Consider the following 111,192-nt stretch of genomic DNA (forward strand, 5'->3'; position numbering starts at 1 on the left):
GATCGGGGCCTTGTTTGCACCTGTGCGCGCGAAGTGCAAAGGGGGAGGGCGAGGAGATCCAGTCCGGGAGGAAGAGGAGGAGGAGGGGAAGACGAAGAGAGGGGTGGAAATAAAAAAAAAAGCGGTGGTGGGGAGGGGGGAAATTCCCCTCTCTCGCCTGCCCTCTTACAGGGAGAAACTTACATAACTCCGCTGCAAGGCCTGCTGGGAGATGTAGTTTTGCAGCCCAGCGGGAAGTTTGGGGGCGGAGTGGGGGGGGGAGCGCGCGCAAGGAAGGGATCTGCGGATGAGCCGATGCATCAGCGGGGAAAGAGATCTTTGCAAGCGATGCGCATCGTGCCGACTGTTTAGGGCTGGATCTCTTCCCCGGTGGCCTCCAGGCATTTTAAAACCTCACCCTTTTAAACCATTTTAAAACCTAACCCGTTTTTCCTGGCGTGCGCGTCCGCGCGGTGGAATCCGCTTGCAAGCGCAACAGCTGCGTTTTGTGCAACAAACTTGCCGCAGAAAACCATTGCTGTTATTCGAAGCCAAGATTGAAACAACCTCATATTATTTTCATCTGGTTTATATTGCAATAAAATATCTGTCACTTTGCTAGGTCTTATTTACCGCAAAACAAAAACCCAATGCGACAGTCCCTTGGAATCTTGCCCCTTCTCTTATACAGAACTCTTCTGGATTTTTAGATCGTCCCCATGGTATCCCAGGATCTGAAAGGATTCCAGTTGTGCCATCGACGGGGTCGTTTAAGGTTAGGTTGGCAAGCTTTCAAATCGCACAGAATTCTTCTCCAGGGTGAATTCCAGGGACGTGCCTGCAATCCCCTCCAGCTATAAAGCTGCACAAATACAACCAGCTAAGTACATCCGATTCGTTCCTGGTAATATCTTTAATTGGGTTGCTCTATGGAGAAGCTACGGTCAGCAGCAAGAACAGACACACAATCGATTGAGAAAGCAGCTTTGATTATTCTGCGTGTGCAACTGGTCTGAAGTAGGAAGACTACAGGTCGCATGGAATTCTTTTTCAGGTGGAAAGGCCATAATGATGGAGAGATGCTCACTTGCCACTAGTCCACAGAGCCCCGCGGAGCTGGCACACCTACCCAGATACCCATTGGGGAGATGCGGGGTTGGACTAGATGACCCCGGGGTCCCAACTGTACAATTTTATGTTGAGCTTAGGAGAACCCAGGAGCCTGACTTTTTAATTTTTATATATATAATTTTTATTAGTTTTTTTTTAACATATCATTTTCAACAGTAATTAAACATACTTTTACATCTTATTCAAATTTTTGACTTCCATCAATCCTGTCTGAAAATTTTCCAATGTAGTCTCTTAGTATCCATTTCTTATCTTCCCTATTACATTTCAAACGCATAACCAATATCTCTTATCTTTTTCTACTTTGTAACACTTCGTATATTTCTCCTTACAAAACTTCTTGCAGTCCTACTAGCGTAATTTGTTGATTACAGTTGCTCTTCAAATAATTCATTTACTTCTTCCAACCTTCTGTAAATCTCTGGTCCCGCAGGTTTCGAATCCTTCCTGTCATTTTGTACAATTCTGCATAGTCCAACAGGCGCCTGACTTTTACCTTCACCAGAGTTTGGGAAAAGCCCAATTAATTCTACCTGCCCAAAATTTGGATAATAAAATCCAGCCACATCCATGGCCGTCTGTCCCACCCCGCACCCCACCCCCGCTCCCCTATTTCTCTTCCTACACTGTTTTCCCCCTACCGCTCTTTCATCCCAGGAAAGAGAGTAACGAGGCCCTAAAGGGTTAATTCAGCTTCTAGTGCCCAGGAAGTGGAAACTACGTTTCCCAAGATGCAGTGCGTCTCAGAAGCCCGGATGCTGTTGCGCATTTCCTGGTGGCCCCCCTCCCCGCTTTCCTGTTTCTGCTCCGCGAGTCGCACTCCCTCCTTGTGCGGAGAGGATCATAGGTCCGCTTGAGGGGGGGGGGCGCCAGAGGGGGGTTCCCGACGGACGGAGCAGAAAATAATAAATAATAATAAATTAGAAAGTTCAAAGCTCGCAGCCCAGGAGGAGGGCGTGCGCGTGAGCGGCACCTTGCAAAGCAACAGATGGGCGCGGGTGTGAAATTGGAAATAGGTGCATTGCAGGGGGTTGGGCTAGATGACCCTGGGGTCCCTTTCCAATTCCAACTCTACGATTCTGTAGGATTGCTCCCCGCTAAAAACGAAGATTATGGCCACTGGTCCCGTCACCTCCTGGCAAATAGAAGGGGAAGAAATGGAGGCAGTGAGAGATTTTACTTTCTTGGGCTCCATGATCACTGCAGATGGTGACAGAAGCCGCGAAATCAAAAGACGCCTGCTTCTTGGGAGAAAAGCAATGACAAACCTAGACAGCATCTTAAAAAGCAGAGACATCACCTTGCCAACAAAGGTCCGTATAGTTAAAGCTATGGTTTTCCCAGCAGTGATGTATGGAAGTGAGAGCTGGACCATAAAGAAGGCTGATCGCCGAAGAATGGATGGTTTTGAATTCTGGTGCTGGAGGAGACTCTTGAGAGTCCCATGGACTGCAAGAAGATCAAACCTATCCATTCTGAAGGAAATCAGCCCTGAGTGCTCACTGGAAGGACAGATCCTGAAGCTGAGGCAGGCTCCAATACTCTGGCCACCTCATGAGAAGAGAAGACTCCCTGGAAAAGACCCTGATGTTGGGAAAGATGGAGGGCACAAGGAGAAGGGGACGACAGAGGACGAGATGGTTGGATGGTGTTCTCGAAGCTACCAGCATGAGTTTGACCAAACTGCGGGAAGCAGTGGAGGACAGGAGTGCCTGGCGTGCTCTGGTCCATGGGGTCACGAAGAGTCGGACACAACTAAACAACAAATGGATTGTAAAAGCTGCAAATAATAAATTATGCACAACACAGGCAGGCTCTCCTCATATGTAAGCTCAGCAAACCCACACAGTGAGGTGGAATTTTGAAACGCCAAACGCCTTGGGGGAGAAATGAAAAGGGATGCTTGTCTATTCCAATCTAGACAGTGTCCCCAGTATGGAGAAATGCTCGAAAGTATATTTCAGGAAGCTATGGGATCCTTCACACTTTAAAAAGGATGATGGGAAATTCAGTGCAGGATTAAACCGTCTGGAGGCACCTTGAAAGTCGAGAGTGGATTTCATGCTCTTTATTCAGCTCATAGTGGTGAGGAGGAATGGAAGTTCCCCCAGAATGTCTGCTTTATATACGTTATATACAAAGTGGGCCCATGTGATTGGCTAATTCCGGGATTCACCTGTAGGCCAATCAGGTTGCGGATTCACTTCCACCTGGAGCTGGATTGGGTGGCTCCTGTGGACTAATCAGACTGCTGCATCCTGAATCCTATTGTTCTAGGACTCAGCTGTCTGCCAGCTCCATCTGGTATGCAGGCTGAGACCCTACATGCCCACAGACTGTCTTGCCAGAGTGGTGCATGCTCTGGTTATCTCCCGCTTGGACTACTGCAATGCGCTCTATGTGGGGCTACATTTGAAGATGACCTGGAAACTACAACTAATCCAGAATGCGGCAGCTAGACTGGTGACTGGGAGCGGACACCGACACCATATAACACCAGACTTGAAAGACCTACATTGGCTCCCAGTACATTTCCAAGCACAATTCAAAGTGTTGGTGCTGACCTTTAAAGCCCTAAACAGCCTTGGTCCAGTATATCTGAAGGAGCGTCTCCACCCCCATTGTCCAGGTCCAGCACCGAGGGCCTTCTGGCGGTTCCCTCACTGAGAGAAGCCAAGTTACAGGGACCCAGGCATAGGGCCTTCTCGGTAGTAGCACCCGCCCTTTGGAACGCCCTCCCACCAGATGTCAAAGAGAAAAATAACTACCAAACTTTTAGAAGACATTTGAAGGCAGCCCTGTTTAGGGAAGCTTTTAATGTTTAATAGGTTATTGTATTTTAGTGTTTTATTGGAAGCCGCCCAGAGTGGCTGAGGAAACCCAGCCAGAAGGGCGGGGTATAAACAATAAATTATTATTATTATCTGTGGTAATTTGGGAGCGCTGGGCGGATATTTGCACACTGGCGCCGCATCTGCTAAAGACGGCCCTGCTGTCAGGGGTCTTTTAGCTTTACCTTGGGGGGGGGTGTTATAGTTTTTCTTTGCTACTATATTATGTATTTTTATGTTGCAAACCGTCCTGTGATCCTCAGATGAAGGGTTTAGAAATTTAATAAATATATTAACAAAAAAGAAAAAAGAATTAATTGAAGACAACATTTCAGCCTTTGCCAACCTGTTGCCATCTAGAAGTTTTGGACTACAATTCCCATCAGCCAGTACACTTGATGGGAGTTGTAGTCCTAAACATTCAGAGGGCACCAGGTTGGGGAATGCTGTGCCAGGCAAAAAAAAATATGACTGTTTCTGTCTAATGATGCTTCCCTAGAGCTTTTACTGCCTGCCCATTACTCTTATTATCTTATTTTTCAGTTGGTTTGCGTATCTAAGTTCTGTTGTGGGAAACTTTTGTTTTTATTTAATTTTTTAAATTATAGGCTGGCATATAATTGGGGAGCTGCAGGTCAATGATGAATTATTATTATTATTATTATTATTATTATTATTATTATTATTAAACTGATAGGGGCAGGCATGTTGAAATTACCAAGTGCAGAATTCACTAGGAGTGTCCCTCTCCAATTCTTACTTTGAAGCCAGTGTTTTGTGCAAGTAATTCCTACCGTAACTCAACTTCAACATGTTTAACTGAAACAGCTGCACACTTGCTTGCTTGTCTCCAGTTTCCTCTCTTTCCTCTGTTTTCCCTGTTCTAAATTTCAGATTGTAGGCTCCTCTGGGGCAGAGACCTGCCCTCTTGGACTCTGTAAATCACTATGCCCTTTGATGAGGCCCCAGTGGTTTTCAGGTCCCAGTGGTTATTTTTTCTGAGGAATTGCAAAATATGGTCTGAAGCTCAACATCAAAAAAACGAAGATCATGGCCACTGGTCCCATTACCTCCTGGCAAATAGAAGGGGAAGAAATGGAGGCAGTGAGAGATTTTACTTTCTTGGGCTCCGTGATCACTGCAGATGGTGACAGCAGTCACGAAATTAAAAGACACCTGCTTCTTGGGAGAAAAGCAATGACAAACCTAGACAGCATCTTAAAAAGCAGAGACATCACCTGGCCGACAAAGGTCTGTATAGTTCAAGCTATGGTTTTCCCAGTAGTGATGTATGGAAGTGAGAGCTGGACCATAAAGAAGGCTGAATGCCGAATAATTGATGCTTTTGAATTTTGGTGCTGGAGGAGACTCTTGAGAGTCCCATGGACTGCAAGAAGATCAAACGTATCCATTCTTCAGGAAATCAGCCCTGAGTGCTCACTGGAAGGACAGATCCTGAAGCTGAGGCTCCAAGACTTTGGCCACCTCATGAGAAGAGAAGACTCCCTGGAAAAGACCCTGATGTTGGGAAAGATGGAGGGCACAAGGAGAAGGGGACGACAGAGGATGAGATGGTTGGATGGTGTTCTCGAAGCCACAAACATGAGTCTGACCAAACTGGGAGGCAGTGGAAGACAGGAGTGCCTGGTATGCTCTGGTCCATGGGGTCACGAAGAGTCGGACACGACTAAACAACTAAACAACAACAATCCTAGAGAAAGGAGCTGACAACATGGCCTTGCTATGTGACTTTCTGTGTTACCCTGTAAAAGAGATTTTTTGGGTGTGAGGGAGTGGGACAGGAAGCAAAATGGACTCAGATTGCCTGTTGCTGTGCGTTAGTATCAATATCCGGAGGAAAGGTGTTCACACAAACACACATGCAAGTTGTCTATGCGCCTTCCGTGGGGAGAGTGTTTCCTGTGAACGGCAGCGACTGTCTTTGTAAATGGACAGCCAACCTAACAGATGTGGAGGCTAAAGAACGAGAAGCATGTTTTTGACCACCAGGCATCTCTCTGCCGGTCGAGTGAAGAGTTCTGTGTGACTCAGAAGCTTGCAGATTTCCACACCAGCCCCAATGAGTGTGCATTATACTTAAAACCTGGCCAATAAAAGGAAGAGAAAACGTCACGTGGGTCAGTGGATGGAAAGCTGAACGTGCATTTGACAGGCCAGAATTGGGTCACGTCCACGTCGTCCGTTTAAAGCACCTGGTTTCACCCAAAGAATTCTGGGAGTTGTAGTTCCACCCCACCCAGCCACAGCTCCTGGCCCCCTTAATAAACTACAGTTCCCAGGATTCTCTGGAGGAGCAACCAGGGTGACTCTGCGACTTTGTCCGGTAAACCTCATCTCTCATACCTGCCAAGTGTCCTGGAAGAAACAGGACACCCCGTTTCCCCCCGTGCGAAATCGCACCGGTCATTTTGGGTGCCTTGATCTTGCACACTCTTGTGCTGTGCTCTCACCCCCAAAAAAGCGTTTTCAGGGCGAGATCGCAGTGCAGGTCATGTGACTTGCCTGGGAGCCCGTCCCGGAAGATGCGTATCTGGGTTTTTTATGTGAAAAAGTTGGGTCTGCATCTGGGCCAGTCTAAAACCAGAGGTTTCTACTCTCCCACATCTGTCCCAACTTCTGTTCAGTGAGACCGAGAGCTCAAGGACTGTTTCCAATAGAGGCCAAAACCAGAAGGTCTTGGGGCCTGGTCTGACATGTTGTGAACTGCCCTGAGATATATGAATGGCGGATTATAGATTTTGATGATGATGGTAATAATAATAATAATAATAATAATAATAATAATAATAATAATAATAATAATAATAATATCATTTGGTAGAGCACACACTCTTAAGGGCCATGAACAACCATAGTTTAGAAGTCCCGGGCCCCAAGGAAGTCAGATTATCCTCCACCAGGGCCAGGGCCTTTTCAGTGATGTCTCCAACCTGGTGGAATGCTCTGTCGCATGAGACTAGGGCCCTTCAGGATTGAACTTCCTTCCGCAGAGCCTGTAAGACAGAGCTATTCCGCCTCGCCTTTAATTTGAATCCAGCCTGATCTTTTATTTCTCTTCCCTTCCCCCCCCTCCCCTTTTATGAAGATCACCCTCTCCGAGACCCCACAGCTAATTCTCCCCTGACCTCCTCGCTGGTACAAGTAGGACCAATTCAGCCAGCTAGCCCTGGGGATTATCTAACACTTATTTCCCCTAAATTGATTTTTGAATTTTATTGTTACTCATGTTTTTATACTGTATTTTATGCTGCTTTTATAATTGTTTTAAATTTGTTTGCCACCCTGAGCCTGGTTTTTGAACCGGGAAGGGCGGAGTATAAATAAAAATTATTATTATTATTATTATTATTATTATTATTATTATTATTATTCTCAGTCATAGGTTCAAGCCCATGGTGGGCAAAGGATTCCTGCATTGCAGGGGGGTGGACTAGCTGAATCTTAGGGTCCCTTCCAAATCTATGTGGCTGGGGTGGTGCTGGGAGGGTGCTCAGCCTGGGGAGAGCCCCAGGGTCTGCATTTGGCTTGTGATGTAGTAGTTCTCCCACCCCTGGGGTGATTATGACAAAAGGACCCGACATCCACAGAGTGAAGAGAACAGCATATAACATCGTTTGCATTGTGTGTGCGCGCGCAAGTGCTTTCTAAAATATTAAGGTCGCTATTTTGTCCCCTAAATATCTCCATGGTGCCTAGGGAACAACTTGCACCTTAATATCAGCAAGACAAAGGAGATGGTGTTGGACTTTCGGAGGAAGAGAGGAGAACTAGCCCCGCTGTACATCGGGGAGGGCTGTGTGGAGAGAGTCTCTTCCTTTAAATTCCTAGGAGTTTATCTCAGTGAAGACCTTACCTGGAAAATAAAAACAGTGGTACTTCAGGTTAAGTACTTAATTTGTTCCGGAGGGCCGTTCTGAACCTGAAACTGTTCTTAACCTGAAGCACCACTTTAGCTAATGGGGCCTCCTGCTGCCGCCGTGTCGCCGGAGAACGATTTCTGTTCTTACCCCGAAGCAAAGTTCTTAACCTGAAGCACTATTTCTGGGTTAGCCGAGTCTGTAACCTGAAGTGTATGTAACCTGAAGCATATGTAACCTGAGGTACCACTGTACAACCCAGGTGGTTAAGAAAGCCCAACAGAGACTCCATCTCCTCAGAGTATTGCGGAAGAACGAAGTCAATCAACATTTGATGATCTCCTTCTACCAGTCAAAAATAGAAAGTGTCCTTTCATACTGCATCACGGTGTGGGACGCTGTTTTGACATCAACTGATAGGAAGTGCCTACAGAGGGTGCTGTATTCACCACAAGATATTATGGGCTGTCCCGTGAATCTGCTGGATGAAATAGTGGGAGAACGTTGCCTCAGGAGGGTGAGGAAAATTCACACCCTGGCCAGCACTTTCTTGATCTCCTGCCCTCGGGCAGAAGATATAGAAGCAGGATTAGTCGCACCAACAGGGTAAAGAACGGCTTCTATCCGTGGGCTGTTAGGCTGCTGAATGAAAAGATAACAACAGGGCAACTGACTTTCGGGTTTGGTGGGTGTGCGTCAGTAAACGAGGGGAATTAAGACTAAGAGAGCTGAGTGGGGGGTACTCGTGTAATCTCACTGTACAGTGGTACCTCGGGTTAAGTACTTAATTCGTTCCGGGGGTCCGTACCTAACCCGAAACTGTTCTTAACCTGAAGCACCACTTTAGCTAATGGGGCCTCCCTCTGCCGCCGCGCGATTTCTGTTCTCATCCTGAAGCAAAGTTCTTGACCTGAAGCACTATTTCTGGGTTAGCAGAGTCTGTAACCTGAATCGTATGTAACCTGAAGCGTACGTAACCCGAGGTACCACTGTATACAAGTTGTACAAGTGACAATAAAGCATTTCAATTTCAATTAAATTGGTGAGAATGAAGTCCCCTTTTCCTTGCATAAAGCTCTGCCCCAGAACTCATCTCCGCCCCCCTCCCCACACACCGTCACCGTTTCACGAACACAAGGGAGCTGTAGTACGAAAATAGTTTATTGAGCTTCCGTAGGGGACGGGGCAGAGCAAAGGGAATGGGCGGAATGGCTTCAACTTATGCCGGAATGGCCGAGAGCTGCTTTTGGGCAACCTTGCCCCTGCCCCTCCACGTTGGGGCTTTTCGGTCTTTTGGCATTTCAGGCGCTGGGAAGGGCTTCGAAGAGAGGGAAGTTGGTCTTTGTGGGACAGGGAGGCGGCAAAAACCCTCCCCATCCAAGAATGTCTTAATGCAAAAAGCAATTGGGACTGGGTGAGTTGGGGGGGGGGAGAGACACTGCCAAAGCTGGGGAGCTGGCAGAGGGTTGGGTTTTGGGGGGGGGGGGACGGTCTGTCCGATTTCCCCTTTTCTGGTTGGCTTTCCATCCTGGGTTTCAGGCGCCCGCAAAAAAATGCACGAGCCAGCAGCTGTGCGTTGCTGCTTGCAAGGACTTTGGCAAACACTCCTGGCCCCACTGCCTCATGTGGGGCTGCAAAAACCGGGTGGCGAGGGGCGTTTCTTGAGCATTGACAGGCTACCCGGCGTGGCCTGGGGGTGCGGGTGGTGGAGACCCCTTGCAACCAACACCACAGGGCCTGGGGGTGAGTCTGGACTGTGTTTTGCAAAGGAAGGAACAACCTTTGGAGATCCCTTTGGGGCAGAGCGTCGAGAGAAGTCGTTCTTCTCGCTGGGCATCTGCCCCATGTGTCTCCCCCCACCATAGGGGGCAGCGTCATCACCAGGTCCTTGGCAGCGCTCACAAGTTCTTCCAGCGCCCCCTGCGTTTCCGCGTGGGGATCCCTTTCCTCCGCTTCTGGGGCGCAGGGGACGGCCCGCTTTTGGCTGCCGGCTGGCCTTCCTCGGGCACAGGAACCCTCTCGTCCTCTCTCCTCTCCGGGGACGGCTCCTCCTTGGTGGCGAAGGTGCCCCTGGGCGGCGGGGTCTCCGAGGAAGGGGCTGGCGGCGCGGGGCTCGGGCTCTCCCCCTGCGGGGGCAGCAGGCCGTTCGCCTGGGCAGGAAGGAGGGGCAGCAAAGCCGCCACCACGTCAGTGAGCCTCTCCAGGCCTTGCCGCAGGGTGTAGGTCAGCTCGCGGACGGCCTCAGCCGTCTCCCGCTGGGCCTGCAAGAAGTCCAGAGGGGGCTCGGCGGGCAGGTCGAGGCGGGTGCGCCGGCGCCGCAGGGGTGGCGAGGCAGAGGGGCACGGGGTGCTGCCCAGCGGCTCCGTGGGAGAGTGCTCCGGGTGCGGCCTGCAGCCTAAGCTGGCCGGAGAAGGCGCCATTTGGATGATCTGCAGTGAGGCGGGCTGGGCTGAAGGGGGCGCCGGCGAGTCGCGTTCCTTGGGCCTCAGTAGACCCCCGTTCAGGGTGCAACAGGAAGTCCGTGCAGAAGTCTCTGGGCTGCAGGAGAGGTTGCCCCTGGCTGGCATATCTGCAGTGGGGGAGGGAAGCAGGAGATTGACAATGCTGGCACCCGGAATAATAATAATCATCATCATCATCATCATCATCATCATCATCATCATCATCTTATTATTTATACCCCGCCCATCTGGCTGGGTTTCCCCAGCCACTCTGGGCGGCTTCCAACAAAACACTAAAATACAATAACCTATTAAACATTAAAAGCTTCCCTAAACAGGGCTGCCTTCAGATGTCTTCTAAAAGTCTGGCAGTTGTTGTTCTCTTTGAAATCTGACAGGAGGGTGTTCCACAGGGCGGGTGCCACTACCGAGAAGGCCCTCTGCCTGGTTCCCTGTAACTTGGCTTCTCGCAGCGAGGGAACCGCCAGAAGGCCCTCGGAGCTGGACCTCAGTGTACGGGTAGAACGATGGAGGTGGAGACGCTCCTTCAGGTATACTGGGCCTTTGAGGCCGTTTAGGGCTTTAAAGGTCAGCACCAACACTTTGAATTGTGCTCAGAAACGTACAGGGAGCCAATGCAGATCTCTCAGCACCAGTGTTATGTGGTCCCGGCGGCCTCTCCCAGTCACCAGTCTAGCTGCCGCATTCTGGATTAGTTGTAGTTTCCGGGTCACCTTCAAAGGTAGACCCACATAGAGCACAAGCGAGAGATAACCAGAGGAAACGAGAGGAAACTCCTTTTCCTAGGCAGTGTTAGAAATTCAGCTATATAACCTAGGCACCATGTGGTCCCTGAACTCTAGGTTACAGTCGCCACAACGTCAGTTTACCAGTGGGTCAGACTGGATGACCCTTGGGCCCCTTAAAGGTAAAAGGACCCCTGATCATTAGGTCAAGTCGTGACCGACTCTGGGGTTGCGACGCTCATTTCGCTTTATTGGCCGAGGGAGCCGGCGTACAGCTTCCGGGTCATGTGGCCAGCATGACTAAGCCGCTTCTGGCAAACCAGAGCAGCGCACAGAAACGCCGTTTACCTTCCCGCCAGAGTGGTACCTATTTATCTACTTGCACTTTGACGTGCTTTTGAACTGCTAGGTTGGCAGGAGCAGGGACCAAGCAACGGGAGCTCACCCCGTCGCGGGGATTTGAACCGCCCATCTTCTGATCCGCAGGTCCTAGGCTCTGTGGTTTAACCCACAGCGCCACCCGCATCCCTTACAGTTCTACAATTCCACGATCTCAACTACCTTACTTGACTGTGGCTTGCTCTCGTGACAATTCACACGTATGCAAGGAGAAAGACAGGAAGGGGAAGGTATTCACTAGGGAGCAAGGCAGAGGTTTTTAAACTGTGGCCGCCAATCTATTGGCCAGAAACCACCATGTGGTCGTCATTAGACCCGCGGCAGTAGCAAAACGCGCCTGGGGAATTTCAAACACAGTTCTTGGGGCTGGCTATTCCCCCATCAGCAAGCTGCTGTTTTGCTCCAGCCAGCCCTTTCTGGGCCAGCTGTGCGTGGGCAGAGAGAGCATGTGGCCAGCAGCCCTTTGCGGTCCTTACATCTTTGGGCACAGACCTGAATTCTAACTCCGCGTTCTGAAAGATCTCTCTGCCTGCAGGATCTAGCTCCTCAGGGGAAAGGCAGGGCTAAAGCCCCTTTTCCCCACAGGCTAGCTTTCTGGGTGCAAGCTCCCTTCCGCATGGCGGAGCATTCAGGCACCCAGAAAGCTGCCAAGCCCCTGCAGGGCTGTGCTGGGTGCTAGTTCTGCCGCTGTGTTGCAAATGACTCTTTCTCTCCTGCCTCCACACCTTTCTCGGCAGCCTCAAGGTTACAACCGGGGAACGAGTTATGTAGGCATGGAGTTGGCAGCCGCAACTGGCCTCTAGCCCACCTGAGAGTGGGCACGGGCGTTTTCTCTCGGCACTTGTGCCTTGCGTCGAAAGGAGCCGTGGCAGTCGGGAGCCAAGCGTGGACTTGGATCACAGCAATAACCCAGCTTCATCCTGCTGTTTGCCTCTCCTGACCTCAAAGCACTTTGCGAGATTGGAGGCCAAGACGGTGACCTGGGGCTGAGGAAAATGCGCTCTGCACATGCACAGAGACACCTGTTTCCTGGACACTGGCTCGCATATGCCCAAACTGATTCCCAGCGTTGGAAGAAGGTTGCAGAGATAAACCACTGGCACGCCGGACGAAGCCAGGAAGCGCCAGGGAATTCCTCCATCATGGATGTGGAGCTAAAATTGTGGGGAAACCCCTCTTTCTCCCCCCTCCCCACTTTCCTCCGTCCTTCAAACCTGGAGCAGGAATTTCCCAAAGGAAAGAGAAAAGAATGTCTCTTAGGGTCATGGGTTCGAGAAAAAGATTCCTGCAAGGGTTGGACTAGATGACCCTTATGTTTCCTTACAACGCGACAATTCTGTTATTCTGTGTCTCAGTTGTATCCCTGGCCCTACTGATTTGGGGGAGACTTGAAAGGAGATTTCAGGTCAGGGGGGCGTCGAGCGCAGGACTGCCTCCCTCACCAGCAGAGTCATATTTGCTTGCCATCCTGCTTCCCCTATTCTGTGCGCTTATCATGCCAATATAACTCCCTGCCATGAATTTGAGCTTCGGCTCTGGAATCCAAAGCGTGGGTGGCGATGCGGAGATTAAAATAGCATCCCTTCGAGGCCCAAACCCTCAAATCCCTATTGGATGCCTGTCGCTCCATTCTCGAAGCAATTAGTTTCTGAGCATGTGCAGAGTGCCTTTCCTCCGCCATTTGGAGTCGCATTTGGAACTTACGAGGTTAGATTGGCGCCGGCACAGCATGCATTTAAAACCCATAGCTCCGCCCCTGTACACCAAGAATCCTGGGAATTGTAGTTTTTTATAAAGGCGCTGGGAATTTTAGTTCTGTGGGTGATAGGAGATAGGGCCGTGAGCTTCTTCTCTCTTTCTTGCCCTTCCCTGCCCAACCCCAATGGCAAAGGCATTGGCCTGTTGAGTGCCTCTTTCTTAAAAACCAGAAGTGCTGCAAATCGAAGCGAACTGACACCCTTCCCCACCCCCAATCTGAAATCGCCCCCCACCATCACTTCACACACCCCTAGACCCATGGGGGCATCTGTGAAATGGAGGTGAAATCCTTAGTCCAGACTCAAGCTCAGGCAAACACAGACCACTGAATACATAACATAATCTGCTTGCCGCTATCCGAGAGTAAGGCACTCTGCACATGCTCAGAGGCGCGCACACACACAACTTCACATTGTGCCTCGAATCAAGCCCTTCTCAGTCCTCCAGCGCCTCGTCGGTTTAGAAACCAGCTCCTGGCGGCGGCATGTGGAGTTTTCATTTTTTTACCCCACGCTGTCAGCGTGCCAACCCACATGTGGCAAGCCTCGGGCCCTTACATTCTGCCAATCTGTCCTTCCCAACGCCTTGGCAGAGCCGGGCCCTGGAGGGCACCTGCTTCGGCTGCCGGCACCTGCCCGCCGGAGGGATGGGGTGCCCGCGGGGACTCACCTGCGCCATGCTCAGCCGCCAGCCGGTAACTGGGGGTGGCGAACCCCGTCGTGTTCTGCAAGGCGCCGGGTTCCACCCCGCCCGCCCCCATCACCACGCCAGGCCCCAGGATGGCGAAGATGGTCTCTTCCTCGGCCGAGAAGCTCTCGTCGCAGGCGCTGCCGGCCCCCTGCGTGGAGTGGGGCACCCTCGCCAGCTTCTCCTTGGTGCGGCGCTTGAAGTCATTCCAGCGCTTCTGCACCTCCTGCCCGGTCCGCTTCCAGCTGGTGATGCTGTTGATCTTGGCGGCGATGCCCTCCCACACCCTCCGCCGCTCGGCCACCGTCACCCGCCGGCTCTGGGTGCCGTACAGCTTGGCGTAGTTGGCACGGACCTCCTGGATCAGGATCTGGTTCTCCTCGTAGGAGAAGCGGGGCTTGCGGAGGCGGGTGATCTCCTCGCTCTCGCCAGACATCCCGGTGCCCTTCTGCTGCTGCTGCTGCCAACCGTTCCGGTGCCCCTTCCCACTGCCGGGCTCCTTCAAGCTCTGGGGAGCGGTTCTCTCGGGGTGCCGGTGCCCAGTTGGCACCGCTGCATGGGCACCCTAGCCAGGGCGGGTGCTGGTGGTCCTGTCAGAGAAGGAGAGAGAGAGAGAGAGATGATTGGCATCGCCCAGCAAATGCACTGGGCTGGCACCTTGCAAGTTTTGGGTGGGTGGGTGCCACAGCGCCACGCTGGCTGCCCAGCAGCTCTGCTTTTCGCAGGGGGGTCCCTCTGCCACAGGACCCCCCCCCAAGCCTCCCCAGCTGGGAAGGGGGTGTCTGGGGAGGGCTCCTCCTGAAGGGGGGTCTCCTCTCCCGCTCAGCTGCTGCTTTGCTGCATTGAAATGCCTCCCCCGCTCCTCCCTCCCAGTTCCTCCTCCTCCTCCTGGTGCTGCTGCTGCTACCGGGCATGCGCCTGGCTTCGCCGCACTCCCAGCAGGCCAAGGGGCGGCCTGGATGGTTGCCCCGGGCAACCGAAGCCTGTCGCTCGCTCTTCTCGCAGGGCCTGGCAGAGCGGGGAGCAGGAGCGCCCCAAAGGCTTCTGGGAAATCAGAAGCAATTGCCCCCCCTCCCCTCCCCATGTTACCCCTAAACATTTTGTGAATCATTGTAGTTTTGTCCATATACACTGTATTTATTTCCCCCGATTTGAACTGTAAAATGGTGATTTTCTGGAGTCAAAATAAGAGAACGCCTAAACATATATTTTTTAAGAATATGTCTGTGTGAGTGTGTGTATATATATATATATATATGGGGGGGGGTGCAATTGCTGTATATGTGTATTCATAGCTGTCAACTTTTCCCTTTTCTTGCGAGGAATCCTATTTGAAATAAGGGAATTCCCCTTAAAAAAGGGGGAAAGTTGACAGCTATGATCTATACATATACAGCAATTGCACCCCCCCACACGTATACATATACATATAGAGAGAGAGAGAGAGAGAGAGAGTGCTTTTTTGTTTAAAAAAAATGTTTAGGGGTACTCTCCTTTTGACTCAAGAAAATCACCATTTTATAGTTCAAATCGGGGGAAATAAATACAGGAAATGGACAAATGGACAAAGATTCACAAAATGTTTAGGGGTATGCGTACCCCTGTGTTCCCCCAGAAAAAAAGCACTGCATACACACACACACACACACACACACACACACACACACACACACACACCGTATATATAATTAGAATGTATTTCTCTGAATGCCTAGCACCTGAGACTGGGGGAGAGGCGAGCAATAAAGGGCATCCCTGATTTCAAAGTTAACCCTTATCCCGACCCCAAAATTACACACAAAAACACACACATTACAGCTTTCAAAGCAAGCCGCATCACAAATGCGATGTGCGACCGCCTAAGTCGGAATCGGAGAGAAAGGGGCTTTCAAGGTTGCCAAGCGATCTTAAGATGGTTGTTTTTAATTTGGTTGTGCATCTGTTTTGTGTGTTAAAGCAAGCAAGGAGGGAACGGTAGCTCTCTGCCCCGAGGAGCTTACATGGTTTCAGGGCATGCACAAAGTTGCAAGTGGTTTCTTTTTTTACATGCTAAATCTTTATTGGTTTAAAATACAAACACGAATGATCATTTACAATGAAGGTAAGTCTAAAAGAATTGAATACAGGGGAAAAAACATCGAGACATAAGAATAAGAAAAAAGAAGAAAAAAGAAAAAGAACCAAAAATTTATACAGAATCATATCCATCAAATAAAAATTTATGCATAAAACTTCCAATCGTTCCTATTATGCAGTTTATATAATCATGATTTTATCGCACAGCTTTACGTTTTGTCCTTTATCGTGTATCCCACTATTTGTTTCATTCATTTTTGTTTACAGCTATCATTCCAGTTCTGCTAAGATGGTATTATTTGTACAATATAATCTTATATATTCCTCAAATATTTTCCCTTCATATATTTTCAGATTTAAAGCTGCTCTGACTTTTCCCGTCAATTTTGCTAGTTGGAAAGATTCTATCATGAATGGGGTTTCTTAGATGTGCCTTTTGAAATACTGAAAACAACCAAGCTTTCCCACGTTCATTTTCTCCGTTGTCCCCCCCCCCCCCAAAATGTGTGCATTTCCTGAAGGCATACTCTGAATTAGCTGCGATGGTTAAAACACAGAGTGGGTGGTGACAAAATGCGCAAACCATGGGTGCAGTTTGACTCTGTTCCGAGCAACACACACACGAACATTTGTGCTGTTTAGGGAAGCTTTTAATGTTTGATGCATTACTGTATTTTAATATTTTGTTGGAAGCCGCCCAGAGTGGCTGGGGAAGCCCAGCCAGATGGGCGGGGTATAAATAAATAAATTATTATTATTATTATTATTATTATTGCATTGTCAACCACAAATGGGAATCTGTTGAGTATGCCTGATTAAATCCCCCAGAACCTTGACTATGCTACCACTCAGTGGATTTGTAACTGGCTGACTGACCGAACCCAAAGGGTGCTCATCAATGGTTCCTCTTCATCCTGGGGAAGAGTGACTAGTGGGGTGCCACAGGGTTCTGTCTTGGGCCCGGTCTTATTCAACATCTTTATCAACGACTTGGATGATGGACTCAAGGGCATCCTGATCAAATTTGCAGATGACACCAAACTGGGAGGGGTGACTAACACCCCAGAGGACAGGATCACACTTCAAAATGACCTTGACAGATTAGAGAACTGGGCCAAAACAAACAAGATGAACTTTAACAGGGAGAAATGTAAAGTATTGCACTTGGGCAAAAAAAATGAGAGGCACAAATACAAGATGGGGGACACCTGGCTTGAGAGCACTACATGTGAAAAGGATCTAGGAGTCTTGGTTGACCACAAACTTGACATGAGCCAACAGTGTGACGCGGCAGCTAAAAAAGCCAATGCAATTCTGGGCTGCATCAATAGGAGTATAGCATCTAGATCAAGGGAAGTAATAGTGCCACTGTATTCTGCTCTGGTCAGACCTCACCTGGAGTACTGTGTCCAGTTCTGGGCACCACAGTTCAAGAAGGACACTGACAAACTGGAACGTGTCCAGAGGAGGGCAACCAAAATGGTCAAAGGCCTGGAAACGATGCCTTATGAGGAACGGCTAAGGGAGCTGGGCATGTTTAGCCTGGAGAAGAGGAGGTTACGGGGTGATATGATAGCCATGTTCAAATATATAAAAGGATGTCACATAGAGGAGGGAGAAAGGTTGTTTCCTGCTGCTCCAGAGAAGCGGACACGGAGCAATGGATCCAAACTACAAGAAAGAAGATTCCACCTAAACATTAGGAAGAACTTCCTGACAGTGAGAGCTGTTCGACAGTGGAACTTGCTGCCAAGGAGTGTGGTGAAGTCTCCTTCTTTGGAGGTCTTTAAGCAGAGGCTTGACAACCATATGTCAGGAGTGCTCTGATGGTGTTTCCTGCTTGGCAGGGGGTTGGACTCGATGGCCCTTGTGGTCTCTTCCAACTCTATGATTCTATGATTCTATGAACCCCCGGTACCATACCTAATGCAGATAACACCTAAAATTCAGCCATTAATCATCCCTTTTGAGTAAATGGATTCCCTCCAGCAAGAATATCCTGCCCTGACAGAAGCAAATGCCCTTCTCTTTTGCATTTCTTGAGACATTTAATCCTGTAGGATGGGGTCGCCTAATTGCAGCAAGAACTGATTTGCTAAGACACCCCAGTAACTTTGCCTTACTTACCCCTGGGGTGGATCATGGCCAGGGCTGGATTTAGGTTTGATGAGGCCCTAGGCTACGGAAGGTAATGGACCCTTTATATGTCCAGCTGTCCTTTGTCAACAACAAATTGTCACTGGTTTTTTGTTGTTGTTGTTGAATATATGCTATATGGTAATTTATGGACCTAATAATTGTTGTTTAGTCGTTTAGTTGTGTCCGACTCTTCGTGACCCCCTGGACCAGAGCACGCCAGGCACTCCTGTCTTCCACTGCCTCCCGCAGTTTGGTCATACTCATGCTGGTAGCTTCGAGAACACTGTCCAACCATCTCGTCCTCTGTCGTCCCCTTCTCCTTGTGCCCTCCATCTTTCCCAACATCAGGGTCTTTTCCAGGGAGTCTTCTCTTCTCATGAGGTGGCCAAAGTATTGGAGCCTCAGCTTCAGGATCTGTCCTTCCAGTGAGCACTCAGGGCTGATTTCCTTAAGGATGGAGAGGTTTGTTCTTCTTGCAGTCCACGGGACTCTCAAGAGTCTCCTCCAGCACCAGACTTCAAAAGCATCAATTCTTCGGCGATCAGAAGAAGAAGAAGAAGAGTTTGGATTTGATATCCCGCTTTATCACTACCCTAGGGAGTCTCAAAGCGGCTAACATTCTCCTTTCCCTTCCTCCCCCACAACAAACACTCTGTGAGGTGAGTGGGGCTGAGAGACTTCAGAGAAGTGTGACTGGCCCAAGGTCACCCAGCAGATGCATGTGGAGGAGCGGGGAAGCGAACCCGGTTCAGCAGATTACGAGACTACCGCTCTTAACCACTACACCATACTGGCTCTCTTCTTTATCAGCCTTCTTTATGGTCCAGCTCTCACTTCCATACATCACTACTGGGAAAACTATATGAACCTTTGTTGGCAAGGTGATGTCTCTGCTTTTTAGGATGCTGTCTAGGTTTGTCATTGCTTTTCTCCCAAGAAACTAATAGTTATCTAAAGCCATTTGCACATGTTACCATGCTACCAGTCCATGCAGAATGTAGGCACCCTATATACAGAAATCAGCAAACGTGATACTTTAGGGAGCAGGCTAGCAGGCGGGGGCCCATGACTTACATCATAGGAGCCTACAGAATACAAAACACTTGTTGTATGTAGCTTTTATTTTCTTTGGGTTTTTTTTAATCCTATATTTTGGAAATGTACATCCAGATTTTTATCCCTTTAATTTTTCAGGGGCCCCCAAGAGAGTGGGGCCCTAAGCTATAGCTTGTTTAGCTAATACATAATTCTGGCACTGGGTCATGGAGGTGACCTGTGACATATACCATATTTTTTGCTCTATAAGACTAACTTTTCCCCTCCAAAAAGTAAGGGGAAATGTGTGTGCGTCTTATGGAGCGAATGCAGGCTGCGCAGCTATCCCAGAAGCCAGAACAGCAAGAGGGATCGCTGTTTTCGCTGCGCAGAGATCCCTCTTGCTGTTCTGGCTTCTGAGATTCAGAATATTTTTTTTCTTGTTTTCCTCCTCCAAAAACTAGGTGCGTCTTGTGGTCTGGTGCGTCTCATAGAGCGAAAAATACGGCAAATTCAGGTCAGTGTCCATCACCAGGAGGACTATTCCTATAACAGGACACTCCTGGAATCCCAAAGTTGCCCAGTTTTTTGACACTCCGCCAGAAGGCTTCTCAGGCTCCCATCTGATTGCTGCAGGAGTCTGACTTCTTCTTTGACCATCCAGCCAATATCCTTTATCCTTTACCTTTCGTTCCTTTGCCTCTGCCTCTGGACTGGGTTGTTATTTTTTCCCTTTGGGATCCGTCAGGACAGCCTTATAGAAGCACCGGCCAGCGTCCTTCTGCAAGAGAACTCTCCTTCTGTCTCTCCCCAACCCCGTTTTAAACCCTAATTGGGTTCAAAGGAACCCCAAGGAGAAAAATATACAGTGGTACCTCGCAAGATGAATGCCTCACAAGACAAAAAACTCGCTAGACGAAAGGGTTTTTGGTTTTTTGAGCTGCTTCGCAAGACAATTTTCCCTATGGGCTTGCTTCGCAAGATGGAAACGTCTTGCAAGTCTGTTTCCTTTTTCTTAACACCGTTAATACAGTTGCGACTTGACTTCGAGGAGCAACTCATAGCACGCGGTGTGGTAGCCTTTTTTGAGGTTTTTAAAGACTTTGGTGATTTTTGAAGCTTTTCCAAAACTTTTCCGACACCGTGCTTTGCAAGGCGAAAAAAATTGCAAGACGACAAAACTCGCGGAACGAATTAATTTCGTCTTGCGAGGCACCACTGTAAAAGGAGTTGGTGTGTCAGCCGCCTCTTTGAGACCACTATTTTGACAGCTGTAATCCCTGTTGGCTCTCCGACCTGAGCTGTGCCGGTGAACCAATCTGTTTGAATCATAGAACTGCAAGCTTCTGACCCGCTTCAATGCAGGATTCAAATGTCTGTTAAAAATAAATAGGAATAATAATAATAATAATAATAATAATAATGGGCTTAATCATCATCATCATAAAAATGGGCTTAATAAAAAAAATGGGCTTAAAACAACTACAACAACAACATGGGCTTAATAATAATAATAATAATAATAATAATAATAATAATAATAATAAATGGGAATAATAATAATAAAGCCAGGGTGAATAAAAAGGCCTTCACTGATAGTGGGGACCATAGGAGCCAGCTCCTAGTGGCTGAGGTCCCTTAGGGGCCCCCAATAAAATATTTGTGGGGTTGAGCCTCCAGAAAGTTGATGGGCATTGCCATTCTAATCCATCATGTGGAATGGGGCTATCCTGTCGTCCCCCCCCCCCAGTGTTTTATTCAAGCTGGGGGGGGCAGAAAGCAGCAGAGATTCTTGCACTGCAGAGGGTTGGACTAGATGACCCTCGGGGTCCCTTCCATGAAAAACTCACCCAGAGGCCTTGGGCCAGCCGCTGTTCCCTTGGGCTCAGTTTGCTCGTCAGCGGCACGGGGGTAATTGCACAGGGAGTCTGCTGGACTGTATGAGAAAGTGCTTTAAAAGGCAGTCTATGAATTCTCCTCCTCCTCCCTATAATTTTTCCACCTTCGCCGCATCAAGCAGTTGGTCCCTTACCTTTCCCGCCCCGAACTGGCCACAGTGATCCATGCGATGCTCACCTCCAGGCTTGACTACTGTAATTCGCTCTACGCGGGGCTGCCCTTGAAGCGCTCCCAGAAACTCCAGCAGGTGCAGAATGCTGCAGCGAGGCTCCTCACGGGGTCTCTGCCATGGGAGCATATTCACCCAGTGCTTTTCCAGCTGCACTGGCTCCCGGTGGAGTACAGGGTCAGATTTAAGGTGCTGGTTTTGACCTTTAAAGCCCTTCACGGCCTAGGACCCTCGTACCTACGGGACCACCTCTCCCAGTATGCCCCATGGAGGACCTTAAGATCCATAAACAGCAACACCCTCGTGGTCCCGGGCCCTAAGGAAGTTAGATTGGCTTCAACCAGAGCCAGGGCCTTTTCAGTGATGGCTCCGGTCTGGTGGAACTCTCTGCCTCATGAGACCAGGGCCCTGCAGGATCTGATTTCTTTCCGCAGGGCCTGCAAGACAAGAGTTGTTCCGCCTGGCCTTTGGCTTGGAGCCAATTTGATTCCCTCCCTACCTCTCTTTCTTTTTCCTTTCCTTCTCCTCCTGCGATGAGGCTACATTTTAATATTTTAATGTTCCATTATTTTAATGTTGTATTTTAATTTTGTTTTTAAGTTGTAATCATTCAACTTGTTTTTATTATTATTATTATTGCTTGTAAGCCGCTCTGAGCCCGGCCTTGGCTGGGGAGGGCGGGGTATAAATAAAAAATTATTATTATTATAATTATAATTAAAAATATTGTGTGTGTGATAGGGAGCGGGCAGATTTCTCGATGTTGCAGTGCTACCTTTTGCCCACTAGAGGGAGTATGACACCTTCCTGTTATCATCTCCCGCTCCAGACTTTGAATGGCTGTACTGTATGTATATGAATGATGCTATATACAAAATGGGCCAGCAGGGGGCGCTTTCCCACCTCCCTAGTGATTCATTTCCTTGCTCTGTGTGTGTGTTTTTGTGTGTGTGTGTGTGTGTGTGTGTGTGTGTGTGTTAGAGGTCGCACAAGGATTGGCAATGGAAGGCAGGGTGTCATCCTGCAGGCAATGGCACCCCCTGCAAAAGGAGGTCAATGGGGGGGAGGTAGGGGGTTTGGCTGGCTAACCTCCCTGTGCCTTGGCTCTGGCAGGCAGCCGTGGACTCGCAGGGGTCAGCAAACATTTCCAGCAGGGGGCCGGTCCACTGCCCCCCAGACCTCATGGGGGGCCGGACTATATTTTGAAAATAATCGAAACATTAATCGATTAATGCCTGCAGGAGACTTTGTGGATATTTAAGTTATAATTACAAAAATCTTAATAATTATTCATAAAGGAATCAGCTTATAAGAAGTAAATAAGGATGCCAGAAACAGGATAAAGGAAGTCTTTTATTTGGTTGTTTGTATTGTTGTATACAGCGGTACCTCGGGTTACATACGCTTCAGGTTACATACCCTTCAGGTTACAGACTTCGCTAACCCAGAAATAGTGCTTCAGGTTAAGAACTTTGCTTCAGGATGAGAACAGAAATCGTGCTCCGGCGGCACGGCGGCAGCAGGAGGCCCCATTAGCTAAAGTGGTGCCTCAGGTTAAGAACAGTTTCAGGTTAAGAACGGACCTCCGGAACAAATTAAGTACTTAACCCAAGGTACCACTGTATTATGCTTGTTGTTTGTTATGTTTGTGTCTGATGGGGGTGGATTTCTGTGTTGGGGGGTTTGTGTTATGTTGTAAATAAAATTCCCAATAAAAAGTTATTTTTTATATATATATATAATAAAAATGAATGAATTCCTATGCCCCACAAATAACCCAGACATATTCTACTCATGTCAAAACACGCTGATTCCCGGACCGTCCGCGGGCCGGATTGAGAAGGCGATTGGGCCGGATCCGACCCCCGGACCTGAGTTTGCCTACCCGTGCCCTGGAGAGACTGTGTGGCTCAGGGAGGAGGAGGAGGAGGGTGTGTGTGGAAGAGCGAGGGAGCTGCGCAGAGTCCAGATGTGTCAGCCTTGGACAATAGGCGAGCGGGAAAAGGACAGACAGATGGGCCAGCTGGTACAATGGACCAGGCGTTTAGCATTCAGGAGCCGTTCTCGGCTGACTTGCCGCCTCCCCTCCCCCTCCGCCCTCCTCCGCTATTGAGCCAGCCAAAGGCCAGGATGAAAAGGCCTAGCCAAAGCCCATCTGCTCCCTCTTTCTCCTTCTCTCTCTCTCTCTCTCTCTCTCTCCACATTCATCCAAGGAGCAGAGAGAGAGAGAGAGAGGCATTTCTCCCCATTTTCTCCTTCCTCAGAACTGCTGGCGGGTGGGAAGGAAAGAAGGCGATTGCTGTGTTTAATTGCACCCTGATTAAAAGCGCAGCTTGATCTTTCTTTCCTTCCCTCCGTCCGTCCGGCCTCCTTCTTGCACCCATTTCACAGGTTGGAGGAACTGAGGCCGAGAAACAGACCCCCCAGCCAGCCCAAACTACGGAGCGTCAAGTTCATGGGCCAGCAGGGAGTGCGGAGGTTCATTGACTAAGAAAGAAAGAAAGAAAGAAAGAAAGAAAGAAAGAAAGAAAGAAAGAAAGAAAGCTTGATTTGGAAACAATTGGTCTTTCCCCATTCTCAGATGTGCATAAACTGGCTCTGATTGCTGTGTTGATGAGTTGCAGCAGAAAACAAGAGAAGAGGGAGTTTTGATGTGTGCTGCTTCTTTTCTGAAGCCTAGCAGGTGATAAGAGAAATCACATTTTTTCCTCACTCAAACTGGGCAGCCCTTGTGCCTTTTGCCCAAGAGGCAAAAGCGAAGCCCTTGGTTTTCATGGAGTTGCAGTGATGGGGAAACCTGCCCCTGTGAATTTCTGCCTGCGACGCAGCCGTCAAAGGCGCAGGGGGCCCAGCCAGGGAAGAAAGTTAGCAACTCTCCTTCAGGGCAGTGGGAGACCGAGCAGAGAATTTCTCAACCAGGTCCTGAGTGCGAAGGAGGAACCTATTATTTAATGTCATCCCTCAAGGTTGCAATATTTCAAATGGGGACCTCGAGGGTCGACAATCTGTAGAGAGGGCCTGGGGTCACTGGCTTGCTTGCTGTCCCGAAAGTCTGTTTCCGTTAGCAGGATCGGGGCCAAATCCATTGCCAGCCAGGATTTTTCCAAACAGCTCAGCGTTCCCTTCTCAGGCTGCGTTTCACAAGATGCTGAGCTCCTCAGGAAAAGGTTCATTTATTTTTGTGCTTATGTGGGAGCCAGAATCCACAGAGCGAGAAGAAGAGAGCAGTGGGGGGGGGGGGAGAGGGATAATTCAGCAGCTGGGTAGCACACGGGGCCACAAGCTCATCACCATGACAGGAAATTTGGGAGGGACTGCAAATATGGATCATGAGAGCCTTGAAAAAGGCTGCAAGATCTCTTGGGGGGGTGTTTGTGTGGAGGGTCTCCCTTTCTGCAACGCCCTGTCCTTTGGTCACAGGAAGATGTGATTGGGGTGGAACCTAGGAGCTGAGAGAGAGTGCTGTTTTTTCGGGAAAATACTTAAATTATTATTATTATTATTATTATCATTATCATTATTATTATTATTATTAAGGAAATCAGCCCTGAGTGCTCACTGGAAGGACAGATCGTGAAGCTGAGGCTCCAGTACAGTGGTACCTCGGGTTACATACGCTTCAGGTTACATACGCTTCAGGTTACAGACTCTGCTAACCCAGAAATAGTGCTTCAGGTTAAGAACTTTTGCTTCAGGATGAGAACAGAAATCGTGCTTTGGCGGCGCGGCGGCAGCAGGAGGCCCCATTAGCTAAAGTGGTGCTTCAGGTTAAGAACAGTTTCAGGTTAAGTACGGACCTCCGGAACGAATTAAGTACTTGACCCGAGGTACCACTCTACTTTGGCCACCTCATGAGAAGAGAAGACTCTCTGGAAAAGACCCTGATGTTGGGAAAGATGGAGGGCACAAGGAGAAGGGGACGACAGAGGACAAGATGGTGGGACAGTGTTCTCGAAGCTACCAGCATGAGTTTGACCAAACTGTGGGAGGCAGTGGAAGACAGGAGTGCCTGGCGTGCTCTGGTCCAGGGGGTCACGAAGAGTCGGACACGACTAAACGACTAAACAACAACAACAACTATTATTATTATTATTATTATTATTATTATTATTATTATTATTATTATTGGAATAAGGGCCTCTGTTTGCACTGAGTGGCACTTAACAGGAAGCATAAAAAGCTGCCCCCCCAAAAAAAAACCCCACCCCCACATTGTCACAGGAAGAGATATGTCATTTTCTGTTCCCGGACGAGTGTTGGAGCAGGGAGACCGAAATTCTGTACCAAGGAAAGCAGAATTCCATGGCCTGGGCAAATTATGCAAATGGAGGAAAAGCGTATGATTTTATACCAGTAATTTGGTTTGCTTTTTCGAAAGCATTCTCATTTATTCTGCTTCTTCTAGTTGTGGCTCCCAGTACGTTTCCGAGCACAATTCAAAGTGTTGGTGTTGACCTTTAAAGCCCTAAACGGCCTCAAAGGCCCTGTAGACCTGAAGGAGCATCTCCACCCCCATCGTTCTGCCCAGACACTGAGGTCCAGCGCCGAGGGCCTTCTGGCAGTTCCCTCATTGCGAGAAGCAAAGCTACAGGGAACCAGGCAGAGGGCCTTCTCGGTAGTGGCGCCCGCCCTGTGGAAACCATCCCATCAGACGTCAAAGAGAAAAATAACTACCAAACTTTTAGAAGACATCTGAAGGCAGCCCTGTTTAGGGAAGCTTTTAATGTTTGATGCATAATGGTATTTTAATATTTTGTTGGAAGCCACCCAGAGTGGCTGGGGAAAAATGAATTTTTTATTATTATTATTATTATTATTATTATTATTATTATTATTATTTTATTCCCGTGAGGGCCTGGTCTAGCAATCTGGCATCTCATGTCCTGACGAAAGGAGATGTGTGATCCGCAAAGCTGATGCCATCATAAATGTGTTTGCAATGCGCCACATGGCTGGCAGGGCCTGCCAAAAGGGGTATCGAATGGGTGTCACACACACACACAGACACACACACACACCATATCTTATCTCATGGCCTGTTATTTTCATGTTCATCCATCCCCAAAGAAACTGAGGCTCAGCTAGTTGTTGTTGTTGGGTTTTTTTTTAAATAATATTTATTAAAAGTTTAAAGATTACAGATAGAAGTAAAAAAAGAGAAAAAGTAAACAATACAAATCAATACATTACAATACATAAAGAGAAAGGAAAAAAACAAAAGACACAATACATCAACAAAAACAAAAGCAAAAACAATTAAAACCACATCCAATATTTCCATATCTTTGTCTTTCATTAACTTGTTTCATCGACCTCCTCACACCTCCCTTTTTTGTATTCTAGTTATTAATTATTTCAGCAAATCCTTTCCATCTTTCACTGTTTTCTGTCATTTAATTGTCTTGATTTATTTCAACCTTATCTTACCATTAAAACCCTAAAACTTATTTGAACTTAACTCCTTATAACGTTTCCACTAAAGCCATGTAATTTCATTCCAACATTTTTCAAACACTCATTAATTTTACAACATTTCTCTAAATAAATTTTAAACTTTCTTCCAATCTTCATCCACCGTCTCTTCTCCCTGGTCTCGGGTTCTGTCAGTCCTTTCTATCTATTCCATATGGTCCATCAACCTGGTGATCTTCTGTCCGAGGCTCTTAACTCTTTTCCATGTCCCTTCTGCAAATCTTCTTCATATTTATACATGCACTTAACTTTATCTTCTGCTGATCTTGTTCTTAATCTTCTTGTTGTTGTTGTTTGCAATGTTTTCCCCTTTCTCTTGATCAGATGCCAGCAAACTTTTTCAGCAGAGGGCCGGTCCACTGTCCCTCAGATCTTGTTGCGGGCAGGACCACTTTTTGTAAAAAAAATATGAACAAATTCCTCTGCCCCACAAATAACCCAGAGATGCATTTTAAACAAAAGCACACATTCTACTCATGTCAAAACACGCTGATTGAGGGCTGGATTGAGAAGGCGATTGGGCCGGATCTGGCCCCCAGTTTGATGCTTTCATCCTCTGCAACATGCAAGCTGGGTTTTATACTGCCTAGGTCCAAGTCTCAGTGCACCCCCCCCTTAAAATATCTCAGGTGAGGGAGCTGGAATGAGCCTCTGTCGTAAGACCTTGGAGAGCTCCTGCTGGAAGAGCCTGCAGTTCAGGGCTGCATAGATGGTTAGATGGTGACTCCTTTTTGAAACAACTCCCTCCTCATTTATCCTACAGATTTGACTTCTGTAATCAGGGCCACATGGCAGCCTATCCCTTCAGGGGGCAAAAGCACCACGACGTCTACCTAGGGAACTGCCAACGGCTTTGGCGCCATTTCTCTGCCGTCTTAAGAGATCCACAGCCAGGGGCCCCGGGGCCCTTTGCCCAGAGTGTCCCTTAACGGTGGCAATACGTGCCACCTGCTGGATTCATCACCTGGAGCAATCGTGATGCAAAGCACTCGCGTGCCTCTTGAAGTGTGCCCGGAAAAGGCCTGGGCAGCCAGTATGTGGCAGCAGGTAAAGACTTTACCTTCCTAATGGTCTTAAGAAAGCACTCAGGTTTCTAGCCCTCATGATTGCAAATGTGCTCTTTTGCAGGCGATGCCCGGTAAGTTTCGGAAGCCAGAAGAATCACGGAATAAAAGCTCCCTGTATCAGAAGACAGGGCTTTGGGTTGCTGCAAAATCCCTTATAATAATAATAATAATAATAATAATAATAATAATAATAATAATAATATCCCCCCATCTGGCTGGGTTTCCCCAGCCACTCTGGGCAGCTTCCAATGGAATATTAAAATACAATAACCTATTAAACATTAAAAGCTTCCCTAAACAGGGCTGCCTTCAGATGTCTTCTAAAAGTTTGGTAGTTATTTTTCTCTTTGACATCTGGTGGGAGGGCGTTCCACAGGGCGGGCGCCACCACCGAGAAGGCCCTCTGCCTGGTTCCCTGCAAACACACTTCTCGCAGTGAGGGAACGGTCAGAAGGCCCTCGGCACTGGACCTCAGTGTCCGGGCAGAACAATGGGGGTGGAGACGCTCCTTCAGATATACTTCCCAAATATGCGAAAGCTCAGTCACGGCCCGGAGGAATGAATAGCAGTACCATTGCATGGGCTCCGAAAGGCAGGTGAGCTTCCCGACTGGGGCTTGTGTCATTGCCCCATGGAGGGGGGGCTGTCCCTCAGTTGGTAGCGAGGCCTTCTTTGCACGTCCGGGGGGGGGGTGGTGTCCAGCCTTTCGACAGTGGAAAGGGCCTTGAGTGACAGCAGGAATGGGGGGGGGGTGTCCCTGGAGAGCTAGGCATTTCTTAAATAACCCCCGCACCATTTTATATCATCCCAAGGGACGCAGGTGGCGCTGTGGGTTCAACCACAGAGCCTAGGACTTGCTGATCAGAAGGTTGGCGGTTCGAATCCCCACAACGGGGTGAGCTCCCGTTGCTCGGTCCCTGCTCCTGCCAACCTAGCAGTTCGAAAGCACACCAGTGCAAGTAGATAAATAGGTACCACTCTGGCGGGAAGGTAAACGGCGTTTCCGTGCGCTGCTCTGGTTCGCCAGAAGCGGCTTAGTCATGCTGGCCACATGACCCAGAAGCTGTACGCCGGCTCCCTCGGCCAGTAAAGCAAGATGAGCACCGCAACCCCAGAGTCGGCCACGACTGGACCTAATGGTCAGGGGTCCCTTTCCCTTTAAGGAGCTGGAGGCAGCATTCCGGAAAGATTTCTCCCCTCTCTCCCCTTCCTCATAACAACCCTGCGAGGGAGGCCGATGGGGAGACAGAACTTGACGGCTGAGAGTGGCGCCTGGGGCCTCTCCAGTCCTGGCTCTTAAGCCCTACTGTTAGGTCTGATTCTGGCTCCAGGCAGCTTCTTGTGGCCCCCTGTGGGGGGTGGTGCGCCCGAGGCAGAAATCAGGGTGCAGAGATAACTCGGGGGCAGGGATGGGTGGATGTGATGGAAGAGGGGCAGAACCCGCCCCCCTCCGTTTCCCCTTCTCCCCTTCCTTGCTCCTCTGCCCTAGAGCGCGCAGCTGCCTCCTTTCCCCTCCCTTCCACCTGCTCCCCCCTCCCTGCTCTGTCAAAGCCCCCAAGGCAAAGAATAGCTCTTCTCTCTCTCTCTCTCTCTCTCTCTCTCTCTCTCTCTCTCTCTCTCTCCCCCCCCCCCCCCTTCTGCAAGCTTGGCCCAGCTCCTCGCAGCCAATCTGCTGGGGGGAAAGGAGGGAGGTGGGTCTCTCTCCTCCAACGTCAGGGGCTGGGTTCCTAAGCTCTGCCACCGCCACCGCCTGCCGCCCAGGACAAGCGGAAAAAGAGGGATGCTGTGAAGAAGAAGCGGGCCTGGGGGGGCTGCTTGCGCTTTCTCTCTCTCTCTCTCCCTCCCCTCAACACAAGGCGCCCCCTCCTCTTCCTCTCTCTCTCTCCTCTCTCTCTTTCTCTGTGCGTCCGTCCCCCCTCCAGCCTCTGCTTCTCCCCCTCCCTGCCCTGCTTGACCCTTTCCCCTGATCCCCCACCCACCCAAAGGGCACCTTTGGGATCTGTTTTCCAACTGGGAGCGAAGGACAGAGGGGACCTTCCTATTTTCCCAACCCCCCCCCCCCCCCGCGCGCCGCTTTCTCCCTGTCTCCAATTCTCCCCTGCTTTTTCTGGGGTGCTAGTTCCTGACTTTCTCAAGGGTTTTTGTGTTTTTTTTTCTTGGCCTGAAGGGGCGGGCGGTGGGTGGGTGGGAGGGAGAGGGTCACAGAGGAAGTCAGACAGAGAGAGAGAGAGAGAAAGGACTCGGGAAAGCTGACCTGACTGCCACCCACTCACCCACCCAAATCCATTTTGCATTCTCCTTTGTCAATTTCACCTGGCCAGCAGGTCGCAGGTCTCTTTGCTCTGCGCTCCCCCCCCCCCACTTTCTGGACACACCTCCCTCCTCCTTCTCCCAACCCCCCCTCCCTTAAAAAAAAAAAACCCGAGCATCCTTTCTTATCTCCCCCCCCCACCTCCCCCTGCTGGAGTCTCACGGGTACCGCGGAGGGGAAGTCCTCCGCGCCCTCGGCATGAAAATGATGGCAGGAGGTTCGGTGCACCAGAACGGTATCTTCCCCTCGGCAGCTCCTCAGCAGCAGCAGCAGCAAGGGGGGCCCCAGCCGCAGCAGCAGCAGCAGCCCCCCCAAGCCCCTCCGCAGTCCCACATGGATTCGGACCCTCCCGACTCTAGGAAAAGGCCGCTGGAGACCCCCACCGAAGCCATCAGCACCAAGAGGAGCAACACCGGAGGTGAGTGGACTTGGGGGGGGGGGAAGGGGCTGGCAGCCAGGGAGGCTGCCAAGGGGCAGGAAGTCAGGGGTGACCAGGGCCTCCCCCCCCAAAAACATATACACACACTCCCGGTCTACTTCGCATATGTGTGCACTGCAAGCGGGGTCATCTGGGGCGCAGGGCGGCTCTAGGGAAAACCAGGGCACCAGAAAGGCACCTCGGTCTCCCACAGGCCTCTTCCTTCAAGCTACTTGCCTGCTGCCTCCCCCCACCTCAAAATCTGCCCCGCAAAACAGCCCCCCCTCCCCATACCTCCGGACAGCCATATATCTCCATCCTTTTTAGGCGCCTCTTCCCTTAAGCAGCCCCATCCCTCCTAATGCCAACCTGAGCCAGTTTTTGCACCTCTGCGCCAAAGCTGACCCCCCATTAAAAAACCACACACCCCATGTTTGAACCCGGCTCCCTCCCCATGCTTGCATTCACCTGTCCCTTCTGCCATTCTCCCCATCCACCTCTCCATCTTCCTTTTGTGGATTTGCCCTCTTCTCTTTATTTTCATGGGGGGGGGTGTTCTTTGCCACACCCCAAAGGATACAATTTGCTCCCCTTTTAGCTATAACCCCCCTGCAATAAAAACAGGGGGTTATCTCCTCTTTTACAATGTGGAATTCAAAAAGATGGGTGTCCTTTTCTCCCAGTCCAGCACTGCCTCTCTGCCCCGTAAGGTTTTCAGGGGATATGATTTAATCTGTTCTGCACCTTTATCCCCCACAAACAGTCCCTCTTGTGATTTTTCAAGGCTAGATTTTTACAGCCCGGCCGAGGGGATCCTTTGCAATGTGTCCCCCCCCCAACTTAGAAGGCGTGTGGGAGCGGGGTGCAGAAAATATAAGCTCCCCCTAAAAACGCACATTTCTCTGCAAAGATTTTACTAGTCTATGCAGCTGGTTATGTCAAAATGGAGTCTGTTAGAATAACTGTCTGTTTCCAGGGAAGAGGGGAAAGGAGTGGAGATATTCCGCCCCCCCCCCCACCGCTCACACACATATAGACTATGGAAAACCTGTCAGCCCCCTTCCTCTCCTCCCCCCCCCCTCCATGACTGTCTGCTTGAGGAAATGAAGAAGGGAAGGATGTGAAAATCTGGACTCAAAAGAGGATGCAGGCAGCTGGGTTGTTGAAAAGGACACTGTGTGATCCAGGGATTTGTGGGGCGCTGGAGACAGAGGGAAAGGGAAAGGGGGGGTAGAATAATGTCAATAGAGTATTGGGGGGGAGAAAAAGAGAGCATTTCTTGATTTTAAAAAAATAATATGTACGCAAAAGGGCTTTAAAAATGCAAATGGTCATTCCTGGCGCCTGAATTTCGGTTGACACTAAAGCTGTGTAAAAATAGGGATTTGCAAAGCGCCTCTCTGTGTCTTTCTCTTTCTGACTCACCCATCTGGGCTCCTTTTGTGAAGGACGACTTCACTTATTCTGCTGTTTCTGAGCCGATAGCAGTAGCTGCGTGCCGGCTCTGTGCCTGCCGGACTCTTTTTTTAGTATCCCCATCATCCTCCTCATTATTATTATTTATTATGTACTAATAATTGGACCTGGTTCCGTTTTTATTGCTTGCGCGTTGATGAACCTATGAAGGCGTGCGCTCTCTCTCTCTCTCACACACACACACACACAACACCATCACCCTCCAGATGTAATTAACATTTCGGGATGCGTTTGAGCTTCAGCGTTAGGGCAAGAAGCAATAAATATTGCGTCTGAAAGAGCCCCGGGGTCCTCTGGGGAAATCGACCTCCTTTATGACAGCGTCGCTGATGGGACTAATGGAGCAACTGGAATAAATAAAATGGGGAAAGGCGCGCGCGGGGGGCGGGGGGAGCCGGACTTATTGTTTTCTGTGTGTGATTCACGTTTAAGAAAGAAGGAAGGAAATGGGGGGGTGGAGGGGAGAAGGTGAGCAAAAAAGGAGCCAATTTCTGGCGATTTTCTAAGCATGCCTTCGTAGGCGGTTTGCGTTGGAGGAGGAGGAGGCGATGGGGAAATCGCTTGGCCGGGGGGGGGGGGGGGTTGCAGCAGGAGCCTGACAGCCACATATTTCAGGCTGGCGCTTTGGCTGCCTTGCCCCCCCCCCGCACCCCTTTGCCAGCCAATCCCACCTTTGCTGCTCAGGGTGTCGCGTTTTCCCTCCCTTTCCAAGCGGTGCCCCCTACCTCTCCGCCGCCGCCCCCGTTTGGGGTTCGCTGCCCGTGATGGATTTGGGGAGGGAGGGGGGAAGAAGGAGATGCATTGATGGCATTGCAGGGGGAGTGGGGTGGGGAGGAGTGTGACGGAGATGGAGGGGGACGCCTTAGTGGTACCTAGTGTGCATCGCCAAAGGACACCGATTGCCGAGGAAATGCGCAAGAGCGAAAGTCACGCAGGCCTGGCGGCGGCGGCAGCGGCGGCCCAGCCGGGAGGTTAGCAAAGCGCCTGGGTGCTGGAGTGCCCGCTTGTGTGTGCATGTGTGTGTGTGTGTGTGTGTGTGCATGCGTGTGCGCCTCAGTGTGCCACATCTCACGCGCGGGTGAAGGTCAAACTGGGTGGGCTGTTTTGTCCTTACAAAGTTTGGGTGTCTGATTTTCAGCTTCAGCATCCTGGAGGATGGAGAGGGGGGCATGTACCCAGCAATTCTTGCGCCTACGATCTGATTCATCCCTGCTCCTGGTGGGGGAACAGGCAGGTTTTATGGAGTCCTTGGGGACTTCCACAGAGACCAGGATGTCCCCTCCACTCTCTGCTGGTGAAGCCCAGGCCTTCCCAGCTGTGGGGACGTCACCAGCCGGACTGGGCTGGCCGGCCTCTGGCTGCAGGCCTTTGTGACACACTTGACGGGTTCCCCCAGGCCTGCTTGGGTGGCTGAGAAGGGTGCCAGGCCTTGGGAGACGGGGTTTAGGGCACGATGAGGCCTAGCGGCATGCGGAAGCCTTTTCTGCCGCAATTGTTATGCGTGGCACTCTAGACAGAGCTTTCCAGCTTTGGCTTGCGATGGGCCGTGCCAGAGGTCAAGGTTAGGGCTTGGGGCGCGAGTTCAGTTCCTGCTGTCCCTGGGTGACCTTGGCAGGGAGGGTGGGTGGGTGGGTGGTGGTCAATGCGTTTCTCCTTCACGCTGCCAGCGTGGCAAAAGCTCCGCGTTCCGAGCGCCGAGCATAAAATGGGTTACGACAGCCTGATGGAGCAGGGAGGCGCGTTGCCTGTCGTACCCCCCCCCAAAAAAAAATTGGCTGCAAAAAAACAGTTCCCCCCCCCCCATCCCATGCTCTCAGCGGTGCTGCTCCGAGACCCAGTTTCTGAGACAAAAGACCCAAAGGGGTTCTGGGCCTTTTCCCCCAGGGGTGGGTCTGTGGCAATTTGGAACTGGAATTGAGAGTGGGGTGGGGAGCGGGCAAATGGCCTCAGGTCTACGAGCACGACAGACACCTGTTCGAGCTGGGTGTCAGAAACCCAGGGAAGTGGGTGCTCTTCGCAACCCCACAGCAAGTGGGAAAACAAAGCTTAGGGAACCTGGCTCAGCTCAAAACCCAAAACCCAAACACCTTAAAGGACCATGACCAAATGAAGCAAGCAGGTCGGTGGGAGCTCTCCAGCATTTTGCACCGAGCCATTAATTTAGCAGGGACACGGGTAGCGCTGTGGGTTAAACCACAGAGCCTGGGGCTTGCCGATCAGAAGGTCGGTGGTTCGAATCCCTGCGACGGGGTGAGCTCCCGTTGCTCGGTCCCTGCTCCTGCCCACCTAGCAGATCGAAAGCACGTCAAAGTGCAAGTAGATAAATAGGTACCACTCTGGCGGGAAGGTAAACAGCGTTTCTGTGCGCTGCTCTGGTTTGCCAGAAGCAGCTTAGTCATGCTGGCCACATGACCCGGAAGCTGTACGCCGGCTCCCTTGGCCAATAAAGCGAGATGAGCGCCGCAACCCCAGAGTCAGTCACGACTGGACCTAATGGTCAGGGGTCCCTTTACCTTATTTATTGAGCATTAATTCTGACTGGTTTGCAGGGAGGTTAGACGAAGCAGAGTCAAAGCAAGTGTTATATCCCACACGTATATCCCAGTGCAATTTCCCCTTCGCTTTTTTATATGGCATAAGGTCTGATCCTTTGTGAAAAGGGGGTTTGTTGATCAAGACCCGCCGGTCAACTGTCTTGTGCAACCTGAATGTGTCGGTATGTGACTGAATGTGGAGCAGGGCCAAGATTTTATTATTAAGACCACCCTTCCCCAACCTGGTGCCCCCCAGGAGTTTTGGGCTACAGGTATCTGGCACCCGTTTGGAGAAGGCCGAGTAAAGAATACCAGGAGACATGGTGGCAAAAGCTGCCAAGATGTTTCGTTCAGCAGTGAGATGCTCAAACTGAACGAGTGCAGCAAAAGCGTGGCACTTTATAGCAGGCGACAGCAGGGGATTGGCTGTTTGGGCTCATGTGATTCCCAGACTCCCCCAGGGCGGTTCTGGCTTGTGTTAGCATCGCAGTTTGTGGTGCTTGCAGTTTCCTCCTCCATTCAGGGGAGTCTCAGCGCCCAAAGTCTGGGGCTCCTTTGGCAGACCCAGTTTTGGAAATGAAGCCGCTAGTGCGTGGGAAAATTTGGTCGTGGGGAGGCAATCTGCACGTTTCCGAGTCCAATTCAAAGTGTTGGTGCTGACCTCTAAAGCCCTAAACGGCCTCAAAGGCCCAGTATACCTGAAGGAGCGTCTCCACCTCTATCGTTCAGCCCAGACACTGAGGTCCAGCACCAAGGGCCTTCTGGTGGTTCCCTCCCTGCGAGAAGCCAAGTTGCAGGGAACCAGGCAGAGGGCCTTCTTGGTGTTGGCACCCGCCCTGTGGAATGCCCTCCCACCAGATGTCAAGGAAATAAACAACTATCTGACTTTTAGAAGACACCTGAAGCCAGCCTTGTTTATGGAAGCTTTTAATGTTTGATGGACTACTGTATTTTAATATTTTGTTGGGAGCCGCCCAGAGTGGCTGGGGAAACCCAGCCAGATGAACGGGGTATAAATAAGAAATTATTATTATATTATTACTTCATGGGCTGCATCCTGCATTTGAAAATAAGCGTTTGGGTGGACCCGTGTACCATCTCGGCTGAAGCCCTGGTAAAGTGTAGGGGGCGTGTGACTCTCCAGGAAAGAGACATCATGGTTGTGAGATACAGTGGTACCTCAGGTTACATACGCTTCAGGTTACAGACTCCACTAACCCAGAAATAGTACCTCGGGTTAAGAACTTTGCTTCAGGATGAGAACACAAATCGCGCAGCAGCGGCACGGCAGCAGCGGGAAGCCCCATTGGCTAAAGTGGTGCTTCAGGTTAAGAACAGTTTCAGGTTAAGAACGGAGCTCTGGAACGAATTAAGTATGTAACCAGAGGTACCACTGTATAATAAAAAGGTGCAGGAAAAGGCAAGCAAAGTTATCTAGGTGCTCCTTACCCAACCAAGTTTGGAAACTTCAGCTGGTGCAGAATTCAGCAGCCAGGTCACTCACCGGAGCAAGACAGTTTGAGCATATTACACCAATCCTGGTCTGGCTGCACTGACTACCAATTAGTTCCCGGGCCCAATTCAAAGTGCTGGTTTTGACCTACAAAGCCTTAAACGGCTCAAGACCGCAATACCTCAAGGACCGCCTCTTTCCATATGAACCTCCCCTGACCCTGAGATCATCTTCTGAGGCCCTCCTTCGCGTGCCTCCTCCGTGAGAGGTCTAGAGGGTGGCAACACGAGAACGGGGCCTTCTCTGCAGTGGCTCCCTGTCTGTGGAATGCTCTCCCCAGGGAAGTTCGCCTGGCGCCTTCATTATACACCTTTAGGCACCAGGCGAAAACGTTCCTTTTTAAGCAGGCCTTTGGTTGATCTGATTTACACCCTTTTAAAATGTGGTTTTTGTGGTGGTGGGGCTAATGGGTTGTTGTTTTTATTTTTATTATGTATTTTGTGGTTTTATGTCTTCATAAACCCTCGGGCATAAGGTGGCATATAATTCAATAAATAATAATAATAATAATAATAATAATAATAATAATAATAATACATCTTAGACAAGGGAGGGGGAACCTGTGTTCCTGCAGATATCCCCTCAGTCCCTCCCAGCACAATGAAGGATCATGGGAGTTGTAGTCCGACGCCATCTACAGCCCCACAGATTCTCCACCTCTGTCCTAGAGTCATCGCCATGGGGTGCCCTGTAAAGATCTGTGACCCTCGATGGCACCCTAGTCCCTTCTCCTGGATTTTCAGCAGTCTGTTTTAAAAAAACTGAACTTATAAGTCCTCCTTAGGGAGGTTTAAGGAGATTTTTTGAGGCAGAATTTTAAGAAGAAATCTTGCTCTCGCCTTCCTGGCTTCTGGCTATTGAACCCCAAAGATGAGGATTAATCAGTTTATTATTATTAAAATAATAATAATAATAATAATAATAATAATAATAATAATAATAATTTATTATTTGTACCCCGCCCATCTGGCTGCGTTTCCTCAGCCACTCTGGGCGGCTTCCATAGAAACAAAAAATACACTAAAATATCACACATTAAAAACTTCCCTGAACAGGGCTGTCTTAAGATGTCTTCTGAATGTCAGGTAGTTGTTTATCGTTTTGACATCTGATGGGAGGGCGTTCGACAGGGCGGGCGCCACTACCAAAAAGGCCCTCTGCCTGGTTCCCTGTAGCTTTGCTTCTCGCAATGAGGGAACCGCCAGAAGGCCCTCGGCGCTGGACCTCAGCGTCCGGGCAGAACGATGGGGGTGCATTTCCCCCCAATAATATGCAATAAAAATGCATTTCAATAATATGCAATAAAATGCATTTCCCCCCAATAATAACCTTTAAATTAAAGTTAATCTTCAGGTCCACTGCCGCCCAACCACGTTGCATCTCCCTGCTTTTTTATGTAACCTGTTGCCTGGAACTTCTTTTGTACAAAGGGACTGTCAACCTGAGGAAGAGACTTCCCCAGATCAAATCCTTTCCTGTCCAGAGAGAGGCAGCTTTTCCTATTTAATCTTGCCGCCCGTCTACCCTGCCTGCCATGATGGCGTATTAGCGGGAGGGTGGCAGTGGAACCGGGGGTGAGCAGGAAAATAGAGGCTGCGATACTTGGCTCGTTGTTGATCTCAGGATTTGCAGTTGCAGATCAGAGGCCTTGCAGCGGTTTGCAGCTGTTCCGCGAGAGGCTTTGCTTTTTTGGAGGGGGGGGAGAGGGGGGGAAGACAATAATCATTTTAGCTTAGACGTAACCAATCTGGGGCTAAACAATTCTACTCGCCGCCCCCTCTCCGTGTCAGCTGCATCACTCTTGATTCCAGGGGCTCAGCTGCCATCAGATCAGATGGGAGAACAGTAGAGGCCAGGATTGAACCTGACCTACTTTTGCAAACCAGAGGGAGAGCGCGTTGACCCAGGAACTACCGAAAGGCCACTCCAACAGCTCCCAGTCGATGCTCACCTGCTCCTCTGCTGCCCACATCGTACTAATTTCTCCACCGTTTATCTAAACTTCTTTTCTCTTCCTCCCGTCTCTGGATTTTTAAAAAAGGGGTCTCAGCAGGAGGACTGGGAAAGCCTCCTTAACCCAACCTGGTGTCATCAAGGTGTTTTGGGTGCCCTCGCAGAGTGTCTCTGTTTTAAGCTGGGATTCAGATACAAACCAGCCACGTTGTGCTATTGGCATTGATTTGGAGCTCTTCTGCGACAAACCAGCTCCGCTCCACTTTTTGCTGTAAGGAAAGTGATGGAGAAATGTCCTGGAAAGGACAGGGTAACATTTGCTTTGGTGCGGTGCCATCAAACTTCCCCATAGATGAGTCGGAACGAGTGCTCAGTAAATCGCCATTCTCCCTGCAAACCAACAAGGATGAATGCTCAGTGGAGAGGTAGACCTTGGACTACAAATCCCATCAGACCCTGGAGATTATGGGAGTTGTATTCCAGAACCTCTGAAGGGTAGCAGGTAGGCAAAGGCCTAGATCCTTTGATGCTCCCACCATCAGTAATGGGCCAGAGGGACCAGGGATCTGACTCACTATCCAAGGCACCTTCAAGTGCTCATGTGTTACAATTATTATTATTATTATTATTATTATTATTATTATTATTATTAATACCCCATGCATCTGGCCGGGCCTCTCCAGCCACTCTGGGCGGCTTCCAACAGGATATTAAAAACACAATAAAGCATCAAACATGGAAACTTCCCTAAACAGGGCTACCTTCAGATGCCTTCTAAAAGTCAGATAGTTGTTTATTTCCTTGATATCTGATGGGAGGGCGTTCCACAGGGTGGGCGCCACTACCGAGAAGGCCCTCTGCCTGGTTCCCTGTAACCTCACTTCTCACAGTGAGGGAACCGCCAGAAGGCCCTCGGCGCTGGACCTCAGCGTCCGGGCAGAATGATGGGGGTGGAGACGCTCCTCCAGGTATACTGGGCCAAGGCCGTTTAGGTCTCTAAAGGTCAGCACCTTTAAAGGTCAAAAAAAGGTCCCAAAATGCATATTCTGAGGGAAAATGCATACCAAAATGCATGTTTTGGAGCAAAATGCCTACAGAAATATGAATTTTCACGCATTTGAACAACAGTCACAGTATGATGTAGAAACAGGGCAGGACAAAGTTAGGAATGTTGTTGTTGTTTAGTCGTTTAGTCGTGTCCGACTCTTCGTGACCGCCTGGACCAGAGCATGCCAGGCACTCCTGTCTTCCACTGCCTCCCGCAGTTTGGTCAAACTCATGCTGGTAGCTTCGAGAACACTGTCCCACCATCTCGTCCTCTGTCGTCCCCTTCTCCTTGTGCCCTCCATCTTTCCCAACATCAGGGTCTTTTCCAGGGAGTCTTCTCTTCTCATGAGGTGGCCAAAGTATTAGAGCCTCAGCTTCAGGATCTGTCCTTCCAGTGAGCACTCAGGGCTGATTTCCTTCAGAATGGAGAGGTTTGATCTTCTTGCAGTCCATGGGACTCTCAAGAGTCTCCTCCAACACCATAATTCAAAAGCATTGATTCTTCGGCGATCAGCCTTTTTTGTGGTCCAGCTCTCACTTCCATACATCAATACAGTGGTACCTCGGGTTAAGAACTTAATTCGTTCTGGAGGTCTGTTCTTAACCTGAAACTGTTCTTAACCTGAAGCACCACTTTAGCTAACGGGGCCTCCCGCTGCCGCCACCACGCAATTTCTGTTCTCATCCTGAAGCAAAGTCCTTAACCCGAGGTACTATTTCTGGGTTAGCGGAGTCTGTAACCTGAAGCGTCTTTAACCTGAAGCGCCTGTAACCCGAGGTACCACTGTACTTAGGAATAAAGACTTGCAAAACTGGCACGGACTGGACATGAAGCTCCCATCTCACCCTCAAGAGCCAATCTAGACCTGAGATCTTGCTTCTCGCCCGACTGGCAGTGGGTTTCTCCACTGCCTGAGGTTTTCTGCAGTTGTGCTCATTGGGCCTTTATGAGGCGATGTCAGGAACTGGATCTGGGACCTTCGGCAAGCAGGGCAAAAGCTCTGCCACTGAGCTAAACTGCCTGCCTGAATTTCTGAGCATCAGCGGCTGATCGCAACCAGACAACCAGATGCCCCTGTAAATCCTGCATGCAGGGCCTGAGCATAACAGCACTCTCTTGTCCTGCTGTTTCTGGCGATTGGTATTTAGGGACGCGCTACCTTCCAAACGAAGATCATGGCCACTGGTCCCATCACCTCCTGGCAAATACAAGGGGAAGAAATGGAGGCAGTGAGAGATTTTACTTTCTTGGGCTCCATGATCACTGCAGATGGTGACAGCAGCCACGAAATTAAAAGACGCCTGCTTCTTGGGAGAAAAGCAATGACAAACCTAGACAGCATCCTAAAAAGCAGAGACATCACCTTGCCAACAAAGGTCCAGATAGTTAAAGCTATGGTTTTCCCAGTAGTGATGTATGGAAGTGAGAGCTGGACCATCAAGAAGGCCGATCGCCAAAGAATTGATGCATTTGAATTATGGTGCTGGAGGAGACTCTTGAGAGTCCCATGGATGGCAAGAAGATCAAACGTATTCATTCTTAAGGAAATCAGCCCTGAGTGCTCACTGGAAGGACAGATCCTGAAGCTGAGGCTCCAATACTTTGGCCACCTCATGAGAAGAGAAGACTCCCTGGAAAAGACCCTCATGTTGGGAAAAATGGAGGGCACAAGGAGAAGGGGACGACAGAGGACGAGGTGGTTGGACAGTGTTCTTGGAGCTACCAGCATGAGTGTGACCAAACTGCGGGAGGCTGTGGAAGACAGGAATGCCTGGCGTGCTCTGGTCCAGGGGGTCACCAAGAGTCAGACACAACTAAATGACTAAACAACAGCAACCTTCCACACTGCAAGTACATAGGAAGTACACTGAAGCTATTGGGTCAGCCCATGGGTCCATCTAGCCTAGCAGTGTCTACATGGACCACTAGCAGCTGTCCAGGGTTTCAAGCTGGGAATCTTATCCCAGCCCTACCTGGGGACGGAAGTAGGTGTCCCACCTCTTCCCTCGTGACACAGAGTTAAAGGCGGAGCCATACCTGGCAGGTGGATCTTGTGCCAGACAGGCTGATCTTGCAGCTGGGGAGTCTGGCTGTTATGTACTGAGTTGAATAGGATCCAAAATGTAGTAATCTGATTGGTCCTAGAACAATAAGGTCCAGAATGCAGCAGTCTGATTGGTCCACAGGAGTCACCCAATCCAGCTCCAGGTGGAAGTGAATCCGCAACCTGATTGGCCTACAGGAGACTCCTGGAATTAGCCAATCATGTGGGGCCCATTGTGTAAATACAGTGGTACCTCAGGTTAAGTACTTAATTCATTCCGCAGGTCCGTTCTTAACCTGAAACTGTTCTTAACCTGAAGCACCACTTTAGCTAATGGGGCCTCCTGCTGCCGCCGCGCCGCCGGAGCACGATTTCTGTTCTCATCCTGAAGCAAAGTTCTTAACCTGAGGTACTATTTCTGGGTTAGTGGAGTCTGTAACCTGAAGCGTATGTAACCCGAGGTACCACTGTAATGTATATATAGCAGACATTCTGGGGGAACTTCCATTCCTCCTCACCACTATGAGCTGAATAAAGGGCATGAAATCCATTCTCGATTCCGAGTATATTTCACTGGCCCTCGCCACGTGTGAAATGTTGGCCTTGGAGTCTTGGGTTCAGATCTGTGATTTAGACACATGGCTGGTTGGATTTAATTTGCTGTTGGTGTGCTGGTTTCCCTCCCCCCCCCCCCCAATTTTCATTTTAATGGTGGGCATCACATTTAGCCTTTCTGCTGCTCCCAATTTAAGCACAGGGTGTTTTGCTATACATATGTCAAGCATTCGACAGTGACGTTTTTGAATGGCCTGCGGCTCGAGATGGGAGCTGCTTGGCCCTGGAAGTGGGGGCTAAGCTTGATCTCCCCCACCCCTTCCAGATAAAGCTTCTGCGTCCTTTTCCTGATCTGCATGGTCGCCCTGTTTTTATTGTCAGTACTTAAGCGCCCTCGCCTCACTGCTGGCCCTGGTCTGGCGCTGTCAGTGGCTCTGTTTTGCCCGTCTGTAAAATGGGTATTATAAGGTTCTGCCTAACAGAATTAAGCCTGGTGAACTTTCATCTTTTGAGAAACAGTGAGATGAATGGTTGAGACCTGTCTTGAAAGCCCTGCTCCAAAGGTGTAGAACAGGTGTGTCTAACACATGCAGCCTGGGGACCATATTTGGCCCCACCAAGACCCCACTGATTTTGCTGCCAGCGGTAAGACTTCCTTCCTTCCTTCCTTCCTTCCTTCCTTCCTTCCTTCCTTCCTTCCTTCCTTCCTTCCTTCCCTCCCTCCCTCCCTCCCTCCCTCCCTTCCTTCCTTCCTTCCTTCCTTCCTTCCTTCCTTCCTTCCTATCTTCCTCCCTCCCTCCCTCCCTCCCTTCCTTCCCTCCCTCCCTCCCTCCCTCCCTTCCTCCCTCCCTTCCTTCATCCCTCCCTCCCTCCCTCCCTCCCTCCCTCCCTCCCTCCCTTCCTTCCTTCCTTCCTTCCTTCCTTCCTTCTTCCTCCCTCCCTCCCTCCCTCCCTCCCTCCCTCCTTCCTTCCTTCCTTCCTTCCTTCCTTCCTCCCTCCCTCCCTCCCTTCATCCTTTCTTTCTTTCTTTCTTTCTTTCTTTCTTCCTTTCTTCCTTTCTTCCTTTCTTCCTTTCTTCCTTTCTTCCTTTCTTCCTTTCTTCCTTTCCTCTCTGCCAGCCCAGTTTCCTGATCGTGATGAAATCACTCTAGTCATCAGATTGGTGATTTGATGACTGTGTGTGTGTGTGTGTGTGTGTGTGTGTGTGTGTGTGTGTGACTGGAGGTGTTTAATGCCTTCTGCATGTGTTTATGTGGCCCCCAGAGGATGAGCCAAGGGTAAATGTGGCCCTCCGGCCAGAAGAGGGTTAGACACCCTGCTGCAGGGAAAGGGCATGGCTGATCCGTAAGTTTTTGGTGAGCCTGCCTCTTTCGCAAGAGCCCGCAGTATACAGGACTACAGCCTCACACTTGGCAAGAATATCCGGTTTTGACTTCTCCCTGTGACCCGCCTGATTGTCTCTGCCACATGCTGGAAGCAAACCTGGTAAAACTGGGTCAGGTATTCTAAGATTCTGATTCATGTAGGCCTTGATGTTCGAGGAGTGCTAAAAGCAGAAATAGTAAGGTATTAGATATTGGCGCTTTGGGCACACACACACACACGGGCACACACACACACACACACACACACACACACACACACACCATTTCTCAAAAAGAGAGCACAGAGCTAGAAAAAGGACAGAGAAGGGCAACAGCAATGAGCAGTCGAGGTTCCTTCCCTGCGCAGATAGTCTAACATGTTGGGGGCCTCCTAATATTTAGCGGGGCGGGAGAGCAAAAGGGAGCACGTGGAAGACAGCTGCGAATAACAAATTGTGCAGAGAGAAATCATTTTTAGAACTCGGGAGTCACCAAGTGATGGGGAGGAATTTCAGTACTTTCCCCCACAAACCAACAGAATTAACATGCCATTTACCACTGCGAAGTGCGGCCATTGCCAATAGCCTTAGATGGTTTCTTTAAAAGGATTACGCACGTTTGTGGAAATATGAGAGAGTGGTGTGCCTTATCAGCGTCCACCAGTCAATCAGATTTATTTGCTAAAAGCCATTCGGTTATCACAAGAATTGCAGACCTAATCGAGTTGAAACCTGCGTTTTGGCCCAGGTGTCCCCCCAATAACATTGAACCCCATTTTGTAATGATATGCTGGGCTGCTAGAGCAAATGTAGAAGCCTTATATGTAATGTATTAATCCTCACCAGACAAGAGATAGCAGATTTTCTCCAAAGTGCCCAGAACAGAAACTTGTCTCAGTAATCTCAGAGATATGGCACCTGTAGCCTCTAGGTTTGTTGGAATACAACTTCCATCATCCCCAGTCAGTGGTCAGGACTGATGGGAGGTGGAGTCCAGAGACAACTGGAGAGCCACTGGATCTGCAGTCCTTCCCTCAGGCAATTATGTAGGGAACAATAAGATGCACAGTGAGGAAGATCTTGCACCTCCCTCTGGCCACAGATTCTTCATCATCATCATCATCATCATCATCATCACAATTTATTTATACTCCTCCCTTTTCGGTTCAGAAAACTGGGCTCAGGGCGGCTAAAAACAAATTTAAAACACTTAATTGTAGAAGCAGCATAAAATACAGTAGAAAAACATCAAAAAATACAGTAGAATAACAATAAATTTCAAAGTTCAGAAATCAATTTAGGGGAAATCCATTTAATAAGCATTAGATAGTCACCAGGGCTAGCTGGCTGAATTAGTCCTACTTGGGCCAGTGAGGAGGTCAGGGGAGAATTAGCTGTGGGGTCTCAGAGCGGGTGATCTTCATAAAAGGGGAGGGGGAGGGAAGAGAAGGGAAATAAAAGATCAGGCTGGATTCAAATTAAAGGCCAGGCGGAATGTCTTACAGGCCCGACGGAAGGAGGTTAAATCCTGCAGGGCCCTGGTCTCATGGGACAGAGCATTCCACCAGGTCGGAGCCATCACTGAAAAGGCCCTGGTGCTGGTGGAGGATAGTCTGACTTCCTTAGGGTCCGGGACCTCTAAACTATGGTTATTCATGGACCTTAAGGTCCTCTGCGGGGCATACCAGGAGAGGCGGTCCTGTAAATACGAAGCGGAGAGTTTACAGGACCTTCCTTCTAAATACACTGTGGGCAGAGTTTGAAATCTCAAATTGCTCAAATCGTTTTTCTTTTCACACCAACAGATAGTTTAAAAAATAGTTTGGGGGGGGGAGAATTGTGTACACGTGAAAACATTGGCAGCATTATGAGAAATTCAACAGTGTAAATAAGTTTTGATGGAAGTAATAATGGAATACTGAATGGTTTAGTTTATACAGTCAAACCTCGGTTCCTGAACGCCCCTGTTTTCGAACGTTTCGGCTGCTGGACAGCACAAACCCAGAAGTAAATGCTCCAGTTTTTGGACGTTTTTCGGAGGCCGAACATCCGACGCGGCTTCCGCTTGCGCCTCGGTTGTCGAACATTTTGGAATCTGAACGGGCTTCCAGAATGGATTATATTCGACAACCGAGGTTTGACTGTATAAGTCATTGATATTTTAAGATTGTCTAAATGAATATCCTAAATTGTAAAACAGAAAATGAAATAAAAATTAGATAGATAGATGATAGATAGCTAGATAGATAGATGATAGCTAGTTTGGAAGATCATAGTCAGATTTAACAGAATGAGACAATGGCGAGAATTGCATTGCTTGAAGATAACCTCTCGCGAACAAAACACTCCACTATTTTTTAACATTATATATATGTATACCGTAAACGTATATAATTTGTATACCGCCCTTCATCTCAGGGCGGTTGAGAGCATAAAAATACAAGTTAAAATTCAAAACACATAATAATAAAAACAAGAACAAAGCCAAAACAAGCCTCAGTCTCGCCGATCAACACCTCCCTCGTTTCCATGAATTTGTCTATTCCTTTTCAAATTAGACAAATCCGTGGAAACGTGGGAGGTCCTTATCAGTGGTGGTTGAAGCGAACCTCCATGTTCAAGAGCAGTAGGCTGCAGCGCGAGTTGGGGGGGGGGATGGCCGCCATACTTGTGCCCTCTGTGCTTTGTGGTGGGCAGGCTGGGGCAGAGCTCTCTGGACAGAAACAGGCAGTGAAAGTAACAGAGTTGGCGGAGGACCTTCCTGGGGATTGTGGAGCTGTTGATGGGATGGATGGTAACCGGGGAAACAGCAGGGCTTCTCTCTGCTGATCAGCTTGGGTTCCGCCGACTTCTAATGACTTAACTGGTTTAATCTACCCGAGAGGGAATTCTTTTAAGTGGATTTAGACAGAAGATCCTTCGGCTTAGAGAAAGGGTGGCGGGAAGCTCGCCACGGCAGCCGGACAGGAGGCAGAGGTGTCTCAAAAGTAGACCCCGCTGCCCACTTCTCATTTTGTAGGGTTGCCTGTCGCCTCCTGCACTTAGGAATGCCTCCGATTTCCAAGTCCCTGGGCCCGGGGAGCAGGCGCTGCGTTATAATAATAATAATAATAATAATAATAATAATAATAATAATAATAATTTATTATTTATACCCCCCCATCTGGCTGAGTTTCCCCAGCCACTCTGGGCGGCTCCCAATCGAGTGTTAAAAACAATACAGCATCAAATATTAAAAACTTCCCTAAACAGGGCTGCCTTCGGATGTCTTTTAAAAATAGGGACTAGAAACTTGCATTTGGTTGTACACTCAAATGCTTAGGGTGCTTAGTTTCTCTGCATCTGAGACCTGGTGGCACCATATAACAAACCCTAAGGGAAGGGAGCTGGAAAACGCAGAGAAGCTCTGAATTCTAGGCTTTTAGAAGACACTGTCTCTAGGACAGTATAAGAGCTGTTTGACAGTGGAACGGTCCCCCTTAAGAGATGGTGGAATCTCCTTCCTTGGAGGTTTTTAAGCAGCGTGTGGGAGTCAAAAGAGCAGGGGGTGGGACGAAAACAGCTTTTTGCAGCCCAAGCAGGTATGCCCTTGTGGGGAACATGCCAGGAGCCATTGGTGGTGAGGTGGCCCAGAAACGAGAGTAAAGCAAAGCAACACATTTATTGTTGTTAGCCACTCTGAGCCCAGCTTTGGCTGAGGAGGGCGGGATATAAATAAAAATTATTATTATTATTATTATTATTATTATTATTATTATTATTATTAATCTGGGCTGGCAAGAAGCATTGTCACAGTTCCACAGAGGGGACGTGGAGAAGGGCAGGTGAAGAGGCGTGGCCGAAAGAGGGGGCGTGGCTTCAGAAGAGCCCCCCGACGGCCAGCAAGACAGCCACCGAGGGCCGCATTTGCCACCCTCCCCAAAACCTGCTCATATTCCCCACTCCCGACTCATAAAATAGTTTCCCAAGATGCTGTGCGGTCAGAGAGGAAAAGCAATTTGAAAGCCAGGATCAAGCACATCTCTCAGCGGCTGGTAGCGTGCCAGATATTATTATTATTATTATTATTATTATTATTATTATTAATCTGGGCTGGCAAGAGGCATCGCCACAGTTCCACAGAGGGGGCGTGGAGCAGGGCAGGTGAAGGGGTGTGGCCGAAAGAGGGGGCGTGGCTTCAGAAGAGCCCCCAGGGGCCAGCAAGACAGCCACCGAGGGCCGCATTTGCCGCACCCCCCCCAAAACCTGGTCTTCTCCCCCCCACGGCTCATAAAATAGTTTCCCAAGATGCCGTGCGGTCAGAGAGGAAAAGCAATTTGAAAACCAGGATCAAGCACTTCTCTCAGCGGCTGGTAGCGTGCCAGAAATCATAGAAAAATGAATTGCTTAGCATAGACCTAAGTATGGCTTCTGTTACCCTCCATCATTTATTCAATAGCAGCATTAAATATGCCCAAGGCAGAAGGCCAGAGAGCAGAATTCCCCAGCCTGGTGCCCTCAAGATGTTTTGGGTGACCACTTCCATCAGTCCCGGGCAGCATGCACAAAAAAACAAGTTGAGGTTACAGCATAGCTGTCAACCGTCCCTTATTTGGCGGGAAAGTCCCTTATCCCAGCGCCGTGTCCCGCTGCTGTGCCTTATTGATGATGTCCCTTAAATTTCCCGGGTTTCAAAGGAAGCAGCTCCTCTCCCTCTCTCCCTGCCGGCCAGGGAGGAGGGAGGCTCCAACTGTGTTGCTTGGCTGCGTTGCTCACCCAATAAGGAGTCTAAGAACGACTGGGAGGTGGAGCTTGCATGCCTTGTGCCGATCAAATCGACTGCGTTGCCTGGGGACTCGCCTTTGCTCAGCGCTTCCCAGCAGAGAGGTGACGGTGGTTTTCCTTGCTGCATCCCCTTTGCCGGGTTGCTGCTCTGTGGGAACCACCGCTTGAGGCTTCGTTTGGCTGCTGGCTGGGCTTTCTGCCTTTGGCTCGGAGGGGCTCAGAAGTTGAACATACCCGTGCTTTGAAAATCCCTTATTTGGGCTGCCGATCCCTTATTCTCAAGGCTGCTGGCCCCTTATTTTCAAATCTGTAGGTTGACAGCTATGGGTTACAGGTTGAGGTTATTTTGCTCAGTTTGCAGTAAATGCATTGACCTGCCTCTCTATATGTTCCCCTTGTATTTTTAATCTTTGTTGGAAGCCGGCCAGAGTGGCTGGGGAGACCCAGCCAGATGGGCGGGGTACAAATCATAAATTATTATTATTATTATTATTATTATTATTATTACTACTACGACTACTACTTAGGGTTGTGCTAATGGGCTTGGGAAATCTGTATGACCCTTTCGTATTCTGTCTATATTCTGTGAAGTTCAAACAGGCTCCCACCACTCCTGACTACAGCTTTTCTTATATACCGTATTTTTTGCTCTATAAGACTCACTTTCCCCCTCCTTAAAAATAAGGGGAAATGTGTGTGCGTCTTATGGAGCGAATGCAGGCTGCACAGCTATCCCAGAAGCCAGAACATCAAGAGGGATTGCTGCTTTCGCTGCGCAGCGATCCCTCTTGCTGTTCTGGCTTCTGAGATTCAGAATATTTTTTTTCTTGTTTTCCTCCTTCAAAAACTAGATGCGACTTTTGGTCTGGTGCGCCTTATAGAGCGAAAAATATGGTATATATTATTATGCGGAATGCCCTTCCATCAGATGTCAAGGAAACAGACAACTATGTGAGTTTTAGAAGACACCTGAAGGCAGCCCTGTACAGGGAAGTTTTTAAGGTGTGATGTTTTATTGTTTTGTTAAATATTTTGTTGGGAGCCTCCCAGAGAGGCTGGGGAAACCGAGTCAGATAAGCAGCGTATAAATAAAATATTATTATTAATATTAATAATTACAGACAGATATGGATGCTTGTTTCTGTGGATATGCATACGGGCCATATTGGTCGAAATAGGAGCCACCCCAAATATCGTCAAATATGAAGTATCGTCAAATATGGCTTCAATTATAGGCTGCGCTAAAGTGTTAGATGAGCCAGATTTGGGGGTGAAAGGGCAATATAGTATATAGATAAATAGACTTGCACTCATACATGGATGGATGGTGGCTAACAGATTGAGGTTGAATCCTGACAAGACAAAAGTACTGTTTTGGGGGGACAGGGGGCGGGCAGGTGTGGGGGCTCCCTGGTCCTGAATGGGGTAACTGTGCCCCTGAAGGACCAGGTGCGCAGCCTGGGAGTCATTCTGGACTCACAGCTGCCCATGGAGGCACAGGTCAATTCTGTGTCCAGGGCGGCTGTCTACCAGCTCCATCTGGTATGCAGGCTGAGACCTTACCTGCCCACAGACTGTCTCACCAGAGTGGTGCATGCTCTGGTTATCTCCCTCATGGACAACTGCCATGTGCTGTACGTGGGCCTACCTTTGAAGGTGACCTGGAAACTGCAATTAATCCAGAATACGGCAGCCAGATTGGTGACTGGGAGTGGCTGCCGAGACCATATAACACCGGTCCTGAGAGATCTCCATTGGCTCCCAGTACGTTTCCAAGCACAAGTCAAAGTGTTGGTGCTGACCTTTAAAGCCCTAAACGGCCTTGGTCCAGTATACCTGAAGGAGTGTCTCCATCCCCATCGTTCAGCCCGGACACTGAGGTCCAGTGCCGAGGGCCTTCTGGCCGTTCCCTCACTGTGAGAAGCCAAATTACAGGGAACCAGGCAGAGGGCCTTCTCGGTGGTGGCACCCGCCCTGTGGAACGCCCTCCCACCAGATGTCAAAGAGAAAAATAACTACCAAACTTTTAGAAGACATCTGAAGGCAGCCCTGTTCAGGGAAGCTTTTAATGTTTAATAGGTTATTGTATTTTAATGTTTTATTTGAAGCCGCCCAGAGTGGCTGGGGAAACCCAGCCAGATGGGCAGGGTATAAATAATAAATTATTATTATTATTATTATTATTATTATTATTATTATTATTATTATTACAGGAAGGTGCAGGAAAAGAGCAAGAGAGAATCATAGGATTGTGGAGTCAGAACGGACTGTTAAGGTCCTCTAGCCCACCCCCGTGCAGTGCAGGAATATTTTGCCCATGGTGGGGCTCGAACCCCCGACCCTGAGATTAACAGCCTCATGCTCTGCCAACTGAGCTATCCTCGGTAGGTGGGTGGGGCCCTCCTCATGCCCTTCCACATCCCCATGTTTTCTCCTAGACGCAACTAACGCTCAACACATTAGGTCCTGCTCATTTTCCCCTGTGGGTTGAGCATACGAAGGTGGCTATCTCTGAAAAAAAGACAACACTTTGGGATGCTAGCGATTGAATTTGGGACGTTCTACGTGCAAAGCACCTGCCCTGCAACTGAGCTGCGACCCTTCCCCAGGTGGTGAATTTTGGACCACCCTAAGGGTGGCAGAGGGACGCGGGTGGCGCTGTGGGTTAAACCACAGAGCTTAGGACTTGCTGATCAGAAGGTTGGCGGTTCGAATCCCCGCGACGGGGTGAGCTCCCGTTGCTCGGTCCCTGCTCCTGCCAACCTAGCAGTTCAAAAGCACATCAAAAGTGCAAGTAGATAAATAGGTACCGCTCCGGCGGGAAGGTAAACGGCGTTTCTGTGCGCTGCTCTGGTTTGCCAGAAGCAGCTTAGTCATGCTGGCCACATGACCCGGAAGCTGTACGCCGGCTCCCTCGGCCAGTGAAGTGAGATGAGCGCCGCAACCCCAGAGTCAGTCAGGGGTCCCTTTACCTTTACCTTTACCTTTAAGGGTGGCAGAGATGGAGGCACACAGACCTGATTCATGGGGTGCCCCACCCTCCAGAATTCCCCCCCTGCACAAGTCTCACCGAGCCCATTCACCCTGATGGTGCTTGTGCCAGAGTAATGCGACACACTCAAACACCAGTGATTTGCATGCTGCATGTTAATTCGGGGAGGCGGAGGTGCCAGATGGAATTTCCGCATGAAAAGCACGATCTGGGTGTGTTTGTGTGTGTGTGTTATATGAGTGTGCACACATGCGCACACGCACACACACCTTTGCACATGCCTGGATCGCCAGACCGAAGGACGTCTCTCCCTTTGGGTCCTTCTGTTCTGGCATCTTTTTGAAAAACAAAAAGTGACGGGGAGGTGGAGTGGAGAGCGAGAGAACGAGAGCGAGAGCGAGAGAGAGACCTGTTTTCATCAAGAGAGGGCTTTGATTTAGTACCACAGGGGATCTTTGCAATCTGGACACAGCAGCGGGTCCAAATCGCTTATCACAAGGTTTCTCGCAAGCCCTGGCATTAACATCTCCCTCAGCGTGGGACTGGGAAGCAGAAGTAGGTCAGGCCTGTATCTTGGGTAAGTTCTGCGCAGGAAAGCAACACAACCCCTCCGCCAGGGCCAGATAAAAATAGGTGCTCCCATCTGAAAGTGAGGGGGCTGCTTATTATAGACGGGTAGGAAGTTTAGCTGGTTTTCTGTGGGTTTTTTGCGATCTCAGGTTGCTGATCCTCACCAAGCCGCTCCAAGGAATGGGGAGCTTTGTGCGGAATCCAGTACCGATTCCCAGTCTGAATGGGTCCAGGTTTCTTGGGAGTCTGCAATCATTATTTTTTTCAGATTTGACGGCATGCTTCAGACTGGTGGTTCAGTGAGCCCGGCATCCAGTTTCCAAAAGTTATGGGCCTCTGGAAATAGGCAAGAATGCTGTGGAGGTGATGACTGTTTGCTAAAAAAGCCCTGTTTGAAGATGGAAGGAGGGGCTGAACACGAGGCCTTCTGCAAGCAAAGCAGATGTCCTATAACTGAGCTGCAGTCCTTCCCCATTGTGTGAGAAAGGGCAGAGGAAAAAAGGTTTGAAGACAGAGAAAATATGTGAAGTTGCTTGAGGAAGCAGGAGACCTTGAGGGTGGCTGAGCGTGGGGGAGCAAAGCTCTTGCAGGAAGGGAGAGGAGAGTCAAGAGAGAAGGAAGCACAGGCCCATGGAAGACTTGAAAGACCCCTGGGATTGAATCCAGGCCCGCAAGGTGCCCTGGGATGGCATCACAACTGCCTTTTGCCTTTGCCAATGGCGCTTGGGACTGTTCCTACTCTGTGTGTGTGTAGTGGGGCAAATTCTGGCTTTGTTGTTGTTGTTTAGTCGTTTAATCATATCCGACTCTTCGTGACCCCCTGGACCAGAGCATGCCAGGCACTCCTGTCTTCCACTGCCTCCCGCAGTTTGGTCAAACTCATGCTGGTAGCTTTGAGATCACTGTCCCACCACCTCGTCCTCTGTCATCCCCTTCTCCTTCTGCCCTCCATCTTTCCCAACATCAGGGTCTTTTCCAGGGAGTCTTCTCTTCTCATGAGGGGGCCAAAGTCTTGGAGCCTCAGTTTCAGGATCTGTCCTTCCAGTGAGCACTCAGGGCTGATTTCCTTCAGAATGGAGAGGTTTGATCTTCTTGCAGTCCATGGGACTCTCAAGAGTCTCGTCCAGCACCAGAATTCAAAAGCATCAATTCTTCGGCGATCAGCCTTCTTTATGGTCCAGCTCTCACTTCCATACATCACTTCTGGGAAAACCATAGCTTTAACTATACGGACCTTTGTTGGCAAGGTGATGTCTCTGCTTTTTCAGATGCTGGGTTAATTCTGGGTTAAGAAATGTCTACTTCCGTAAATAAACAGTGCAAAGAAATGTCAGCGGTTTTGCACATATTTCTATAAATGTGCCCAGTTTGCACTCTTTACTACATACCTTTCATATATCGAAGGGATTCAGTTTGGGTTTCTTTGCTATGGCATTTTATGGGAAGAAACTGAGTGGCGGCAGGAGGCGGAGAACTATTTTAACGATGAGTCGGTGGGCTTTTGGCTCCCCCGCCGGGCATAGCTGTTCCGCTTTGAACAGTTACCTACCAGGCAGAATGCCAACATGTCTCTTCCCGCTAGGCCTGGACAGGGGCAAAAATGGCTGTGTACGTTTGGCAGCCTTGAGGACCAGAAACTTGTGTTTGGTTATCAACTCCACTGCTTAGGGTGCCTAGTTTCTCTGCATCTGAGACCTGGTGGCACCATATAACAAACCCTAAGGGAAAGAAGTTGAAAAACGCAAAGAAGCTCTGAATTCTAGGCTTTTAGAAGACACTGTCTCTAGGACAGTATAAGAGCTGTTTGACAGTGGAACAGTCTCCCTCCTTCCTTTGAGGTTTTTAAGCAGAGGGTGGATGGACATCTGTCATGTACACTTGAGATGTTTGCATTGCAGGAGGTCAACAACAACAACCCTAATAATAATTTATTATTTATATGGCACCCATCTCACTAGGTTGCCCCAGCCACTTTGGCTGGCTTCCAACAGAATATCACACATTAAACGTATCCTTACAAATTGCGAGACAAGGACAACTGTGACTTCAAGGAGGAATGGGAACTTTTTACAAAATATCTAAAAAGACAAGAAAATGAACTGGACTCCTTGGCAGGTTTCGAATAAACATACACAAATTTATTGGTTGACAACATGACGGAGAGATATGTAAGGATATGTACAATTTTATAATATGTAGAGGGACGCGGTGGCGCTGTGGTCTAAACCACAGAGCCTAGGGCTTGCCGATCAGAAGGTCGGCAGTTCGAATCCCCGCGACGGGGTGAGCTCCCGTTGCTCGGTCCCTGCTCCTGCCAACCTAGCAGTTCGAAAGCACATCAAAGTACAAGTAGATAAATAGGTACCGCTCTGGCGGGAAGGTAAACGGCGTTTCCGTGCGCTGCTCTGGTTCGCCAGAGGCAGCTTAGTCATGCTGGCCACATGACCCAGAAGCTGTCTGCAGACAAACGCCGGCTCCCTCAGCCAATAAAGCGAGATGAGCGCCACAACCCCAGAGTCGGTCACGACTGGACCTAATGGTCAGGAGTCCCTTTACCTTTATAATATGCAGAGGAAATATGTGAGGAGAAATCAGGGAGAGGAGCTGAAGGAAGTCCTTCATGGGGGGGAGGGGGGAGGGGGGCAATAATGTATGTGATTATATGGTTTGATAATTTGTTATGTGGAAATTGATCAATAAAAAAAATTATTATTATTTTAAAAAAAGCTTCCTGATAGCCTTCAGATGTCTATGGAAAGTCAGATAGTTTATCTCTTTGACATTTGATGGGAGGGCATGCCACACGGTGGGTGCCACCACCGAGAAGGCCCTCTGCCTGGTTCCCCATAACCTCACTTTTCACAGGGAGGGAACCGCCAGAAGGTCCTCGGCGCTGGACCTCAATGTCCAGGCTGGACAATGGGGTGAAGATGCTCCTTCAGGTATACAGGGTCAAAGCTGTTTAGAGCTTTAAAGGTCAGCACCAACACTTTGAATTGTGCTCAGAAACATACTGGGAGCCAATGTAGATCTTTCAAGACCAGTGTTATGTGGTCCTGACGGTCGCTCCCAGTCACCTGTCTAGCTGCCGCATTCTGGATTAGTTGTGGTTTCCACATCACCTTCAAAGGTAGCCCCACGAAAGCGACTGGAAGAGTAAGAGGTCAACCAAAACAAAAAGTCTATAAGGATTGGAGAATCCTTAAAGAATATTTAGGAAACTATGGAATAAAAGGAAACATCTTGGCAGAATTAGACTGATCCCTGTATTGTATAAATATAAGTCTGCAGGGAGGTAAAAAGAAATTATATAAGAAATATTTAACTGTGCGGTATAAACTAATGGATAAGACAAAGTACAGTGAGATTAACTGGAAGTCAGTTTTAAATTTCTTTTCTATCAATTTTATAATTGTGTTCAATACCAGCAGTATATATGATGATAATTATATTAATCTTCTTATATCTTATAGTGTGGTGCTTTGTTTGATTTTTCTGTTATTTGTTTGTTTGAGTGCATGTTTGTTTACTCGTATGTACGTCTGTTTTTCATAAATGTATTTATTTTAAATTAATAAAGATATATTTAAAAAAACAAAACAATTGTAGCCCCACGTAGACCACACTGCAGCGGTCCAAGTGGGAGATAACCAGAGCATGTACCACCTTGGTGAGACAGTGCGCAGGCAGACAGGCTGGACTAGATGACACCTGGCGCCCCCTCCAACTTTCCAGATCTGTGTTTCCGTGATCGCAGACGTAGCTGCCGTCGCTTGTCAGCCCTAGACACCTGGCTGGAGGCAGTGGGGAAGAGAGCTCAAATGAGATGGCAGGAGCGGATTTTGGTCCATGCTGGACCAGACTGCTGTGGTGTCTGCCGATGTTCTTTTGTGGATTTCGGGGAATGCATTAGGTTCTTGGCAAAGACGAAAACAGCCTGTGGCGATGCCTTGCTTAATAATAGCTACAGGGAATAGGTCACCTGTACTGGTTCCCTTTAAAAAAATAAATAATTTCATTTCATTTACAGTGGTACCTCGGGTTAAGTACTTAATTCGTTCTGGAGGTCCGTTCTTAACCTGAAACTGTTCTTAACCTGAAGCACCACTTTAGCTAATGGGGCCTCCTGCTGCTGCTGCGCAATTTCTGTTCTCATCCTGAGGTAAAGTTCTTAACCTGAGGTACTATTTCTGGGTTAGCGGAGTCTGTAACCTGAAGCGTCTGTAACCTGAAGCGTATGTAACCCGAGGTACCACTGTATTTGTTAGCATACTTATATTACATCGGTAAGCGTTGTCATATTACATTACAGGACTTACTATAATATAATTTCTAACATGTATACAACAATCATATTCAAATTTTATATACCTAGAAAGAAAATGAAACAAAAAAGAAAGAATAAAGAAGGAAAAAAACCAATTCTCCCCCCCCAAAAATCATATACATACCAACACACTAGACTTCCTGTCTATCCCGTTGTATATTCCTTTTTTTACAAATGAATGTACTCTTATTATTGTATATTTCTTTACATATGATCTAATACATTGCTATACCAATATGTGCTCTTAGTCTTATTTCTCAACTCAGTCTCACTCCAACGTCAACCAAATGCTAGCATAGATAGCGAACCTTTACTGTATTTTTGAACCCACTTTTCCGTAAATTTTTGTTTTGAATTGCCTCTCAGGGTGTTTGTCAACTGCGCCATTTCAGCAAATTCTTGTCGCTTGTAATGCCAGTCCGTTATTGTCGGGGCTTCTTGTTCCTTCCCCCCAAAATTCCCTTTGCCAGCTGCACCCTCCAAATTCCTGCCACCAAATTCCTGCACTGCCACCAAATTCCCTTTGCCAGCTGCATCCTCCTGCCCCTTTAGCAGACTTTGTGTTGCCACGCTAGAAGCCGGTCCAGGCTGAATTCTATGCAATACGCCTGTCTCCCGCGATGACGTGCCCTGCCTGGAAAGTTGGCACGGGCTCCCTTTCTTGTTGTGGCCAGAGACTGCCCGGGCTCTCGTCCGCCCTGGGATTCAGATGATGCTTCCTGACGCCTTGTTTCTGTTCCTTCCCTTGCAGAGGATGGTGAGTACTTCCTCAAGGTCCTGATCCCCAGCTATGCCGCCGGATCCATCATTGGCAAAGGAGGCCAAACGATTGTCCAGCTGCAGAAAGAAACCGGAGCCACTATCAAGCTCTCAAAATCTAAAGACTTCTACCCAGGTGAGCGCGGGCAGCTGGGAGGGTCAACAAGGTGAAAGGAATTCTCTGTACATTTGCCAATGTTGGTGGTTCATACGGTGTACATTCCTGGTGTCCCAAAACCAGGGACGGGGCAAAGCTTGTTCATACGTGTCTGTATGCAGATACAGCGTGGTATAGCGGTTAGAGCATTAGACTAGGATCTGGAAGAGCAGGATTCGAATCCGCACCCGGGCATGAAGGTCACCTCTCAACCTAACCTACCTCGCAGAGTTGTTTGTAGGCGTTAAATGCGGAGGGGGAGAACCATGGAGGCCGCTTTGAGCTCCTGGCAAAAGACGGTGGGATACAGAAGCAGGGAATAAATTTGAAAAACGTTTCCACACTGCTGTATTGTTTTTAACACTCGATTGAGAGCCGCCCAGAGTGGCTGGGGAAACTCAGCCAGATGGGTGGGGTATAAATAATAAATTATTATTATTATTATTATTATTATTATTATTATTATTATTATTATTATTATTACTGGCAGCCGAATGTATGAACTCAGTCCCCTGAAGAAAGCTGAGTCTTGGGGATATTGAGAGGAGATGCGACAGCCGTCTTCAAATATCTGAAGGGCTGTCACGAGGCAGATGGATCAAGCTTGTTTTCTCCTGCTTCGGAGGGCAGGACTCGAACCCATGGCTTCGTGTTACAAGAAAGGAGATTCTGACTAAACATCTGGAAGAACTTTCTGGCAGTAAGAGCTGTTTGACAGGGGAACAGTCTCCCACAAGAAATTGTGGACTGTCCTTCCTTGGAGGTTTTTGAGCAAAGGTTGGACGGCCATCTGTCATGGACGCTTTATCTGAGATTCCAGCATTGCAGAGGGTTAGACTAGATGATCCTTGAGGTACCTTGCAACAATTCTACAATTCGATGATAGCATTCCCGTGTGCACAACTGTCACTCGAGGGTGCAGTTGTTCAAGTGAAGAACATGCGTGTGTGAACCAGCCTCGGAGAGGGTTGCATTTGGGGTGGTGAGTGTATTTTTTTGTGGGTTTTACGGCCTCTCTGTCAAGGAAGCTTATAGATGGGCATTAAACCGTAAGACTTTGGCGTGGTTTGATTTGTGGATACAAGTCGTTTGAAAGAGCCCCTCGCCTTCCCTCAACTTGCCGTCTCCTCTTCCCCTCAGACCTCGACCTTCTCTGCCTATCATCCCCTCGGGCCTCTGTTTTTTTGTCTCCTAACCACTCCAGCCGCCGCCAGCCTGACGCCTTCCAGACATTTTGGACCACAACTCCCTTCGCCTCTGACCGTTCGTCTCATTGACTGGCTGGCTGGCTAGAGCTGCCGGGAGTTATAGTTCCAAACATCTGGAAGGCAAGAAGCTGGCCTGCTCTGTCACCACCCCGGCTTTCAGATACCCCAAATCTGAGCTCCTCCTTTCCTGAGCTGCTGTTTCACCTACAGGCCAACTTAGGACTTTTTAGGGGCCCTGTATGCGGGTCCTCCACCTCACTTTCCCAGAAAGTTGTTGTTGTTGTTTAGTCATTTAGTCGTATCCGACTCTTCGTGACCCCCTGGACCAGAGCACGCCAGGCACTCCTGTCATACACTGCCTCCCGCAGTTTGGTCAAACTCATGCTGGTAGCTTCGAGAACACTGTCCCGCCATCTCGTCCTCTGTCGCCCCCTTCTCCTTGTGCCCTCCATCTTTCCCAACATCAGGGTCTTTTCCAGGGAGTCTTCTCTTCTCATGAGGTGGCCAAAGTATTGGAGCCTCAGCTTCAGGATCTGTCCTTCCAGTGAGCACTCAGGGCTGATTTCCTTCAGAATGGAGAGGTTTGATCTTCTTGCAGTCCATGGGACTCTCCAGAGTCTCCTCCAGCACCAGAATTCAAAAGCATCCATTCTTTGGCGATCAGCCTTCTTTATGGTCCAGCTCTCACTTCCGTACATCACTACTGGGAAAACCATAGCTTGAACTATACGGACCATTGTCGGCAAGGTGATGTCTCTGCTTCCCCCCCCCCCAAGAAAGTGAACTACTTAAATTACGATTGCTCTTTCCGGTGCAAGCATGTAAGGTGGCTGGGCTGGCCGGAAAAGCACCCCCCCACCCCAATGGCAGGGGTCAGGCCGTTGAAGATCCCAGGCACCCCGCAGTTGCGGACGCTGCCCATCCTCACCACGGAGTGCCCAGGCTTGCCCCCCCCCCATCTCCCTATAATCCCAAGCTGTGATTGAAGGGCAGACAAAGCCCTGACAGGACAGCCCCTGGCTAAGCTGCTTTCCCTCCGCATCCTCCACTCTTTATTGCCGGATTATGGGATGGGCTGGCAAATCCTCGCCAGTGTAAAAAACGATGGAGGGGTGTCGTGGCGAGGGAGAGAGAGAAGGCCTCCGCTCATGTTGCCGTGGCAACAGGGAGCAGGTGCCTTGTTTGTTTGCAGCTTCCGGGAAGGACCCCCCCCCCTTCCCCTTCGAGGGAAAGGAAACCCTTTGTATTTGATGAGGTCTGGGCAGGGTGGAGATGCATCCGAAAGACAGCCCTCCTGCGTTCTGGAAAGCTGAGAGAGCTGCGGATTCTTGCCCACTGAGGGTGGTTTAGGCTCCATGCGCAAATAATAATAATAATAATACTAATAATAATAATAATAATTTATTATTTGTACCCCGCCCATCTGGCTGGGTCTCCCCAGCCACTCTGGGCGGCTTCCAACAAAGATGAATAATACACAAAAAGGTCACATATTAAAAACTTCCCTGAGATGTCTTCTAAATGCCAGGTAGTTGTTTATCGCTTTGACATCTGATGGGAGGGTGTTCCACAGGGCGGGCGCCACTACTGAGAAGGCCCTCTGCCTGCTTCCCTGTAACTTGGCCTCTCGCAGTGAGGGAACCGCCAGAAGGCCCTCGGAGCTGGACCTCAGTGTCCGGGCAGAACGATGGGGGAGGAGACATTCCTTCAGGTATACTGGACCAAGACCGTTTAGGGCTTTAAAGGTCAGCACCAACACTTTGAATTGTGCTCGGAAACGTACTGGAAGCCAATGTAGGTCTTTCAAGACCAGTGTTATGTGGTCTCGGCGGCCGCTCCCAGTCACCAGTCTAGCTGCCGCATTCTGGATTAGTTGTAGTTTCCAGGTCACCTTCAAAGGTAGCCCCACGTAGAGCGCATTGCAGTAGTCCAAGCGGGAGATAACCAGAGCATGCACCACTCTGGCAAGACAGTTCACAGGCAGGTAGGGTCTCAGCCTACGTACCAGATGGAGCTGGTAAACAGCTGCCCTGGACACAGATTTGACCTGCACCTCCATGGACAGCTGTGAGTCCAAAATGACTCCCAGGCTGCGCACCTGGTCCTTCAGGGACACAGTTACCCCATTCAGGACCAGGGAATCCTCCACACCTGCCCGCCTCCTGTCCCCCCAAAACAGTACTTCTGTCTTGTCAGGATTCAACCTCAATCTGTTAGCCGCCAAAATCCCACCTCTCTGGGCTCTCCACACGCAGTCACGCTGCAAGTTGGGACTTTGCTCTGGCAAGACTGTCTTCCGAGAGCAAGTGCGGTGTACTGGTTGGGGTGTTGTACCAGTACCCCGTGAGACCTGGGTTCAAATCCTCCCTGGGCCACGAAGCTCCCAGGGTGAGACCTTAAGGGCCGGTCACCGCCTCTCAGCCTAGCCTACCTTTTAGTGTATTTTTGGTCTTTGTTGGAAGCCGCCCAGAGTGGCTGGGGAAACCCAGCCAGATGGGCAGGGTACAAATAATAAATTATTATTATTATTACCTCACACAGGGACGTGGGTGGCGCTGTGGGTTAAACCACAGAGTCTAGGACTTGCCGATCAGAAGGTCGACGGTTCGAATCCCCGCGACGGGGTGAGCTCCCGTTGCTCGGTCCCTGCTCCTGCCAACCTAGCAGTTCGAAAGCACATCAAAGTACAAGTAGATAAATAGGTACCACTCTGGCGGGAAGGTAAACGGCGTTTCTGTGTGCTGCTCTGGTTCGCCAGAAGCGGCTTAGTCATGCTGGCCACATGACCCAGAAGCTGTACGCCGGCTCCCTCGGCCAATAAAGCGAGATGAGCGCCGCAACCCCAGAGTCGTCCGCGACTGGACCTAACGGTCAGGGGTCCCTTTACCTTTACCTCACATAGTTGTTGTGGGGATTCAGCCGGAAGGGGGAGAACCACGTATAGCCCGCCTGGAGCTCCCCGGAGAAAAAGTCGGGGTATAAATACATCTGTCTCGTCTTGGGAGACAACGAAGGAGTGCTCTTTTGTGAGTGAAGTTAAACTGCGCGAAGGTTGGAGCACCGGCTGTTTGCTGTAGAGACTGAAACGGGAAAGACATGTTTTGTTGCAGCCGGGGCAGCATGGCGTCTCTTCTCTCTGCCCTCCTCCCAGAGGTCACTTGCAGTAAATAAATAAACGCATATCTCTTTCCTCCATGCACACATGTCGAAAACCCAGGTCAGCGATCAAAGGCTTGCAGCTTGATCCTGTTTGTTTGTTTGTTTGTTTGTTTGTGTGCATGCATGCGCCAGCCCAAGTGGTGTTGGTGCAACTTTGTGGTATTATTATTATTATTATTATTATTATTATTATTATTATATCCTGAGCAACTGGCTGGGTTTGCCCTAGCCAAAACAACTACTTAAGGCAGCGGTTCTCAATTAGCTACCGTATTTTTTGCTCTATAAGACTCACTTTTTCCCTCCTAAAAGGTAAGGGGAAATGTGTGTGCGTCTTATGGAGAGAACGCAGGCTGCGCAGCTATCCCAGAAGCCAGAACAGCAAGAGGGATTGCTGCTTTCCCTGCGCAGCGATCCCTCTTGCTGTTCTGGCTTCTGAGATTCAGAATATTTTTTTCCCTTGTTTTCCTCCTCCAAAAACTAGGTGCGTCTTGGGGTCTGGTGCGTCTTGTAGAGCGAAAAATACGGTAATTACTGAGGACTCCCTATTTTTCAAAAGCCAAGCTACGGAAAAGGAACAGGAAACACAGCCTGGGTTGGCCAGCTAGGGAAGCAGATTCAATGGCAGGAAACACTCCTTCTGATAAGCCGGCCAGAGGAATGCAGGCATGGCCTTTGCGCTGCAGCCACAATGTGCGTTCGCCCAGATTTATCCAGATTTGGGAGCTGCCGTCTGATTCCCTCCCCCACACCCGGGCTCAAAAGAGGGTCAGGAAAGCACCCAACAGGAAGGGGAGCAGGAGGCGAAGGGGCAGTTTCGGAACGGGGAAGGCCTTTAAAAGGCACAGGAACAAGCAGCCGGACTAACTGATGGAAAATTCGGGAGAAATGCTGGATATAAATTTGTCCTTGAGGGGGATGCCCGAGGGCTCCCAGAGCAGGCGTGCTAGTAAGATCTCTCAAGTTCCTAGCCCACAAAGAGGTGAAGGAGCTCATCCACCTGCACATAACAAGGGGCAAACTTCAGGTTACACTAAACACACTTTTCAGAAAAGCAAGCTGGCTGATTGCGTTTTATTTTGAAGGGAAAGCAGCCGTGTGGGCCCCAGACTGTGCTCCGAGCAGCTGGAGGGACTTTCTGTAGGAAACTTGCACGAGTCCTTTGCCCGGGTTTTGGCTCCGTGGACCTGTGAAGTGGCCAGCTTAAGCGAGCTTTTAAAATACCACGTTTAAGGGAAAGCATAGTTTCACTTGGGCACATCAAAAATCCAATAAGGCATGTGGGAAGAAACAGCTCTCTTCCAGTTTGTTGTTTGTTTAGTCATTTAGTCGTGTCCGACTCTTCGTGACCCCGTGGACCAGAGCATGCCAGGCACTCCTGTCTTCCACTGCCTCCCGCAGTTTGGTCAAACTCATGCTGGTAGCTTGGAGCCTCAGCTTCAGGATCTGTCCTTCCAGTGAGCACTCAGGGCTGATTTCCTTCAGAATGGAGAGGTTTGAACTTCTTGAAGTCCATGGGACTCTCAAGAGTCTCATCCAGCACCATAATTCAAAAGCATCCATTCTTCCAGTTTACAAAAAGAAAACACACAAAAAACCCCAACCCTGGTCATTCAGAGGCCATTTTTACTCACCATAAGCGAGTGATATATTTTTTTTGCAAGCATGTCCTAGGAATACAGGATTGTTTTATACAGTAATGACAATTATTTGACTTGTTTTTCGCTTTCTGGATCTCTGTGCAGTGGACAGGGAGAAGGAGAGAGGGCTGTGAATGAGTCAGAATTTGTCCTCCCACACCTAGAGACAACTTCTGTGCCACACTGGTCCTAGTGCCATGGCTGTGGCTTCAGTCAAACAATTAGGTAAAGGTAAAGGGACCCCTGACCGTTAGTTCCAGTCGTGACTGACTCTGGGGTTGCGGCACTCATCTCGCTTTATTGGCCGAGGGAGCCGGCGTACAGCTTCCGGGTCATGTGGCCAGCATGACTAAGCCGCTTCTGGCAAACCAGAGCAGCGCTCAGAAACGCCATTTACCTTCCCGCCGGAGCAGTACCTATTTATCTACTTGCACTTTGATGTGCTTTTGAACTGCTAGGGTGGCAGGAGCAGGGACTGAGCAACGGGAGCTCACCCTGTCGTGGGGATTCGAACCACTAACCTTCTGATCAGCAAGTCCTAGGCTCTGTGGTTTAACCCACAGTGCCACCCGCGTCCCATTAAGTCCCCACAAATCCTACCCTGCAGGCGGTGGCGTAGCTGGCCGCTTGGGTGCCCGGTGCTGTGCACACATCCTGCAGCTGGGGGCGGAGCAAGCCGCCCATGGGGGCGGGGCAAACCAAGGCAGGGAGCGCTGCGGGGAGCCTCTCTGCAGCCTCCCCCTCAGCTGAGGGCGGCTGAGGCGGTGGGCAGACGTAAGCCTCGCGGTGCTTGAAAAAGCAGCATGGAGGTTGCAGGCAGTGTGCCCGTCGCCTCCCCCTCAGGAGAGACACATGGCTCAGGCACGCTGCAGGCCCCGCAATGTGGCGCCCAGTGCCCCCCACCTCACCTAGCTCCCAGTGGCGTAGGAAGGGGGGTGCCGTGCATGCGGGAGTTTTTGGGTTTTTTTAAGTGTCATGAGCCCAATTTTTAAAAAAATTATTTTAAAAACACATATTTTTGCCATTTTTGTCACCCTCCTCAGTGATGACACCTGGGGCGGACCGCACCCCTCTTCCTACGCCACTGCCTCCAGGCAGAGGCAATTGTGAATTTTATGTTGTGCTCCTGGCACCCTGTTGGCATTACACACACACACACACACACACACACACACACACAGTGGTACCTCGGGTTAAGAACTTAATTTGTTCTGGATGTCCGTTCTTAACCTGAAACTGTTCTTAACCTGAAGCAGCACTTTAGCTAATGGGGCCTCCTGCTGCCGCTGCGTGATTTCTGTTCTCATCCTGAAGCAAAGTTCTTAACCCGAGGTACTATTTCTGGGTTAGCGGAGTCTGTTACCTGAAGCGTCTGTAACCCGAGGTACCACTGTGTGTGTATGTGTGTGTGTGTGTGTGTGTGTGTGTGTGTATATATATATATATATATATATATATATATATATATATATATATATTTCTGCATTGCAAGGCGTTGGACTTCCACCTGTACAATTCCACAAGTCTATGATTCTGTAGCCATAAGGTTGCGGCCCAGATTTTGGGACTTGTTTTCTCCCATTCAGGAATATTCTTCCATGCATCTACTTCGACTCGATGCTGTTGCCATTGATTCCCACCCAGCGTAGTCCCAGCGCAATTCAAGAGCTGAATTTCCCCACGTCGCCGCAATGCCTCCCTGTTTATTGAGCATTCGTCTTGGCTTGCTTGATAAATGTTTGTGGGAGGGAGGTTATGCGACAATAGCTCTTTATGGAGCATTCGTTCTGATTTGTTTACAGGAAGGTGTATATATATATATATATATATATATATATATATATATATATATATACACACAGTGGCGTAGCGTGGGGGGTGCAGGGGGGGCCGGCCGCACCGGGCGCAACATCTGGGGTTAGGGCAAATCCACGGGTTAGGGGGCGCAAATCCACGGGTTACGGGGTGCCTTGCCCCGGGTGCTGACAACCCACGCTACGCCACTGTGTGTGTGTGTATATATATATATATATATATATATATATATATATATATATATATTTACTGCCGTTCATCCTTCATCTGTAGATCAGGGGGCGGTTCACAGGTTAGATGACATCACATCAAGCAATTTTTTTCTTTTTTTAAAAAAATGTTTTTATGAACAAATTCCACATTACAAATTGTCAAAACATATCATATTCTTTATTTCCCCCCTTTCCCCCCTTCAAACCCTCCCCCCCGACTTCCCTCAGCTCCTCTCTCTGATTTCTCAGCACATATTACTCTCTGCATGTTCTAACATTATCCACCATGTTATCAACTAACAAATTTGTGTATGTTTATTCAAAACCTGCCAAGGAGTCCAGTTCATTTAGTTGCCTTTTTAGATAAGTCGTAAAAAGCTCCCCATTCTTCCATAAAGTCACAGTTGTCCTTGCCCCGCAATTTGTATGTCAATTTAGCCAACTCTGCGTAGCTCATCAATTCTTTCTTTCGTTGGGACATCAAGCAGTTTTCATCTCACACTTTCCTCCCCTTTCTGTAATGCAGGATGTTGAATTTTATTTTATTTATTTGAAGGGGGGGAAGTGTGTTTGTTGTGCAAAAGCACTAACTCCACAAACCGTGCGGCAAAAATTTGCTGGCGTGTGAGTGAATCTGAGCGAAGTTCGGAAGTGGCTCACCTGCCGCGTGCTGGGAAAAGCTTCGGGATGTTCTTGGGGCCACGCAGCTCTGGGAGGCACAAAATTCCTGCCAGGAGTACCTTGGCAGCCCAACCTGGCCCTGCAGGGTGGCGTGGGGGGGTCACCCCCTTCTGCTTCCCCTCCCCATAATTTAGCCCTCTTCCGGCAGCTGTCTGGGTTATCCAAAGGGGCCTTGTGTGCTTTGATAGCTTAGATCCCTGTTCTATTTCTCTCTCCCTCTCAGTGGCTAAGAATGTTCCAGGTTCCCTCCACACCCCTTCCTATTTATGCAGTGCTGACTAACCCTTGGCTGGGCCAGTCCTATTGTTCCCGGGAAAGTGTAGCCCTTGTTGTTGGTAGCTTTTGTGGGATGATGGAGAAGGCAGGGGGCAGGCAGTGGGTCCTTTGGCTCACCTCTGCAGTCTCTGCTGCTCCGCAGGGCCTTGCAGAGTCATGCAGAGGAGAGGTAGATAATGTGCCCCCCCTTTTTTTTACCCTGGGGATAACTCATAGCTGTCAACCTTCCCTTTTTTGCGGGAAATTCCCTCATTCCAGCGCCATTTCCCGCTGCTATCCCAGATTGTTAGATATCCCGTAGACTGTCCCCAGGACAGGTGAGGCTGCTGATCCCTTATTTTCGAGGCTGCTGATCCCTTATTTTCAAATCTGAAAGTTGACAGCTATGGGATAACTGAAGTCTTATAAATAAGTAAGTCTATAAATAATTTTCACAAAAGTGATGCTGACAAATAATTTGATTTCAAGGCTTGAACCGTATCGGCATATAAAGACAAAATGGAAAATACAGTGGTACCTCTGGTTACGTACTTAATTCGTTCCGGAGGTCCGTTCTTAACCTGAAACTGTTCTTAACCTGAGGTACCACTTTAGCTAATGGGGCCTCCTGCTGCCGCCGCGCTGCCGGAGCACAATTTCTATTTTCATCCTGAAGCAAAGTTCTTAACCCGAGGTACTATTTCTGGGTTAGCGGAGTCTGTAACCTGAAGTGTATGTAACCTGAAGCGTATGTAACCCGAGGTACCACTATAGATAAATACGCTGACCGAGGCCCTCTTTGGAATCGGAGGTCCGGGCCAAGTGACCCATATGGCCCCCCCTCTGTCTAGGCCTGCTGCTCTGTGGTCACCCATGTTGAGCTCATAGCTGTCAACCTTCCCCTTTTTTGCGGGAAATTCCCTTATTCCAGCGCCGTTTCCCGCTGCTTCCCGCTGCTCTCCCGTGTTATGGTAAAATCTGGGTGCGAGGCTGCTCTGCCACCCAGCTCGTCGGACTAAGTCCGCGGGTCCCTGTGAAGGATAATGAGCTCAGCCGGAGACAGGAGCAAACTGCAGAAGATCCATGTTTATTGCGCAACAGGTTCAAGGCGAGATTGAACAGCGAGAAAGGGGTGACATGAACCTTTGAAACTTCCCTCCATGTCCCAGAATACAGTGCAAAATACATCCCAGTTACATCATGAATACATTAAGAAGAGGTTGGGTTACACAGATTACATCATGAATACATTAAGAAGAGGTTGGGTTACACAGGATTAACATATGGAGGAGGGAGGGGGGAATATGCAGAGCTGGAGATATGCGCAGATAAGCACATTCTGAGTACCGGTGATGAGAAGACAATGGTGCATGTATGCATATTCTGTCACCTGGTATTGCCCAGAGGAAAGGCTTGGCAGAGTGATTTGACAGGATTAGGGTCTTGACACCTTGCTTGAGGGATTATGGAGGACAGGGGAGGTGTCATGGAGTCCTAGAGAAATTGAGCAAATTGGCACGTTGATTTTCTATGAATTTTATAGATTTTAGTCCCTTTTGACATTGACAATTGGAAATAAATGGATATATTGTAGCGAAGAAGAAGGTGAAGAAGACATGCCCCCCCCTTCCGTATCACCCGGATTGTTAGATATCCCGTAGACTGTCCCCGGGACAGGTGAGGCTGCCGATCCCTTATTTTCAAATCTGAAAGTTGACAGCTATGGTTGGCCTGCTTATAAGAAAGCGAAAGAGGAGCCCTCCTCCTTTAGCATCCTGGCCAGCTGGCTAGCCGAATGCCTCCTGGAAGATCGCAAGGAAAGGTCAACAGCAGACACACCCGCCCCCCCCCCCACACCCTCCGTTTCTCTGTTCCCAGCATTGCAAGTCCTCCGAGGTAGACTGCCCTTGAACTCGGAGGCTCCATTTCCTTTAACGCAGCTACCGGCGTTCAGGAACGCGGCTGTCAACAAACAGCCGCATCGGAAGCAAGTTGAGCGGAAGCACATCCAGGTGAAAGTTGGAAACATGAGTATGGATTTAAAATAGGCGCTTAAGTTGAAAGGAAGTAGCGGCTGGGGGGGGGGGTGTCCACTGTTGAATATTCTAGAGGGTGAAATACCTAACAAAGTATCTACTTGTTGCCACACTGGGACCTGGAAGTAAAAAGGTAAAGGACCCCTGACAGTTAAATCCAGTCGCAGACGACTCTGGGGTTGCGGCGCTCATCTCGCTTTACAGGCCGAGGGAGCCGGCGTTTGTCCGCAGACAGTTTTTCCAGGTCATGTGGCCAGCATGACTAAGCCACTTCTGGCGCAATGGAACACCAAAACCAGAGCAGTGCATGGAAACACCGGTTTTGGCACTTTTTGGTGTGCTTCCGAACTGCTAGGTTGGCAGGAGCTGGGACCAAGCAACGGGAGCTCACCCCGTTGCTGGGGATTCGAACCGCCAACCTTCTGATCGGCAAGCCCAAGAGGCTCAGTGGTTTAGACCACAGTGCCACCCGCGTCCCTTAGAACCTGGAAGACCAGGGCTCAAATCCACACTCAGCCCTGAAGCTCACTGGGTGACCTCAGGCTGGTAGTTCCTATCTCAGCCTTGCCTACCTCACAGGGCTGGTGTGAAGATACAGAGGAAGAAAACCACGTTTGTCACCTTGAGCTCCCGGGAAGGAAGGCGAACTATAAATATAACCATAGATGCAGTCTAACAGAGCCTACCAGCCTTGATGTGTCTTGTTGCACAGGTTTGCTGTAAGTGGTGAGGGTAATGGAAGTATGCTCTGAATTCCTGGTGCCAACCTTCACCCAACCTGGCGCTGCCCTGGTGTTTCGAACTACAAATCCCACCAGCCCATCATTCTTGATGTGTCTGCTTTGGGGGGGGGGCAGGGAGTTTGGTGAGGGTTATCATTAAAAGTGGTGGTGGGGTTTTAATGGTGGCAGAGCTGGGGGTGGCATATGTGGCATTTGGCCTCCTAGGTGGGTCATAAGGAAAGGGTTAAATGAGTGTGATGTGATTGGCCAGTGGGAACCCAAGGGGAGGAGTTAGAGTTAGAGTTAGATTAGGGAAGCGGGTGGCGCTGTGGGTAAAACCTCAGTGCCTAGGACTTGCTGATCGTAAGGTTGGCGGTTCGAATCCCCGTGGCGGGGTGAGCTCCCGTCGTTCGGTCCGAGCTCCTGCCCACCTAGCAGTTCGAAAGCAGGCCAGTGCAAGTAGATAAATAGGTACCGCTCTGGCGGGAAGGTAAACGGCGTTTCCGTGTGCTGTGCTGGTGCTGGCTCGCCAGAGCAGCTTCGTCACGCTGGCCACGTGACCCGGAAGTGTCTTCGGACAGCGCCGGCTCCCGGCCTCTTGAGTGAGATGAGCGCGCAACCCTAGAGTCGGTCACGACTGGCCCTGTCGGGCAGGGGTACCTTTACCTTTTTAGTGTGGAAGTCAGTTGGGTGTTGGAGGAAGAGGGAGGATAAGTCTGCGGGTTGGTCTAGTTTTGATGTGAGAGTGAGTGAAATTGTTAGGAGGAGTCAGATAGGCAGTTGGGATAATCAGTTAGAAGTTAAGAGGAAGGTATAGGCCGGTATAGAAACTAAGGATAAGAAACTGACAAGAAAAATGATCTGAAACCATAAACTTGTTCATGCTTATAAAATAAACTTGATTATTTGTTTTAATGTTAGCAACTGTCTGGACTCAGTGTGTACCTGAGAGAAACGTGTTGGTGGCAGCGGGGAAGTGATCGTAGTGGTGGCACAGGCATCAATAGACCGTCAAACGTTCAGGGACCCTGTGTGATCGCCACAGCATGGCTGACTCTGCATGGAGCTTTCTGGTTGGCATTGTTCGCGTGGCATGGGGAAAGGGGCATTTCAGCGAAGCTGTTGAATCCATGTGGTGTTTTTCAAGTTTCTTATGAAGATGGGGGGAGTGGCTTGAATCTCCTGCATTCTATATTTGAGGGGTTTTAAAATACAGTGGTACCTCGGGTTACAGACGCTTCAGGTTACAGACGCTTCAGGTTACAGACTCCGCTAACCCAGAAATAGTACCTTGGGTTAAGAACTTTGCTTCAGGATGAGAACAGAAATCGCATGGTGTGGCACAGCAGCAGCAAGAGGCCCCATTAGCTAAAGTGGTACCTCAGGTTAAGAACAGTTTCAGGTTAAGAAAAGACCTCCAGAACAAATTAAGTTCTTAACCCGAGGTACCACTGTATATATACAGTATATATATATTTACGATTTTCAATTTTATACATTTCAATAATTTTACATTCATTTTAACATTTTGAAACTCGACTTCCTTCCCCCTCTTTCTGCGGTTCTTTAAATTTATTTTTAAATATTCTCTGCATACTCCAAATTAACTTACTCATTTATTCATCTACTTTAAATATATACTCTTATAAAACTGCAGGTTATTACAACAATCCTGCCAATGTTCTTATCTGTTTGTTTGTAAATACTCAATAAACCATTTCCGTTCTTTTATAAAAAGTTTGTTATCTTGGTTTCTTATCCTTCCAGTAAGTTTTGCCATTTCTGCATAGTCCGTAAATTTTTCTATCCATTCTTCCTTTACTGGGTCTTCAGCTTCTTTTGGGGTGAGTAACATTCTTGCCACTGCAACAGCATGAATAAATAAATTTCTATACATTTTAGGTAGTTCTAAATGACTTAACAACAACAACATCCCTATAATCCCAAAAGAAAAGCTTCTGGGGTTCTTATTTTAAACATCCTTTTCATTTCATTATATATCATTTCCCAGTAAGCTTTAACCTTACTACAAGACCACCGCATATGATAAAAAGAACCTTTTTTCTCTTTACATTCCCAACACTTATTTGATTGAGATTTGTACATTTTTGACAACTTACTCAGTGTTAGATACCGTTGATATATCGCTTTCATGTGATTTTCTCTTAGACCGTAACATGCTGTAAATTTTATATCCATATTCCACCATCGTTCCCATGCTTCCATATTTGAGGGTTTCGTGTCCATGTGGCAAGGCGAAGGAAAGCGGATTCTGTGAATGATGGTCCCCATTTCAAATTTTGGCTGAGCTGTGCGTTTTGCACCAGCCAAGCCCCATTGCGGATCAGGGTGCCTACACACCCATTGTGGGGGCGAGGGCACAGCCCTTTCATGGCTCGGTTCAAATCTCATCTGAGCTTCAAACTAGGGAAGTCTGTGTCTCTCAGCTCCCTTCCCTGCGGAATGAAAACACTGGCCTCGCAGGGCTGTTGTGAGGGCCGCCCGGTGAACATATTGATGAGCTGCGTACAGAATGCTTAGCTACGCGGACATTTATGTTGGACTCACCATATCATCCTCATTAGGAATCGTGTGATCTTTTGATGAATTAAATCTAAGAATTAATATTAATTCTTGTTGTCATTTAGTCGTGTCCGACTCTTCGTGACCCCCTGGACCAGAGCACGCCAGGCACTCCTGTCTTCCACTGCCTCCCGCAGTTTGGTCAAACTCATGCTGGTAGCTTCAAGAACACTGTCCAACCATCTCGTCCTCTGTTGTCCCCTTCTCCTTGTGCCCTCCATCTTTCCCAACATCAGGGTCTTTTCCAGGGAGTCTTCTCTTCTCATGAGGTGGCCAAAGTCTTGGAGCCTCAGCTTCAGGATCTGTCCTTCCAGTGAGCACTCAGGGCTGATTTCCTTCAGAATGGAGAGGTTTGATCTTCTTGCAGTCCATGGGACTCTCAAGAGTCTCCTCCAGCACCATAATTCAAAAGCATAAATTCTTTGGCGATCAGCCATCTTTATAGTCCAGCTCTCACTTCCATACATCAATACAGTGGTACCCTGGGTTAAGAACTTAATTCGTTCCGGAGGTCCGTTCTTAACCTGAAACTGTTCTTAACCTGAGGTACCACTTTAGCTAATGGGGCCTCCCGCTGCTGCCGCGCAGCCACCGCACAATTTCTGTTCTCATCCTGAAGCAAAGTTCTTAACCCGAGGTACTATTTCTGGTTTAGCGGAGTCTGTAACCTGAAACATCTGTAACCTGAAGCATATGTAACCCGAGTTACCACTGTATATGCTATATGGTGATTTATGTATGGACTTATCTCAAGCCATTTGCACATGTTGCCCTGCAACCAATCCATGCAGAATGTAGGCACCCTATATATAGAAAGGAGCAATCCCGTGATATTTTAGGGAGCAGGCTAGTAGGCGGGGGCCCATGACTTATATGACAGGAGCCTACACAACACAAAACATTGTTGCTGTATGTAGGTTTAATTTTATTTGTTTTTTATCTTATATTTTGGAAATATACATCCAGGTTTTTTTCCCTTAAATCTTTTTTTGGGGGGGCAAGAGAGTGGGGCCCCAAGCTATAGCTTGTTTAGCTTATACGTAAATCCGTCACTGATTGCGCACTCTGCACCTGCTCAGAGATAGCCTTTCTCCTTGGTAACCACCTGGGGTGAAACCCTGGCTTCCTACGCCACCCCTCCCTATCCGAAAAGAAAGGTTCTGGAGCTGAAGTCTAGGAGGGCTGGACTTTTTCTGGCTCAGTTTATTTCTGTGTTGTACGCAGACCCTCCTTGCTCAACGGAAGCCACCCTTCTTAGCAGGGGAGGGGACGACGCTTTGCTTCTGCAGACAAATTTGGCGTTTCCCATTTGCCCCGTTGCCCAGGTGACGATCTCCCTCCCTCCCCCACTGAGCGAGCTGCATTCCTCCTTTTTTTTGCAGAGGAGGGGTCTCTTCTGGTCCCTGGGAAGACAGGCCCTTGAGGCCTGCAGCAGCAGCAGCAGCAGATTGCAAGGTGGTGATGGGGGAAAGGAGGAGGAGGAGGAGGAGGCTGCTGTGGGTTGCCATGGCAACTCTGTGGCAGAGACATATTGTTGAGGCAGCAGCCATGGGGAAGGCAGGGAGGAGAAGCAGAAGATGCTGCTGGCTTTGGGATGCTGTGTGTGTGTGTGTGTGTGTGTGTGTGTGTGTGTGTGTGTTGTGTTGGAGAATGTGAGCACTCAGCCTTCTGGTATCCATGGTGCTGGCGCTTGGGCTGCTCAGGTGGCCTAAAACATTCCCTTTTTTGTTGTTCCTGTGTACAGACACACACACACACACACACACACACACACACAAACCCTCTGATACTTGCTTGCTCACTCTCTCCCCTCAGTCGATGCGATAAAAAGCCGGCTGCATTCTTATAAATAGCCTTCTAAGGACAGGAGTCCAGTCTTTGCTTTTCACGAATCGCAGCAGCCAGCACAATTTTCTAAGGACCAGCTAGTGGGGGAGATGGGACAGAACAGACTTCCGGTTGCAATCGAGGGGCCACCTCCCAGGCCCCTGTTTTTGTTATTGGGGGCTCCTGGGTACCCCTGAGCTTTTAAACCTGCGATGCGGCCAGCAGCGGCCAACTGCGGGAAACCAGCAAGCAGTATCTGAGCACAAGAGCCCTTTGTGGCTTCTGCCAATTTCAGAGGCCTCTTATTGTAGAAGCAGGGCATAGCCTCCATGGCTAGTAGCCATCAATAGCCCTCTCCTCCAGAAATCTGCCCAGTCCTCTTTCTTAAAAGAATATACGTTTCTCATAATCTTACAGTTACCATCACTTATATTATAACAACAACAACAACAGCAACAATAATAATTTATTTGTACCCCGCCCATCTGGCTGGGTTTCCCCAGCCACTCTGGGCGGCTTCCAACAAAAGATTAAAAATACATTAAAATGTCAGACATTAAAAACTTTCCTAAACAGGGCTGCCTTCAGATGTCTTCTAAATGTCAGGTAGTTGTTTATCTCTTTGACATCCGATGGGAGGGCGTTCCGCAGGGCAGGCGCCACCACCAAGAAGGCCCTCTACCAGGTTCCCTGTAACTTTGCTTCTTGCAGTGAGGGAACCGCCAGGAGGACCTCGGCGCTGGACCTCAGCGTCTGGGCAGAACGATGGGGGTGGAGACGCTCCTTCAGGTCTACTGGGCCTTTGAGGCCGTTTAGGGCTTTAAAGGTCAGCACCAACACTTTGAATTGTTGGTCTTCTAACTGCTGCTCATATATCTAGCCCTACTTGCAAATAATCTGGTTACAGTGGACTGTATTATATTTCTTTAAGCATTCACCAAAGTATTCCCACTCCTCTCTTACATCCTGATTCCGTGTCTTTGCAGTCAACATTGCTAATTCTGAATATTCTATTAACTTGTTCCGCCATTCTTCTTTTGTAGGACATTTTTTTTGTCCTTCCACCTTTGAGCATAAATAATTGTGGCCGCTGCCTTTGCGTATAGGAAGAGAAATCAAGTACTTTCTTAGGTATTTCACCCTCTATAATATTCAATAAGATCATCTCTGGGTTTTTGGTTTTGTTTTGGAATGACAGCTTTAACATCCTTTTTACCTCTGAATACATCATCTCCCAATACTCTTTAGCTTTTTTACAGCCCCACCACATGTGTACGAATGTTCCCTCTGTCTCTTCGCCTTTCCAACATAGTTTAGTTCCTTTTTAATGAATTTCTCCAGTCCTCTTTTAAAGCCATCCCAGTTGGGGGCCGTTCCTGCCGCTTCTGGGAGGGAGTCCCATAGTTTAAGAAATATTGCTTCTCCTTGGTGTCTTGTCAGTAGAAACTGACAGGAGGAGGAAGAACTCTGGCTGTGCAGCAGAGAACACACTTCGCCTGCAGAAAGTCTCAGGTTCTGAGAGAGAGCTCAGTCGGTAGAGCATGAGAAGCTTATTCTCATGGTTGTGGGTTCGAGCCCCATGTTGTGCAAGATATTCCTGAACTCCAGGGGGTTGGACTAGATGGCCGTTGTGGTCCCCTCCAGCTCTATGAGTCTGTAATTCAATAGCTGTCCAACTTTGTATAAGGCCTCCCACCCAGAGGAGTGAATGGCTGTCATTTGTCAGAGTGGACTGGAGGACATCAAGTGAACAGAGGGACTCATTGCCACAGGATGGGATGGGCCTTTCAGCTCTTTTGCTATCTCTTGCAGTGGAAGGACCCATCCCTCTCTCTCTCCCCCGCCCCCCGCCCCCCGATCTGCCCTGACTGTTGGCACAGTCTTTTCTCTGTGGGCAAATTTCCTCCATTTTTTTTATATCGCTAGCCTTTTTTTGGTCAATAGTTTTGCCTCTTTCCTCTTTTTCTGTGGTATTATTGTCTGTAGAGACTTCCTTCATTTTTTAATAGGTTCTCTTTTAGCCCCCCCCCCCCCCGGTATAAAGTGCTTTAAAACCTTTTCTTGTGTTTTCCTGCTTTCCCGGGTTTCTTCAGTAGTGAACTTTTGGTGTGTGTGCATTCTCCTTGCGCTTTCTTAATCTGGCGTGGCTGCTTGGTGGTGGCCCCTGCGATGCTTACCAAGTGCACTGCTGTTTTCCTCTCAAAGAATGTCCTTGAGGCTCTGCCCTCTGATCTTTTAGCAAGGGGGAAACATCTCAGAATCTCCTCGACAGCTCCCACCATACCTGTCAAGCGGGACCGTCGGCATTCAAACTGCATCCTCTAATTTTTCTGCCCTCGGTTTTGTCTGGGGGAACATTTTGAAGGTTTTCTCCCCTTCCTTATTTCCTCCTGCCTTTCAGGGTGTGTGCATGTGTGTTTGGGAAAAACTTCAAGAATAACTGGAGGTGCAGTAAAGCACTAAAGCCTGATGAGTTTCTGGAGTACAGGGGGGTTCAGAAAGGGGAATGGAATTTGTTGTTGTTGTTGTTTAGTTGTTTAGTCATGTCTGACTCTTTGTGACCCCCTGGACCAGAACACGCCAGGCCCTCCTGTCTTTCACTGCCTCCCGCAGTTTGGTCAAACTCATGCTGGTAGCTTCGAGAACACTATCCAACCATCTCGTCTTCTGTCATCCCTTTCTCCTTGTGCCCTCCATCTTTCCCAACATCAGGGTCTTTTCCAGGGAGTCTTCTCTTCTCATGAGGTGGCCAAAGTCTTGGAGCCTCAGCTTCAGGATCTGTCCTTCCAGTGTGCACTCAGGGCTGATTTTTTTCAGAATGGATACGTTTGATCTTCTTGCAGTCCATGGGACTCTCAAGAGTCTCCTCCAGCACCAGAATTCAAAAGCATCCATTCTTCGGCGATCAGCCTTCTTTATGGTCCAGCTTTCACTTCCATACATCACTAACAGAATATTCCAAAAGAGGGCACACCTGGCTGGAGAGAACCTGGAAGAGAAGCACTCCACACCATACCTCTCTTGCCACAGTGATCCATGCGACAGCTTGATTATTGTAACTCGCTCTATGCGGGGCTGCCCTTGAAGCTGACCCAGAAACTCCAGCGGGTGCAGAATGCCGCGGCGAGGCTCCTTATGGGGTCCTTGCCGTGGGATCACATTCACCCAGTGCTTTACCAGCTGCACTGGCTCCTGGTGGAGTACAGGGTCAGGTTTAAGGTGCTGGTTTTGACCTTTAAAGCCCTACGCGGCCTAGGACCCACGTACCTACGGGACCGCCTCTCCTGGTATGCCCCGCGGAGGACCTTAAGGTCCGCAAATGACAACATTTTGGAGGTCCCAAGGTGGTTAGATTGGTCTCAACTAGGGCCAGGGCCTTTTCAGTACTGGCCCCGACTTGGTGGAACGCTCTGTCACAAGAGACCAGGGCCCTGTGGGACTTGACATCTTTCCGCAGGGCCTGCAAGACAGAGCTGTTCCGCCTGGCCTTTGGTTTGGACTCAGTCTGACCCTTATGTTTCCCTCCCCTTACGGTTTTGATCCACAGGCTACTTTTAAAATGAGGTTGCATTTTAAATTGTATTTTAACCTGTATTTTAAATCAGTTTTACCCCCCTATTATGTTTTTATTGTAATTTTACTGGTGTTAGCCGCCCTGAGCCCGGCTCTGGCCGGGGAGGGCGGGGTATAAATAAAATTTATTATTTATTATTATTATAACATTTGCAGTCTGTTAATCTGTTAGGGATGCGGGTGGCGCTGTGGGTAAAAGCCTCAGCGCCTAGGGCTTGCTGATTGAAAGGTTGGCGGTTCGAATCCCCGCGGTGGGGTGCGCTCCCGTTGCTCGGTCCCAGCGCCTGCCAACCTAGCAGTTCGAAAGCACCCCCGGGTGCAAGTATATAAATAGGGACCACTTACTAGCAGGGAGGTAAACAGTGTTTCCGTGTGCTGCGCTGGCTCGCCAGATGCAGCTTCGTCACGCTGGCCACGTGACCCGGAAGTGTCTCCGGACAGCGCTGGCCCCCGGCCTCTAGAGTGAGATGGGCGCACAACCCTAGAGTCTGTCAAGACTGGCCCGTACGGGCAGGGGTACCTTTACCTTTTTAATATTTGTAGTGCTCAAAGCATGACACCTTTACATCATTCCCTTCCACTGGGTTCGGTTGTCTCCTTCCTTCTGCCTTCTTCCTTTGTTGTCATGATAAGGGGAGACACCATAGCCCCATGACTGAGCCATGCAGCCCTGGCAAACACCTTTCTGTGCTCACCAGAGGAGACAATACTGACCTAAAGCCTGTCCTGTGGAACTCCCTGCCTATAGATGCTCACCAGGAACCATCCCTGCCTTCTTTCGAGTGTTCTCTGAAAACTGGGCCATTTAGCCAGGCCTTCGCAAGATGATTTCGCCCTTTAAACCAGCCAGCATCTACTGATGTTTCACGGATGTTTTGAATTAGGTTTTATAGATAGTTAAAGACTGGCCTTTAAAATTGCATGTCATATGTTGTAAGAGGCCTGGTGATATTTTAAGAAAGAGCGGGTTATACATTTTCAAATAATTGTAAATAAACAAATGGACAATTAGCCCAAACTGGTATAGGGCATCTTCTGTTACTCACTTGCTCGCAGTCTTCTGCACTAAAGTGCCCTCCTCCTATTCCCTTGTCGATTTTCTCCTCCTTACCAGAACACTGTCTGTCTGTCTGTCTTACCTTCCATTCCTTGTACCCTCCTTCTTTCAGCTGAGACAATAATAATAATAATAATAATAATAATAATAATAATAATAAATATTTATACACCGCCCTTCCCGGTTTAAAAACTGGGCTCAGTTTTTAACTGACAGCTCACAGCAAATACAGTGGTACCTCGGGTTAAGTACTTAATTCGTTCTGGAGGTCTGCTCTTAACCTGAAACTGTTCTTAACCTGAAGCACCACTTTAGCTAATGGGGCCTCCCACTGCTGCTGCGCTGCCAGAGCACAATTTCTGTTCTCATCCTGAAGCAAAGTTCTTATTGCTATTTCTGGGATAGCGGAGTCTGTAACCTGAAGCGTCTGTAACCTGAAGCGTATGTAACCTGAGGTACCACTGTATAAAAGACTGATTAAAATACAACTTAAAAACAACATAAAACAGCATAGAATACAACATAAAATGCAGCATCAAGATCAATAAAATTCTAAAATTCAGGGGTTATTTTTTTTTGGGGGGGGACACAAAAAACAAACAACAAAAACCCAGTCAGTAGACACGGAATGATCACCAGGGCTAACTGCCCAAGGAGACCAGGGAGACTCAAGCCTCAGGCCAGCCCCCCCCTGTGGGGTCGTAATCCTGCAGCCCCCGCAACTCCATTTAAAAACCTCTCAATTGTTTTCTCCCCAATGCAGGGACCACGGAGCGCGTGTGTCTGGTTCAAGGCACAGCGGAAGCCCTCAACGCCGTCCACAACTTCATTGCCGAAAAGGTCCGGGAGATCCCCCAGTCTGTAGTGAAGCCGGAATCGGTCAATATCCTGCAGCCTCAGACAACTATGAATCCTGACCGAGCCAAGCAGGTGAGCGAACGCGGGAGCAAATCGCTTGTTTGTTAGAGGGGTTGGGAGCTGGGAGCTTCAGGTAAAAGGTAAAGGGACCCCTGGCCATTAGGTCCAGTCGTGGCCGACTCTGGGGTTGCAGTGCTCATCTCGCTTTATTGGCCGAGGGAGCCGACGTACAGCTTCCGGGTCATGTGGCCAGCATGACTGAGCCGCTTCTGGTCGAACCAGAGCAGCGCACGGAAACGCCGTTTACCTTCCCGCCAGAGCGGTGCCAATTTATCTACTTGCACTGGTGTGCTTTCGAACTGCTAGGTTGGCAGGAGCAGGGACGGAGCAACGGGAGCTCACCCCGTTGCGGGGATTCAAACCGCCGAACTTCCGATCGGCAAGCCCAAGAGGCTCAGTGATTTAGACCACAGCGCCACCTGCATCCCCTTTCCACTAAGTTAAAAAGGTAAAGGGACCCCTGACCATTAGGTCCAGTCGTGGCCGACTCTGGGGTTGCGGCGCTCATCTCTCTTTATTGGCCGAGGGAGCCGGCGTACAGCTTCTGGGTCATGTGGCCAGCATGGCTAAGGCGCTTCTGGCGAACCAGAGCAGCGCACGGAAACGCTGTTTACCTTCCCGCCGGAGCGGTACCTATTTATCTACTTGCACTGGTGTGCTTTCGAACTGCTAGGTTGGCAGGAGCAGGGACAGAGCAACAGGAGCTCACCCCGTCACGGGGATTCGAACCGCTGACCTTCTGATCAGCAAGCCCTAGGCTCTATGGTTTAACCCACAGCACCACCTGTGTCCTTGGGAGCTTCAGAACGCCCCTTAAAAATTATAAGGGAATCTCGGCTGGATTAGGCCAAAGGCCAGCTTGTTTCAGAGGCAGGGAACCTTAGTCCTGGGTGCCAAATGTGGCAGCCCCCTGGGATCACCAACTGAGGGTTGCCATAATTCACAAAGTGAAAATCCAGACAGAAAGTCATTGAACTTTTTCGGGCAGAGCTGTTGAGCTTTTTAGTTTAGTGATGGCTGAAGCTGACCAAATGAGCTATTTTTAAGGAAATTCATCGCAAATTTCAAGGCGTTTCAAGGAAATTCACTAGATTCCCTCTCTCCACACACCGCGCCAACTCTACTTCGCACCCCAAGTGTTTTTTGCCTGGAATGTGTCCTTCAACTCTGATAACATCCCTTGCTTGTCTGGATTAAGGAAAGAGAGTTGTTTGTGTGTGCCCAGAAATATATCTATCAATCATCTATCTATCTATCAATCATCTATCTATCAATCATCTATCTATCTGTCTATCTATCTATCCATCTATCTATCTATCATCTAGCTAGCTAGCTAGCTAGCTAGCTAGCTATCATTCTCTCTCTCTCTCTCTCTCTCTCTCTCTCTCTCTCTCCCTCTAATCTATATCTATCAATCATCTATCTATCATCTATCATCTCTCTCTCTCTCTCTAATCTATATGTATCTATCATCTATCTATCATCTAGCTAGCTAGCTAGCTAGCTATCATCTCTCTCTCTCTCTCTCTCTCTCTCTCTCTCTCTCATCTATATCTATCTATCTATCTATCTATCTATCTATCTATCTATCTATCATCTATCTATCTATTTATCTATCTATCTATCTATCTATCTATATCTATCATCTATCTATCATCTATCTATCTATCATCTATCTATCTATCTATCTATCTATCTATCTATCTATCTATCTATCATCTATCTATCTATCATCTATCTATCTATCTATCATCTATCTATCTATCTATCTATCTATCATCTATCTATCTATCTATCTCTATCATCTATCTATCTATCATCTCTCTCTCTCTCTAATCTACATCTATCATCTATCTATCTATCTATCTATCTATCTATCTATCTATCTATCATCTATCTATATCATCTATCGAGGGTGCTGATAGCATGCAGGAGGACTGCGTTTATATTTTCCCCAACAGACCCTTTCCTCTTAACCAAGGGAGGGTTTGGCTAAAAAGAGCCCGGCTGGGGGTGGGGGTGTCTTTCTCCCACTTGAGGTTGTTGTGTGTGCAAGAGGCTGCCCGTCCGACAGCTTTCCATTGTCAGTCGGTTGTGCCGTTGCTATGACACAGCGAAGGGAAGGCGGCTTTGGGCTGAAAGCTGAAAACAAGGATTATGACAGAGGGGGTGGGGAGTGTATGGAAGAGAGAGTTTATGTGGCTGGTAGAATAAGGGACAATGAAACAGGAATCCTGTCACCCCTGACAGCCGAGGAGGGGTCTTTTCTTGAGAAGCTGGGAAGGAATGCCTCTCCCCCCCCCCAAAAAAAAAAGATGTTCACATCTAGAACTGCCTTATGCCAAGTCGGGCTAGCCCAGCAAACAGAGTTGAGACTAGAAGACGCCTGCTTTTATTTGCTTATTTCATTTAAAGCATTTCATGCGCCTTTAAGAAGGTTCTCAGGGGCTTCTGACGAACACAATGATACGCGGTTTGTTTGGCGTCGAACATATAGGAAAAGAAAAGACAATGCAACAAAATGAAAATGAAAATTTTCATGCAAGATAGAAATGTGAGCTGTTTCATTCACAACCCCTAGAAAAAATGATGGCTATTACTGGTGCTGGTGGATAGTAAAATTACAGTGGTACCTCGGGTTAAGTACTTAATTCGTTCCGGAGGCCCGTACTTAACCTGAAACTGTTCTTAACCTGAAGCACCACTTAGCTAATGGGGCCTCCTGCTGCGCCTCCGGAGCATGATTTCTGTTCTCATCCTGGAGCAAAGTTCTTAACCTGAAGCACTATTTCTGGGTTAGCAGAGTCTGTAACCTGAAGCGTATGTAACCTGAAGCGTATGTAACCTGAGGTACCACTGTATTTTAAATGTTTGTTTTAAATATCAGGGTATTGTCCTTGAGGTCTTAGGATAGTCTCACTTAAAGCTGAACAAGTAACTAAGATTTTTAAAAAGAAAAGGATTGAAGGCCTTGAAAGAAATGGCGAAGGAGGGAAAATGGGTTCAGTGTCCTTTGAACACATAAAGTCCCAGGTTTAATTTCCAGCAGCACCTCACCAAGTAATAATAATAATAATAATAATAATAATAATAATAATAATAATAATAATAATTTTTATTTATATCCCGCCCTCCCCAGCTGAAGCCGGGCTCAGAGCAGCTAACAACAGTAAAACGATAAAACATCCTAAAATCATTTTATTATAAAATCAATTCAAAATCAAATTAATGGCAACCATTGGGCTAGAAGTTCTGTGAGGATTACCAAAGGAGGGAGTCAGGCTGTGCCTTGGCCAAAGGCCTGGTGGAACAGCTCCGTCTTGCAGGCCCTGTGGAAAGATGTCAAGTCCCGCAGGGCCCTAGTCTCTTGGGACAGAGCGTTCCACCAGATCAGTAGGGCTGATCATGTCTCCTTTGAAAGCCTGCAGGAGAGCTTCTGCCAGTCAGAGAAGACAGCACTGGGGTAGATGGAGCGCTGCAATTTGACATGGTCCCTAGGAGAGGTCAGCCTAATGACTGGAGCAGACGCAGCGAGGCGTCAGTCTGAACGACTACCTGCAAGGATGTCACAGCAAGGATTTCATGAGAGACTAATTTTAGCTCTAAAGTATCTGGAAATAGGACACAAATTGGGGCAGGTCGCTCAGAGTGCTTATGAGTTAAACTAGCGGATGAGGACAGATACCCTTCTGGAGGTAGAAAGGATGCTTCTGTCTGGGGGTCTACAAATTTGGCCGGGCCATTGCGGCCAACCCCAGATTACTGGTCAGCAGGACACTGCCCCCCTCCCCAAATATTTGGCAGCCTTGTTCCTGGTTACAGTCGTACCTTGGTTTCTGAACAGCTTAGTTCTCGAACGTTTTGGCTTCCGGACGCCGCAAACCCGGAAGTGAGTGTTCCGGTTTGCGAACTATTTTTGGAAGCCGAACACCTGACAGGGCTTCCGATTGGCTGCAGGAGCTTCCCATCATCCCTGACTGCTGGTCTTGTTAGCTAGGGGTGATGGGAGTTGTAGTCCCAAAACAGCTGGAGGGCTGAGTTTGGGGATGCCTGAAATATTCCATCATCTGCCTCCCCAGTTGCAAACTCCTCTTTCTTTTGCACTCATTGCATTTGTGCCTGGGGTGGGGGCAGCGGGGGGCACATACAGCGATGACCAGAACTGTGGAGCCCTGCTAATGAAATCTGGGTCAGGTTTTCTGCCCCCAGGGGTGCCCTTTGACCACAGGAGTGTCTTCAACATCTATTTTCAGAGCTGGCCGGGTCCTCCTGCCTGGAGGAGACAATTCACAGATTACATGGCTTTTCCCTGAGTTTGGGTAAAGCACCCGGCTGCCAGCAGAGAAAGACTTTCTACTCTGGTTCCCTGCTCTCTCCCGGTCCCCTTGCCACTAATCCAGCGCCCTTACTCTCTGGGTTGGACGAGGCGACGGATTTCGGGAGGTGCCTGTCGCTCGATTACATAAGAGCATTTCCTTGCTAAATCTGGACGGCTTTCTGCTTTCTCGGCGGTTATATAAAGGCATTGGGGTGGCCGGGGTTGAGGAGACCCCTCCCTCTCTGTCAGAAAGCCCCTGAAGCCATCTCTGCGAATACCCACCCTTCCACCCCCCCTCGCCCCATGTGCCAACTTTCCTCGTATCATCTTCTGCCGCTGCCTTTCAACGGTTCGGCAAAGTCTGCTGAAATCTCCAAAGCCAGAGAAGGCTCACTGGAAAGGAAGCCCAAAAACAGGGGTCAGCAAGCTTTTTCAGCAGGTCCACTGTCCCTTAGACCTTGTGGGGGGCCGGACTATATTTTTTGAGGGGGAAATGAACGAATTCCTATGCCCCACAAATAACCCAGAGGTGCATTTTTAATAAAAGGGCACATTCTACTCATGTAAAAACATGCAGATTCCCGGACCCTCAGTGGACCAGATTGAGAAGGTGATTGGGCCAGATGTGGCCCCTGGGCCTTAGTTTGCCTTTGTTGTTGTTTAGTAGTTTAGTCGTGTCCGACTCTTCGTGACCCCCTGGACCAGAGCACGCCAGGCACCCTGTCTTCCACTGCCTCCCGCAGTTTGGTCAAACTCATGCTGGTAGCTTCGAGAACACTGTCCCACCATCTCATCCTCTGTCGTCCCCTTCTCCTTGTGCCCTCCATCTTTCCCAACATCAGGGTCTTCTCCAGGGAGTCTTCTCTTCTCATGAGGTGGCCAAAGTCTTGGAGCCTCAGCTTCAGGATCTGTCCTTCCAGTGAGCACTCAGGGCTGGTTTCCTTCAGAATGGAGAGGTTGGATCTTCTTGCAGTCCATGGGACTCTCAAGAGTCTCCTCCAGCACCAGAATTCAAAAGCATCAATTCTTCGGTGATCAGCCTTCTTTATGGTCCAGCTCTCACTTCCATACCCATGCCCAAAATTCTTGTCTTAAACATGTTCCTGCACACATTTCATGGCATTTCCTCTCCTTCCTTGCCCCTCGCTCTTTATTTTGGGGTATAATTCTGCATAAGAACGGAATGCGGCATTGCCTGCACAGCTACTCAGAATTAATCTCCCTTTCGTTGTTATTATTTTAATGAGAAAAAGGGAAGTTTCTGGATCTTGTGGTTGCGAAAATCTGTTAGGTTGGTTGGGAGCAGCACCTGTAGAAATCTCAGAAGCCAGTGGAGTTACTGAATAAGATTTCGGGAGAGGGCCTTAACTCCTTGGAAGATCATATGCTTTGCATGTACATGATCCCAGGTTTTATCTCCAGCAGGCCCAGGTAGGGCTGGAAAGGTCTGAAACCCTGGAGAGCTGCTGCCAGCTAGTGTGGACAACATCAGTGCAGGCAAGATCAAGGGTCTGTGTGTATGGCAGCTCTGTAGGTTCCTATACTCCACTGACTAGGAAAGGTGGCTTCCATGTTTAGAGTAGCTCTCTTAGAGTTCCCCTTAACCAGCAAGAGCTGACTAGCCTATGCAAAGACCAAAAAAATCATGCAGATAGTAGTAATAATAATTTATTACTTATAGCCCGCCCATCTGACTGGGTTTCCCCAGCCACTCTGGGCAGCTTCCAACAAAATACTACAAACACAATAAAACATCAAGCATTAAAAACTTGCCTAAACAGGGCTGCCTTCAGATGTCTTTTAAAAGTCAAATAGTTGTTTATTTCCTTGAAATCTGATAGGAGGGCGTTCCGCAGGGCAGGTGCCACGACCAAGAAGGCCCTGTGCCTGGTTCCCTGCAACCTCACTTCTCGCAGTGAGGGAACTGCCAGAAGGCCCTCGGTGCTGGACTTCAGTGTCTGGGCTGAACGATGGGGGTGGAGACGCTCCTTCAGGTATACTGGGCCAAGGCAATTTAGGGCTTTAAACACTTTGAATTGTGCTCGGAAACGTACTGGGAGCCAATGTAGGTCTTTCAGGACAGGTGTTATATGGTCCTGGCAGCCACTTCCAGTCACCAGTCTAGCTGCCGCATTCTGGATTAGTTGCAGTTTCTGGGTCACCTTCAAAGGTAGCCCCACGTAGAGCGCATTGCAGGAGTCCAAGCAGGAGATAATTAGAGCATGCACCACTCTGGCGAGACAGTCTGAGGGCAGGGAGGATCTCAGCCTCTGTAGCAGATGGAGCTGGCAGACAGCTGCCCTGGACACAGAATTGACCTGCGCTTCCATGGACAGCTGTGAGTCCTAGGCTGCATATTTCATGTAGGTTCCAGAATTTGATTCGCAAGGGGAGTCAGAATTCTGATTCTTCTTTCCCCTCTTTTCTTCTTAGCTCAGAGCCCTGGCTGTAAGCAGAACAGGTTAAGAGCAGTGGACTCGTAATCTGGTGAACCGGGTTCGCTTCCCCGCTCCTCCACATGCAGCTGCTGGGTGACCTTGGGCCAGTCACACTTCTTTGAAGTCTCTCAGCCTCACTCACCTCACAGAGTGTTTGTTGTGGGGAAGGAGGGAAAAGGATATTGTTAGCTGCTTTGAGACTCCTTAGGGTAGTGATAAAACGGGATATCAAATCCAGACTCTTCTTCTTCTTCTTCTTCTTCTTCTTCTTCTTCTTCTTCTTCTTCTTCTTCTTCTTCATGTGTGTGCATGCCTATGTTTCTCCCAAGGCTAGGATAAAGGTAAAGGGACCCCTGACCATTAGGTCCAGTCATGGCTGACTCTGGGGTTGCCATGCTTATCTTGCTTTACTGGCCGAGGGAGCCGGCCTACAGCTTCCGGGTCATGTGGCCAGCATGACTAAGCCGCATCTGGCGAACCAGAGCAGCACACGGAAACACCGTTTACCTTCCCGCCAGAGTGGTACATATTTATCTACTTGTACTGGTGTGCTTTTGAACTGTTAGGTTGGCAGGAGCAGGGACCGAGCAATGGGAGTCCCCCCCCCCCCGTCGCAGGAATTTGAACCGCCGACCTTCTGATTGACAAGCCCTAGGCTCTGTGGTTTAACCCACAGCGCCACCCGCCGCCGGCTAGGACGCCTGGAGCCAAACCCTAGGCTGTCTCACTTTAACTCCTGGATAGCTCAGTTAGTTAGCGCATTGTGGTGATAATGCGAGTTCAATCCCCATATGGGACAGGTGTATTCTTGCATTGCGGGAGGTTGGATTCGATGATCCTTGGGGTCCCTTCCTATGAATCCTTTTACAAATATTGTTGTTGTTTAGTTGTTTAGTCGTGTCCGACTCTTCGTGACCCCTGGACCAGAGCACGCCAGGCACTCCTGTCTTCCACGGCCTCCCGCAGTTTGGTCAAACTCATGCTGGTAGCTTCGAGAACACTGTCAAACCAACTCGCCCTCTGCCGTCCCCTTCTCCTTGTGCCCTCCATCTTTCCCAACATCAGGGTCTTTTCCAGGGAGTCTTCTCTTCTCATGAGGTGGCCAAAGTATTGGAGTCTCAGCTTCAGGATCTGTCCTTCCAGTGAGCACTAAGGGCTGATTTCCCTAAGAATGGAGAGGTTTGATCTTGCAGTCCATGGGACTCTCAAGAGTCTCCTCCAGCACCAGAATTCAAAAGCATCCATTCTTCGGCGATCAGCCTTCTTTATGGTCCAGCTCTCACTTTCATACATCACTACTGGGAAAACCATAGCTTGAGCTATATGGACCTTTGTTGGCAAATATACGAACGCAATAACTCCAACTCATAAGAGCATGGGGAAAGAAACCACCAGTGACCTAGAACAGTCTCAAGCTGGGTGCTCCTGGAAGAATCTGGGGTGCCCCTCCTTCAGGAGCTATTAGGGTAGTTGGGTGAACACAACCACCCTGAACTTTCCGGATCCAACTTTTCCTGAGAGCAGATGAAGACCAGCACTTGAATGTGAAGATTGGGGGCTGTTGCTCTCCGTGGTGCTGAATAATCTCCTTCCTTTGCACTGATAGACTATATGCATTCCCCACCCACCCCCCGGATGGCAAATAAGGTTGCGGCGGGGAGAGTTCATAAATACATAAATAAGGAGGGGTGGAGTTTGTGGAATTAATGGCAGGCAGGTGAGTTAGGACTTCAGTCTTTAGGAAAGCATAGAAAACCACGATGGTGCCTTCCTTGTAGAGCTTTCATCAGATTCTGAAGGTGAATCTCTTTACTGTGGCCACTGAGGTATATTTGCAGGTTTTAAATTGCAAATTGTTTTAACTGATTTGAATATTATTATTATTATTATATTGTTGCAACCCACTCTGGGCCTCGGCCCAGTATACCTGAAGGAGCGTCTCCACCCCCATCGTTCTGCCCGGACGCTGAAGTCCAGCGCTGAGGGCCTTCTGGCAGTTCCCTCACTGAGAGAAGCCAAGTTACAGGGAACCAGGCAGAGGGCCTTCTCAGTAGTGGCACCCACCCTGTGGAATGCCCTCCCACCAGATGTCAAAGCGATAAACAACTACCTGACATTTAGAAGACATCTGAAGGCAGCCCTGTTTAGGGAAGTTTTTAATGTGTGATATTTTAGTGTATTTTTGGTCTTTGTTGGAAGCCGCCCAGAGTGGCGGGGTACAAATAATAAATTACTATTATTATTGGGACCTTACGGAGAAAGTTGGGTATGAGATCTTATAAATTAAACCGTAAAATTAATTAAATAAAAACAGCATAAGGGCGCCTTCCTCCCCTTTCCTTGCAAAGGGGGTGGACTAGGTGGCGCTCAGGATCCCTTCCAACATGACAATTCTATTATTCTGCGATTCCCTACCCCTGCCGTTGCAAAATAAAGCCCTTCAGATCCTTTTCCCGGCGCACTCTTTCAGTAATGCACCTCTTCAACGCCAAGGGAACAGAACTTGCACCTCAGTTTCGTGCAAGAGAAAAGCAGGATTCTGATGGGAGCCCACTCTCGGTTTCTGCATGCCTGTCTCACATTCCTGGGACATCACAAGATTCTCCCAAGGAGATGCTGTGCTGCTGCCAAAGACTTCCTCTTCCTGTCATGTGCTGGTCTGCAGTACATAAAGCTGTGATAAGATGGTGACTCCCAGCCCTCCTTCGAGACACAGAATTGAAAAGCCTTGCGTGGGTGGCAAGATATAAGAGTCCCTCTACCCTACCCTCCCGACTTGCTTAAAGTTCAAGGCCTCTGCTCCAGATATGTTTTTATATATATAAATTTTTATTACTTTTTTAACATATCATTTTCAACAGAAATTAAGCATACTTTTACATCTTATTCAATTCAATTCAACTTCCATCAGTCCTGTCCGAAAATTTTCCAATCTAATCTCTTAGTATGCATTTCTTATTTACCCTATTACAGTGGTACCGTGGGTTACACACACTTCAGCTTACATACGCTTCAGGTTACAGACTTCACTAACTCAGAAATATTACCTTGGGTTAAGAACTTTGCTTCAGGATGAGAACAGAAATCATGCTGCGGCGGCGCAGCAGCAGCAGGAGGCCCCATTAGCTAAAGTGGTGCTTCAGGTTAAGAACAGTTTCAGGTTAAGAACTGACCTCCGGAACGAATTAAGTACTTAACCCGAGGTACCACTGTACATTTCAAACTCATAACCAATATCTCTATCTTTTCCTACTTTGTAACACTTCGTATATTTCTCCTTACAAAACTTCTCATAGTCCTACTAGCGTAATTTGTTGATTACAGTTGCTCATCAAATAATTCCTATACTTCTTCCAATCTTCTGTAAATCTCTGGTCCCGCAGGTTTCGAATCCGTCCTGTCATTTTGTCCAATTCTGCACAGTCCATTCATTTCGTCTGCCATTCTTCTTTCGTCGGAATTTCTTCTTGCTTCCATTTCCGGGCTAACAATACTCTTGCCGCTGTTGTTGCATATAAGAACAATTTGACATCTTGTCTATTAATGTCTTGGCCTCTGCGCCAGATATTAGCTGCCCCTGCCTTGCCCCGGTTCCCCCTCAGCAGTGGCAGCGGCAGTGGCAGTCTCAGCAGCCCGGAGCCAGCCTGGTAGCGCAGTAGGAGCTGCTCGCTGCCATGGCGCCCGCCATTTTGCCTCGCCGGAAGTTCTCATATGATGTGTCTTGTGCCATTGAACCCATCACACAACATTCATTCCCTACTAATAAATCTGCAACACTTAAAATATAAATCCGGGGACATTCCAGGGACGGATGATAGATTTGTAAATCCAGGGACTGTCCTCGGGAAACGGGGACATCTGGTAACCATAATATATAGGTAAAGGTAAAGGGACCCCTGACCATTAGGTCCAGTCTTGGCCGACTCTGGGGTTGCGACGCTCATCTCGCTTTATTGGCCGAGGGAGCCGGCGTACAGCTTCCAGGTCATGTGGCCAGCATGACTAAGCCGCTTCTGGCGAACCAGAGCAGCGCACGGAAACGCCGTTTACCTTCCCACCGGAGCAGTACCTATTTATCTACTTGCACTTTGACATGCTTTCGAACTGCTAGGTTGGCAGGAGCAGGGACCGAGCAAGGGGAGCTCACCCCGTCGCAGGGATTCAAACCGCCCACCTTCTGAGTCCTAGGCTCTGTGGTTTAACCCACATCGCCACCCGTGTCCCTGTAATATATATACGTGTACATATAAATGAAACTTCAAACTCCTCCTCTTTTACTCTCGTTTCCCCCAAACGCAGGCCAAGGTGATTGTTCCCAACAGCACAGCCGGGCTGATCATCGGCAAAGGCGGGGCCACCGTCAAGGCCATCATGGAGCAGTCTGGAGCCTGGGTGCAGCTGAGCCAGAAGCCCGAGGGCATCAACCTCCAGGAACGCGTGGTGACCATCAGCGGTGAGCCCGAGCAGATCCACAAGGCGGTGGACATCATCGTGCAGAAGATCCAGGAGGACCCGCAGAGCAGCAGCTGCCTCAACATCAGCTACGCCAACATCGCTGGCCCCGTGGCCAACTCCAACCCGACCGGATCCCCTTACGCCAACTCGACGGACGTGCTGCCCGCCGCCGCGGCCGCAGCCACCGCTTCGGGCCTGCTGGGCCACACCAGCCTCGCCGGGGTGGGAGCATTCCCGGCCGCTCTGCCGGGCTTCTCTGGCAGTGACCTTTTGGCCATCAGCACGGCTCTCAACACCTTGGCGAGCTATGGATACAACACCAGCTCTCTGGGGCTCGGCCTCAACTCAGCCGCCGCCTCTGGAGTGCTGGCCGCTGTGGCCGCTGGCGCGAATCCAGCCGCTGCTGCCGCCGCCAACCTCTTGGCTTCCTACGCCAACGAAGCGTCCACCAGTACCACCACCCCAGCCGGCGCCGTGGGGGCCTTCACATTGGGTTCCCTAGCCGCTGCCACCGGGGCAGCCAATGGCTATTTGGGGACAGCCTCTCCACTGGTGGCCAGCTCCTTCTTGGCCACAGAGAAGCTGGTGGAAAGCGCCAAAGATATGGTGGAGATTGCCGTTCCGGAGAACCTAGTGGGTGCCATTTTGGGGAAAGGCGGCAAGACGTTGGTGGAATACCAGGAGCTGACGGGCGCCCGCATCCAGATTTCCAAAAAGGGGGAGTTTATCCCGGGTACTAGGAACCGTAAAGTCACCATCACAGGCACTCCAGCCGCTACGCAAGCGGCGCAGTATCTTATCAGCCAGCGAGTAACGTATGAGCAAGGAGTCCGAGCCACCAACCCGCAGAAAGTGGGATAAGAGAAGGCCGGAAGGAAGTCTGGGGGAAGGAGTAGAATTCAAGTCAATTCTTTAATCATTAAAATTGTAACCTACCCAACACCAGCCCCAGTCCAGTGTCCATCTCTCTCTCTTACACACACACACACACACACACACACACACACACACACACACACACACTTCTGCTTGGGAAGCAGCCCAGCAAACGTTTTCCTGGACCTTTATTTTGCCAATGGTGCAACCTGTTTGTGTGTGTGTGTATATATACAGATATATATACATATATACACACACATATATATGTATATATATATGGCGACATTTTCTTTTCTTTTTGAGTTGATATGGATTTTAATAGAAAAAAAAACATTTTTTAAGAAAACAAGAAATTCCTCTTTCTTTCCCTCTTTCTTTCTGAGTTTCTTAACCAAGAATCCCGATGGGGGGGGGGGAGAGATCTGTCTCGTCATGTTTCTTGCCCCCCAACTCCCCAAAGTGTAGATCAACTTCCGAATTCCTTGACGGGGAGTGGGCACCTTGTATCCCTCTTCGGGGCCCACGCAGAGCATCAATCTCTGTGGATGCTCCGTAGGCGGGGTTTTCAGAATATATAGCTCTATATCGAGGGAAGCAGAGATGGGGTTCATATCATGGCACAACGGTTCACAAAGTGACATCTGCCCCATGACCTTGAACTCTGAAATTGATGAGGCTCTATACCTAATACGCCTGCATTTTGTAGTGATGCTAAACGTGGGTTTTTCCTACCTGTAGGTAGTGTGGCTCGTTCTAAGGTGAGGTTGCGGGGTTGGACTGGAATGGGCTCTGCGTTGGGCAAACGGCTTGGTTGAGTTGATAGCCTTTCCCCCCTTTGATTTTTGCTTTATTGTTTTCGTCCGTTTGTTTGTTTTACAATTCTTCTATGCATAGTTTCATTTCGGAGGGGAGGGGAAGCGTGTACGTCCTTTCCCCCCCATTTATCAGCCCTACTAATCAGAAGAAACAAAAATTAAAAGGCAAGGCAAATTTGTTCAGAAAGTTGTAGGTGAGGGTGTCTTTATCCCTGTTTATACTGAGGATAATTTTTGGTGAGCCGTGAGTCTTGATGGAGCTCCGAGCTTGTGAGCTTGCTCCTCCTGCGAATGGATGAGCGCCGGAGTTGTAAGAGGGGGCGAGACGAATGTAGAACGGGGTCAAAGTAGCAGGGCCTCGCTTCTGCGGATGCGGAAGTCGCACTCCCATCCCCGTGACAGGTGATTCAAGCTACTTTCTCCCTGGGTGTCGCGAGGCGGCGGCCTCCTTTGATGTGCTTGGCTACTTCCTGTTGTGGCGCCTCTCAGGAACCTCGATTTCTCAGCATCGGGGAGTGGCATTTCCTGTGAGGCTACAATACCCCACACAGGCAAGGCCTCTGTTTTCTTGCGTTCTGAGAGCAAGGAGAAGGGAGCTTCCCTCGGTTTTGGGGAGCCAAAGTCTTGTTTTCTTTCCGAACGGCTGCAAAAGAAAACCACCACAGCTTTCTCAACAAGTTCACAGCCCTGTTTGATAAAAACCCAGGGGTCAGAACTAGGAAGAGAAGGGCCATTTTGACTCAGCCCTGGGTGCGGCTGTCCAGCCAGGTGTGATTGGCCGATCCCTCAAAGGTGGCACAACTTTTCCCCCTCTGCCTACACAGTGGAAGCCCGAGGGCCTCCTGAGATGCGTGGAGACAGCTGCCATTGCCAGTATTAGCTCTCTTGAGCAGCAGCTGGAGGAGAGCCAGTGTGGTGTAGTGGTTCAGAGCGGTAGACTTGTAATCTGGTGAACCGGGTTCGCTTCCCCGCTCCTCCACATGCAGCTGCTGGGTGACCTTAGGCCAGTCACACTTCTCTGAAGTCTCTCAGCTCCTCTCACCTCACAGTGTTTGTTGTGGGGCAGGAAGGGAAAGGAGAACGTTAGCCGCTTTGAGACTCCTTCGGGTAGTGATAAAGCGGGATATCAAATCCAAACTCTTCTTCTTCTTCTTCCAAAATAAACTATATGTCGACAAGGGGGCTGCTGAAGGCCTCTCTGGACCCCCTGCCCAATCGCGGCTTCCCTTCGACCCACTGCCCCTCCCGCTGGCCTTTCTATAACCAGTATTCCCAGCGGTGAGAAGGGCCTTTATTCCCAGTGACTGGGCCCGGTAGGGAACCCAGTTCCCTGCCACTTCCTGTTTCCGGCGCCCTTGGGACGGTGACAGATGCCGGGCTTGAAACCCGAGAAATGTTGGGGTACGGTTGGCTGCAGCGGCAGCGTGACTCCCCCTTTCTGGGCCCTCATCCCCCCCCCCCACAACCTGAGTGGCGGCTTTTAGTTTGGTAGCCCAAGCACAGGGCTTTCTCTGTGTTGCTCTGGCCTCTTATCCCTCCATGTTTGCCGGCCACTGAAGGTTCAATTTCCCACCCATTCACTCGCCCTCAGAAGGGCAATAAATAAATCAGGGTTATCTCCCTGCTATGTTTACATATAGGGCTCGCTGCAACCTCTTTAACTCCCGGAGAGGCTGTGACCCTATCTGCTTTTTGAAGGTGCCAGCATTTTAAATAGGAACATCCCTCACCCCGGCTTCTGTGTCGTGTGTGTGTCTGTGTCATACTCCCTTGTGGGAACCTTAGGAAGAGCCCAGGGTTTGCCAGAAGGCTGAACGAAACCTGAAGCATATGCGGTGCAATGTCAAACACTGGGTTGCATCAGGCTTTGTCTTCCTTCCTTCCTTCCTTCCTTCCTTCCTTCCTTCCTTCCTTCCTTTCTTTCTTTCTTTCTTTCTTTCTTTCTGTTTTCGATTAAAAGGTTGCTTGGAAGTTATGTTTGACGGGGGTAGGGTTCCTGCTGCCGGTTGCTCTGGTGGCGTGGCTGTTTCCCTGTCCCAGAACGGGACGACTTCCCGCGTCCAGTTCTCAAAATGTGAAGTGGATGTCTACCTCGTCACCCGGACCTCACCGCGATGCGGCGTACCTGTGGCACGGCGCACGACTTCCTTTCCGAGCCGTGCAAGGCGCGAGCAATCTTGCAGCCGTCGTGGCTAGCCTGTGGCGCGGTACTATCTGAGGGTGACCTAACTTGAGCATCTCTGCGTACGTTGGCTTGTTTGTCGTAAGGTTGGCGGCAGGAGATTTCTGTGCAGCCGAATTTGAGGGGAAGAGACCCGTTTGGAACGGCTGAGACGTTTCCAATTGGGTCAGGAGCCAACTGGGGCATATTTGTGAAGAATTGGGGTGGGAGCGGGGACGAGCGAGAGCAATGATTGCGCCGTCTAACCTTCTGGCGGCTTCTCAATGCGCTCGTAGCTTTTGTTAGCACAAATATTATCTCTTGCAGCCTAGACGTGCAACTCTCCTCCTGACCGCAGCTTTGAGGTGTGGACTTGTGCAATATTTCGCCCCCTGCTAGGAGGGAAACACGTCCTCCCTGGTTCTTTCTGAAGCACGGGGTAAAGTTGGGAGTCGGAGCGGTTGGGAGACTTCTGCACTTTCCTCCACTTTCTCTAGGCACCTAGGTGATTTTGCGCAAGGGACAGGCGAGGCCGGCGCTGGAGCCTACTCTGGCCGAGAGATGGGCCCAGATCAGGGGAGGCAGGGGACTCGTTGCTTATTAAGTCTCAGTTCTGTTTTCCTTCTTAGATTGAAAGGAGGGTCTTAAGGCTCTGAAACCACTAGGGAGCAAAAAAAACACAAAAACTCAAAATGTGAAACTTAAATACTAAAAAAATAAAATAAAAATAAGGAAGCAATATCTATATAGCATCTTGCACTGATTTTATGGAGCGAGGGAGAGCTGCCACAGCCAGCGTATTATCCGAGAAAGATTTTGCCAGTCAGTGAAAGAAATGGCCAGTGACCTAATGCTTCTATTGACACTGGCTGAGATTCCGGGCCGCCGGGTGGTTATTTTTCTTCTTAAACGATGAACAAAATATTGCTGCTGTTTTGCAAGTGTGTTGCATATCGAGACTTTTTGTCGGGTGGGGGCGGGGGCGGGGAGGAAGACGAGGAAATGTTTTTGTGCCAAACTCTTAGTCTGCGTCTTTTTTAATACTATGGATGTGTAAGACAAAAAGGGAAACCCCCGCCCCAGCACCCCTATCGTCCCAATGCTGCAGATATTTTGACAGTGTATTCCGAGGCTGTGATTTCTACTCCTTCCTGCTGTTTCTACCCCTCCCCTCCCACCCCTCCCTTCTACTATGGGATCTCATGAGCACTTTCATTATCCAAATTCCGTGCCAAGGAAACCCCAATTCCGCGACAGAGAAAATGTGGATTCTGCAACCTGGGTGAATTATGCTCATGAGTGAGGCCAGTTTGCATATTTTCTCATATGCTTCCCCATTTTTTGCAGAATGCCTCCTACTTCTGCTAGCGAAGGGGAGGGGCAGGACGTTTTGCACTAAAGCACCCCCACCCCCAGCCTGGGAAGCTTCCTCAAACTTCTCCGGTGCTCAGAAGCTTTCAATTGTATTTTTGAAGCCATGTGGATCAAAAAGCCCCTTCCCCCTTTTTCCCCCTTTCCTTTTCCTAAACGGAAACTGAGATTAAGGAGCTGTGGCCAGCATTTTATTCCCGTCCAGGAGTGCCAGTATGGCCCCACGATCGTGGCTGCCCGGGGCCACGGGTGCCACGCAGTGTGCATGGCCCTGACACTGAAATTTGTGGGTGCCCAGGAATTCTGTGGGTGCTTGGGCACCTAGGGCCCTAGGGAATTGTTCCCATCTTTCTACAGAATTAAAATAACTCGAGAATCTCCCAGCAAGGACAGCAAACGCCCATCTTGGCTTGTGACTGAGTTGCCCACATCGCCAAGCGAGTTGCAGAATTTTTGTTGCACCTCGGGAGACGCGGAATACAGTGCTGTCTCTGCTCTCTGAAATTGTGGAATGCAGTCCGGTCTACGGTAATCTGGATTGCAGAATTACCTGCTGCAGATTGTTATGATTCTCATTGACATTGTCTGAGGAATCAAGGCCTGCACTGTGCTAGGAGATCCATTAAGCCGAACCGTTTGGATTCCAGCACGGAGAACTCCTAGCACAAGATAAGGAATGGCCTGGAGGTTTCCATCTGCACCAGGCACTGGCTTTGATTGCAAAAAAGGCCGGTGAACAAATCTAGCTGTCGGCTCACAGTTCTCTTCCCTTCTTCCACCTAAACACCACCCTTGTGCATGAGAGAGAGCATGTATCTCCTGGCAACTGGCTCACATGCCCAAAAGTCCGTGAAGCCCTTTCCATTTTATTTTTGGGGGTCTTCTCTGCAAAGGTGAGCGTCTCCATGGGCTCACGGTGTCCTTAACTTGGGGACTCGCTTTGGCCAACAGAGCTTGCACACAGAGCTCCCTGCTGAGAATGCCCAAATCCTTTTGGTGCTGAGACCCCCCTCCTTCAGCCAAGTAGCTCTTTCTGCAAAGGTTTCCTGGACCTGGTTCTTTCCTGCCTCCCCTTCCTGCGAAAACCCTGCTGCAGGAAGCACCCACAGCGCAGGTTCCCCTGAACAGAATAGGAGCTGAGCTGTGCAAGGGCAGGGCCACTGTGCACATCTCCTGTCCATACCACAAGAGCTAGTGCAGGAGAACTTCCCCAGTAAATTCTTCGCTCCTCCCCACCCCCTTCACTCTTCCCTTTCAAATCCACAAAATTAGTTTTCGTCTTCTTTTATTTGAGACTCTGGAAGGGGTGGGGGTGGGGGGAGCAACAGGGAACCGCTTCTGGCCCCTGCAACTTGGGAATGATTAACTGCAGCCATCCTCAACCTGGTGCCCCCCAGATGTTTTAGTTGAGGTTGAAAACATCTGGAGGGCACCAGTCTGGGGGACGGATGGATTACTGTATCATACCAGAATGTCTTTTTGGTGGAACAATTAACCATCAAGAATAATACTGACATATCCTGTTTTAAAAAGATGCACTTTCCCTCACATTTTCGAAGTGCCAAACTTTTATTTATACAGAACATGCAGCTATTTAATTTTTTTCTTAAAGGGAGAATTGTTGGGAGGGGTGGGGGTGTGTGTTTTGATATTTTAAAACTTTTTTTTAAAAGCAAAGTGTAGAACTTGTCAATGGATCTGAAATCGGGATCCATAGTGGCTTTAAAAACAGAACAAAAAAAATAAATGTTTCTTTTAAAGAGAGACCTTTGAGGTCTTCTCTGCAGCTATTGGGAACCTCTATAGTTCTTCTGATGCTAATCTATAGTAGGTGGGATTCCTAAATACTTTGCAACTTCATTCACGGGGAGCCCAGTTTGTCTTCTGGCTCTTTATTTGGGGGGTGGGATATCTGCTCAGTGAAACAGTGTTTGGTTTGGTTTGATTTGGTGAAATCTGGTGAAACACCGTACTGATTTAAGAGCAGGGAAGGGTTCCTTAACTCTGCTTTAGCCGAAATCCCTACCACCTTGTAGATATTGTGGTTTTGCAGTAAGGGTGTAAAAAAATGAGAGGGAGCAGGGTGTTGGTGGGGCGGGGGGGAGACCTTGAAAAACCCATCTTATACTGTAGATTCACACCCAGCATTTTCTGAGCTCTAGCGAATGGTTGAGATCCTTCCTCCAGCAAACTGGGTCATTGTTTCAGGTTGGAAAACATCTCTCTCTCTCTCTTTGGACACCCAGTGGGAACAATCTATTAGTTGAAATTTGTGGGGTTCTGGCTTTGTCCTGCCAAAGCCCTTTCCATTGTTTTCCAGTGGAATTACTTCCTACTGAAAAGGCTTTTGATAAGGTTGAATGGGAACTTTTACCAGGCGAAACCTATTTCTTCAGAATTAGGTCTTGTGGATTTCGGTGGGACGAACTTGCGGAGTGAATTAGAGGTCCCTGTTGTGGCTGGATGTTCAGCTTGCCTGTAGCCGGTGTCTCTCTTGCTATTTTCTGTGCTGGGGTGTGATTCTGTTCCCCCTCCCGTCCCAAATCCCCTTAAGTCTGACCTGCTTGAGATACAATTCTCCTGGTGTACCTATTTTGGCCATAGCCATGACTTTGATGGCCAGGAAAGAGGTGGAGGGATCAGTGTCACCAATCAAAATGCGTATCTCTGAATGGTTGGGTTTTCTGCCTCCTCTCTCTCCACAAGATTCCACGACCAGGATTTACCAGTACTTCCTGATTCCCCTTCTTCCCTCCTAATTTTATTAAGTTTCGAAAGCACTGATTCTTGGGTGTTTCGGTCCCTCGACTCCTAATCCTCTCCACACACCCACACTGGTGCTTGTGGGAAGCGGTGGTCAGGCCTGCCGTGTCGGCAGCTGAGGTTTGCAAGCTTTCTATGTGCCAAATATGAACCAGACTTTTATGGATTCAATAATGGAAGCATTCCTGAAAAGGTCAACCATGGGGGGGGGCGGAGGCGTGGCATGGCTGGACTTTACGGCTGCCCTCCCACCCCAGTCTAAAGAGAAACTCCGCTGTCCCTGCTGCCCCGTTCTGGGATTGCCCTGTGAACCACTCGCAGCAGCTGTCTCAAGCCAAACAGGTGCAGGCAGTGCTCCATGCTTCCGAATCAAAGGAGCAGCTTTGGAAGTTGGGGCAGAAATAATAATAAAAAAAGAGGGGAGAGTTTCCTCTCTTACGAAAAATACCAGTCTCGAAGGGCCAACGTTCATGTGCATATTTCAGCATTAACATATGCACACACCCTATGCTGGAAACCCAGGAGCAGTGGAGGGGGGGAGCGAGAACAGTCTTGTTATCATCTGCTCTCCACTTACTGTTCCCCTTGCATTTACCATATCACTGTTGCTGTTTTCTTTTCTTCAGTTTCCAGGCAATTGCGTTCCATGAAGGGGGTTTGGTGACGGGATGAGAAGGGGGCAAAAAAGGGGGGGGGAGGAAAGGAACGTGAGGGAAAAGGCTTTCGATAAGGTCGAATGGGAACTTTTTCCAGGCGAAACTCCTTTCCTCCGCTTGTCTGTACATCCCAGTTTTGAGTGCCAAGCCTTCATTCCCCCCCCCCTTACGCTCCCCCACCTTCCTCAAAAGCCTTTTTTACGTTGTGTCAAGACACACTCATTATCCGGAGCATCCTTTTCATCCAGCATTTTGACGAGTTCGCACACCACAAAGTTCTATATATAAATATATATATAAGTATATATATATTATTATTAAAGAAAAACTTATCTAAAGCAGCGTGGGACTATTTATACATTGGTTGGCTACCTCCGGACTGCTTTTTTTCAAATCCACCTTCATCCTTCTCAGCATCAAGAACATTTCTAGCGTGTTGTTTTTTTCGGGGGACACAGCCTCTCACCTTTCAAAAGTTTGTTTCTTTTTTTCTTTTAAAAAAAAAGGTCAACTTTTGCTTCATCCGAATTTGGGGATATTCCATCTCGAATTCTCTCGCTGCCGGGGACAGTCACCTTGTTTCAACCCGTCTTCTGAACTTCTGAGCTTCACCCTTCCATCATTTTGAACTTTTTAACCTCCCTCCTTCTGTGTTCATCAAACCTGTGTTTTTTGGATTTTTTCCTCATCTTCCATGTTACAGGAAAAAAAATTAAAAAATTAAAAAATAAAATAAATTTTTTAAAAAGTATATAATATAAATATATAAATATTAGGAAAGAAAGGAAAAGTGCAAGAGACTGTCAAATTCTTACGATTTAAACTATTGAATGGGATGATTTGATGTCACTTTTTCCCTTTTAACTGTGAACAAAAAAGTTTCCTCACCATCGCTTCATTGTAAATACTCTTGTTTCTGTTTAAACATGTTGGTGGGGGGGCGGGGGGTGGGGAGGGAAGAGGGGGGGGAGGGAGACCATTAATTTTGTGTTTTCAAACATTCAGAGACATGTTTATGCATAAAAGTGACAGAGGATTGAAAAGGAAAAGGGAGCCACAAATTGGGGAGCAGGTATTCTTCTACATCGGGTTAGGTGTTACAGCCAGGGCGGATATTGCTACAGGGGTGCTACACTTGGAAATCCTTCTCAGAGTAAGCACCAAAAAATGGCCGTAGCTCAACCCTTCCGAGTATCTCCAAGTAAGCTGTCCAAAACCCTTAAGAGTCGCTGCCAGTTAGTGTAGACCAGGGGTCAGCAAACCTTTTCAGCAGGTGGCCAGTCCACTGTCCCTCAGACCTGGTGGGGGGGGCAGACTATATTTGAAAAAAAATAAAAATGAACAAATTCCTGTGCCCCACAAATAACCCAGAGATGCATTTTAAATTAAAGGACACATTCTACTCATGTAAAAACACGCTGATTCCCGGACCGTCCATGGGCCGGATCTAGAAGGCGATTGGGCCAGATCTGGCCCCCGGCCTTATTTGCCTACCCATGGTGTATACCAGCCTTTCTCAACCTTGGGTCCCCAGATGTTTTTGACCTACAACAACTACTACTAATAATAGCAACAATTTATTATTTATACCCCGCCCATCTGGCTGGGTTTCCCCAGCCACTCTGGGCGGCTCCCAACAAAACACTAAAATACAGTAACCTATTAAACATCAAAAGCTTCCCTAAACAGGGCTGTCTTCAGATGTCTTCTAAAAATCTGGTAGTTATTTTTCTCTTTGACATCTGGTGGGAGGGCGTTCCACAGGGCGGGTGCCACTACCAAGAAGGCCCTCTGCCTGGTTTCCTGCAACCTCGCTTCTCGCAGTGAGGGAACCGCCAGAAGGCCCTCGGCACTGGACCTCAGTGTCCGGGCAGAACGACGGGGGCGGAGACTCTCCTTCAGATATAGTGGACCGAGGCCGTTTAGGGCTTTTAAGGTCAGCACCAACACTTTGCATTGTGCTTGGAAATGTACTGGGAGCCAGTGTAGGTCTTTCAGGACCGGTGTTATATGGTCTCAGCGGCCGCTCCCAGTCACCAGTCTAGCTGCCGCATTCTGGACCACTGGTCCTGTGAGCTAGGGATCATGGGAGTTGTAGGCCAAAAACATCTGGGGACCCAAGGTTGAGAACCACTGGTGTAGACAATACTGCGCTGGATGGACCAATAAGGCAATTTCCTATTTTCTGGGCGGCCCTTGCTGTACATAATAAGTCAGGACTCTTTCCCCCTGGCTAGCAGGCCTGGGGTGCCTCAAGCTTTGGGTCTACAATTCACATGCCGTTCGGACAGAAGGGCCTCAGCAACCCTAGTTAAGGGCCATGGTCTTTCTCGCATGCAGAAAGCATCTTACCTGAAACCTTGCATATCCCCCCGACAGCCATTGCAGGCAATGTTGAGCATATTGTGGCCCCCCAACGGTCTGGGTTGCGATAAAGCTATCTCCAGATCTTCCCTAGAAATCTATACCCGTCCTTTGGGACTCAGGAAGGGCGGTGGAACAGCTGCTTTGTGCAAAGAAGTTCCCCGGTTTGATCCTGGCAACACCGGCAGGCAGAACTGGGGGAGACACCACCCTGAAAGTGGGCCGAGTCAATTGACTGATGGTCTGATTTTCAGGCCGCTTCCTCTGGTGTTGGTCTGGGAGAGAGTCAGAGCATTGCAGGACTGGACGGGTAAATCTCCGGACAGCCGTGGGGCAGGTTGGGGGGGCAGGGTGATGGCGTTCCTGCCCCCTCCATTCGCTTGACATCTGCACCAACCTCAGCTACCTTTTATGCAACTTGTCTCCAGCCATTCTGGATTTTTTTATTTTATTTATTTTTTTGTTCTCCATCCAACCTCTCCTTTTAAAGAGCGATCTTATTTATTCGCGTGGGGTGGTGCCAAAGGGGGGGGGGGAGAAACCGAGAAGGGCGGGGATACGGCTGGGTAAAAATTAAAATGTTTTTATTGTTAAAAAAAAAGGAATTAAAAAGAGAGAGAGAGAGAGTGCAACCGAGTCAGCAGCTCCATTGCCATGGCTACGTAGCAAAAAAAAAGAAAGGGAAAAAAATCAAAAACAATTCTTGAATGTCTTGGTAGGTTTGTGTGTTTAGTGTAAAGTTGTGTATTGATTTTGTGCTCAGTGGAGTCAGCATTTTTTTTAGTGCTAATACTATTAACTCATTTCTGTCATGATAAATGTCCATTCATGAGATCACTTCCGTCTTGCGTTGTCGTTTTTTCTTTACATTTCACAACAATCTCTTAACCCATTTTTACTAATGGAGTTGGGGCATGTGTCGCAGCAAGGAAGCCACATCGATAGGCCTCATCATCCCCCCTCCACACCCCTTCCTTGTCCCATGAATCGGGCACAGGGTGGCTTTTGGAGCGGCCTTCGCTAACCTGGTGCCCTACGGAAGTTATTTGGACCATGGCTCTGCCCGACGGGAGGCGACAGCGGAGGGCACCGGGTTGGGGAACGCTGCTTTAGAGACTAGGCTACAGGTACTTCCTGCCTACTGAGGGCAGGTCAGCCGTTCCCAAACCACGTGGCTGCGAGAGAACGGCTTGCGTGGCGTGAGAATGTGAGGTTGAAGAAGGCTGCCCCCACTGTCTCTCTGTATGAGTCTCCGTTCTGTGGTCTTGCCTCCCCCCAACAGCCTCTGCTTGAAGCGAGTGGTTCGACTGCATCTCAGCGTGTGATTGAACAAGCAAATCGCTCTCGGTGGGAGATGCACGCAGGACGACTCCTATCCTCCAAGGAGGTGGTCCACTGCATCTCAGCGCGAGGTGCTGATCTGAGAGACACATCTATTGGGCTGCAGGTCATTTTGCTGCGTCTCTGGTTTGCATCATTCAGTAACCCCCTAATGCACTGATGCAAGCAGATATACCAGAGGACTCTGTGTGAGTGACTGCTCTGGACTTCTTCTAATCTAAGCACGCTTTTATCAGGGACTCGTGCAGAGATGCAGTGGGCCTCCTCCTTCGAGGTTATGGGGCCATTCCTATCTACACACTAAAAGTAAACCCTTTAGTGTGCCTCCAATTTTAATTCAGGTGGGGGAAAGTTTGGCAAAAGCTGGCTTAAGACGTTTTGATCTGGAGGAAGAGGGCTGAATTGAGGAAGGGCACCCCTGTGTGTGTAGTGAGGTTTTCCGCTTCATCATGTATGTTCCCTCTGGCATGGATTTCAAAGAGAAGGGAACGACACAGCATCCTGAATCCAGCTAAGCAGATCCAAATTTCTGAAGTTTTTTGATCAGTCTACGAATTTGCTTATCTGGATTCAAGACCGGATTTCTAAATTTAAATCCTGGCTGGATTTTAGAGTGGAAGTGCTTCCCTTATATTTTTTTGGGTGTTGTAATGCCGGTATTCTGTCACTAGGGGTCAGTATTGTGTCCTGTGCTCAAGCATCTGGCTTCCACCAGCACTATCACAGTCCCTTGTAACTGAGGGGGGGGCGCAAACCAGGGCAAATAGGTGAACAGAGCAACAGCCACTGCTGTGTGTTAGAGCAGGAAACCCCTTCCCAGGCACTTGGGAGCAGACCAGATATTTTTTTTGAGCCATTAAGCAGCCATAGGGGCACCAGGCTAAGGACCATAAAAGAGAAATTGGCTACTCAAAATTATGCTGCAAGACACTCTCTTTTTTTAAATGCAATTGCTGACTCACACAGAGTACACTTAAGAGAAGCAAAATGCAGGTGGGACTTTCGGCACGTAAATTCGGCTCCCGGCGCCTTCTCACAAAAGATGAAATTAGAACACAAGACCCAAACTTTTGATCTGAAACACCCCTGTCTCAGGAACACAGCCCCACCTAGAGGCATGACCCTATGCTGTAGCCTTATTGGACTTTACCAATTGGTTGGGTGAGCGTTGCTCCCGGACAGGAGGAAGGAAGTCAAATGACACCGAGGGCTGCTTCAGAGAAAGAGTTTATTCTGCTCTCTGGATAGCAGAAGGCACTTGCGTGATCAGTCCACAGCAAGTCCAAAGAAATGAGGAATTTCATGCAGTATATATATTATCCAGGCACCCTCTCCCCGCTTCTGCAGGAATCCAACCACGTCAGCTTATACACGCAGGTTGACATCACAGATGTTCCTGCTCCGGTACTCTTAACCATAAAAGGGTGTTCCTCTTCCTGTACTCTTGACCATATAAGGGTATTCCTGTTCCGGCACTCTTATCTTGGGGTAAGAAGGTCACCAACTCTCCTGGCGCTGCTCCCAGACTAGGTTTCTGTGTCAGAGTGTGGTCAGAATGTAAGATAAGACCCAGACGTGCCATCCCTGCTCCACTGGAACAGTCAAGGCCATACATTGCCGTCACAGACTGATAAAGGAGAGAGCTTTGAGCACTTGTTTATACAGCTGGGTTTTGGCTCAAGAGCTCAAGTTAAAGCATTTTAGAAATGCTCCCTTGGAGAAGGAAAAATGAGGATTTTGGGGCCCGTTTTAGACTGACTGCCCAGTCAGGTTTTAGGTTTTGGAAACCCATTCCTTCAATGCTTCTTGGCACAGAACGATCCTAGAGGGAAATGGGCGGGTGGAAATGGAGAAGTAAACACTGCGTTGGAGAGTTATAGCCTCCAACCAATCCAGTTCCTGCATTGCTGGGGGGTTGGAATAGATGACCACTTCGCGTCCCTTCCGTCTACAATTCCATGATGCTGTGGTTCTGTCTGCAGGTGTGTGTGTGTTCTCCCACTCCCACAACCACAGGCAGTGTCGGGTGGGGGGCAGGGGAGCACGCACACCCACCCAAACAAGGGGTTCATCTCTCACTTGTCCCCCCAACTTCCACCACCCACCCGCCATTGCTGGACTCCTGTCATTAACACATACTGTCATTTTTCGTTCCGAGATCTTAACACCAGAGGCACCGCTCGCCCACCTGGAAATAAATGTAGCCCCTTTCCGGGCCAGTAGTCTAGGTGAACCACCTTTCATCAACTCAAGGAAGCGAATAGCAACAAGGTACGCAGAGGAAACCTGTAAAAGCCACCTGTGTTGCAGTGGGTACTCTGGTCCCTATATAAACCAGTTCCCAATGTTGTATCATTTACCAGAAAGGGATGCATGGATAGCGGCTGATCCTCAATGGTTTCCATTCAGTTCTATGGCTAATAATAATAATAATAATAATAATAATAATAATATATTTATACCCCGCCCATCTGGCTGGGTTTCCCCAGCCACTCTGGGCGGCTCCCAAGAGAGTATTAAAAGCACAATAAAACGTCAAACCTTAAAAACTTCCCTAAACAGGGCTGCCTTCAGATGTCTTCTAAAAGTCAGATAGTTGTTTATCTCCTTGACATGTGGTGGGAGGGCGTTCCACAGGGTGGGGGCCACCACTGAGAAGGCCCTCTGCCTGGTTCCCTGTAATTTGACTTCTCGCAGTGAGGGAACCGCCAGAAGACCCTCAGAGCTGGACCTCAGTGTCTGGGCTGAACGATGGGGGTGGAGACGCTCCTTCAGGTATACTGGGCCTTTGAGGGCATTTAGGGCTTTAAAGGTCAGCACCAACACTTTGAATTGTGCTCAGAAACGTACTGGGAGCCAATGTAGGTCTTTCAGGACTGGTTTTACATGGTCCTGGCGGCCGCTCCCAGTCACCAGTCTAGCTGCCACATTCTGGATTAGTTGTAGTTTCTGGGTGACCTTCAAAGGCAGCCCCACGTAGAGCACATTGCAGTAGTCCAAAACCATGGATGAAGAGCAGGCAGGGAGATCAGAAGCAGCCTTCCTGGGGACTGGAGTAAATAACTTTTATTTATAGAATTTGCATCTGGCTGTTTCTCTACGGAGCTCAGTACACCATCCTCCTCCCCCTGCCTCATTTTCCATCTCACAACAAAGCTGCGAGGTAGGCCAGAGGCTGTGACTGGCCCCAAGTCTCACCCTGTGAGCTTCATGGCTTGGGTGGCATATTTGAACCACAGTTTCCCAGGTCATAGCTTGACACTTGGGCCGCGAACACACATTTCTAGCACCGCCTTTCCCTCAAAGAATTCTGGGCACGATTGTTTAGTCTCAGCAACCCCAAACAAGCTACAATGCCCAGAATTCCTGTGGTGTGTGGGGAGAGATATACTTTAAATGCACGAGAGACATAGTGTAATTCCTACATTGCAGGGGGTTGGACTAGATGACCGTTGGTGGTCCCTTACAACTCGACAATTCTATGCATGCGTGTGCAGCCTCTCACCGCTTGGGAAAAGATTGACGCTCTCTCCCCACGCCCCTTCCCGCTTCACCAAACCCAACAGATCTTTATGGGATATTTATTATTTTATTTGTTTGTGAACTATCTTTCACGTAGCTTTCAAGGTGATTGCCCGACACACCATGGAAGCAACTAAAAATAGTTTTCAGAGCAGAACAAAACAACAAGTAAACATAGGCCTTTAAAAAAAACAAAACCCGAAAACATAACAAAATGAACACCCAAAGGCAAAAGAGACCTTTCCGTCATGCTGGAAAAGCTTGTCGAAACGAAGACGGAAAATGTTTCACATTTCCCCGCAAAAAGGAGGTGGCTGCTGTATGCCAACAGGGATGCTGTTTCGCAAAGTCGGGGCCACTGCACAGAAAGCCCCGCTCTGAGTTAGGGCTCATCCCAACTTCCACTTGCCCCGCTGGAAAACTGGATCTTTGCAGCCAAATTGGAGCAAACGTTAGTTGGGTTTTCAGCAGACTGACTTTTGCTCTGATTCGGCACTATAGAGTGGGTTTTCCCAGGCAAACCGCTCAGACCCATGCTTCGTAGGCACAGGAGCAGTGGAAGTGGAGTGGTATTTTAGGGCCTTCTGGTATTTTGGGGACTTCAAAGTCTCCTGCAGAACTCAGTGGCCTACTGAGTATATAATGAACAAAGCGGTCTCTATCTAGCAGGGAACTGGTGATATTCTTTAGGAGTGCAATATTTAGCCAACCAGTTAATCAATTTGTTGCAATGTGTGTGTGGGGGGGGGGACACATGCCCCTGATTACCCATATACAAGGTAAAGGGTAAAGGGATCCCTGACCATTAGGTCCAGTCGTGGCCGACTCTGGGGTTGCGGCGCTCATCTCACTTTATTGGCCGAGGGAGCCTGCATACAGCTTCCGGGTCATGTGGCCAGCATGACTAAGCCGCTTCTGGCGAACCAGAGCAGCGCACAGAAACACCGCTTACCTTCCCGCCGGAGCGGTACCTATTTATCTACTTGCACTTTGACGTGCTTTTGAACTGCTAGGTTGGCAGGAGCAGGGACCAAGCAATGGGAGCTCACCCCATCGTGGGGATTCGAACTGCCAACCTTCTGATTGGCAAGTCCTAGGCTCCGTGGTTTAACCCACAGCGCCACCCGCGTCCCTTGATTCCCCATGTAAGTATTTATAAAAGAAGGACTTGGTCATCTAAGTGCTCCTTCAAAACAAAGAAAGGCAGACATTTCTACTCTCTCCCAAAACAGCCCCTGCGGCAATGCTTGGGTGCATTAGCTAAGGACAAAGAAACTCCAATTTCGTCAGAACTGCTGTGGATCATAGTTATCGAAGAGATTTTGACCCTGCTTTTTCAGACCCAAACAACTTGTCTGCAGAGTCACCCGTAGAAACAAAAGGAGCATAACATAAAAGAAAGCTAGAAAGAGCTAATGGTTCTGTTGAGTATGCAAAATGTATTCTGATTTAACCAAGTAACTTGATTCACGCTCTAATCACCCAGGAGAGAGCTAGGCCCATCAAAGTCGCCTTAATTTAATTGATTTCCCCAAATCGGTATTGTACCTGGTAACCCGCATCACACACACCCAATTTCCCTCAAAGTCATTACCCACACAGAATCACCTGCGGGGCTTAAAGGTAAAGGTAAAGGCACCCCTGACCACTAGGTCCAGTCGTGGCCAACTCTGGGGTTGCGGCGCTCATCTTGCTTTATTGGCCAAGGGAGCCAGCGTACAGCTTCCAGGTCATGTGGCCAGCATGACTAAGCCGCTTCTGGCGAACCAGAGCAGTGCACGGAAACGCCGTTTACCTTCCCGCCAGAGTGGTACCTATTTATCTACTTGCACTTTGATGTGCTTTCGAACTGCTAGGTTGGCAGGAGCTGGGATTGAGCATTGGGAGCTCACCCTGTCACGGGGATTCAAACCGCTGACCTTCTGATCAGCAAGCCCTAGGCTCTGTGGTTTAACCCATAGCGCCACCCACGTCCTAGTATTACGTATACTAGGGCTTAGTATTACGTATTTCTTCACGGAAACCAGGACTAAGTTCTCAAACAAAGGCAGTGTTTCTCCTCTATGAGTCTTAACGGTGAATATTCTCCGAATGTTTTCTGGCTGCGCAATTCCTTGCTGGCTATTTTGCATTCAGGCTGGGTTCCTGGAACCCAGAGATTTCCACATTTAATGTTGCGGCAGTCCGTGTTTGACAGCATCTGACAAGGAGCAGCCCAAACTGGACAGCTGGATTGCAATCGGACTGAATCGATGCTTAAGATTAAGTCCAAACATTGGCCGGAGTCTGATGTCAACCTTTTCATTCTCCCGTCCAAATATCAAATGCTGACATCCACATCCGAATGGTGACATTGGGAAATCTGATGAGTGATCAAAACCTTGCAGAAATTAATTTCAGCCTTATCTCATTCGGGACAAAGATTCTGGGGTTGCATCATGTTCTATTTCGTTCCTAATTTGGACCCTGGTTAAATACCTCCACTTAGACCTTTTATTTTGCATTAATTAGCATTAGAAATCCATTTTGCTAGGATTTGAGGAGTGTGTGCAATTGATTGGCCTGATAGAAAGAAATGGGGGTTCAGCACTGGAGACTGGCAAATGACGCAATAAACCACTGCTGGGTGTATAAGTTAAAAACAACCCAAATTTTAAATCTTAATAGTCATGCTTGAAAAACTCAAAACAGAATCAAAATCTCAAAAAATGTTTTGGGGTGTCAATTTGAATGTCAAATCCAAATGAACAGATTTTCCCTTCAACCTTTAATGTGTGTCTGTTTCCCGGCTGGTAATATTCCAATTTAAATAACATTTTTTTAAAAATGCATGCCTATCAAAATGATGGTTTTTCAGGAAACTGGCTGTCCTATGAATATATAGTATAGGATATAATTGTGTCGCCACTGTTCCTGCTACCTCTGTTTCCCCGTTCACTGCTGGCAGAAGGAATCTTTCTACAAGCAAACTCCCCGTTTATTGAACGCTGACTGTTTTAATTCTAGCTTGAAAGGTACTGGATCAGGAGGAAAAAACATAACATGGTTGCATATATGTAGGCAGGGGGAATTTGCAACTTCAGAATCAAAACCTGCACAGTGTTCATCCCCTCTCATGCTTACATCCACCTACCTGTACAGGTGTATTTGCAAAGTGTGCATTGCGTGCCAGGTATCCTCTGCATACACACATCAGGAAGAACTTTCTGACGGTAAGAGCTGCTTGGCAAGGCCATCTGTCAGGGATGCTATAGCTGAAATTCCTGCATTGCAGGGGGTTGGACTAGATGACCCCTGGGGTCCCTTTCAACTCTACGATTCTGTTTTTATGACTTAAGGCCATGCTTGGAGGACAGGTCTACCTGTTAGGGCAGGCATAGGCAAACTCCGGCCCTCCAGATGTTTCGGGACTACAATCCCATCATTTAATTTCACTGCACACAGGTGGTGTAGTGACAATAAAGGTTTATTATTACAGTGGTACCTTGGGTTAAGTACCGTATTTTTCGCTCTATAAGACTCACTTTTTCCCTCCGAAAAAGTAAGGGGAAATGTTCGCACATTTTATGGAGCGAATGCAGGCTGCGCAGTTATTACCGGAAGCCAGAACACCAAGAGGGATTGCTGCTTTGGCTGTGCAGCGATCCCTCTTGCTGTTTTGGCTACTGGGATTCAGAATATTTTTTTTCTTGTTTTCCTCCTCCAAAAACTAGGTGCGTCTTGTGGTCTGGTGCATCTTATAGAGCAGGGGTCTGCAACCCGCGGCTCCGGAGCCGCATGTGGCTCTTTTACACCTTTGCCGCGGCTCCGGGGCAGATACTAGCGAGGGGAGGAGGCGCATTGTGCGCCCCGACACTCCCCACTGTGGCGGGCGCTGTACTGGCTGTGACGTCGCATGGGGGCGGTGCGTGCGTTAGTCATGCACCGTCCCAACGTCACCTTCCCGCCCGCTGTCAGATCGCGGCTCCGGAGATATATTTGTTTTAAATGTCGCAATGGTTTTGCGGCTCCCACTTTTTTCCCCTTCGGAAACGGGTCCAAGTGGCTCTTTTTTGTCTTAAAGGTTCAGACCCCTGTTATAGAGCGAAAAATACGGTACTTAATTCGTTCCGGAGGTCCGTTCTTAACCTGAAACTCTTCTTAACCTGAAGCACAACTTTAGCTAATGGGGCCTCCCGCTGCCACCGCGCCCCCAGAGCACAATTCCTGTTCTCATCCTGAAGCAAAGTTCTTAACCCGAGGTAATATTTCTGGGTTAGCGGAGTCTGTAACCTGAAGCGCATGTAACCTGAAGCGTCTGTAACCCGAGGTACCACTGTATTATTATCCCTGACCACTGGTCCTGTTAACTAGGGATGATGGGAATTGTAGTCCCAAACATCTGGAAGGCCGGAGTTTGCCTATGCCAGTGTTAGGGTGCCTGTCAGCTGTGCCACCCATCACCCCCCAGCTCCGCACCGCACCATCGCACCCCCATTCGTTACATTCCACTTGTCTCACCTGAAGCCACAACATGTGTCTGGCCAGAGTGCATCCTCCAGCTGTGTTCTTGTGACAACTTGTGTTAGTTGACAACACCTACAGGATTTGTAATGTTGCACACAGACAGAAGACCATAAACGTCCTCCTTGTATGGACATTGCCGGTTCCGCTTGCCCATCCCAGGCTTCACAACCTTGTTGCCTACCGCCAAAAATCAGAAGTACACAGCCTCTAGCAATGGAGCTTCCATTGGCCTTGATATTTTATCTTACGTATCAACTGCATTTACAATATAATAATAATAATAATTTTTATTTATACCTCACCTTCCCCAGCCAAAGCCAGGCTCAGGGCAGCTAACAAGCAATAATAAAAACAAATTGAATGAATACAACTTAAAAACAACATTAAAATACAACATTAAAATATTGAAACATTAAAATATTAAAATGTAGCCTCATCACAGGAGGAGAAAGGAAAAAGAAAGAGGGGGAGGGAATCAAATTGGCTCCAAGCCAAAGGCCAGGCGGAACAACTCTGTCTTACAGGCCCTGCGGAAAGAAATCAGTTCCTGCAGGTCCCTGGTCTCATGAGGCAGAGCATTCCACCAGGCCGGAGCCATCACTGAAAAGGCCCTGGCTCTGGTTGAGGCTAATCTGACTTCCTTAGGGCCCGGGACCACTAGGGTGTTGCTATTTATGGACCTTAAGGTCCTCTGTGGGGCATACTGGGTGAGGCGGTCCTGTAGGTACGAGGGCCCTAGGCCGTGAAGGGCTTTAAAGGTCAAAACCAGCACCTTAAATCTGACCCTGTACTCCACCGGGAGCCAGTGCAGCTTGAAAAGCACCGGGTGAATCTGCTCCCATGGCAGAGACCCCGTGAGGAGCCTCGCTGCAGCATTCTGCACCCACTGGAGTTTCTGGGTGAGCTTCAAGGGCAGCCCCATGTAGAGCGAATTACAGTAGTCAAGTAGTGGTAGCCAAGGATGAACGTACTTTTTGTAAGATATATCTCCCAGACAGCAGAAGGATATAGAGCAGGCATCCCCAAACTCGGCCCTCCAGTTGTGTGGGGACTACAGTTCCCATCATCCCTGACCACTGGTCCTGTTAGCTAGGGATGATGGGAGTTGTAGTCCCAAAACAGCTGGAGGGCCAAGTTTGGGGAAGCCTGATATATAGCCTTAAAACACAAACAAACCTGGGGTGTGTCACATTTTAGTAGGCTGTTTCACTTTGGCAGTCTAACGGATTCATAGATTAAATGTCAATACCGTATTTTTTGCTCTATAAGACTCACTTTTTCCCTCCTAAAAAGGGGAAATGTGTGTGTGTCTTATGGAGCGAATGCAGGCTGCGCAGCTATCCCAGAAGCCAGAACAGCAAGAGGGATTGCTGCTTTCACTGCGCAGCGATCCCTCTTGCTGTTCTGGCTTCTGAGATTCAGAATA

At 48.9% G+C, this 111,192-nt stretch overlaps 3 protein-coding genes across 4 annotated transcripts in view; 1 reads left to right on the forward strand and 2 right to left on the reverse strand.

Moving 5' to 3' along the window:
- The window catches only part of IRF2BP1 (interferon regulatory factor 2 binding protein 1), a 4,154-nt gene extending 3,966 nt beyond the window's left edge, over window positions 1-188 (reverse strand). The window contains exon 1 of the mRNA XM_028742107.2: window positions 1-188. This exon is cut by the window's left edge and continues 3,966 nt beyond it. The gene's annotated coding sequence lies outside the window, so the exon portion shown is untranslated.
- An 8,774-nt stretch (window positions 189-8,962) lies between these two features.
- On the reverse strand, window positions 8,963-14,737 carry MYPOP (Myb related transcription factor, partner of profilin). The gene is made up of 2 exons (XM_028742108.2): window positions 13,833-14,737; window positions 8,963-10,388 (listed from the first exon to the last, which is right to left on the reverse strand). The coding sequence occupies exons 1-2, from the start codon at window positions 14,284-14,286 to the stop codon at window positions 9,718-9,720; spliced, it is 1,125 nt and encodes a 374-aa protein (XP_028597941.2). The 5' UTR covers window positions 14,287-14,737; the 3' UTR covers window positions 8,963-9,717.
- A 15,197-nt stretch (window positions 14,738-29,934) lies between these two features.
- On the forward strand, window positions 29,935-91,238 carry NOVA2 (NOVA alternative splicing regulator 2). Of its 2 annotated transcripts, none has more exons than XM_077932293.1 (4): window positions 29,935-30,436; window positions 56,327-56,470; window positions 78,023-78,189; window positions 89,233-91,238. In XM_077932293.1, the coding sequence occupies exons 1-4, from the start codon at window positions 30,217-30,219 to the stop codon at window positions 90,247-90,249; spliced, it is 1,548 nt and encodes a 515-aa protein (XP_077788419.1). In that variant the 5' UTR covers window positions 29,935-30,216; the 3' UTR covers window positions 90,250-91,238. The 2 variants fall into 2 exon arrangements, with proteins under 2 accessions (XP_077788419.1, XP_077788420.1); XM_077932294.1 differs by lacking the exon at window positions 29,935-30,436 and adding an exon at window positions 32,745-32,883.
- Window positions 91,239-111,192: the final 19,954 nt, after the last annotated feature.

Source organism: Podarcis muralis, chromosome 7 (assembly GCF_964188315.1).
Source record: "Podarcis muralis chromosome 7, rPodMur119.hap1.1, whole genome shotgun sequence".
Classification (NCBI taxonomy): Eukaryota; Metazoa; Chordata; class Lepidosauria; order Squamata; family Lacertidae; genus Podarcis; species Podarcis muralis.

What these genes read in the sequence shown, in the direction of transcription:
- NOVA2 (XM_077932293.1), top strand. Translation starts at nt 30,217, where the DNA reads ATGAAAATGATGGCAGGAGGTTCGGTGCACCAGAACGGTATCTTCCCC. An exon ending in ATCTAAAGACTTCTACCCAG is followed by an intron (nt 56,471 to 78,022) that starts GTGAGCGCGGGC and finishes TCCCCAATGCAG; the next exon opens with GGACCACGGAGCGCGTGTGT. An exon ending in ATCCTGACCGAGCCAAGCAG is followed by an intron (nt 78,190 to 89,232) that starts GTGAGCGAACGC and finishes CCCCAAACGCAG; the next exon opens with GCCAAGGTGATTGTTCCCAA.
- MYPOP (XM_028742108.2), bottom strand. Translation starts at nt 14,286, where the DNA reads ATGTCTGGCGAGAGCGAGGAGATCACCCGCCTCCGCAAGCCCCGCTTC. An exon ending in GGCGGCTGAGCATGGCGCAG is followed by an intron (nt 10,389 to 13,832) that starts GTGAGTCCCCGC and finishes CCCCCACTGCAG; the next exon opens with ATATGCCAGCCAGGGGCAAC.